Consider the following 144,179-nt stretch of genomic DNA (forward strand, 5'->3'; position numbering starts at 1 on the left):
CACGCACTCAAGCCCTACAGTACAAATATTTCACCCACAGCAGATGGGCTGCCGTCATGACGAATGGATCGAACGACACTGCTCCTATGTCAGTTCACTCAGGCTTGCACAGAACTTGTTTACTCATGCAAAATGAATACCTGCTCAGAAAATAAAGTGAAATACTTGTCCTTACCTGCTGTCGTTAGCGAACCTGGAAAACTTCGCAGAACTGGAATTCCCCATGATAGAACACCACAGAACCACGCAACACATGTGATGCCTGGATTTAGCCATCTTCGTCTAATCCTTGGTTGACCTGGTTTCCTGCGTCTTCCGTTCGTTGCACGCCTGATCAAGCTTCTCTGCCTTATCTTTCCCATCTTCATGCTTGGGACGACAACCGAAGCAGATGACCAAGCGCGATGCAGCTTTTGATATCGCTGAGCGAGTGGCAAGGGCGAACGGAGGTGTGCTCGACGGATGCACGAGGACAACCACTTCCCGCGCTTCGCCCCATTTAAAATTCACAAAGAGATAATTAAAAGAACATTTAGGATGTCCGGCAACCGGTCGGAGCGCGCATGTTCCTTGAAACCGAAACTAGCACTCGCCCTCCGAGGGTTGGCCGAACACGGAGCTAACATTGCTGTAACCGTGCGTAAAACATTTTAGACATTTAAAAAGGACGACGTGTTCGCGATTACGCTCCTTCCGAAAACTTACGCCAACCAGCAAAGTAGAATAGACTTTGTTACTGCTATATTAGCTCTGTGTTCGGTTGTGCCCCGTGCCACCAGGCGACCTACCTATAACGACTCAGTAGGTTTGTGAAAATCGTCAAAATCGTTTCAAGGCCCCTTTAATTAGTTCCGCTAGAAGGGCGAAGCGATAGCAAGCACGCGACGCCTGTGCTGCTGTGCAGCATAAACAGCACCCCGGAGGTTAACAGGGGTCACAGGTTGTACGACGGGGAGTGCGCATGAGGCGAAACTATACGTCGCTTTCGGCGGCGTCCCTCGCGCCCCTCCATTCGCGTGCTCAAAGGTGGGCAGAGCCGCGGCGGCTGCATTTAGATGGCGGCGAAATGCAAAAACTTCCGTGAGCCGTGCACTGTTTGCGCATTAAAGAAGCTCGGGTGGTCAAAATTAATACGGAGTTCCCCCCTCCCCCTATAAGGAGCTTCGCATAATCACATCGTGGTTTTGGCAAGTAAAACCCCAGATTAAATGTTTAATACGAATGACCAGTTCTTGCATGTCGCGTATTGCATATGGAACGTTGACTGTTGCAGACGCCGTACATGTTTTGTGTGAACATCATTTCAGTGATCCGTTGCCGTTCTCGCCTCTGTCACTTATGCGCCAGTCTATAGTCGATTATTCTCCTGGAATGTAAGTGGTACATGCAATGCGCACTACAAGCCTTCCTTTCTCCTGCGTCGCGTGCGCTTCGCTTCAGAAGTACGACAGCCCGGCAAGACAAATACAGATAGAGACAAGGACACCTCAACGCTCGTGGTGTGTTCCTTCGAATCTGTATTCTTCTTGATGAGCTGCCGCACTTCTGAAGTGACGCGACATTAACAAGCCGAACGTCAAGCGCTGTTGCATGCGTTAATAAAAAGCCGTTCCGTTGCACGTTTGTCCAGCGCCGTTTGTGGTTTCCTTGAGTAGTCTCATTGGTGTTTTAAGTTCCAATGTTCGTTCTTTTGTTTTCTTTACAGGCCAATCCGGCACTTTCTGGTCCGAGTCCTGTAAGTGCGAAATCGAAACTTACATTTCTGCCTTTAATAGTAACCGTTCACTGTAATACGTCTTGTATCCGCAACAGAAATGTTGCGCCGAGTATTACACTTAAACTTCGCACGGCAAAGAGGAGCCCTCGTTGAAACCTGCCGATACTTGCATGCAGACGGGCCCGTTTTTATTACGTTTGCTTCAACCGCGTCAGGTTTATATAGGGCTTTCGGTTAAATTTTACTATAGCGGATAAGCACTCCGCTGCATGCAAGAGCAATGACGCAGTGCTAAGGCACAAAATTTATGTTATTTGAATTTGCCTGAGTCAACCAACCACGATCCGTGGGAAGATCAGGTTCATAACTTATTTGCTCTGGGGCCATATTCTGATCGATCACTTTCCTGGACACTTTCATTTCGCACGATATAACTTCTAAACACGCAGACAAGCAGGACTGACGGGCACGCAGTCTGTCAAGTAATTTGAGAACAGTGCAGCGCGAGAAATAAAAGTTAACAGGAAGTGTGTTCTTTTCGACACATTTACGTCCGCGGGCTTAGCCAATCAATGCGTGCTGAAAAGGACATACCCGAACTGTGATAGAAGGAAATGCGGCCCCTGGCTGTTATGTATTGAAAAGAGAACTATACGCCCCGTGTGGACTGCGTAAGGAGATGCAGAGTGATTAGCAAAGCTTATACTTAATGTGCGAGGCACATTATGACCTCATGGATGTCTCATTTGTTCTCGTTGTATACATTCCGAGTGAACGGTAGTCTTCGCTCATTCCGACGTGTCATGAGAAATACACTGATCAACAGTAAGCGAACAGAGGAAGCCTCAGCCTGGAGCCAACGTTGCGACAAGGGTCAGAGTTCCCTGTTACAGTGGGCTCGCGTGTAGCTCCCCCACTGTAAAGTACGAGGAGCCTAAGCAAATGTCAAAGCATAAAGTGAGAGCTATGTAAAGAAAATGGAAATATGGGAAGTACCTGCTAGTTATGATAGTGAGACATCCCAACGCGAAATCTTCAGCAAAACTTGGACTGCCGTATATAGGGAACTGTTTCGCCATATCAGTTCCTTCCGTAAGTCATAATTTGTCCAAGCCGAATAAATAAAATTTTCTACAGATTAATCTCCCTGTCTAAAGAAGCCTATTGCAGTGGCTTTCTGGTTATAAAGGAGAGGGACACGATTTATATCCGTTAATTTTAGCGACCCAACTGTGAGGAACACGCTTCAATTGGAACAGCGCTATGCTTTAGTGCTTCACAGCTCTCGAACGAGATTTCTTCGCCATGGACCCGCCCACCGCGTTATGCATATTTTCGTGGTTATACTTAATGTAATGGTTATCAATACTGTCACGGTGTACTGTAACATACACCGCAGGCGCAAGTGGTGGAGACTCTGCGCAAGTTCCTGATGCTGAACGCCGGGACCATCGTCGTCTGCTGCGCTGGCCATGTGGCGGGCGCCCACTTTCTATCCCGCAATGTGAGTGCGAGACGTTCGTGTTTGCGTTGACCGCACGTCGACATTCGGTGCAATCGCGCTTCATTCCAATTTCGCAGGCGGCGTACGCGCGCCACACTCGCATTTGTAAGGCGTCAAAGAAAGAGTGCGAGAACAAGAAAGTCGCCGCAATAGCGCGCTGATCAAAAACTTCATTCGAAACTCGGTCTCGGCTCCTGTCAGTATACGGTCTCTTGGTGCACGATTCGAACCATTCGGACCCTATGTGGCGCCTCCACTCCGCGTCGTAATTTCTAAACTATGCGACGAGCACCGGCGTGGAGGAACGTCCCTTCTTGGCTTGCAGAAACAATACTCAGTCTCCTACGCTGAGCTGCAACATGCGCTCAGGATTTGAGATGCAAGTGGTTGAAAAAGACATTGACGATTTCGGGGGAAAAAATGTTCGAGTGCACATGAATAATGTAGTAATGAAATCATTATATTATTTTCAGCGTTAGAGAAATAAATGTGTCGAGTTTTTCATAGCTCTGTGGCGTGCGCAAGAATCTTTTTTTTTTAGTTTTTGGTATTTATCTGCAAAAAGCATGAGAGAAGCCACTTTTTCTCACGCCCCTCAAACTTTCATGAAAGTTTACATCTCTACTCGGGATAGGCTTCACTAAAGGAAATAGCCACGTACTTCGCGTACCAGCGTCTGCACATCCACCTATCTATATATATACAGTTTCGGCGACGCTAGCCAGATTACAATATATGCCAACGTGATGGATCATATATATAGACAAGCCGAAATCACCCCGCCGCTTCGTCCATCGCTGTTATTCTCGTCCTGTCGGGGCAAGTACAGTATACAATGCAAAAAAGATTAAAAAAGGAATATTACGATGTTTAAAGGAATTGCTTCGTAATATTAAATTTTCAGAAAAGTGACCTTCCTATATGTCTTTTTAGGTAAACCCGGAATGACCCGAGTATCATGGCATGAAAGCGTTGTTTAATGCACGGTAAACGGAAAGGCATCTCAAAGCCTCGCGCATGATGTAACACTTGACGCCCGTAAGTTTCCCACAATGCCCCGAACTAGCCTTGTGATGCCTCGTGATGAAGTTTTCTGTCGTATTCTGTGATTCTGTGAGTACCTTAAACATTCTCACCATGAACAAGTCCTTTCTTTCAGGAAACCGTGTTCCGGCGTACGTGAGGACGTCAGTTAAAGCCACGCAGTCCTTATCAAAATATCTTTAAACCGCCTCTTTGTAGTCCGCTTTGCCTCCTTATAGACTTTTCCTTCTGGCCACATAAAGTACGGATAATTTGTGTAGGCAATGCTGTGAAAACATGTAAATTTCTAATGTATTACAGTCCATAGGTGTCTGAACGAGATATATGTTGGCGGCCTATTATGAACATTATTGAACAAGAAATGTTATACCGTAAGCACACCGGGGCTTATGGAAAATCTAACTTTTACAAAAAAAATTGTAAACGTTTTTACGATCTGCCAATGAATATTTAAAAAAATACACGTCGGTTGCTCTCTGTGTGGAAGAACGCGATGCCTCTTAAATCTCTATGTTTATAGTTCCGCTGGGCGATTCATTTAGAATTGCTGGACCTTTCGATTTTGTCATGGCGGCGTGATTTCACTGCAGGTTCCTGTGGCGGGAGTTTACAACGCCGACGAGGAATGGTCCGTGCGCGTAAGTTCTAACCGTGGAGCTCAACGTGAGCCGTTTTCGAGCAAACGTCGGCGAATATTCCAATGTTCTGCTCAAATTCACCGACGACAGCCGCCTTCGCCTTTGTCATAAAAAAATAAAAAGTCACAGTTTCGACCGAAAGGCGAGTCATCGATTGCGATAGAAAATTGGTGGACAGCTATATGAAGCATGGATATCTTTATCGGCCGTAGAAACTTGTAAACATAGGCGCACTAACTAAATTAACAAGCGTGGTGTCAGGCGCGCACAGGCGAACATGAACACATCTCACTCGATGACCGCGGAAACTCGCTGTCAAAAGGCTTGAGTGAGAAAAAAGTGTGGCAGCAGCATCAGCGAGCAAATTTACCTTCGTGCTGCGCCTCTGATCAACGCAAACTAAGTCGCGAAAGCACAGCGCACAATGCAGCGCGCGGCGGGCTCTGTCCCCGTCGCAAATGGTTTTCAAGATACAGCGGCCTGGGCGCGCACAGCCTCCAGGGACCCCGGAGAAGAGTGCACTCCCGGAGCCTTGGGCGCGGCGCAAGACGCCGCGCTTCCTCCCCGCTTTTCTCCGTTGCGCACATAAGACTGACCCACCATTGTCGGCTCACCCCCCCCCCCCCCCTCCGTGCGCTTTGACCCGCACATACAGCATGCGGCGAGCGCTGAGGATGTTATCGCCTTTGGACTTCATACGGAACATGACGACCACGACGGGTATGCGCTTTGAGTGTCCATATAATTGATATCGCAATAATATGACAAGAGTATCCAGCAACTGAAAATTTCCGTGGCCCATTACATTTCGCAGAAGAAGTAACAAAATCAAACTTTCACCATGCGACAATTCGTTGCGCCGAAGCAATATCTTCTCTCTCTCTCTCTCTCTCTCTCGTTCGTTCTCTGTGTGTGTGTGTGCGTGTGCGTGTGTGGGGGGGGGGGAGAGGGGGGCATCGAAATGAAGAAAAGCAAGGGAAAGCATGTTGGCCACAATCGAATGCCTACTTGGGGCACCTGATGGATATCGAATGAATATCGAAGAAAACGTGAGACGCTTGGTCCACAGAGAACCATATGCATGCTGCTCGTTATCCTGCACTGGCGAGATAAAAGACTTCCCGTACACGTTGCGCTATCATCGAAATGATGGAGATGCCCTCAAGCGAACGCGTTGCCATCTGTCGAGTCGCCACAGTGGTGGCGGCGAGCGGCCATTGCTTATTTTTGTCGTCTGCTAGCCAGAAAGCCTCCAAACCTCTCTGAGGCCGAAATTCACTGGGCCAGAGAAAAACGAACGCGCACCAAAGTGCGCCGCGTGGTTGTCAGGGCAACACGAGAAAGACGCATGACCTCTGGTTGGCTCTGGCTGCCCGCTGGTAGCGAGAACAAGAAAATTGAAGAGGCTCAATCTGTCCTCGCGAATAAAAGTCAAAGTACAAAAAATAAATAAGAACGCAGTTACCTTTTCTGGGTTTAGCGTCTTGACATGGATGCTTTGGCGCAGGTGAAAAAAAGATGTTATTCTTTTCTGCGACATGTTGGCACAAATGAACCATTACAACGCTTCGTCTCATCGGACATCGCTGCGTGTTTTGACAACTTGTCTGATAGTGTGTTAATATGGCTTGTCTCGTTGTATGGTCCGTTGTACGACTTTAGAAAAGTCAATGCAGCTTTGGCACCAAATGTTTACAAGAACACTAAGCTCACAAAGATCCGGAATTGAAAATGTAACGCACGACTTTGGAAATGTCAATGCACCATTCACATCAGAAGTTTATGTTAGCTTTATACCCACAAAGATTCGGAATTGAAATCCATGAGCTCCGTAGATTCCGCGGCCTCTGCGAGAAGCCACGACGAGCCCGCTCGCCATCAAAGCGCCCTTGAAACTTTGTGCTCGGATGGGGATCTTTGCGCTATGTGACTCCAAGTGCATGGGCGTTTCCACGAAATATAGCCCCAGTTCACAATCTTCACGCCGAAATGTCTTTTCGGGCGGGAAAAATACATTCTAGATAAAATCCAGAGTGATCTCCGGTTTGGTCGGTGGTGCATCACAGCACGAAAGATTTCGGAGGAGGCTGAAGCCCCATAAGCCCCCCCCCCCCCCCCCCCCCAAACCCCTGGCTACACTCCTGGCAGGTGGTGGCGCCAGGTGTGCTGACAGCGTTCTGATCATTATAAGCCGCTATCGCTCTTTAGCGCCTTATCCATCCGCGTCGAACGACGATCAACCATGACCAAAAGTACTGCGGCGGCGGCGGCGGCGGCGGCGGCGTATATGGCGCGACCACGCGGGCCCCGATCTGGAAAGCGAGCTGAGATGGGGACAGCGCGGCGAGTGCTGATAGCTTCGTGTGCGCTGTGTTCTCGCCGCTAAGTTCGCGTTGAAGCGAGAGGCAGCACGAAATTCAATTCGTTCGATGCTTCGGGCCCTATCTTGAAAGCGATCATCTTACGTGAAGGATGGGCTGAAAGCCGGACTGACGGACGTTCTTGCTCGTTGGGTAGGCATTAAAATACCTACGCACTAAAAGAAAAATCACCCTGCCTGCAGCTCCCATAGACACTAGCGCCGCAGTACCCTCCAGTAATAATATATCAAACTATATGTGCTTAAAACTTAAACGTATAAACTACTTCTTCGCCGTGCCATTCGTAGATGTCGCCATACGTGCGAAAAGCTGTCTGGAACCCGGCAAGAAAGCTTAGCTCTAACAGGCGCCAGTGTAGAAGAGATGAATAGCACGCCTGTTTCGCTCTATGCCCGGCGTCTAATGTACCTTCGCTTTTGACAGACCGCAGCTCTTCTTGCCTGACAAGCCTAGGAAGTCGAGACATCGTGAACAGCCGCAGTGCCCCTAGCGCTTGCGAGCCGCCAACGAGTGTCACTTCTATGGGAAGCGTAATATTTTTTTCGCGAATAACTAAATGCACTAACAAATAATAAACAGGAAATATTCAAACGAATTACATCTCAGTACTTGCACAGGGGCACGTGGCGCAAGACCGGTGTTGTATTTTGCGGTCGAAAACATGTTAACCAATTGTGTGTGCGGTTCATAAAATAAAATTCATCAAAAAATCGACCACGTTAGCAATCCAGGGAAAACACGGCAAAGGTGGGTGATGGAAATTCAAGACCATGAGCAAAACGAGAGCAAAGTAAAAGCGAGAGCCAACGTTTCGACAAGTGGACTTGCTTTTTCAAGGCGACATGTGCTTTCCTCGGCACATTATATATAGGTAGCGTTCTTCTAAAGGGAAGAGGGGTTAAGTGGGTGGGCGAGACAACGATCGGAGGGCGTGTTAGTGGCGCGGGCGTAGAATTGAAACGAAAGGCGTGCTATTTAGCGTCGGAGGAGTGTGAGGTAGCGCCGTGTGTCATAAGAATATATATATAAAGTTTCCCAAAGGCGTCACCGAGCATTTCAACCCACCAGGTCATAAATTTGATGAATTTAAACTCTACATCCTAAAGTCAAATTTCAGTTCTGTGCGAGACATAAAATACAGGGAACTATACCTCATTGCAGTCAATAGGCCTAAACGTTTCAAAGGGAGCTTTAGAATGTATGAGCTTTGCTAACTTTCAAGCTATAGGCAACAGCACTTAGTTATTTTTCATTGGGTTGCTTAGTGTCTTGTTTCTCTTTTCTTTCCTCCCTTTCTTTTGTTCTTTTATTCTTACACCAATTCCATTTTATTTATTTATTTTTCTTCGAGCACCATTTCCCACGGCTTTATTTATTCTCTCTTGCAGAGAGACGAGAGTTCAGCGACCTCCAGTGGAGCAGATAATCCCCCTCCCCCTCCCACCGTTGTCCAGGCCCCTTCCATGAAAACAGGAACCTTAACATAAACACGTAAACCTGCTGACACGCGGCGCTCTTCACATTCCTCCACCGACGTTGAATAGCACACCTTTCCTCTCAATATTACACCCTCGCCGCTAAGACACCCTCGGTCGTTGCCTCGATAGCCTCGCCCACCCGACTTACTCCCTCTCCCCTTTGGAACAACCCTACTTATATACACTGTGCCGAAGAAACCATATGTCGGCTTTAAAAAGACAAGTTCACTTGTCGAAACCTTGGCTCCCGCTTTTACCTTGTTGTCGTTTTGCTCATCGACCACATTAGAAGGCATTCTTATGCAAAAATAAGGAAAATAAAAACATTTTGATAAACGATTAGTAAAAAGTCTACCCTGTCAATTAAATACTTTTATTTGTGCCATCAAGCTTACCGACCCAAACGACCGTTCGAAAATTGCCGTTTTCATAACTCAGTCACTAAATATTCCTACAGTGTCATTCAATATCCACTTTCGCTTATATTGCAAGTCGGTGCATAACGCCGTGTGTGTACTTGTGCTGTCTTCTTTTTTTATGTTTGCATCCACAGAATCGAGCATTCCTGCAGCGCGCCATCGGCCACATAGCCCTGGCTATAGTGAAGGTGGGCATTACAAGTTTATCAACAAATGAAATTTAAAGAATAGTTTTATCCGTAACGCGAAGTAGTGACACAATAGCCAAAGAAATATATTTAGACTGTATCGTGCGGTATTTTTTGGGCTGAACATTCGCAGGCGTGAGCGAGAAATCTCCTTTCGAGAAATAAAAGTGTGAGTCGTCTCAAAGGTATACGTGTGGCTATGAGTCGTTTGTGGAAGTTGCAGCTCTAGGTGGTGAAGTGGAACGACTCGGCTTTTCTTCTTCCTCTTACCTATACGTACTTAGCCGCTGGCCTCTATTAAAAGAACCTTTTAGATTCATTCTGCTGCTCGATTAATTCAGCTTTCCTCAGGTTAATGTATGGGGTACCCCAATAAGATGCCCGACGCTATCTTCGAAGAAAACCAGACGTCAGCGCCATCCAGTAAACTTGAGAAGTCGAGCGCCCAATGAAATAGAAGACAAATGTAGACAAAGCAGAAGAGCTCGATCATTATGATCACACCTAGAAAAAGAAAACTTAAACTGAGGACCACCTCCTCAAATGGGAAGGCTAGTGCTAGAGCACGAAGAAGGCGCGAATGCCAGCTCTATTCAGTACACAGATGTTGAGCGGGCGTTAGCCAATCACGGTAGTCCGGTGGCGCCATCGCACTCTCCAGGATTAGTATTCTCTGTTTATGTAGCGTCGGTAGAGCGGCAGAAGGGTACAATCCTGGACTGCCAATCGGATGGTTGTTAGTTCGAATCCGCGCGACTCCATGATAATTTTGCTTTCCTTCTAATTCCCTCACGAAGGATTTTGGATTCCAGCGATAACTCAGGTGGACATCAAAACGACCAGGAGAGTGAGCCCATAACAGCTCGATCTCGCAGTAAATGTGCGCGTGGTGTCACAGTTCTCGCTACTCACTAACGCCATCCTAGGCTCTACAAATTTCACCGTAGCGGGCACAAGACACATGAGGCATACGAAGACTAACGAAAAGAAAACTCCGTGCCCTTCCACTCTGTGAAGAAGGATGAGAAGCGAAGCTGCGCATGTGGGCCCCGTGATGGCGAACTGCACCTCCGCCACGGGTCACCCGGCATTGAACTATCTTCGGTATCGGCCCACGTATGGGGAGTGCTTAACGCCTGCGTCACCTCCGCCGTAACCCGCCGTGGTTGCTCAGTGGCTATGGTGTTGGGCTGCTGAGCACGAGGTCGCGGGATTGAATCCCGGCCACGGCGGCCTCATTTCGATGGGAGCGAAATGCGAGAACACCCGTGTACTTAGATTTAGGTGCACGTTAAAGAACCCCAGGTGGTCGAAATTTCCGGAGTCCTCCACTACGGCGTGCCTCATAATCAGAAAGTGGTTTTGGCACGTAAAACCCCGTCATTAAATTAATTTAATTACCTCCGCTGGGAGTCGGCCCGGCGTACGTCGCACTATCTTCGGGATCGGCCTACGTATGAGGAGTTGTGTGCCTATACACACGGACACGGTTCTGGGTAAACTAGCCCTGAGTAGCTTCGCTGTGATTCGCTGTAAAATTGGTTACGTCTGTGTTTCTTAATTGATTAATTAATGACGACGAGCGCGTTCGCGCGGTAGCGCCGAGGGTCGCCAATGAGCCAGCTGTGGAAGAATACGACGACGCTGGAGCCAGTCCTGATGATGATAGTTTTGTGTTAACAAGCGGACGTACTGGGTGAAGTAGCTCGTAACAGCTTCGCTGTAAAAAATTGAGCCCCTCGGATTCCCTTATTATCCGCACACACTGCATGCATAGCGAGGGTCTCGAATTCGCCAGTATTGATGCCACGAGGTAAGATACGAGTGTTTATTGGACAGCTACCTACGCCTAAGTTCACCTGCTACACGTTGCCCCGAGGTTAAATGCTACGCACCCACCGCCTTGGTTATGAGTGACTCTATACAGATGACGCTCTCGCAAGTGTTATGCTCGGTCCCCAACTGCGGCAAGTCCACTTTCATTTCTATTTACCCTAATTTGTTAGCATAACAATTAACTTTGCTTTCTCTGGTATCATTGTCTGTTACTTCATATGGTTATGACCAAAGAAGCCATCGAGCCTCTCTGACCCTTCTCGCACACTCTAAAGCGGCATTCACGCAGGCGAGTCGCAGAGGTCGCGTGAGAATTTTGCACGGTCGCAAAGCAAAGGCCGCAAATGGTGACTCTGGTCAAAGATCGACCAGTTTCGTGGACCCTCCCACTGACCGCTTCTTCCGCTCCACGACTGGTTTTGCAAAGCTGCTAAACCAATCAAAGTCGCCGAAGAAGGACGTCCCAATGCGCTGGCAATTATTTTACGTGGTGATGGCGGTGCGGGCAAACGTGAACGGCACCGATCGCGAGCCATATCGGTTTGGCGAAGGGCAGGTCGCGCTCACCGGTCGGAACATTGGTCGCCTTAGTAGCCAGATAACTATGATGATGATGATGATGATGATGATGATGATTTATATTGGTATCCCCTTCGAAACGGGGCGGTGACACGTAGTCACCTAGCCTGCTTGAGCTAATCAGGTTTTACTATATCTATTCCAGCCCATCGTTTTGTCCATTTATATTTTATATTATCTCTCTGCACCACAACCTCCCCTTCTCTATATCTATATATCTCCTGTAATTTTTATATTGCACATTTATTCATGTCTGTTACGAAACTAACGACCGCGGCTCTATTTTCTACCTGTATTATTCTTTCTCTTTATTGCATTTACACCAATACTCCAAGTGTTTCTTGCTTATCTTGACCACCGACCACGCAGTTAACGGTTCCATCAGCTTTGAATCTCGGCGCTTGTTTAATGTGGACGCTTACTACGGCCCTTGCTGGGTGAATATACTCGCATTCCAAAAATTGGCTGTGTGGTTTCCGTCGCAGTCGTCGGCGAGGCCTTTGTCAATCGCCGGTGAAAAGCCGCCTCTATATAGTGACGGGTAAAGTACTGGCCACTCCGTGTGTTGCTTCTGGGCATCAGTTCATGCAAGTGTGAATGACAAGTCATGCCAAATGTATTTGAGAACGCCAGGTTTTTCGTGCGAGCCGAAGCCCGCATGTTCCCGAGAGTGCGTATCGCACATAGAACGTGTGCCAACCCAACCTTGATAAACTAACCTATATTACAGGTGGTGCTGGTAAAGCCCGCGATTCCGTGATCCCGCGAGTATGCTCAAGTAGGCTAGGTGACTATTTGTTACCGCCCCGTTTCAAAGGGAATGCCAAGAAATCATTACCACCATTATCGTCATCATCATGAGTGAGTCAATTATTTCGTGAATGTGAGTCAACTCGAGTGAGTATCACAACGAGTGTGTGCGAAAGAACGAGTCAACTGCAGATGAGACTGTTCACGGTCGCTCTCATTGCTTGGGACTTCTGGCAAAACCCCGTTTCTTTTTTTTTCTTCCAGGGAGTCATCTTGTATCAGATATACATATTCTACCAGGACTGTAAGACCAACCCGCCGACGCAGGGAGTTATCTTCGTGTTGAACCCGTTTACAAGGTATCCAGCGGTGGCTGTTCCCGGGATCCCGGCGGCGCCTGCCCAGGTCGAAATGGCGCCTGCCCAGGGCCAAATGGCGCCTGCCCAGGGCCAAATGGCGCCTGCCCAGGGCCAAATGGTGCCTGCCCAGGGCCAAATGGCGCCTGCCCAGGGCCAAATGGCGCCTTCTGCGAGTCGGCCATCGTAGGTTTTATGTATAGTGTCAATGCGCTTACGAATAAAACAAATTTGTGGCTCTCGTATATACACTCTATACAGTATGGTTCAACGAAAGCAATGTATTTGATGCATATAGCGCAGAATAAATTGTGTTTTTGTGCCAGCACATTATTCGTCAAATGTGAAGAAATTTGAACAGGTTTTGGTGACGACGACGTTTGGGCGATCACCATGACAATGTCAATACATTTCCTTTTTGCTAATACTACCAAGACGTGAACGAGCTTGCCGAAACAAACGAAGGAGCCTGATACCCAATTGGTTTCGTACTACTAGAGTTCTTCAGTAGAGCATGCGCAAGACCGTTCCGTACGCCATCTCATATGCGGATGATGTGTGCTCATGCGCAGAACACAATGAAAAACTCTGCGGGTTGCGTATAAGCACTATTTTTTTTTCTTTATCATTGCTGGCTCTGCTTGGTTTGAGTGCCTATGGCACACTTGAGTGCCGACTCCGAACCAGATCAGTCCTCGCCACCCGTTCTTGTAACGGTTGCACAGAACTGGTGCAAAATGGATCATTATCGCCTATTCTTTGTGCTTGAAGTGAGGTCAGTCAGAATAAGTTTTCTGTCACCGCTTTCGACGCGGCTATGCCTATTGGAAGACGCCATCGCTTCTGCGAAAGGGTTGGCCGTGTCACTGCAATTAGACCGTTGATGGAGGACGCTCTGCTGAAGTACTACGCTGGTTGCAAGCGCTTAGCGGAATTGGTGCGGTGAACAGCAATTACTTGCGCATGCATGCTGAAGTCTACTATATGGCACGCTCATGCATATTAAGGTGGACATCAATTTCAACACTTAATGACGCTTTTAAAAACTGCGCACTTTATTGGCTGACGTGCCGCATAGGCGCTTCAAGCGCGGACCGCACTGACAGAGTGGTGACGACTGCTCAGAAGCACGGAGCCAACGTCGTGTGTCCGGATTCGGAAGGGTTCGGCGCCACATAAACTAAGCTCGTGTACCGAACGAGCACTCGCTTAATTATAGCCCAATGAGCCAACTGCGTGCATACCCTATTCGTCACGGACGTAAAGAACACGCCGCTCAACGAGCACAATCATGCATTTGGCGTTGATACTGCTAGAAATATGCCCAGAGCACTGTTCCGGAAATGTCGTGCGCGCATTAGGCACCCATGTGTTTAACAGGAACGCCACAGCACTAAGTTCAGCGGGAAAATCCAGAGCTTCCTAACGTGTCTGCATGATACGACAGTCACCATGAAGAAAATAAGCAAAGAACAGACATCCGGGCATAATGGGGTGCCATGTGACACCCAATCGCAGTATACGAGAATAAATTTGACGTACTATCCAATGTTCCAGATGTGGAGTATAGTATACCAAGAACGTAGAACATTCTGACAGTTGAAAAGTTTATGCACACACTCATGACAAGTTAATTACGACATATAGTTACTATAATATTCTGGGTTAAAGCAAGGTTTCGCGAGCAAATCAGTGTCATAGTAAATCCTTTAGTTCACGCCGTCCAGTGCACTGCAACCAATGCCGGAGCGTGAGCGATCGCAGGGCGCCGGCTACGGTTCGTTACTGCTCGCGCCTGCTATTTTGCCACGCATTCGACGGCGTTTCGGCCGCAGCGGCGACAGACTCCGTTGCATGACCTCCAAAAGGTCCTTGTGCTTCTTCACTTCTTCGGTCGCCTTGATGCCGACGCTGGTCTCTGGCAGCTGAATCACAACCACTAGGTTTGCGAAAGCCGCCATGGCCGCCAGAGCGAAGCACACATCCTCTCTGCCGGCGTACTTTATGGGCATCAGACTGGCTGCTAGAACTGCTCCCACTCGGCCACAGCTGTAAGCGCCGCACACGACGGCGCTACGAAGGGCCGTGGGGAAGAGCTCTATTATGTATAGGTAGTTGGTCGGTATCAAGACGGTGACCAAGGCCCTGGCGACGATTACTAGCACGTAGGACACCTCCACAGGACGGGCGTAGATGGCGATGCCGCAGATGGTAGACAATCCGCCGAGGAGAGCCAGCAACACCGTCAATAGCTTCAGCCTGCCACACGAATTCAAGGCGCAGTACATTGCCAGGTAGCTAGGAGCCAAGAGCAAGACGGACGCTATGTGAGTGGCATTCGTGTCCCCGTGCAGGCGGGTGCTCCTCGTTATGATGAAAAAGGCGAACATGATGGTGAAGTTCGAGAAGAAAACGCTGATCGCCCTCACGCGGATCACGCCGGGCGTGACGATGGCCCAAGGAGTTACACCCCGAGACAGGCTGGCGTCGCTTCTGCTCATATCGTTCTTGATGGCTTTCAGTGCGTTTTCAGCGTTCTCTCGCTGCACGCCGTTGATTCTGGCTGCCTTGAGCATAATGGCCTCGGCCTCCTTTATGTGACCCATGGACATCAGCCATATCGGCGACTCGCAGATGACTAAAGGCGCTGACAGCAGGAGAACCGTTGGTGTCAATGCGATGATCTGCGCGAAGAACCAACCGATGCTGTGGTAAAACAACTTCAGAAGCAGGAAGAAGAGTTCGGCCACAAGGACACCGAGTGAACAGGCGAAGCCGATGTAGTAGGTGCGGAACTCGAGTGGTATGACCTCAAACAGCACGATGAGTGTCAACATCTGGACCGTGCTGGCGCACGCCGAGTTAATGAACCTGGTTGCCAAGTAGATCGCGAACGACTCCGTGAAGCAGCCTGCGATGGTGCTCAAAACAAGTGACAGCACAGCTGTAGTGATGACAGGCTGGCGACCCGACATGTCGGCTACATAGCCGGCCACGGGTATGAAGAGCGCGCCGCTCCTGTACACCACTTCTGCCAAGCTCGACAGCCAGGTCCTGTGGCACACGATGTTCCAGAAGGAGAGCACGGACAGCTCTGTTTCCCCCGCTGCGTACTCCCACGAGTCGCAGCGCTTGACCGTAGTGTCGTTGACGTGGCCCGGGTACACGTAGACTAAGCACTCGCTGTAATGGCCTTCGTCGTCGACAGGAATGGCGGCGTTCTTCCAGAGCGCCGTCGACAAGTTGGCGAAGCGCCTGGACGGTTTGCACCAGTGACCCACCGACGGTGAGATGAATGCGAAGACCTGGTTGTGACATTGCAGCACCACCAGGGCCAAGATGTTGTAGCAGAAGATGCGCCGCTGGAAATTGCCGTGGCCGTACGTAGTCGCACCCTGCTCAATCTGGTCGTTCTCAGCTTCGGCGTTCACAAGGCCTGACGTGGTATTGGTCGTCGGCTGGGTGGCCCCGTACTCTGATCTAGAACGGCGATCCGAGTTCCTCTTAATCATTTTAGGCACCTTAATAGAGCGGTCGGGAACGTTGGTCCATTGACCGTGAGGTGGCCGCGCCATTGCGAGTATGGCTACTGGCCAAACGGCTCGCTAATGCTTAAAATGCTTAATGCTCAGTCCGTGATCACCCGCACGCAGTCCTTCTTCTTCCTCTTCTGCTTCTTTGTAGCAGCAACACAACTAAGCGTTTTGTCTAGGGGTAAAAAAATGTCCGACGATTACGATGCTCCCTAATGCGAAATTTGAGCGCAGCTTGTGACGTGTTTTCATTTCGCGATATATTGAGGCAAAGAATTTGAGAGCGGAACCGCAGCGGCGACTGGCGATGGGTCAGTGTCGTCAGCGCCTTCGCACAGGGAGGGGCAGTATGGGAACGCTGGCATGATGAGCGGTATCGCAGCCAGCTGTGGAGGAAGACGACGGCGAACGCGTGAGCACTGGCACGAGCGCGTTCGCGCGGTTACGCCGAGGGGCACCGACGAGCCAGTTGTGGTAGACGACGACGATGAACGCGCAAGCAATGGCACGCGCATGTTCGGGCGGTTACACCCATGTTTACGCGGACGCTCCACCCAGGAACGAAAGAGCTGAGCACTAAAATGAGACCACTGATGACGATAACGGTGACGGTTCCAAACGTTTCCAAAGGTCGTGCGCGGCTGAACTCCTTAAAGGGGGAGAAGCATAGGTCGACGAACTCACTCAATAGTACACTCACTCAAACCCATACCGATGCGTGAGGCCAGTGTGAGCCTAGATGAGCAAAATTTTACTGAGTCTGAGTTCGAGTGAGTCCAGTTGAGTAGAAATTTCTTGAATCTGAGTCATAAATGAGCACTAAAAAAAAAAAGATAAATTTTGTGAGTGATCGAATCCCTGCATGGTGAGTTCCGTTTAATAAATTCATTTTCCTCTTCCTTCGAATTTCCTGCTGCTGGCTGCTGTCTTGCCCAAAGTTTTTACCGAATGCGTGTGCCATAATGAAAGTAATGTTGCCATCGTCGACGTACCGTTGTCATCTTTGCTGGTTCCTGGCGGCAGTATACGAAAGGATTGGCCGGTATCGGGCGTAGTGCGAACACCGGATTTATAATGTGATTCAAGGCGGCTTTTGCCGAATACTTGGGTCATTCCGAAAGTGATGTCGTCATCACGCCGTCGCAGTGGTAGCATCGTCATCCCTGAAGGCTCCTGGCTGCGCTCTTGGACAATGGGCTGGTAACGGGCAAGTGGAGAGAATCACCTGATATATGGCTCCAACTTCCAATCGAGTCGACTCGTGGCGGCAGTTGATGCGCGTAAGCGCGGATGTGAGCTCCAACACTAACACGCCGTCGTTGTCATGCCGTCACCGCCATTATATCGCCGTCACTCCATCGTCATCAGTCCGTCGTCATGCGTCGTGGTCGTTGCTTCGTCGTCATTTTGTCAGAGTGATTGCCACTGTCGTCACCACATTGTCGTCATGCCTTTGTTGTCGCGCCATCGTCGCCATTCCACCTTCGTCATCCCATTGTCATGATGCTGTAGTCGACACGTAGTCGTCGTCATAGAGCTGTCATTCCAGCATCGTCATACCTTTGACGTCATGCCTTTGTATCATCATCATCATCATCATCATCATCATCATCAGTCTGGCTACGCCCACTGCAGGGCAAAGGCATCTCCCATACTTCTCCAACTACCCCGGTCATGTGCTAATTGTGGCCATGTTGTTCCTGCAAACTTCTTAATCTCATCCGTCCACCTAACTTACTGCCGCCCCCTGCTACGCTTCCCTTCTGTTGGAATCCAGTCCGTAACCCTTAATGACCACCGGTTATCTTCCCTGCTCATTACATGTCCTGCCCATGCCCATTTCTTTTTCTTGATTTCAACTAAGATGTCGTTAACTCGCGTTTGTTCCCTCACCCAATCTGTCCTTTTCTTATCCCTTAACGTTACACCCATCATTCTTCTTTCCATAGCTCGTTGCGTCGTCTTCAGTTTAAGTAGAACCCTTTTCGTAAGCTTCCAGGTTTTTGTCCCGTAGGTGACTACTGGTAAGACACAGCTGTTACCAGTAGTCACCTACAGGACAGAAACCTGGAGGCTTACGAATAGGCGCAAAATTCGTATTCGATACCACTGTAATAATTTTAGCATCGTCATCCTATTCTCATGTCGCCGTCGTCGTCGATGTCGTCACGTTATTTACAAGACCTCATAGTAGGAGACAGTTCCATTTCACAGACTGAGTCCCCTCGCACCACCAAGAGAGTGGCGTCTCTCGGAAGAGTCATGTGACAAGTGGATTCAGTTAACACATTAGAGAGGCATATGTGTTTTGTGCGTATTAAGTCGCACAAATGCTCATCAATAAGAAAAGTCATGTAACTAATTGTGAAAGTTTTAATACGGGAGGATATATTCAAGAAATATTTTCCTGACGAAAGCTCAGTTGAGAAGATATGAGACATAACATACACAGGGTGTTTCGGCTAACCTCAGCCAGAGTTTAAAAAATATGTCGATGTACTCCAAGACGACGCGACCAAATGCATGTTGCTCAATTTTGTATGTAGCGTGTCGCGCTATTTTTGTATTCTACTTAATTCGATAATTAGTCAAGTTTAATGGACCAGCTTCTGAAGCAACGAAGTTAGGCAAAAAATTCCAATTAGAAAGTCGTACAGCGCTTTGTAAAACGTCTGAGTAGAGAGTTTCTAACCTTTTATCTATCAAGTACTAGCGTTTCTCAGCTTACATTGGTTGCCCGAGAAACACAATAGCATACCACGTGACATACTCGCTTGCGCGCCTTGATTGCAGCGCTCCCAAACTGTCCGCGTACAAACGAACATAGCATCTACCAGGGTGCGCTGCCGCTTAAAAGGCGACAGGGCAGTGACGAAGGCGTTGGCTGTGCGATTTACGCCAGCGATGTGCTTCGCTCGAGGCGATTCATGATAGCGATAAGCAGACGCAGCGGCAGCACGATGCTATGTTCGTTTGCATGTGCGGAACGCGTGGGAGCGGTGCAATCACGACGCCAAGCGGGCATGTGACCTGGTGTTCCTCTCTTTTTTTTTTGTATTTCGCGGGCATCCGCAGTAAGCTGAAAAACACCAATACATAGAAGGACAGAAAATGTCTATTCGGACGTTTTGCAAACCGCTCTGCAACTTTCTAATTGAATTTTTTTCCTAGCTTCATTGCTTCAGACGTTGGTTAATTAATATTCGCTAATTATCTAATTAAGCAAAATACAAAGGATAGCGTGGGACACTACATACATAAATGAACAACACGCATTTGGTCGCGTCGTCTTAGAATGCATCGGCATATTTTTAAACTCTGGCTAAAGTTAGCTGAAACACCCCGTATAAAAATTGGCTCGCCATCCCGACCCCGCGAAAGTGGATCGCCAGTGAAGCTGTTAGAAAACGTCTCAAATGCCGTCGATGGGGATATCAAATGTTTTATTGTTCTTCTTAGTCTCAGCACGACACTGCTGTTGAACATTACGATTTTGCACTATTCGACGCTCATCGTACTCACGCTGCCCTTCGGGAGTCTTAAAGGGACACTAAAGGCAAATACTAAACTTTGCAACGCTTGCTTCTTGCCAAGAAAAGACTTAGTTTACGAGAAAATTGCGTCTGAAGGGTCGGAATACCTTTTTCGTAATTCAAATCTCCCGCCACCCTTCCGGGGGTGGAGGGGGGAGTGGTGACGTTGCATACGGCATCACCGCCCTTTGCTACTGTCGGTGATTAAAACGGCGCCCGACAGACGGCCGTATCGAGCCCAGACAGATCAGTGGATTTGCCGCTGCAGCTGCTTTTTGGTCAAGTGCCGTAGACCGTTCGCGCATCCCGCGACATCACATGGAAGTTGAATTCTCTGTTGCAGTGCGGCACTACGCGATAACGAAACTACTGGAACGCGAAAGCGTGGGCGGCGCAGAGTCGAGCGAAAACGAAACCTTAGACCGTCCGCGTCGTTGTCAAGGGTAATGTCAATGAGTTCTTTTTTTCTAAAAATGAAATAGAACTGGACAAGTAGCGTTTTGTTCCGTCTTATATTACAATACAAGCGTGTCTTTTGCAACAACTGCTTGAGTACTAGTGACAAAATTTAGCTGAGGAGTGCTTTCGTCATCGGACAACTACTTGAATGTCCCGCGGGAGTCACTTATCATGTCCTGCATTTACCTCAATTTATCGATCTTTAAGGCTCTGTTCGCGGTACTATTGATGCCTTAGCGATTCTGGAGCACTAATCTATTAACTTAGCTTGACTTAATATTTGCCTTTAGTGTCCCTTTAACTTTGCGTGGTCTACCCATAGCTCTTGAAATGAACTGAATGAGTTGCTAGGCAGGTCTCCCTTTTATATAAGACGTTTGGTGGTGTCACTCACTCATTCGTATGCTGCTGTTGCCCATTTCCCACCGGAGCAGCTTATGCAACCGTAATCTTTACCGGGAAACGCACGCAGGGAGTAGGAACGTGCCTCGCATTATTCACGCGCTCCTTATCATCCGTCATGCTGTTTTTATTACTCATATCATGAGAAGTCAACAAACAAAGACTTCTCATGATATGATTAATAAAAATCGGGCCCCTCGGTTAACCCCCTTTCTTTTCGGTCATACGGTTTTGACGCTTGTTTTGGGCTTTTCTTTGTTGAAATTAATACTGAGCTGCGTTTTTTGTGCCTGATTCCAAAGGAAATTTACACTTTCTTTTTTTTCTTTTTTTCTGCTGACGGATAAAAAGATATGAGCTTTTATCTGTTTTTTTTCCTGGCGGACACGAGAATCCCGACCAACTAAGGCTAACAGCTTCGCTGTAGTCACACAGACAATTTCTGCACACAACCTATCCCTAGTCAAGAAAAACCATTGAGTTCAGTTGGATTTTTTAATTGGACCCAACTGGTTCCAATTGGACACCATCGGAGGCCCAAGTTCCAATGGGCATCACGAGAAGTCCAGTTGGTTCCAGTTGGATATCACTGGAGCTTGGTACGCCAATTGGTCACAAACGGACCCAATAGGAAGTCGATGAGTAATCTCCCGAAACATCAGAATAGTTGATAACAACAATAGAACAATTATAATATTAATTTTAAAGTAAAAGATCTTAGTATTTTGCTTTGATCAATGGTAAGAGGTATTTAGATTTCTGTCAAGTTAAATATTTGTCTTGAAATTTTACCAATTTCTCACGAACCACTGGCACCACTTGGTCAACCAAATTTGTTCACATATATAGCACCTGACATGCATCTCTCATATATAGAAGTGGTGAGTGTTGGGTAATATGTCAATGAAGAGAATTGCCGTAGTGTTTTCATTGTGAGCATGCTTCACGCAAGCAGTTTCAAGTATATCTGTGTGACATCAAGCTTACGTCCATTTTGGCTTTCTTTTTTTCCTTTGGTTTTCATGTTGGTCCCAAGTCTAATTCAGAGACCCATTGTGTTCAAAAAACCAATTGGACCTGTTGGATTCTTCCAATGGGTGTCCCAAAGCACAACTGGAAATATACAATTGGTTCCAATTGGAAATTTCCAACTGGTTTGAGCAATCTTTTTTTACTGGGATGACTACAATTATTAGCACCAGGCAATGTGACTCCCTAACACAGTGGTTTAATTTCTTGCCAAAGCATGCGTTATGCTCTTGCAGTAAAACACGTTGGGGGGCTAGTTGGCGCATAGCTTTCAAAAGATGAAAGCGCCAACAGAGACAGCACATGTAACAAGGAAAAAAGACAGGACAAGGCGTTACTTGCAACTGCGACTTCTACTTGCGACTTCAATGAACAGTTGCAAGTAGCGCATTGTCCTGTCTTTGTTCCTTCTTAGTGTGCTGCCATTGCTGGCGGTTCACCTTTTGAAAGTTATGATTTTAATTTCATTGATTTCCCGGCGGCGGAATAAAGATGTTTTGTATGTGTCTGTTTCTGAATGCGGAAAAGGAAAGGCTCGATGGCTTTCTCTTCACGAGGACATCTAAAAAAGGGAGTGAACCAGAATTTTCGCGTTCCACTCTAAATTGTATAGTCGGCTGTATGGAGTTGAAGTGAGCGAGCAAATTGTCCACCTCGGATGACTTCGCCACGCAAAAACAATCGTCCACGTAGCGCATTTTTGGCTTGGGGGTGGAAGTGCACAGTGCCTGCTTTTCGATGTCCTCCATGGCGAGTGCGGCGATTGTGGCTGAGATTGCGGCACCCAAAGCAGTTTCACCTGTCCTTTTGTAGAACTGGTTGCTGAAAGTAAGTGCTTGAAAGGCAGAATTCCAATAGCCGACAGATGTGATTAATAGAAAGGGGAGTGCGGTATTTCCATGTGGGGTCACGTTTGAAAAAAAATTAAATTATGGTGTTTAACGTGCCAAAACCACTTTTTGATTATGAGGGACGCCGTAGTGGAGGACTCCGGTAATTTCGACCACTTCGGGTGGTCGTTAACGTGCACCTAAATCTAAGTACACGGGTGTTTTCGCATTTCGCCCCCATCGAAATGCGGCCGCCGTGGCCGGGATTCGATCCCGCGACCTCGTGCTCAGCAGCCCAACACCATAGCCACTGAGCAACCACGGCGGGTGGTCACGTTTGAGCACACGACGTGTCACAGAAAGCGTGAGGTGCACTGGCACACAATACATAGAGAACAGCGAAACCACATAAAAGGACACCGTGCAGTCGTTTTCATCAGAACTCCCATTGGACGCCATTTCTACGAAGTACCTCGAGTTGCGATTGTAGGTTTCCGTTTTTTCGGTGAGAGGAGAGAGTACCTTTTGAAAATAGGTTGTCAGGACTCGTAGGGGGGGAACACGTACACTCTACTATGGGCCATAGAGAAATTCCTGTTTTATGAATCTTTGGGAAGCCGTAGCTTTGGGCGGGGTGAGTGAGTAACCACTTTATTAATCGGATAGAACTCGGCGGAGCCGTTTCTGCATATCAAGTTCAAGTAAAGAGTTTTGGATTCTGTATGCTGTTTGAAAATTTCAGAGAGAATTTTGTTCATGTGGGTTTGGGTTTGCGACGTTGGATCTTTCTTGATCTAGGTTTATCCTTATCCGTTAAGACCCTCTGCTTTCTTCGCGTAGTCAGCTCGATCCAAGACGGCAGTGTTGCTGCCTTTCTCCGCTGGGAGTACAACAATGTTTTTGTCTTTGTTCAAGTTTTTTAGAGCCTTCACCTGGTCGTCTGGCAGGCTTTTGTTTTGGCCGGTTGGTATCTTGCACATAATTCCTATTTCGTTTAGTCTTGTCTCTTGACGGATGCCAATTTCCAGATGTTTATACCGTCATTGATTGCTGCGATAATCTTGGAAGAGGCGGAGTGATTGGAACGTCGAATCCATGTCCCTTGGCCAGTACGGACACTTCTGGCGTTGAAAGACGCTGGGATGGTAAGCACGAAAGTGGCTTGGAGAATTTACCGGTGACTTTTGATGCACTGCGAACCAGGCTGCTGAGTTTCTTTTCTTGCCATGCCTTGTGCTTGCTTGCTTCTGTAGAGCTGGCTTTCTTTGCAAAGTCCTCCAATTGGAGGACTTTGCAAATTGAAAGCCGCCGCCTCTATAGAAGCAAGTAAGCAGGATGACATATAATTCCGGGATTACGATGTTCCAGCTAGCTGGCGCCGGGTGAAGAAAAGGTCCAGTTCTTTATTCTTGATCGTCGGATTGCACTCATGTATGTGTGCGTTAAGCAAACGTTGCTCAGTTTTGGAGATGATCTGGATGCCTTCCGATGATAAAACCGGACGTTTCAGACTAAGGCTGTTGGGGATAACACCGTTCTCCTCGCACGTTCAGTTGAACTCCAGGTGGCATTTGAACACAGCTATTACTTCGACGATCCTTGTAAAACCCTCACCTAAACAGAAAACGCAGTGCTGTGGCATAACACTGCGAGCTTCTTTTTGATCACCGGATTAGCCCCGATGGCACTGTCATCTTGGAAAGAGAAAACAACCACCGGCGGCGGCTCCTTTTGGAATCCTGGCACATACAGAAGACGCCGGGAAACATCAATCGTTCGTCAGGAACATTTCCCGCCGTTTAAGCTCAAAGTTCACGAAAAGTGTCTGTGCTCCTGTCAAAGCGCCTGTCCAAGCGCCAAAAAACGCATATAATAGCTACGCATGCTATCTCACCGTCGGGCTCCGAAACATCGGGGTGTTAAAATAAATTTTTATTGCAGTTTTCCTTCCCTTTAATTCAATTCTGGAGTTCAGTGGGCCGTTGTGTAAACTGCAGCGATCGCCAGAATGAATATAAGGAGCCCTCCATGTAACGAGCTATGACACTTCAATTTCCTGGGTAGCGAAACCGAAACTGATTCGTAGAAATTAACTCGTGTAAATTGTTAAGGGAGCCTTGACGTTCATATTATTATTTTTATAAGGGGAAGCGGTCTGGTTAAAAGGCTTGAGTCTCTATCGAATGTTGAAAAAAAAAGACAAGCCACTATCGTGCGCAGTCTACGATATTGTGCTGCAAAGTTCAGCTGTGATGAACATTACCAGGGTCCGTCAATAGTTTACACCGATTTCGCAAACCAACCTAATGCCATAGCTGCTACTGCGCTGCTACTGCGCTATGGTCTAAAGCATAGAGTTTCCTACAAAAAATTTTGTAGAAAACTCTATGGTATGAAGGGCTTTGCAAGCGAGCGGGTCAGAAACATCGATGGGGCTCAATGTGCACTGGCCACACTGGGCAAAGGTCACGTGCTAGTCAAAATTAAAAGATGGCGAGCGCTGGACGAGGAAAGACAGCTGCGAATCCGTTTTTAGATGACGAAATTGAAGATGTGGACGACTTCACTTTCCTCAACAGCGCCCGCAAGAGCAGTTCGCCGTACTCACTTGGCAATGAGCAAAATCTCCGCAATCAGCAATGGGAGCAGCAGCGCGAACAGCTACTGCTCGAACGTCAGCAGCTGGAAGACAGCATCCTGCAAAGTTCTAATTCGGCCGTGCGCGTGCTGTACGACACGGAACAAGTTGGCATAGCCACTGCCGAGGTGAGCGTCCTGTCTCCCTTACCACCCGTTCTGTATGCCCGTAAAACGGTTGCTGCATGTGCCGTTGCATTTTGTTGCATGAGTAGTCAGCTGTTTCGTTCCTGCATGTGTAAACATTGCTTCTTCATCCACACTTGCTGCCAGTTTATTTGTCCGATGCGACGTACACCACGTTATAAATGCGCACAAACAAAATAGCTAATTTACAGACGTTTCATGCTTTCTGATCTCCGTGCACTGCAGTTTTCATACTTCCCAAACGCAGATACGCCTGTGCGTGATGCGAACATCACGCGCGAGCGTTTGATAAGTATTCACGTTTTTAAATCTTTCGATGGTCTGCAGTGCAAATTGGCTCCCAGAAATACACAGAAGAAGAGAATATCTGTTGTTCAAATCCTCGAAAGCTTGCCAGAAGTGCTGTGACACCATCATTTCTTCCAACGGGAACGGCCGCGCTGTCATTCACTAAATCCCAAATCAAACTCATGTTGGCGCATTCGCTTAGTCTTTCAGTGAAACGTCTGAGCTTCACTTATAATTCCTCTTATAAGAAAGCCAGTTACCCAAACTACGCCTCTTAGCGCACAGCGGGATACGAACGCCCTTCAATACTGGTGTCATGTAACACGGCTTGTGTCGCAACGCCCTGTCGCGCACACGGGTGCGATGTGTCTCCTCTAACGGCTTTGTCGCTTTTCCATTTCTGTCTTATTCACCCTTTGACAGGAATTGGCGCACCAAGGTGAACAGCTTAGAAATGTCGACCGTAAACTGGACACCATCAACACGAACCTCAAAGTCAGCCAGAAGCACCTGAATTCCATGAAGGTAAGCAGAACTTGTCACTCGTTACCTATTATCGCGTATTCAATGGCCCCGTGAAGTAAGCCTTGTTAAGACAAATATGTGCTGTTTCTGTGGTTTTATCCCACGAAAACATTGTGGGAATACACGAGGTTGATAATGCGCATGTGATGTTTGAAGGCGGTATCAGCGAAAAAAAGTTTTCTTGCACGGCCGTGCATCACGCAATCGGGACGTTTACTACATTGTTTGTACATACACACGTGTGTTGTACCACGTCATATCAAACTGCATGTTTAAGCTGCAAAATGACAAAAAAATTTTTTTTTTTTTTTTTTGCAGCAGCAATTTTATGCGTAGTAGCAGGCTCTGCATGCAACTGTGCGCTGACTGATAAGAAAGTTTTTCTTCTGTTATAGTGCTGAAAAGAAAATCCTTCTGTGTCAGTATAGCAGGTTTAACGGAGGCCTTTGGTATGGTGAGCGCATTATGACCACGGTAACTGTCATACCAAGGTGTGTTAGTGGCCTCAGTACTTATATTGTAACCTCGACACGGTGCTGCAATACCATGCTACGACACAGTGCTGTGTCGTCGTTTTTACCTTCCTTTTGTCCGTGTCTTGTGTTGCGCTGTTACGAACCTTACAATGAATCCTAACCAACTGGCCCAACTTGCTGTCTTATATTGAAACCTAGTGATTTTATCATCAACCACAGCATGCAAAACTCTTATTATAGTTTGCTGTTCTATCCTGCTATCACCAGGTGGCATTCAAGAGTATTGGCGGCTCAACATGTTTGTGCTCTGCTTTTTTTCTTTTTTTCTCTTTCTTTCAGTTAAGTGTTCCACTGCATTGAAAAAAAGGTCCTGGTCTGTGACCTCAAAGCACTGCATCTCATGGGCCGACTCGTGCACATTTCCATAGTTTATGAGAGCAGGCTACATGCTCTAAGAAAGGAGCGGTGCTCGTCCTTTGTGGTGTACCATTAAGCCTCACGTGAAACTTCCATTCAACCAGCATGTTGAATGGTTGAAATCATGTGGATAGTAATCAGAGGTAGACATTAGAGGAACCTTTCTTATGATTCTCATTTCTGGTTGGCTGACGTGACCCATAGCTTTCTCTGCATCACGCAGAGTTGGTTGGACAGAGAGTACACCTGCAATCGGCAGTGGTGTCTCATGCAGAAGAGAGACAGTTTTGCACCTGTTGCACATTTTGATCTTGTCGCATCAAAGGGTAATTTGTTTTGCATTAGAGAACATTAGGCTTCCTATCGTGGTGGCAGGCTCAGCAGCCACTTATAAAAAAAAAGAAAGAAAGAAAGAATACATTGTGTCAGTACTCCTCTGACCCTTTGCAGTCATGAGCATTTACCCGATTTCGGTCGTTCAGGTCGAAAACCATTTCACACATTTTTGACATGGCGCAGGAAGAGCACTTGTGTGAACATAAACATAGTATGTAGAGATGGGCGAATACCAGATGTTTTAAAATAGGAATCGAATATGAATACTAAGTATTGAATAGTCAAATGCAGACACATGTAGGTATTTGCAGCAGAAATATTTATGTGTGTATATTTAGTTACCACTCCTATACTCACTAGTCCAAGAAAGGCAGCTATCAAGGACACAAAATCAGTTTGAAACATAAGATCACTAATTGTCATCTAAAAGACTGCACGAGTAGCTTCTCAACATCTTTAGAGCTGTTGGGAACCAGGGTTACATTTCCCAATGCTGTCAACCAGTTGTTCGGACTCAGGGTAGCGTATCCCATCGCTGCCACGCAGTTGCTGCGACTCTGTGTCTGAGCAGCCATTACAGTTTCGTGGCTGGTGATGTGCCAGGTGATCAAGAGAGGTCCAGCACGACGTCCAAAAGATGAGAAAAAGGGTTTATTTACAAATTTACAAGATGACAGTTTACGTGTACTAGCGCGAGTTTGAGCACTACTAGTACGAGCATGAGTAGGAGCGCACGTGCGAGTCAAAGCACCCGTACCTTCAGGAGCACTAGTACAAGGCGGAGCACACTCCCACGACACTCCAAGTCCACTTTTTATGCACTTCTTTTTCCCCTTTCTCTCATCGTGGAAATTCACTGTTCTCAACCAACCACAATCGTTGAACCGTTTGCAAAATCCCGCCCATAATGTCGCATCATCCCGCCGGGCCCTACTTCCACATGTTCACCCCCGCATGCGAAGCAATGACGTGGCAAGCTGGGAGCTTGATGTCGAAGTTGTTCCCATGGAAGCCTCAATGTTGGGCCCTTTGATCAATTAGTGGACCATTCCTAACAGTCCATTTTTGGGGGCAAGGATCCGGTAGAAGGGCTATTCCAGGTGGTCATTACTTCCAAGAAGGACGGCAGCTGTGGTGACCTCAACGTGAGCGCCTTTGTTTGCATGTCACCGTCTATGTCAGGTCCAGTCTCGTATAGGCAGGCGCTCGTCTCACCCGTCGGCTTTAGTTATGCTGATTTAGTAGCCAGCTCCCTGGTTATGAGAAAATGACGATACAGTGTGAAGGACCTTTCATAGCTGCACGCTTACTGGTGAAGCATTAATCATCGAGAAGGAATGCTGGGTAAACAATGCTAAATGTCAATCGTAACAGAGCCGGGTTGCAAACAAGCTTTCTAAGAATTAATGGCTGCTGTATGAATGGAGCTTTACAAGAATGCTATATAAGTGGTTGCCAAACAGAGATAAGAACACAAGCACAGTGCCATTGTGTCTTTCTATCTTGTCCCCATCTTTTGCACTGTGCTTGTGTTACAATGAATTACCAACATTACCAAGCCTCTACACTTAATAAATATGCTACATAACTAGACTGCCAGAAACATTAAATGAGACTACAGTCGAACCTCACAGGTTTTCACGTAGGTTTACTATAAACAGAACTTGAATCATTAATTTTGATTGTGCATTCTTTCGTAAACTTCTTTTGTTGTTTCACTTCTGATAATTTGTGGTACTTTATTTAGCTGAAAGAAAACAGTAACAAGTCTTTAACAGTCTGTAATTGAGAAATATTTGGTTAGTTTCAAATATTCAAAAATACCAAATAGTTCCTTTTCGTATATGAATATTTAGTGCATAATATTTGATTTGTATTTTAAACTTTGAATATTTGCCCATCCCTAATTGTAAGTTATACAGCGGAAAATTTTCACTTTAATGGCCCTTGCACAGTGTATTCTCTAACTAGCATCTGTGGTGATCACCACAGAAACCATTTTCTCCAGAGTCCCAAGGAAGTTTGCTGGTCATCTAAAGGTGGAACGTATTCCTCCCGAGCACTGAAATCATCTTTAGATTCACCATACTAAGACAAGTTCTTTCCACGAAATGCACATGGAAAAAAAAAGGCTACGATCTTCTTGAGGATTTGCACCATAAAAAGCATAACCAAATTCCTTTAACTGTGCTGTAATAAAGTGCTGCCCTCGTGTGCAGACACACCAGTGTGCAATTATCAAAAGTTTGAAATGTTTCAGGTAGGTGCCACTACAAACGTAAAGAAAAACCAGTGCACATGCACGTCGGACGCTGCCTGACATCTGATTGGAAGCAGTATATTCACATGTCGGGTGGGGCCCTAAACATGACCACTAATGGTGAACATTTTAAGCAGGAACATAGTGCTACTGCTTTTGCTTATATATTACCATGAAGGGTTGTGTAATGCAGCAATGATTTTGGTGCAGTCCACAGGCTCGTGATATGTAGTTACCGGAGGTGGGATTTCCGCTTACCGTGTAAATTCATATTATGTAGATGAGCATAATAGCTCTGTTGATGTCGTAGCTACACTCCAAACTTTGACCAAGAGAGTGTGCAAGAATTCTTTTTTGTTTTTTGATATATTCACCATGAATAACCTGCTCTCTTAACATAGGAGGTCAAATGTAACAACAGATTCGTCTGCGCCATTTCATGCTGCAGCCATAACTGTACATCCATGCACTTGCTGGTGCATTCCACCTCAGCCTATACAGTGGATTTAGGTCTGTGAAGACAAACATCACTTTCGTAAAGGAACCAACCACCAAAAAATTTTTCATTTTTATTTCTATTTCTGTCACAAGCCACACCTGGACTTGTGACAATTTCAAAAGAAAAAAGTGCAGCCATTACACAAGTCTACACAATATGTCTCACTGTGTCAGTAACATTGTAACGATGACGTCCGAGCATAAAGCTCGGTGTAATAATCGGCATGCCACAAAAGCTTGTGTGTCAGTCAGTATAAGTATTTTTCTCCAGGATACTAGGGTGACATTATTCTCGCCCTTTTATCTTCATGTCACGTGCAGAGCATTTTTGGAAGCATCAAGAGCTACTTTCGCGGCGGCAGCAGCGCTGATGCCTCCAGAAATGTGGGCGCAACTGCTGGATTTGGAATCGATGAAGAAGAAGAAGAGCGCCCTGCAACCGAGCTCGAGAAGACATTGAACAAGGTGAAACAGGACAGCAGCACGTCGAGGCCGTCCACGCATCCAGCTTTTCGGGTTCGAGGCCTGGACACCTCTGGATTCGGGGCTGGCTTTGAGGATGAAAAGGGGGACTTCGCTGTGCGACCCCAGCAGGCACCTTACAAGAGTCGTACAGCTGAAGTTGAGCAAAAGCTGGACTCGAACCTCGGTATGAAGCAAAATTTTCTATGTTGTTGCACGTGTGCAAACCAAGCTATTGCTAGTTTATTCTCTTACCCCAAGAACAGTGGTAGTAAAATTAGGTAGTCGAGAGGAGGGGATATGAGAGCCAAAGATGCTGTCATGATGCACAGTAACTCACTACAATGGCCTGCAGCGCTTAGGTGTCCTATCCGTTGTTGTACATTCATTCCGAAAATGTCAGTCTGATGCCACCATACCAGGAGATGCACTTGGTGAGATAAGATGTGATGCACAGTAGTGAATAGTGAACAAAAAAAATCAAATGAGGTGTGATGCATCACATGGGCAGTACTTATGGCATGAATTGTCAGCCCTGGTTCAGGATTGGAGCCGAGAGAAGTGAAATATTGACTACATATACAGTCAAACCCACTTATAATGTTACCGGTTTTAACAATATATCTATTATAACAATGAGAAGCCGCTGCACAGTCAACTTTGGTGAAATAACCCGCTTACTACAATGCCCCGATGCCGCATTATAACGATGAAGTCTGGCTGCGCGGTCTTCGAGCCAAAAGGTAGTGAGATGCACCTGGATACCTTGCACGTGCACGGGGAGCACCTGGGTACCTTGGAGAAGGATGTCGGCAAGGCTGACGGACATAGGGTTTGCTCGTGCAATGCAGTGCGACGTACGCGGCGAGACGCTTGTGGCGATCTTGCCTCAGCGTTCTTTTTGGATTTCTCAAGCTGACAGGCTGCCGCGGCAACCTCCTCACATATTTTGAAGGGCCCCTTTTTGGCCCAGCAAAGCGCTGCCTCCGCAGTGCTCGCACATCGCTTGCTAACCGTGACCCCTGTTTCCAGTTATAGCAGTTCCATTTAACGCCGACAGCCGTGGCTTGTTACACGTGATCAGAGCGCCCAGGAAGCAGTTAAACGAGTGAGCACAATCAGCAGCCGAATGGAGGAAGGTGGTGGGGAGGGGCACTGCCCCCCCCTCCCCCCCCCCTCCCCCCCCCCGCCATTATAGTTTGCTAAGATCAGCTCTACCATCCCCCTATTTTGATTTTTTCAGGAAACCCGGTTTTAACAATTATCGGTTATAACAATGGAATTATTGTGGCATTTGAATATTGCTATAAGTGGATTTGACTGTATCTCAATAACAGATGTCCTATGATGACCCCCTCCAAGGTATTAAGGGCCTTTAGACCAGTAATAAAAGGGTAATTCATCAATTTTAGTTAATAAGCACTAAGCTTATTTTAATTAAAGGAGTTATGACACGGTCCTCCAACTATTCTCAGTTTATCATTGTAACCAAGAGTAGAGGGGCCAATATGATTCTACACATGAAAGAACTGGGCTCCTGGCACACCTATTAACTCAATCTCAATTTGAAAATTCTTGCGTCCTAGACCCTCTCACCAACAGTGACTGCTACTTTTGCATGCATTGTGTGATATCTCAAACTTTGAGGCCACCGCTGCGTCATCTGCTCCGAAACAGTTCGAAGCTGCATTGGGCATCTTGCTCCATACACTTCGACACCCACCATCGCAGCAAAGGAGTTGCTGTTGATTTGTGCCTATAATTCTTTCACTTGCTCAATGAAAGCAGCACAAACTAGAGAATGCCTGCTCAAGCTACTATCTCAGGCTGACCATCACTGACGCATGGCGACTGTGATGCAATTCTGGCTCGTGATATCGCTTTTGGCACTCGCAGTACACAAAAGCGTGGTCTTTGAGATTGGCCTTCGTTAGTCTGAGGGAGCCGTTGCTGTAGGTGTGATTTCATTCTTAGTGTTGCCTGTCTGTTATAGGGTTCAACTACTATGTATAAAAAATTTTCTACTTCGCCGAATGCACTCAAATTTTGCAAACTTGCTGTGGGATGTGCACACTTTCACATGCAATGCATAATTTAAGAGCAGGGATATTTGGCAAGTTGATTTATGTTCATATTTGTCATAAAGGACAGCACTAATAAAGACGAGGATGAAGTAATCACAGTAGGTTCACGCACAAGTGCTGTCTCTCTACTAGAAGATTATTCTTGAAAAAACATAAACACTGGACATCTTGACATTATATTTATTTTAATAAAGGGAAAATCGGACATCCACCCATTTGTAGCAGTTGCTACAAAGGAAACTTATACGGGTTCCTCGAAAGGAAAGCCTCGCAGTTGAAGAAAAATTCGTCCTGGTCCGGGGCTCCGCGCACTGTCAAGATGTTCAGTGTTCCTATACTTGTATTTCCACAAATAAACTTCTATTAAGAGTCGGCACTCGTGTGTAAACATACCTTGATTTCTTCATCTTTGTCTTTGCCAGCACATTTTTTTTTGTCGGGCATAATTCAAGCTCGAAAATGCAGTTTTGTGGCCCCTTTAACCAGTGTTAAGGTGACTCCCGAGTCTAATGTTTGCTGAGCTGAAGGTACAATCCAAGAAAGCTGAAGGAAATCCTTATAACACTCAAGCCCTATGCCCTTTCTTAATACAGTCTGCACTCGTTACAACGGACCTGCATACAAGTCTTTCGGATATAACGGACCATATTTCAGCCTTAGTTTGTCCTACCTATTTTATTAATGCAACGAAGTTCACTTTTAATGGACCGCTCCACAACGAACTATCGGCTACAGCGAACAAAATTAGTGGCCATTTTTTGAAAATCGGGCGAATAAAGTTGACTTTTGCCGTGTTGACACTGGCTGGCAACTGACTAGCGAGGGCCAGCCGTCGATCGCGGCTCAATATCTTGCAAGCGAGGGAGGGAGGAAAGCTGGGCGGAAGTGCGCCATCTTTCACGCGCGAGGCATGAGGGGTAGGTGAGGGAAAGGGGGGTTCTACTCCAGTGGCTGCTTTAACGGCACCATCGTGCAGGCACCGTATTTTGAAAGCGTTCTGCGATATGGACAAGATGCATGCCCGTGCGGGCGCCATATCTTGAAGGCGATCTGCGATGGGAACAAAGTGCGCCCATTGCCGGCAGCTTCGTGTGTGCTGTGCTTTTGCCGTTTAGTTGAAGCGAGGGAGAGCACGAAGGTCCATTCGCTCGCTGCTGCTGTCGCACTTATCTTGCGTGAATTTGCTATCGCATTGGATGTGTCACCTTTCGGGCTGAACTGCAACTACTTTTTTTTTTTTTTTTACTCTGGACGTTCGTCGCTCACTCATTGTAATAAAGTTGTTAGACATCGCGATGAAAGTTTCAAGCTTCGCAAGTGAGGCCTTTCGGATATTACAGACTTCAGATAAAACGGACGTTTTTTGTCGAATTATCAAGGTCCATTGTAACGAGAGTCGACTGTATATCTGTTATCATAATCAAATTACCTAGTATAGTACATCCAAGCCAGGCAGACATTACAAGGAAGATTGAAACGAAATCATCAGTAGTAGTTAAACAAGGAATGTCGCTTGAAGTCAGCGTTTGATTAGGGTTGTTGTCTTTCGTCTGAGCAATAACTGCTTTCCTTAGCAGCGTTTTTATGTACGCTTAACTCACTCTCCCCCACCCTCATAGGGGAGGAGGATGAGAATAGGAAGGAGCGTGGTGTTGCTGTAGCTAACATTTAAAAGAAAGAAAGAAGATAAAAAAAAAAAAAGCAGTAATAAGACAGATCGGAAATGACAAGGGGAGGGACAAAAATAAGTTTAGAGTTATGATAGAAAGTTTCTCTCAGAACTTCAAATGTCCTTTTGTCCTTCCCCCTGCCATTTCAGATATGTTTCTATCCCCCTCCCCCTTTTCTTTATGATGCTGCTTGCACCACACCACTCCGAATTATTCTTTTTCCTCTATGATGGTGAGGCAGGAGGATTTACGCGTATACTATAAGTACGCTGCTAAGGAAAGCAGCTTCTGTCCTGAAGAAGATTAGTCCCCTTGTCGAAGCATTGGCTTGAAGTGACATTCCTTGTTCAACTGCTGCTTATCCTACGTAGTACATGGTAATTTTAGATGAGCACACCTTTCAAGACGCACGCTGTGCCAGTATCAAGGAGGTGTAGCATCTTCCAAAAGAACTTCTTCTTGGGCATGTTGGTGTTTCTCTGTTCTTTTTACTTTTCCCTTGCTTCATGCTCCATACTTTGCATCAAGAACAGCATGCACATTAAGTCTGGCATCTGTTTCTAGCTGTTCTTCACATGTGAAATATCTACAGCGAGCTCTGAGCAGGTGGCTAAATGTGTTCATCTGCAGGTGAAATTGCATTTTTCAGATGAGTTCTCCATGAAGTTCTGTACACTCTGGACTGGACTATTTCAGCTCAGTATTGCACCAGGGTGCCCTTACGACCAATGTAATTTGCTGAAGTTAACAACATATTCTCCAAAACATAAATCATAATGTCATTTGAGATTTACTAGTTATTTTATAATATGGCTTATTACTGAAGGCTGCGATATCGGTGAACACTAGTAGATTACTAACAGTTTACGATACATGACTGCAAAAATCCCTCCAGTTCAAGCGATCACCAGCAATGCCCACCTGTCTGGGACATTTGTTGCAAATTGAAAACCCTCTGCCCGTACATTTCCGAGGGCGATGGAGCATGGATATTGTATGCAAGGGAACACGCAGATCGAACTATATCGCAGCCTTACAGAAATGCCAGTTCTGGTGTCTTGCTCGGAAAATCATGCTCATTTTGCTCGTATGCACTGAAAGGTTAAAGAAGGCTAGCAAAAAGAGCAGTCATGTCTTCAGGACGATGAAAGTAGCTGCTAAAAATGTGTGCCCTTGTTTTCAGAGGAACTGGGCAGCGGTTTGGGAAGACTGAAGTTTCTGGCGCAAGGCCTTGGCAAGGAGCTTGACGACCAGAACGAGTTGCTTGATAACCTGACAGAGAAGACGGATCTGGCCGAAGGAACCGTTGTGCACCAGAACAGTCAGATAAGGCGAATCCTCAAGAAGTGAACGGAACCACCACAGCAAACGGTAGCCAAGTCTGTCCGTGACAAGGTTGACACACTGGTGTGAAAGGCTTACAAGAACAGTGTGGAAGAAACGTCACAAGATTGTGTTACACCGATGGAGTTTGTGGAGCTTAGAAGTGAATACTCTAGGAAACTATGTTCAGTTGTTCCAGAATTTTGTATTTAATCGCCACTTTGGTGCGAAACACGGGACTTGAATTAAAACAGTTCACAGTCAAACATTACTGCAACACTGTAAATATTGCAATAGAAGTTTGTCTCCAAGTGGTCAAGGCTGCATTGGCTGAAGTATGCAAAATTTTGAGAATGTCTCAGTGCAAGGCAGAAGTGTTAGCACTTGCATTATTTTATGTCATCTAAATGCTACAATCAGTGTTAAAAAAGGTGTAACATTTTGTTGTTGAACATGAAATTATTTTAAAGTAACTCTTGGTTAGCGTTATTCTCTTGTTAGCATTTGGAGAATGTGATAGCATAATTGTCTTAGATGACATTATTTAACTAGACCAATTACTGGTTCTAAGAGCACTGGGAAACTTTGTTTTAGGATGGGGTCTCTGCTGCATAGGAAGCTACTTGGTGTACTAGCACTGTAGGTGGCAGCACTCCTTGATTTCTTGGTACTCTTGGTGGCACCAGCTGAGACAAATTACTAATAAAATCTTGTTGTTGTGGTGATATTTGGTTGTGCTCTTACAAAGAGAGCACAACTGTCTAGTCAGAGAGCCATTGGCAATGGCAGCTGAGCTGGAATTTATTAGTGCAGTTCACACGAACATCAAGCACTTCGCTTTGTACACAGGCTTAAACATTTCTTTCTTTGGAAGTTTCTGGAGCCATGATCGTCAAGTGTCTTTGATGGCGTCTTCTGTACAATGGCGTAGAAGGAAGAAAAAAAAATGGTTTAAGTCAGGGTGGTAAATACCTTATTGAATGTTTTATAAGGATGGTGGGCAAAGGAGACAAATCAGAGGCCAGCGAAGAACAGAGGTTGCTTGTAAGTTGTTGGCAACTACTACATAGCAAAACTAAATCTGTAAGCAGGAAAGCCCATCTTCAATGTTTCCATGTGTTTCAAGCACGAGGCAGTCTGCCACAGATGGTATTTGTCGATCTGAGTGATATTATTAGAAGTGGTGTCTGTAATAGACTATGCTTCTTTCTGTTATTTCTGATGGTGGAGTGTCTTATCTGTGCTCTGTACGCTTAGAGATGACCATAGTTGGTCCGATCTATGCATGCACATAAAAAGGCTTTGTTTGTATCCCCGTTTGCAGTGCTGCAGAATTTGCAGTCTCAATAAATCGGTGTTATAAGAATGACACCTGTACTCTGTACAGTCCACTGTGTAGCTGTTCATCACATTTGAATTTGGAACTGTGGTGTGAGCTTTCTGTTTTCAGTGATTTGTTCAAGTTTAATATTTAGGAAGCTTGTTCTTCAGAAATTACTGCAAGAAAGATGTGATGTGGTTTTATATATGTAGGTTATATGCACACACCCATACATGTTTTGCTTGCAGGACATACAACGAGCATATCATTGCTGCATGAAAAACTGTTTAAATACAATGTTTATGTACTTTCCATTCAATACAGCAGAGGTGCATGTCATGCAGAACCTTTCATTTACCCTACATTCCACTATCAGTGCATTGTTCTTATGCAATAAAATGCTGGTCGCCTATTCTGTATATTCCATTTTGAAACAAAATTTTTCTCTTGGTGGAAGCAACTTGAACAGCATTTTTTTTGCCAACCTCACTGGAGTTTGGTATGGTTGGCTCGCTGGGTTCCTCAGCAGATAGGTTCAGTGAGGGCTTTAATACGTGCTATTGCTCAATAAAAAAAAAAAAAAATTGCATGCCCCCCAAAGTGGAACCAATCTCCAGTGCAGCAGCCGAATGCTCTGCATGTTAGGCCACAGGGTTGCCTGTTGAAGGGTTGCCTGTTCGAAGTGCTGCAAAGGCCTACTCCTTACCATATTGTGTGCCCATGCAGATGGTTCTGCACAGGCACACATCTACAGCGGCTCGCACATTATGCTGTGCGTAAATGTATGTTCAGCTCTTGGCTATCATTGCATTTTGCATCGAAAGTTCACATTAAAATCGTACGATTTTTGTATTTTTTGTCACCAAAATTCATCCTTGCATTACATCCATGCACACACGGTGCACTTGTCTCTTTTAAGTGCATGGCTAAGGCACATACATCTGTTATCCTGGTCATTTATCATTCAAAGGGGCCGTGAAACTATTTTTTAACTAATCACAGAATGACATCACTATTAAATTGCTTCGCCTACAATTCTTCTGCCACAAACATTTTCCCCATTCAAGTACAACTGAAGTTAGATGTAATTATAAGACCAATATGGGAAGTCTTCTTTCATTTCCACCAGTGCACTGGAAGCCACACAGGGGAGACAGCAAGAGGGCACAAAAGATCAATGTGCCGCTTGCCTCACCCAAATGTATCTACAATATTTCCTTTATCTCGGAGGCCAAACGCAGCAGAAGCAGGAATGCACAAATGTCGTATGTAACGCAAAGATGAACTGGTTCTATAGCGCAGCTTTTAAGTGGCCGGTCTTGCGTTGAGCGTCGGCGGGCCTCGTCGGTGTAACCGAGTGAACGCGGAGCACAGCGGGGAATGAAAGAAGGCAATAGTAAGGAGGAGGAGGCTACAGTGATAGCCTGTGGCTGAAAGCGAAGGAGGACTGTACGGCAAAAGGGTAAAGAGAAAAGCAGAAGACTGAGATAGCAAATAGAGTGCGAGGAGGAAAGTAGAAAAAGCCACCTTGAAGCACCACTAGATGACCTTCAGGTCCGTGCATTCGCAGCACCAGCTGTCCAGGGCAAAGAAGAACCAGAAAGCTCGCCTTCAGGCACAGCGGTTCCCAGTAAAGATTACAGTTGAACAAGCTGCAGTTGCCAGAAAACAGCAACTCTGTGGCCGGCCTATATACAGTGCCGCACGTCGTGGCTCTGCCATTCGGTGCGGTAATTGGTGCTGCGCCTCAATATATCGCGAAATGAAACGCATATAGAGCTGCACTCAAGTTTCGCATTGGGGCATTGTCGACGAACTTTTTCCGTTGCTTTCAGATCGCACATATATATTGTTCATTTATTTAACTCAAATGAGCAATGATAGTATCAAAAGTCGGCCATTAGCTGTTGTGGGCCCAGCTGCTTCGATGACTCTGCATGACGACATTGTGGAAGCGAGATCAAGAGATTTTTCAATGCTTTTAACATGAGATTGTAAATTCCTGGCAGCATGCAGTACAATATTACTTAGCACAAATGTTCACAGGCGCCTCATTAACACATTGGCAACGTTTTCTTGCCACATTGAAAAAGTGTTTCGTGTCCCTTTAACTCCTTAATTGCCGATGATGAGATGAGCATCACAATTAGCATCCTCTGGTTCTGATGACGAGTTAAATCGTTGTGAATTTTTGGAAATTTGTGCAATAAATTGCCAAAAGATTTGCAAAAATTTTTTGAATAAAAATAGCACAAAATATGCAGGTCTTGAAAAAATTCTGCACTTCTAATAATTTTTTTCTGAATTTACTGACAGTTAAGGGGTTAGAATGTAGTTTCAAGCTTCTATTCAAAAACAGACGAATGCACAACAATGTTTATCTTCAGAAACAATCTCACAAAAAAATTCATTATGATGCTCTCTAATGCGAAAGTTAAGCACAGATCTATATGTTTTGTTATTGTGATATATTGGCTGACGTGGACAATGTCTCTCCTGTGGCATGTTACAAACGGAGTGCCAGCCAAAGGAGTGCAAACGGAACGTCAGCCACGCCCGGTGGCTGACGATTCAGCGTGGCCAACCGCAGGAGGCAAAAGTGAATGCATGTTTCAAACAACGATCTCTGATCGAACCCCTGAAGATCGAGAGAGGCAGCACATGGGTGATGCGCGAGCGTGGTTCACAGCAGCCACCGCAGACAGACCTCCCAAATTATGCGCACTATTCTGGTGCCACCTCATGGCGATCGTCGTCACACACTTTTCTCATGCTTTCACCATATCCTTCTCCTTGGCTTTCCACCTCATGGTTCCGCTGCATCTTCCTCCTCAGCTTTCCTCCTCGCATCTTTCATTCCCCACTACACTGAGCGTTCGCCCTTTCATCCTTCCTCATGTTCGATCCCTCGGTTACGCCGACGCTCACCGCAGGAATTGCCACCTACGAGTTGCACTTAAAACTTATCCATCAGTGCTGTTCTTGTTTGCTGTGAAAGGTCAAGTCACTAAAGTTTGTCACAATTGCTCTAATCCCAGTCACTAGATCTGGCATGAATGTCCCTCAATTTGTTTGATGGTTCCAGAATTATTGCCAGTCTGTTGTACAAGTGAACTATTAAAGAGAGTCAGACACCAGAGTGTAATTCAAGGTTTATTCATTAAATAAGTGCCCATCAGACGGTGTGTGACAAAAATAGTCTGACACAAGCACACAAGGAGGACAACCTGAGATCCCACAAAACGGGAGGGAAGTGGTGGGGTTGGGCCACTGGCATATCTCTAATATGCAAAGTACAAGTGGGGCATCGCAAAAGTGACTGATCACTATTGTATATCACACGTCACTCAAGTAAGCTACTGTACACATTCCCATGACAAAACACTTTTAAGCGCTCAAAAACTGCACCGCAACATATGGGATGCAGGTCAGTTGCAAGAGTGGCATACAGCTAGGCCTGAAAATTTTTATGCACGTAGACAAATGAACAAAAAGCAACACAAAGTCATTGCTAACGGTGTCTTATTTTCTATCAATCCAAATGTAACCTGACCAGTAAAGTACGTTTGTTCACAAAGAAGAAGTGCTGCCGTATAAACAATGCTCATCTTTTTCAAGCTGAAACGTGCGACCTGGACAACTCGGGTAAGAGAAACATTGTTAGTGCAATAACTGGAGTCAAAACTGGAAAAGATCTAAAAACCCAACTTAAGCAGAAGGCTACTTCTCAAAGTGCAATCAATCATTTGCAGGATTTGCATTTCACATTGCAGGCGATGGGCATAGCATTGTCGCAACAAATGAAATATATCGAGCTTCTTCACACACAATACAACACGACACTGGTCAGCAATGTTTTCTCGCAACGCTTGTCCCAGTGTTTACAAAAAGAAACTTCTGGTGCTTCACTGTGACCTACCAAAGATAAAACAGGTTGAAGTAATTTTTCAACTACAAGAATTACAAATTCGGCTAACCATTACTGAAAAAAGAATACTAACTGAATGCCATGGCCTACGTTTATACTATCATCATCATCAGGCATAAGGAATTGGAGCAATGATCTGGTAACACAAAACCTACTGCTAAATCCCAAAACCTGCCTGCTTTTAGTAGGACAAGATTTCGAGCTGACAATGAAGGCTTCCAGAGCTCCACAGGTCTGGCAGAGTTGGGCCCATTCCAAATATGTAAACATATTAGAGGCCATGGTGGAATCGACAATACGTATCAATCAAAAAACAAGTTTCTCTTCATCTATGTTTCAGCGTCCATTTCTTGAATCACTTCTACAAAGATCACCAAGTGGTCGGTGGCACCAACCTCACTTTCCCATCTTTCATTTTAGAGTAGATGACACACTTTACACACAGAAACACACTGCAGTACAGATTATAATACAGGCAGCATCTATCACACAAAAGTGATTGTGCACACACACAGAAAACCTGTTCGTACACACATTCCTGAAAGAAACAAACCCTCGCCAACTGTTTTCCGCAAATGCACAGAGGAGGTGCGCTGAACATGCTAATCTCAACCTACTGACATGCATGGAATGAAAACTGCATATGTGGTACGTTGAACATAGTATGTGTCCTTGCTTAAACACTGACCATCTATGGACTGAGTTGTAAGTACAGTGTGCCAGAAAGAAGAAAGAAAAAACAAAGTATGACCCACAAGATATTATACACTCCTGCAGGTGTTGCTACACTAGCAATGCTCCAGGATTACACTGCCACGTGCAAGTACCTCAAGGCGGCATGCTGTGAAAAACTGCATAAAAGTGCAATGCACACATTACGGCTAATAAGCTATGAAGGACTATTTAGTTGCATGGCACACCTTGTACTGTTGCCTTGGCATGCCTGCCCGCACACGAAAGCTAAGTAGAGAGATATGTGCAGGAGCTTCCCAGGGGCTCTTCTTTCCAGCCTAATGCTGCTGCCGTGTTGTAAAAATATGTAGGCACGGCCTTTCTTTACTTTTTATAATGGTTTAAGACTATCAGTAAGGCTCCAATTGCAGCTAGGGCTAGTGTTGTACAGACACTGCGCTATAGTAGACATGGAGAGCAGTCCACCTTCTGACTTGTCCAAGGAGGCAACTCTTGTAAATTCTACTGAGCAATAGACAGGACTGTGCTCTTGTCGTCTCTTACATGATATGGTCATCGCTCCAAAACTAGGAAATCGCAGAAGCTCCATCACCGGTGTGACTAATCTTACAGGCATGCATAGGTTGGAGCACTGCTTGTATACTCGTATACTTTGTACTGGGCCTATGCAGTATCACTAGCCTCATCTACTTACGAAATCTCAAATAGCGTAGTACATCTGGGAACAGAGCAAAGAAAAGAAAGGCGCTGAAGTGAAAGCAGCAGTTTCTTGGAAATGCGTCTTTGCAGGACTGGACTTGTGCTGCAAACCTGCCTGGATACATGAGCACTAAAAATGATGCTAAAATTAATGGTCATCGATCTAGATGCCTTGTCACTTAGTGAGTGGCAAGGCTGATCGCTCTGACATGCAGAAACATGTGTCAAACTCATCAACGCAGGGCGCCACATTCCTGCTTCCTAAACATTTCGTTGAAGCTTCCATTTCTCAAATCTGTCCATAAGTGCACAAGTGCGCATTCCCGAGTAGCACAGGCATGCATTAAGCCAATGTGGGGTCAGCCAGGTTCAACAGGAGCAGGGTAAGCCTGCATCTAGTTGCTGCCACAGAAATTTGGCAACAACGTGTCTTTTGCTTGCTGCGTAGATTTTCCTTCTTTCTGTGAAGGGTATGGTCGTTCCACTTCATTTCGCTTTGTTTCCTTTTCTCACGAAAGAATGACCGCATATCTGGTGTGTGCTAATCCCTCAAAGTCCAAGCATCCCGCAGGGATGCTTGGAAGAAAAACTTTAAGCTTATAACTGGAAAGTTATTGAATTCATGTAAACATAAATAAGCCACCAGTGTTCACAACTGAATCTAGGAGCCACTCTTTCATCATGAAGCAATAGAGCAATACATGAAATGATCTCTGTGAGATGAGACTCAGCAATGATAAATCCTGCATGACACAAGTGATAAGATGTTTTGGATGTGAACAAAAGCCACTCAAGCATAACATACATGCAGGAAAAAGAAAATACAGGAAACTGTTCCTTCAGTCTTGGATAAAACAGTTGCAGTCCCTGGCAATATTATGAGTAGTTATAATTTTCTGGATATGTTACAATGCCTTAGACGGCCACCAAAAAAAGATATTTCATGCATAAGTAATCAGGATGCAATCACTCTTGGATATGATGCTTTTTTCTTTCTTGAAACTAAGTATATTGCCTTGAAATAACGCGATAAAATGGACATAAGTACCAGAACGTTAACAAAGGTACTTTACATGCCATGCTCAAACGAGTAACACTGCAATCACAAGCACAAATGCATCGAAATTGGCAGTCTACACGAACAACACAATCATACTGGGATATGCATGAATATGCATGTTGGTAGAAATGAATTTTCTTAAATTAACGTGCTAGAGAAGGAAAGAAAGCTTCAACAAAAGCTCTGTAGTAGATGACCTTCAAAGAAAACAACCCAGGAAATATGTGAAGGATAAACAGGAGAGAAATATTTTCAGTCTTCCTTGATTGAAAACACGAAACAGACACAAGAAAATAAAAGAAATCTCCCCTAGAGATTCTTGAGTACAGCTTGTTCTTGACCAATCACGACAAGTCTACTTGGGAGGGGGTGTGATTCTACATAAATTGAAAACTTACGACCAGTGGGAGAACGATTATATAAGCACATATTTTCAACACTCTTTACTTTTTCTCAACATCTGCCACAGGAAAAAAAGAAAAGGCACTGTGAGAGAGTAGCACACTGATTATGCTGCGATTTCTCTGCATACTGTCAGCAGCTAGGGCAAATTTTCAGAGACAGCACTTATAGTCATAGGCTATGCATGCTTCACGATATGCTGAGAGCAGCTGTAGCACTCTCAACCACTGATGATAAGGAGATGGGTAAGTTGTGGAGTTTTCATAGGTTTCTATAGGTAGCTTCAGAAACAGCGCACCCAAACTTGCTCTATATCACTGATCCTGCATTAAAAAAACAACAAAGCATTCAAGCAGAGTTCAGGTTCACCACATGTGTAGTAATGGTGACAAGATTCCTCGAGCACACTAGGCCCATCTGCCTACCCACTGTTCCTAAAACTCTAATGTGACTGCAGTGAAATTTGTTTTCAAGAAATTATGTTCTAGGCAAGAAAAACGAAAATGAGCAAAAGGCTTGAAATCCATGACAGGGCAAGTCGCATGGAACATCCACGAGGCTGATGCAGCTTCAGCAATGCTATATAGACGCAAAACTGCACACAAGCATGAAGTATGCCCTAAAAAACACTACTTATAAAGATTTAGAGTACTATGCACTAGAGCTTGAGCAACAAGTTTTCTGTTCTATATTTTGTAAAAAAAAAGGGGGTGGGGTGGGGGGGAGTACTGACATCAAAATTTAGGCTTTTCCCCTTTGTGCTAAAGGAACGATAAAAATATTTCTGGGAGTTACAAAGCTTGCTGTGAAGCTCCCAAGCACAGTGAATATATTTGATTACCAAGTTTTCTTTTGTTCTTTTACTTCTTCCAAATGCCAGATGCTCAATGTGAATCAGAGAGTTCTTGACAGTATGTACGTGGAAGTGGCCACAGCTGTGGCATTGACTGCATGGCCTTAAAAAGGACTTAAGAGGCAAATGGTAACTCATGCTAAAGTGATTAATACACCAGGATGGTCAGAGTGCCAACTTTACTAAGAACAGGGCTTCTTAAGTGAAGAGTGCCAGGCCAGATTGGTAATACCATCTGAAATGCAAAATTGGCTCTCCGTGATGCTTTTTGTCCTGTTTATAGCAACTTCTAAATGGTATTCGACCACAGATAACTATAAAAAAAGGAGACACCTAACTCACGTTTAAACTTAAACTGAAAGTCCAGCTGGGCTAATTCAATTGGGTTTTCCTACAAAAGAGCCCCAAGACAAGAACCCAGCTCTTCGTATTGCACAGTCTGGGCTAATTGGTAACGTGCGGCACCGTTTTAGTTTTGCCGTCAAACTCAAAGCAGGTGTTAGTCAGTGTCACTTAGTAAGATCTCCGGCAAGTGAATTAGGTGTTATTTTCTCAAGCAATCTGCTGTCTCAAAGAGATAGGTCTTCAATCCCAACTTTCTCAATGAGCAAAGTCATCTCCTAGTGCAGAACAAAGGCAGGGACATTTACAGGGATATGTTCTGTCAATTTAGCATGACTTAAAATTTGCCTCCAGGGTACTATTACCGTAACTCAGACATTTCATTTACAACCTTCACTTAACACAAAAAAGAAGAAAAAAAATTAAAATGACAGCTTTGTGTATCCCACGGCACGCACCCTTTCTTCAGGGCCCGCATACATTGCAGCATCTGCACACTTGAGAATGTCTCCGCAACCATTTTAAAGTCATGTAAGCTGCGAATACTAATAAGTTCAACAGCATGAGAAACTGAAACTGCACCAAAAACAAACGCAATGGTTAAATTAAACATGGCGCATTTATCTAGTCCAATGTCTGCTACAATTGTAATCGGTGCTTACAAATGATGGGTCAAATTATAATTAAAAGGCAGATGTCTGTACTCTCGAAGAAAGAAAAAAAACATTTTTAAGTGTGTACACACACAGCAAGAGCTGCAGCGGCTGGCCTACCTGAGATTACAGTTCACATATCGCATATACGTAGCAATATACAAAGAGAAGACACTATGAAATAAATGCCAAGGTAGCACAATAAGAGAGAAGCTCTGCACCTACGGCTAAATTGCTTACTACTATGCACGCATTAGCGAAGTTAATTGAGGAGCAAAACAACGCCTATGGTAAACACACACATGTCATGGAAGACTTGTTGGGCATGAATAACGATGACTAGACCAATACACAGCTTTTTCTTTTTTGCCTTAGAAGACTGATAAAAAATGCAATGTAGTATAAAAAGACATGACACTCTCGTTTGCTTAGACATTCATAGCTGCCTGCTTTCGCCGTCCTTGGCACAATACCACAAGAAACATTCCCTCCAGTAGTACACACAATCTCTCTACATCAATCTCTAGCCTTTACACAATCTCTAGCCTTTAAAATGACAGCAGGCTTTTACTAAACTCTATGCAAATGTAAAGCCAAAAAGTTCAACTAAGAAGCTATTTGCCTGGCGAAGAGCCTGTACTGTTCTAATGTTCTGTATAAGGAGTCATTTTCTCAGTCATCTGGCTCCAGAGACATTGCTGTCTGCATTTGCAGGTCAGGCAGCAGAAGCACCCACACTTTATGTTGTGTGCAGTAGTAATTATGAGTGGTCAGGCGTGTGTAATGCCAAACGAACTTGCACAGCTGTTTACCTGCTCACAGTTCTGCTACATCACGTTGTATTAAGCAATACATTCGCAAAGGTTTTACAACAGCCTAAGATGGTGGTTCCTTAAAGGGGTCCTGAACCACTTTTTATCGAAGTGGAGAAAGGCATATGGAGTGAAAATAGGTTATTTCAGAAATACTTTGCTGCAAAAAACTACTTCAGTGTGCTCAGCAGAAGTGGAGTTATTGGCAATCAAGCACGGCCTCCGCTGACCTCCTGTTCCTTCTTCAACGTCGTATACTGCAAAGGCTATGGCGGAGCGGGGTGTGCCCACAACGCTCCACCTTCTAAATGTCACTGTGGCGTGTAGTTCAAATTTTATTTTGGAGGTTAACGTAGATGCCACGACTTCCCGATCTTGGTGCCTATGACGCACCAACCGTAAGCCAAACACGGTTGTCCTCAGCGAATCACAGTGCACTTAGCCAGTGGACTTGTGGTGGCACCCCGCGGCGGCCGCAGTATCTATGCTGCCTAGCCGACCATAGCTACCAATAGTAGACGCGTATGGGAATCCGTTTTATTATGAAATATAGCATCCAGAAAAGAGTGAAGAGCAGGCTTTTGTTTGAAAAGAGAGAGTTTCAGAGAAAGGTGACTTTGCGCTCCACTTGCAAGCTCCACACATCGCGTCTGACAGCAAAACTTGGCCGAGATGTTCACAGCAGCGTATGCTACCCGCTGACTAGGTTATTTCACCAAGCCCGAGGGGTGGTTCAGGGGCCCTTTAAAGCTGCAGTAGAAACTGTTTATATCTAGTAGAGAAAAGCATCGTGCCAAGAGTACTTAAGAAGCTTGACTTCAGGCTCAGCCTCCCAGCAATATAAACAAGGTAAATGTAGGAGCGCACTCATTATAAAGCAGCTGATGAAGCAGCTGTGGTGAAAATGATCCAAATTACAGAAACTGCAGAGACTAATTTTGACAAGGGCCTCAGAGCTTTTCGATAGGGAGTGATGAACATAGCAATATAATACTTCAATATTTTATAAGAGGATTTACGGCTGTACAGCTGCATAAAAGATGATAAATTTTTGAATTTGGCAACCTACTAAAAAATTCAGAAAGGAAGAAAATGATACAGTGCCTGGCTTGGCTGACTGAGTGAAGTCATTGGCTCAGTAAGCAGGACAATTGAAGAACTTATCTAGGCAATGTTAATGTTACAAACGAACATAAAGTGTAATTAGACTTTTGTCCACTCCACTTCAAATGCACTCTCATATCTAGTTTAGAAAACCTGGTGTCTTTTCTCAGCAAGGGAAGATGGAGCTGTAACAGCCTGCATGACTAACTCCTGGAATATCACAATTTCTATATATTTTGATGGCAGACTTGTGAGTGCAAAGCAAAGTTTTGCTTTTATGGTCACTAGAATGTGATGCTTCCTCTCAAATGCTGAAAACACCAACAAAAGTGATTTGGAGTGGGTTGCCTAAGAATGACATGTTTTCTGCATTTCCCACTTATATCAGAAAAAAAAAAGAATAAAAAAATAAAGAAAGAAAGAGAGAAAGAAAAGATGCTTTGGGACTGAAAATGGTCTCTTAAGTCAAAATGAAAACCATAAAAAGCAGCAGTCCACTACTCATCGCCATATTTAATGTGCAGGCAGTCAAAACATCGATCTACCACAAGAAACTGCGATAAGCATCTAAAACAGGCCACTAAGGCAACCACAATATTAGTGCACTCCTATGCAGACAGCTGCTAACATTTCAGCAAAATTTAAAAAGAGGAAGAAAATCATCACACTGGCGGAATATTTATCTCAAAAGTGCACCATACTAGCATGCATGTAGTTGACCTTGCTGCTCCTCCTCAAACATGCAATGTAAGGCTGGCAAATTATATCGACAGCTGGCTGAGTGACTCATTACATATCCATGCTCAACTTGCAATACCTAGTGTACTTAACAAGTTATAGCTGGCTGATGTCCAGCGAGCTCAACATGCTGAGCATGCCCTGTTACTTTTGCATGCACAACTGCCTGGAGATACAGTGCCTTTGTTAGTAAACCACCTCCCATCATCACAGGATAATGGGGGTAGTTAGGATTTACATTCACTGCCTTCAACACAGATTCAATTTATGCTCCGCAGTGTCACTGACCTGAAAGTTAAAACAACTCCTGAATGCGAAATGTGCAACTTTGATTTGCTGTTTTAGATGTGTGCCCTTAAATCAATGTAACCAATGAACCAATCAACTACCTGTTAACAGGCGGTAATTAATTGAGGAACTACTAAATGCTTAGCCCGAAGTACGAGCTCATTAAATGACAAGCCAGCTTCGTTATGACCACCCCTGAATTATCCGTGACAACTCGCCACGAATTCTATAGAACAAATGAAAGAGTGCATCCAAGTGACAACCAAAGACTGTACGGCAGAATGAACATGATTAGTTAATTATCATGAGCAATTAATGCATTCTGTGCACAGGGATGGTATTCTGTAAGAGTCCACCTAGTGGACATGTTTATTTCATCTGCTGCTGAAGTGCTGAGTGGCTGTGGCACCTGGTTGCTGCGGACGCGCAGCCCAGCCCAGCCAATCAGAACTTCAACAGCAGACAAAATGGACATGTCCATTAGGTGGACTCCTACAGAATACTTCCCCTGGTCACTATCAATGAGCGATGGGCAAAACACATTTCAATGTGAAGCAAATGCAATGATGGCTCCAACAAGCATTACAAGAAAATTGGCAATAGACTGACCTTGCCACACTCTGGTTCAAGTTCACCTGCCTTGTCAAGTGCTGGGTTGTCAGTTGGTCCTCATTACTCTCCAGCTGTACTCAGGCCCAGAGAGACCCTTCAGCTGAATGCCAAGGCTATCAATGCTGGTGTTATTGCCCACAGTGTTATGTGGGGGAGAGCATAATATTGCGGGGGCAGACACAGGCAGAATGCTTCTTCTAATTTCTTTGTAACGGATGAAAGTGATAGCCATAGTTTGACAGACTGAAGGCTTGCCAAAACATTTGTCAAGCAACAGACGCAAGGGCATCTCCTCAACCTAAACCACTATGTACAACTTTCTCTTCTCCTCCCAGGATTTCTATCTTTTATCTGATAGCCCTCCATTGCAGGGAACAAAGAAGCTGGTACATAGTAAATAGTAAACAAAGCTAGAGGCTTCCAATTACACCACTAGCTGCCGTGCAGTTCACCAAGGACTGCGACCACCAGTACCTTAAAATGGCAGTGGCAGCGGCGAGCGGCGTTGCGGCAGAAACTCCCTACAAGATCGGTCTATTAGAGATAAGCAAAACATTCACACATTTATGTACCCATTCCTTATTGCAAGCAATGAGCAGATCTGAACTTTCACACACATGACAATGACAGACAATGAATTCGGTCACTTCAGACCGGCTACTATTTACACAATACAATGAAGTCAGATCTTTCTCTTTCTCTCGTTACGTCCGAAATTGTACGCCCACTCAAGTGGCAACATTGTTCTAACTAAAATTAACACACAGAGTGCACTGCCTCTCACCAAGTCACGTGAACTTCTCTACTGTAATCGTGACCCAAGTCTCTGGCACTGAACCTTTCACAGCTCTGCAGAGAAAGTGCTACCGCAGAACAGGGTCACTAAACAAAAAAAAATTTGTGCATCATGTACGTTCCCTTGTGCACCCAACTGGAGCACCACCAGAGAGCCACAGTCACAGGAAACCACTTGTTTTTGGAGCTCTCGAAATGCTGCCCGAGGCTATGCAGTTTTAACTGCATCTGTGCACATTAGTCACGTCGGCACGACACAAGCTACCTCAGGTGCGCAAAATGACCCCCAGCTATTTACAAAAGACAATGGGATGCTGCCAGTTCTTGCGCAACACGAGGGCCCTCAAGGGCGACGACGCCGAAGGAGGCAGTGAACACACAAAGTCCACTGGCAACAGGTTTGTCACTACTACAAAACTATCGGAACACGAAGGTGATAATTTACAGCTGCAATTTAAAACGTACCGCTTCGAAAAAAGGAAAAAAAAAACGAATGTGTGCACTCAAAAGTCCACAGTGCAGGCAGTGGGTCTGCTGTCAGGTGCTCTTGTTGATACGCCACTTGTGATTTCGCTGATGCTTTCCAACGTACACAACAATAGACGACCATCATCTGGGAAGGAGAGAAAGAAACAAAGGATAAAGAGGGCATCTTATGTTGACTAAAAAAAAAGAAGGAGGAAGAACTGATAGAACATTTTCCTTTTCAACTCAACCCGCCGTGGTTGCTTAGTGGCTATGGCATCGGGCTGCTAAGTGTGAGGTTGTGGGATCAGATCCCGACCACCGCGGCCGCGCTTCGATGGGGGCAAAATGCGAAAACACCCTGTACTTAGATTTAGATGCACGTTAAAGAACCCCAGGTGGCCCAAATTTCCAGAGTCCTCCACTACGGCGCGCCTCATAATCAGATTGTGGTTTTGGCACGTAAAACCCCATAATTATATTTTTCGACTCGGTGTGCTTAAGATAACAATGCCAAATTAAGCGTGCATACATCTGCCTTCTAAAGTAATGCACTGTTGTAAGACGGCCATTATCTCTGAACAAAATGAAGAAAAAAGAATGACAAATGAAATTTTTACTTCTCTCCTGTTTAAGCCAGTGTACTAGTATACACTATACAACCAACAACAGTATTCGCAAAAAAAAAAAAAGGTTACAAATATAGCAATGAGCAGTGCCTTGTACGACACATTTAGAATAGTAGTGTAAAAACATTAAGGCATGATTCTGCTTTTCCTTTTTCAATGCACTGTTTGGCCACCTGCACACTGTACTGGAATTAAGAGCACTGGGTGCTCTTAATCCTCCTGCAGTCATCTATGCATTATCAGTGGAAGGAGCGGAGTGCGGACAAACACATGGCTCGCAGGCCTGCAAAAACTGGCTCTCCAGCCTGCACCATTACACCCTGACAACAGAGGCAGCCGAACGGAGATATGGCCAGAAGTTGACAGCACAGTGGCAGTTGCCACTCCTGGACACACGGAGCCTTTGTATGGTCATTCATTCCAATTATTCTGCAGTTGTACTGTCCTCCTCGTGGCCATTACTGCACCTTGATGCCAAATTTTGAGGCCATCAACTGCAGAAGCATCAATGCGGACTTTACAAAAGCTTTCCGTCTGTGCTCAACGATGGGGGAAAAGACCAGGGTGACGATATGAATTTGGGTCAAAGAAGAAAAAGCAGGCAACTCTCTAAAAACAAGATGAAATAGCCAGAAACCGAAGCATAATTTCACTTAGAGGAAGGCACTTAAATGTGCAACTCGTTGGAACATACACATTTGAGAAGATGGCTTAAAACAAGAAAAACCTTTTTTTTTTAAAAGCAATTGATATCACTGATTGCAATGCTATGCTGCGCTAAGATATGATGACAGTTTCACAAGTTGTGTATTAGAAGAGGTAAGCAAATACCGAATATCAAATTTCATATGGTATATCAGAAAATTTAACATAAGCTTTTATTCTTCCACTTTTTATTAAAGTGGAGAAAGGCCTTTGAAGTGAAAATAGGTTATTTCAGAAATACTTTGCCGCAAAAAGTACTTCAATGCGTTCAGCAGAGGCGGAGTTATTGGCAATCAAACATGGCCTGTGCTGTACTCCCGTTCCTTCTTCAATGCTTTGCACTGTGAAGGCTATGGCCCAATGGGGTGTGCCCATAACGCTCCGCTCCGCCCGCTAAGTGTCACAGTGCCACGCAGTTCAAATTTCATTTTTCATAATAACGAAGGCGGCACAACTTCCACCTTTGGTGGCTACGATGCGCTAAACATAAGCCAAATGTGGTTGTCCCAAGTAAGCCGCAGTGCGTTTAGCCAGTGAACTCGTGGTGGCACCCTGCGGCGGCCGCGGTTTATCTACACCACGTAACCAATAGCAGCTCTACGTCAGGTATCAGCCAATAGCAGCCGTCTAAGGGAATGACACGATAAAGTGTCCGATGACAAAATAAAGCGTCCAGAAGAGAGCGAGGACAGGGCCTTCGGTTGAAAAGAGAGAGTTTCAGAGAAAGGTGACTTCGCGATTTTCTTGCGAGCTCCACGCACCGTGTACGACAGCAAAACTTGGCTGAGATGTTCACAGCAGCGTATGCTACCCGCAGACTATGTTATTTCACCAAGCCTGAGGGGTGGTTCAGAGCCCCTTTAACAGGGATCTTACTAGCTATCAGTAATGTAGGTGCCTATGAATCGAGATGTATAATATGCTGTACTCTTATTAAAGGGAACACAAAATTTGTATGCCAGCACTGATAACTCAATTCGTATACAAAGGTCTGGAAAATATTTTTTATCTATAGAATGTTTGTCAAATAGTACTAAGTGCTTTCTTCCCTCTGAAGCTGAAGAAATAAAGAAGTTGTCCTAAATACCAAGGGTGTTTTCAATTCAATAGTGAGCCCTACCGTGCCCTTTAAGGCTCAATGACCTAAATATACGGTGCCACAAACAAGTCCAAAAATGGTCGATGCTGTATATTCACGGTGCCGTCTATGCGTTTAAAAAGCGCGCCAATTTCCTAACTTTTTCTTTTGTGTTATGTGCTGCCACTATGTGGGAATACAGGTAATTTTTTTCGCACGCCTCCCTCTCTCGGTTTTCGTTGCATGGTTTGTTTTAGAGCTAGCTTGCTCCTGCGCGTCTATATACTACCGCTCGCGCATTGGCATGCACGCGGGCGGGCAGCGGTTTGGGTTTTGTTCCGCAGGCCGTTTCGGCTTGTTGCGCTTGCAAAACTGATGGCTATCTTGTTACTAATCGCTCAAAGGGTGTCTCTCGCCTGTCTCTCGCTCGTTTAGTGCTCACAGGGGTGCGCATCGGAAGAATGCCGCCGTGCATGGATTTCCATTGCCTTTTTTTTTTTTGGCACTCGGGAAAACTAATTGCCTCTGGTTGGCAACAAGATGAAGATTAACGGAAGTTTGTCACACGTTTTGCTTTTTTGACGGGCACACAACCACACAGTTTTCTTGAGTGCACGCACATACGCAGTTCTATTACGCTATGGATGCACATATTAGTGCAAGAGCAGGAACATTTGAGTCTTGCGAAATATTCTCGTATGCACATTTTCAAAGCCTTGAACTATGTGTATAAGAATGCATAAAATTTTTAATTCTTATAAGTTTATTTCCTTTCTTATTGTCGTTATTCATGTATAAAGAGTACATATATACCAACTCAAAGTATTTTTCTCACTTTACGGTCATCCGAGAAACAATACGGTAAATTTTTTTCGAGAGAAGTCCCGAAGAAGAATTGGAATCTGCAATAAAAAAATTCAACCCTGGGCGGTTGCATATGGCAAGAAAACATTGACCCTCAAAGGGTTATTGACAATCTCCTATTGCTTAGAAAGTACTGCTTTCCAGTTTTCTTCCAAGAAACAAGAGGCTTTTTCCATCTTTATGACAGGTGGTTTCTGTGGGTCATTGTCAGCTCGTTAAGGTGAATCTGCACGACTGCAAAAGGACAGAATGCCGCATCACACCACTCACTATCGCTCTGTGTGATCATCAGTGCTGCACGCGTTGCCGTAAAGAGTTCTCAAATCGGGAGGTCCAAGGAAAGATTGCGCGGTGAACACTGAACTCTGGTGTTCGATGTGATCAGCGTGACTTCTGGTGGCTAATCGGCCCGATCATCACACATGCTTCCATGCTTTGCACAAGCGCTGTTTTTGTTGTTCTTTCTGTTTGCATGGTAGTAATTGTTTTTATCACTCTGGTCGACCTGGCTGAGCCTTGTACAGATAAAGATTGGGCGGCGTGAGAATGCTGTGCGCGTCAAATCAAGTATTTGAGAAACCGAATATTAGATATTTGATTTACAAATCGAATTATTCAAAGATTCACTATTCGATTCGAAATTGAACATTCATTTATTCAATGCCTCTAGTTACTAATCCTCATTTTTAATATTTATGGTGTGCTCCAACCCAGGCCACCGAAAACATGCTCATGCAGACACACTCATGACTGCGACTATAAAATGTCAAATGCAGTACTATTTCTCCGATAATCTACTATGATTGCCAACTCAAATTCGCTTGTAATGGAAACTGGTCCCTTGAAATACAGACCTTCTTGATCTAGTGCGCATCCTTTAGGGCATAAGAACCAATCAATCGAATCAATGTCCCTTTTAATGCAGCTAAGTAAGCTAGTTGGTGAATACTTTGGAGCAAACTGCGAAAATAAAGGAAATGACAAAGATAGAAGGCACCGGGTAAGGTGCTGGCTTTTAAAAACAATATACCAATTTAGAGCACAAAAATAAAAAAAGTTCCATACTTGAAAAACGGGGAACACGACCATCCTGCACTTTCTGCTTTCTCTTTAGTTTCCCTTCTTTTTTTTTTTTTCCGACCCTTCCCTCCCGAAGTTGCTTTCTAAGCGACAACGCCACACTAACCTACCTTGGAACCACCACAGTGCGACGTGCAAGTGTTGCGTCGAGGTGCACGTGCGGTGATAGAAGAAAATAGAAGCCTCATTGCTGATGCCTGACGTAGAAGAGACTAGTAGAGAAAGATCTTGCGGGTGATAGCCCTACGACACATGTGACACATGCGAAGAGTCTGGGCACAGACGCTGCACGCTCCGTGTCCACACAGAAAGGCCACGTTGCGCCGCCGCTCCAGGCAGATGCTACAGCCCTGCCACTCTTCCATCTCCTGCAGTCGTAACTCCAGCTGCCGCAGGCGCTCCAGGCTCACGGGCCCGCCAGCGCCCCCTTGGCGGCCACTGCCTGAAGGCGCCACCGTCCGACCAGCTGGGGTACAGAGGCGAAACCCATTTATAACAAAGTACTATGCAACATGAAAATACCTTTCTTATATATTATCTGACATTCTTCATAAGCATACCATAAAAACCCGCATATAATACAAGGTGTTTTTTCCCTATTACCGTATTTACTTGCATAATGATAGCACTTTTTTTGTCAAAAGAATTGACGCAAATTCAGGGGTATGATCATTTCCCACGAAAAGAAACATTTTTTTTTTTCATCCCGCATTTGCTGCGGGATGACAAGCAGGCGGCTGCCGCTGTCAGTGCGGGACACCAAAACAAAAATGACGGCCGATGGAGCAAGCCGAAAGCGCTGAAAGCGATTATTTTTCTTCTCGTGAGTAGTACATTACGTGCACTGAAACAGTTTCTTCCGTATCAGTAATGAATAATATTGTTCATATCGGCAAGTTTGGGACAATAACATAGCCATGACGACTCTGAGGGGACAGAAACAGAGATGGGCACGCTTAGCTGCCAGTGACATAGAAACACATGGCGGGCATGCTGCGCAAACTGCGGCATTTGTCTTCACTGCTATTCCAATATGGCACGTTTCCGATAAGGGTGGGCAAATATATTAGCTGCGTTACAAGTGTCGGTGTATGAATAGGGTACACTTCTAACGTATCAGTGTAAACGTGGCCACTATCGTTGCTGCTCGCGATTTGTTGCGTGCCCACGATTGCAGACGAGAAGAATCGAAAGCCGCCCTTATGTTGTTGTTGTTGACCAAAGCCATTATGTAGCCTACAAATAATAAAGCCGAGGCAAGCTTGGTTGTAGCTTTTTTTTTTTTTTTCATGGAAGTGCGGAAAGTGATGAAAGGAATGAAATGGGGCATTTCCTCAAGAATGTTGGGTGCGTGCAGACCGCTTGGTCTGTCTTCAAGAGTCGTTCGTGTAGCATTCGACAGATGGTAAGCACGATACTCATTAGCTAGACTTGGCACTCAACATATCGCTGCGACAAGTTCAGGGTGCAATCATTGCGTGAGTGTGATCATTATGCGAGTAAATACGATATTAGTGTCACAAATTTTCGTTTCCTACTATACATGGATCCAAACAAAAATTTCAGTCAGAAATTTGGGCTAGAAGGTTTGGTTTCGTTATTGCTGCGTGGCTGTGGATGACTTCGTTATTGCTGTGTGGCTATGGCTTGGCTTCCTTTTTTGCTGCGTGGCTACGGCTTAGTTTTGTTATTGCTGCGTGACTACAGCATCGTTTCTTTATTGTTCAGTGTGCACCTTGGCAGCACACGTGCAAACCACGCTTCGCGAAGTGCATCTTTCTTGTTTTGCATTGAAGGACCAAGATGTCCAGACCACGAAAACTACTCTGCTGCTTTCAAGAGAAAGGCTATTTTAGCCGCACGGGACATCGGCAACAGTGCGGCCGGGAGGCAGTTTGGCGTCAACGAGGCAAGCATTTGCGGATGACGTCGACAGAAGGAAGCCTGTTTCACGTGCAGCGGAACACGAAGAAGCTTTCGTGGCCCGAAGAGTGGGACATTCCCTGAAATCGAACTCGCCCGGATGGAGTTCGTACGCCAACAGCGAGTCGCACATGAACGTGGAGCTTATGCAGGCAAAAGCTAAGAATCTTGCAAGAGAAAAAGGATTACCGAGCTCCGCCTTCAAAGCGAGCAAGCAGTGGATTTATCACTACATGTGCCGTGCTGGATTTTCCTTACTCCGTCGAACTTCGATTTCGCAAAAGCTGCCCGAATCTTTCGAAGAGCTGCTTGTAGCTTTCCAGCGTCACATTATTTCGCTGCCCAAGTCCAAGAACTTCTAGCTAGGGCAAATCGGCAATGCTGACAAAACGCCGGTTTATCTGGACATGCCAACGCCCCTCAATGTGCACGAAGGGCTCTAAACAAATTTATGTCCGGTCCACTGGCAACGAGAAAACGCGAGTTACTGTCATGTTGTCGCGCACGGCAGACGAACACAAGCGCCCGCCCTATGTCATCTTTAAGCGCAAGAGAGTGCCTAAAGGTGAAGAGCTGCCAAAAAATGTGGTCGTGAGATGCCATGAGAGACTGGATGAATGAGAATATTGTGCTCGACTGGATAAAGTTCGTCTGGTGTAGGCGGCCCGGCGCACTGTGGTCATTCCTGTCCATCCTCGTGCTGGACGCATTTCGGTGCCATTTGGCCGACTCAGTGAAGAGGCTGTTTAGCGATTGAAGTACGGAGTGCTATTTAAATAAATGTTTTCCTCGAGTTTTCCTGGCTCGTATTATACGACGATAAAATTTTTTTTTTCCATTTTGTGCCCCAAAATTTCACCTCGTACTATACGCGGGTTCGTATTATACATGGGTTTTTATGGTACTTTCATTACACACTGATGTCAGCGAGAAACGTTTCAGATCTACTTCATTACATCCAATATTTCGCTATGTCCAGGTTCGTTAGACATACACTGTAAACTAAGTACAGTGATCAAAACAAAAGCTTATTGTGTGCCTGTCGAGAACTGACAGCAACGAAACAGCTGACCGAGCACTGACTTTTTCACAGCTGCAGTAGCCCAATGGCTCTGGCATTGCGCCGCTGAGCTCAAGGTTGCAGGTTCGATTTCCACTGCATTTTGAAGGGAGTCAAATCCAGAAACGCTTGTGTGTTTACAATGGATGCACATTAGAGAATACCAGATAGTCAAAATTAATCCAGAGTCCCCCACTTCTGCATGCCTCATAACAGGATGGTGGTTTTGGCACGTAAAACCCCAGAATTTAGTTTCTAATTAGGCAAAATGGTTGGCTACATGTCCAGATTCTGCGTTCTGGCATATACCATATCTTTGTGCGTATAACCCACAGTAAAATTTTGATACATTTAACAGTAAAGTGGGGGTGCAGATTACCATATTTATTTGAATCTAAGCAGATAGTGTGTTTCAAATAATCATATGCCAAGCTCTAGGGTCGGCTTAGATTCAAGGACCTTAAAAAAATATGCAGGTTGCAATTTAAAATGATAAATACGGTGCATAGCTAGCGTCATCTAGAAAAGTCAGTATCGCAACAGCTATTAGTCACACCAGTAGCCAAATGAAGCACATGAGCGATGCTGCTGTTTTGACCTGGGTCGTATCGGCATGCGGTGTGGCATTATCGTAATGACACCAAACAGGCGATGTCACTATGGTGCTGGTTTCAAACGAAAAGTTGTGCTAGCCACAGAGGCATCGTCAAACGTTCAAGCTGGGCGGGACTTCGGCATCGATGAGAAAAACGTCCGTCGTTGGAGGGGGGCAACAGGACACAGTTTTTGCGTGTGCCGCAACGAGGAGATGACAGTGATGAGGAATATAAGCGCGCAATAACAGACTCTTTGGGGTGTATATTTGCCACACAACAATAATCGTCATCTGTCTTGCTTGCGTTTCCTTCCTTGAAAACGCTGCGCTCGCTACTTTCCTGTCGAGAATGCTCTGTAATGGTGATAACGGGCATGCCGTTCGTGACTTGGAAGTACCGGGCTCACTGCGTTAAAGAAAGGAAATGCGGACAAGACAGATGAGGATTATCGTTGTGTGGCAAAAAGGTGTAATTTTGCTTAAGAGAGCGTGCATGTGGTCTGGGCTATAGCGACAAGGCAGGCGGCGATGGTAACGTAGAGTGAGCTCAGCATGTTCATATTAAATAAATGCTGCTTTCATTTTGTGAACGCTGTCCTCACTTTTTTGTTCGGCCTACATTAGAGGTAAGCTTTTTTATTTTTCTGGCTTTGGACATTCGGGAGTTGGCTTAGAATCGGGGCCGGCCTAGATTCAAGTAAACACGGTATATGCGAATTTTGCCATGAAGTGTGGTTTTAAGGCAGCACGGAGTGCGCTGCCATGAAGCAACACCTCAAGGCAAGGTTCTCTGCCATTCAAAGTTTCGTTATCTCCTACAGAACCCCACCTCCTCCCCATCCCTGCATGTTGAAGTGCCCTCCTCCCCTCTTCATGGTCGCCCATTCTCCTCCGCATTACGGGTTGCCATATTGTGTTTAGTAGTTAGCGAGTAGCGCACATGGTGTTGGCTAACTCATACATTCATATGTCGCCCGTTCCTGTGGTGCTTCCTCTGTTTGTGCAAAGGGTTTTCTGATACAGCAGTGAGCCAAATCACCATCGGGATTTTCGGCTCAGTCGCGTTTGCTCCATCATCGTTGCTGATGCGAGGGCTTCTCCGTCCGTGCTGTCCATACGCTGTCGTGTGAGTGCTAGCAGCGAAGTGATTCAATTCACGTCAAATATCATGTGATTGGTTTATCCGCGATAAGGTCCAGCATGTGTATCCAGCCTTGTCAGCATCGCTGAAGCATGGGGGAACAGAGCTGCTGACCGAAGATACATGTAGACAAGTGCATCAGTAAATGGAGACTGTCTTTGCAAAGATTTGAGCAGTGTTGCATGCAGTTACTTCTGCAGATTATACGTGGGCATATCTTTTTTTACTTTCCGGGCTGTTGTAATTGGGAGTGTGGATTATATGTGGTGGTGGGCTACACATGCACAAATACGGTACTCACAGGCATCAAGCTTGCGAGTGATGACTTCGTGGCAGGTGAGGCACTTCTTCATGCGCACGCTGCAGTCTTCACAGGCCATACGGTGGCCACACGGCTCGAAAGTCACCGAGGCTGGTGACTCTAGGCATATCTGGCATTCAGCGACATGAGGCAGCTCATCAGCTGAGGAAACGGTCACTGCTGTTCCGGTGGATGGTTCCAGAAGGGGTGCCACTGTCAGCGCAGATGCACTTCTGCACACAGGAAAGAAAGAAAACGAAACTCATGTTGGGTGCCTTGGTGCATACTTAAATGCTACCTGCAATGAAATTCTTCACTGCTAAACAGCGTAGTTTCAGATAATATAGACATAGTCATCAACCTATTTCTTATACACCGACAGGGCCATAAAAATGTCAAAATAATGAAGAGTTTTAGTAAAGTGCAAGCTAGCGTTTAGTGCGCAAAATTCATTGCGTGCACACTAGTGCACATGTGCAGTATGCGAGAGGAGAGTTTGCATTTTGCAGCCGCATGCAATTTCGGTTGTCTGCAAGAGACAGTAACACTCACAAAGCACGGATGCTAAGAAATAGTGTTGTCAAACAAGACAACACCCATGGCTCCCTCTTCACTGTGAATTCTCATGATGGCTACGCACTCACTCTCGTTGATCGCCAATGACTATCGAAATGAGCTGTCACTTCCTCTAAACTCACCTGAACACTAGTTATGAGTGCACAGTGCATCCAATTTCTGAGATCGTTCAGCGATTCTGGTGTCCATAGGCCTGACAAGACGCGTCTGCATAGCAACAACAGAGTGGTTGCTAACGGATTGTCTTGGCTTGGATATGTTTGTCACGAGGCACCAGACGGCACCCTGTCTTTTAACCTAACATCCTACGAAGGTGCTTGCATTTAATCTACATAAGGTGACAAATGCTATTCTAAAATGGTCTACTAACGAAAAATGCTGCTTTGACTACTCTTAACTAGATGGCAAACCAATCAGCTTAAGAGCTTTTGCTACTCGCACCTAGATGGCACAGTTAAGTGTTGCACTTTGCGGCGCTTCCTTGTTTTACGCTATAGCAAAGCTCTATCGAAGCGTACTGCAAAGGTTTAGCATGTGGAACACGCTAATGCTAATGCAAGCATTTCACGCTATACTAAAGCTCTCTAATCAGTCAGTCCAGTCTATGCGTGTGATTTTGAGTGCAATCATTGATGCAGTCTATGCATACTAACATATCAAGGGTGAGCCTCCAGTGATCAGAGAACACTTTGCTGCGACGACTTGACGCTCACCACACACACCAGCTAGGCCTAACCAGCATCAATTAGTTGGGAGTCTGCGACTTGCACTTTTGTGTTGAGTCATGAAACAGTTTGCAGCAGCTGCATGGCACTTGGAAACCCAAGAAATTGCCTTGATTTTGAAAGTGACAGAACAGGTGGCAACTTTGTATGTGAACTGCAATGTTTTTTTGGCATGAAACATGAAAATCAGCCTGAGAAATCGGTCAACACACCTTGCAGTGTCCAAAATTTTGGTCGCCGTTACATACTGGTTCTACGGAGCAGGTGGTAGTGCTGCAGGGAAGTACTAATAATCAAGTAGGTCGGAATAAACAGGCGTTTGAGAAATTAGTTGGTGAATTACCTGACCACGCAAAATCCAAGTTTTGTGTTGTGGCTTGTGCACGCAAGGGGTGACAAACTCTGAAGTGCATTTTATATTTGAGATTGTACCCTACCTTAATGGTGCCAATTTAAACACCCTGCAACTCCACGCACTCCTTCGATTTTATGCAACACAGTGATACCTCGTTACAACAAACACTACATTAACAAACTGTTCAGATTAACGAACTTTTCAAAAATCCCCTGCTAACTTCTCATGGTTTCCATGCAAAATATTTCAGTGCTGTGAACTTCAGAATACTGAACTTTCCAGAATAACGATCGCTGTTCAGTTTCCGTGTCATATTAACAACGCCTCAGTACTACAAACTAATAATCCGAAATCTGGGAATTGTAAGATTTCCATGTATCCTTCATGGCAGCCGAAACAGTAGGCTAGCAGACGACAAGGCACATAAAGCAGACGCCATGGCGCATGGGTATGGAAAACCTGAGACAGCGCTCAATAAAATAATGCAGGAGAATTTTTTCTAATCTGTTGCAGAGGCAACGTCAAATCGGGTTTTGTGAGCGCATGCTCCACCCAGGCAAGTGTCACCAAGCAACGAAGGCGCTTCTCTTCTTTCTTTTGCCCTTCTTTCTGTGCACGCCTCTTTCTTTCACGCTTCTTTGTGAGGCCGTACTAGCTACACGCGCGGAGAAATATAACAACCGTACTCGGGGGGATGCCACACGGTCGCACTTCGCACTTTCCGGATGGTGTCATTTACACACACTTGCGCTTTGGAATAGTTCAGTTGTCACCTCGAGTGAGACAGTTGCAGTGTCCATGGCAAGGAATGTGAAAAACAAATTAAATAAGAAACATTGCACTTTGAAGGTGACATGTAGCTTCATTTTTGTCAGTAGTTTTCTCAGCGTCAGCGTCTGCTTTGCGCATATCACCCTTATCATACAGTGCTTTGGTGGTGCTTGGCGGCAGAATAGCAAGAGGGAAGGCCAAGACCCAACAAACAGCTATGTTTTCATAAATAGCTCAAACGGTGACAACTTATGAACTGATAGGTTGGTGGGTGGAATGGTCAATTTTGGGGCATTCGCTATAACAACCTTTCAGAATAATGAATGATTTTCGGTGGTCCCACATGATTCGTTATATTGAGATTTGACTGTAATACTTAAGAAAGAAAAGTCACTGCTTTTACGGAAACTTCAGTTGGTAGCAACAAGGGTCTGTTGTTTGGAGAGGAAAAAAGATCGACAAATTTGTGCCGTAGATCACAATGCCAGGAAATTCAGTTCACTTGTCATTACCACAGAATCTAAAGAATACTGACTGCAGCTGCACTAATGTAGACAACAGTTAGCAGAACACAGCATCTGGGACTTCCGTAGCTTTGGCATGCAGCATCGTATTCAGATACATAAACTGTACTAGTACATGCAAACAGTACAGTGTCGTACTGGCTGCGAGCGTAATCTGTCTATAAATACAGCTTTTCTGTGGAAATCTGTATTGTGGAAAGTTTGGCGCTATCTGTACATGAATTGTTCTTTTTCGCTCCCATCTCGTGCACCGCTTACACGAGCTGTATTCTTTAAATAAAGCAACACCATATGCAGAAAAGACAAGTACAGAATGAAGCACGCACAGTTGGCAAGCAACAGAAGAGCAGCCCACTGAGAAGGACGCTTACTCCCTGAGTGTACTCCAGTGCTGTAGCAACTCCTGGATGGCTGGGCTGCCGGCAAGGTCAAGTGGTGTCCGCCCCACCAAGTTTTGCCGGTGCAGGTCGGCACCCTCCTTGACGAGGAGGCAGGCAAGGGCCAGGCTGCTGCCGTCCACTTCCGAAGGACATGAAGCAGCCAGCTGGCTCGCGATCTGGTTGGGCATCACAGCGGGGCAGTAGTACTACTGATTATGAACTGAGAAATGCAGTTTAGTTTAAACTGTTTCTAATTGCTATCAGCATGTAATGCATATGTGATTATAACTAGTACTGAATATAACGAAGGTATCTTCGTATCCAATGCAACTTTTTATAACAAGGTTCAACTGTAGTCAAACAGCTGTCATGGACCCCTAGTTCTTCTCCTATGTTAACTAGGGCTTCCTCTGGGCAGAGTTGCCTACTTTACGAAGGTACTCATTTTTTGTACTAAAAACAAGTTTTCAAGTGCAGCAGTTCTTTAGTCAATTCTGTTTTCTCCCCTTTGTGTTTTGTTCTGTGCAATGCATCCCCCCCCCCCTTTTCTTGTTTCTCAAGATGGCCATTATACACAGCTCAATATTACGAAACTTACAATGCAGAATAGATCACAGAAATGGTCAGCTAAGCAACTTAACTTGAAGCGCCATCTTGCAAACTGAGGCTGCATTGGAGCATGCCATTCCAGTTTCGCGAGGACTAAAGTTACACACTACATAAGAAGCTGGTGACTTGCCGTTTACTTTCTTTTTGGAAGATGCTTCCGCAAGAAAACCAGATGCCATGGTGAAGCAGTAGCGACTAGAATGCCACACCATATCTCTAAATCTCAAGTTTGAGAACTGGGAATACAATGGATATCTCAGCCTGGACAAGACTTCAAGACTCCATCTCCCTGTGTATCCTTTGAAAATTATGGGGTTTTACAGGCCAAACGCACTTTATGATTATGAGACACGCCATAGTTGGGGACTCTAGAAATTTGGACCACCTGAGGTTCTTTAACGTGCACCTAGATCTAAGCACCTGGGTGTTTTCGCATTTCACCCCCATCGAAATGCGGCCACCATGGCTGGGATTCGATCCCGCGACATGCTTTTTGGTACTGCGAGCGCTGATACACATCAAGGCTACCATGTTTAGACATTACTTGTGCTGCTTCTCAGAACACCTTGTAGAGAAAGAGCATAGCCTCCAAAATGTAACATGGAAAAAGGAAGAAAAAAAAAAAAAAGAAATGCGCAGCTTCGCATCTGCGTTTTTATGTTGAAGGTCTTGAGGGAGGGAGAGAACCAACCTGCAACAGAGGCATTGGCCATGCCTGGCCAGGCGCGAACGCGTTTGTCTCCAGTCAGGTTTCAGATGGAAAGAACAACCCTGCATGACCCATGCGGCGACACCAGTGTCACCAATGTGCTCCTGTGCGCTAGCATTCTCCCCATCCACATGGTGCGAAGTTCGAATTATCAGTGGCGGTGCGGATTTCAGTGTGAATTAGCGGGATGCGTTACATATTGCTTTCGATATATTGTTAGACTGACCGCGACGGCTATTTCGAATTATCCAAACTTTCGAATTAAAGAGTTGTGAATTAACATGCTTTTGCTGTATATTGCATCTTGCACCTTTCATAACTGAAATATTTTGTGATTGCATGTTGACATAAATAGTGCTTGCGTGCTGGCCCTAGGGGTATGACGTATGCTTGTAGTACTTGCTTTCCGAGCCCCGGATGTCCTCAGGCTACTCCATTAACTACCTGACCGGGGCAAATAAAGCACTAATTTGAAGACGTCGCTCAGGAATTCTACGGTATGATCTTTTCTTTAGCTGCACCTCCTCTTCAAAACAATGAGACAACGCAAGCAGAACCGGAAAATTGGGCAAGAGTAGACGCACCATGGCTGTGGCTGGTGCCTCGCCATTTTCGGGGATCTGCAGGACCTGGCGCTTGAGCAGGGCCAGGTGCAAGGCTGTGTCCCCGTCCTCGTCCTGCGCATCCAGCTGGGCTCCCATGCCCAGCAGCAGCTCCACGATGCCACACTGGCCCTGGCTGACTGCGAGCAGCAACGGCGTCTGCTTGCGGTTGTTGCGCACGTCCACATCGCATTGGCCCTGACCCAGGTGGAGAGAAAGCAGAAGTCCGACATTACCACTACACTTTTACCCAATTACGCTGTCAAACACCAGCATTAAACTTTTATCGGCAGAGGGCTGGTCTGGCGCCCTCCCCTCTGTGCCCAACCTGTGGAGAAGATGAGACAATAAATCTTTTTTTTTTTTTTTTTCTGCTGCTGTTTTTATTCTTTAAGGAAAAACATTTTAGAATCGACGCTCAGACAACATAGTTTAAGCTTTTTCATTCCGAATGTTTTTTTCTACAGGAGCCTCCTCTCTTGGAAACAGCCATGGAGAAATTCACAGTTGTTTCGGGGCAATTCTCTTAAATTCTTCATACAATTACTTTTATTAATCTCCTTCTGACAATCTTACCAATTTTAGCATCTTCCTAGTACCATCCAAATCTTCACCAATACCCTGCAGTGGGCATGTGCCATGGCAGAAGGATATCCAAATCCAAATCCACTAAACTGACAAGCTGGCAGATTCTTGCAACTACATGTACACCAGGTGGCCCACAGCTCTGAGGAGCATACCAGTGGGTTCTTCAAGCTCTGCACAGCATTAAAGGGACAACTAAAGGGAAACACAACATCTATTTACACTAACATGGCCCCTTAACTACAGGCAGCAGGGAAACCAGTGCAAACATAGCAGACAGGAACGACAAAATTTTCTAGACTACTTGACAACAAATCATGTACCTATGTAGCTCCTATCCTCAAACGTGAAGCATACGTGCAGCACAGAAATGTAATAACAAGTGAAGGCTCACGAGCCTATTTTTATGTTCACTGCAAGATAAAGGTATCTCCCAGCGATCTCCATTTACCCCTGTCTTTCCCTAGCTGATTCCAACTTGTGCCTGCAGATTTCCTAATTTCATTACCTCACCTGATTTTCTGCTGCCCTCAACTGCGCTTCCCTTCCCTTGACACCCATTCTGTAGCTCTAAAGGTCCACTGGTTATCTACCCTATGCACTGAAATTGAATATAATTAATTGAATTCTAGGGTCTTACTTGCCAAAACCACGATTTGATTATGAGGCACACTGTAGCGGGGGACTCCGGATTAATTTTGACCATCAGGGGATCCTTTGCATGCCCCCAACGCACAGGACACAGGCATTTTTGTATTTTGCCCTTATCGAAATGTGGCTGCCACAGCCAAGATTTGATCCTGCGACCTCATGCTTAACAGCACAACACCGCAGCCGCTAAGCCACCACGGCGGGATACCCTACGCATTACATGGCGTGCCCAGCTAACAGAAACACTGAACCATTACGTGCCCTGCACTTTACGCAGTCCAGTGAAAGGGGCCCTCACCAGGTCTGGCCATTTTGAGCTGACAAGCGCAAAGCATACAATGCACACTAACAATCGTGTTTGCAAAGAATTACATCGCTACGCGCCGCAGAAAGATCTGAAATTTCAATCCGAACACCATTTTCCCTTTCTCTCGTGGCGACCGCACTCCAAGCCGGATGGTCATGTAGTCGTGTCCCGGCACCTACGTGGTCGTGTCCACAGTGTGACGTCGCTTGTGGTGACGCGTGACTTTGAGAATTATTCAAGGCAACAGTTGCTATTTGTGTGATCTGTTGCTTGAATTGACGAATTGAAGTTTGGAGAAATAACAAAACACACAAATGGAATGTCTGCGCATTTTTTGTTTTACTTCGCACTGATGCAAGAAAGATGTACTTCCGCTTCGTCTGCTTGTTCCCACGGTCGTGCAGTCATGTGTGCAGGTACCGAAACTATGCCATTTTCTACCGTGTTCAAGCAACGTGATCATGCTCTGCGATCCGCTTGTTCTGCCTCAGTAATCATGTGGCACTGAATTATACCGCTAGTCATGTGTCCTTGTGCACAGCGCACAAAATCATGTGTAGCGCAAAACTAGACAGTCACAACAGCTTGTGCGCAGCGCCGCAAAATTAAACAAAAAAAAAAAAGCGAGGAGAAAAAATTGAAGGCAGGGCCCGTGACGTATGCGTCACGCGATCCTCGAGGTTGGGTATGGGAGGACATAGGGAAGAAATTTCGCTTATGGAGGCTAGACGGGGCGAGCGGAGAGAGTGCCTCACTATGCACTGGAGCTCGCCTTCTGAAATCATTGGTTCGCGGCACTGAAATATTTCTATCTCGGCTATTATTGAGCCAATTTGAAAAATTTTTTTGCAGAACGCTCCATTTCGGCAGAACGTTCCATAACAACTTCCAATGTATAACCAAAATTTGCTATGGGGCCTGGTGAGGCGCCCTTTAAGAACTGCGCAAAGAGCGATAGAACGAAAAATGTTAAGCGTAACATTAAGGAGACAGGAAAAGAGCAGTGTGGATCAGAGAGTGAACAGGGATAGCCACTACTTTAGTTGATGGGATGTAACTTCCAAAAGTAACATGGGGCCACAGGAGATGCCATAGTGAAGGGGCTCATAAATTTGACCACCTGGGGTTCTTTAACGTGCACCAACGACTTCATATGTAAGCATTTCTGCATTCTGTCCCCATAAAAATGCGGCTGCCAGAAAGATAACATGGCATAACACGAAAAAAATCAATTACAGACGGCTCCTCAATGAAAAGTGTCAAACGCCCTGCGCACCCCTCCCTCCCGAAGAAAGCAATAACATAAAAATGATACAAAATGACTGTCATTTGACAAACATGACTTTTAACAATGTCAGTCCAATGAGACAACAATGCAAATGACGACACAAGAACCACGACGGTGAATATGAGACACCAGGATGACCATGACAGCACTTTTATGACACCATCAACACTGATTGCATGACAATATGACTGCTCCCATGTTGCATAGCTGGGATCAAGTCCTGGATGGGGACAAAAAGTAATTTACTTTTCTTAGAATTTGTTCTTCCAAGGAAACACTATGACAAAACATGGCAATGCTTGCGAAAAATGGCACAAATACTAGAAAAAGCACCTTACACAACTACCACTGTAAAAGCTTGTGATGTAAGTACTTTGAGAAATCAGTTCCAGAACTTTGCATGGGAAGACAGATCACGCCAGTAGCATGTGGCAAGTACAGAGCGTAAAATAATAAGCAAGCATCAGAGAGAACCTGTTCTACCAAAGACCAGAATGGACCTTGAGAAAATTATTAAATTTTAACATGGCACTGTGTATGTACCTGTGTCAGCAAGGTCTCCACAACAGAGTAATGGCCGTTCAGAGCCGCAAGGTGCAGTGCTGCAAAGCCATCATCCTTCTTGATGTCGACAATCTGCCTTGTCCGTGACAGCAGCTTTTCTGTCGCACTAGGAATAGAAGGGCATGACGTTGACACCCCAAGCAAGGTGATGAAAGCATATGTGAGACAGATTTCATATCGTTATTGATTTGATATTTGAAAGTGCAGCTTCTTAGCATAGTTTGTCACCTTAACAGGGCAGTAAAATATAATCTGTACTCTGTAATTACGTAGGGGAATGCTAATGAAAAGCACTGAACCAATATATACTGGTAAAGTTGAAGAAAAGGTTAATGGATCAAGACACAGGTGAGTCATTGGCAGACATGGGCAACCTCAGAGGGCAAGTCTTCCCGAATGCATCCTCACCCTCATCTGCCCTCACATAGTGAGGTGAGGGTGAGGGAGGGAAGATGTTATGAGTTTAGGGCAAGGGAAGGTGACAGACACAATGTGGGACTAAATGAGGAAGACACAATTCATACAGCTGAAGAGCAGAGAAGTCACCTAAAGACTATGCATGATGGGTTTGAGGTGTGAAGTTTTTGAAGCGCACTGGCAGGAAGCCTCTTGAGTTCAGATGTACGTAGGGAACTGTTTCAATGCGCACTCGGCGCATTCGACTTGCTCCGTCGGCTGCCATTTTCGTTTTGGTGTCCTGTATGGTTACAGTGCGGGAAATTCAACCCGCGTAATGATCGCACCCCTGAATGTGCGTCAATTTTTTTTACAAAGAAGCGTGATCATTATGCAAGTAAATACAGTAATACACAATGAATCACAAGCCTAATGATTGGCTGTTGCGAATCCTGTGAATGTGGTTTTGGTTTTGTGTCAAATTGTTTGTAGATGGAAAAAAGGTGCACATTAGAAACGACGAGACAGACAGACACACACGCACGCACGCGCACACACACACACACACACACACACACACACACACACACACACACACAGACAGACAGACAGATAGGAAAGGCAGGGAATCGACTAAATATGGTAATCACTCACTGTAAGCGTATGTTTTTGCCTCAAAACCTGCCAAGGCAAGGCAAGAATCTGCATATTTTCTTAAAAGATAAGTGTGTCCTCGACATGTTCACAGGGGAATACGACATTTCGGGCTTTTGATATTAAGGTCTGTGGGGCAATGTCTGCAGGGTCCGAATAGTACCGTATTTACGCGCGTATAACCCGCCCCTGCGTATAACCCGCACCCCTAACTTTGAACTCGGCGGAAAAAAAAAAAAAAAACTCGCGTATAACCCGCACGTTTACCTGAAAAAAAAAAAATGAGCGCTAGAAAGATGCAACTCACACTCAGTGATCATTTCGTTTTCAGAACATTTATTCAAACGACCGCCACCACGTCACTGGTTATCAGATTCTTAATCGTCGCCGCTCTCACTACTGCCATCCGAGGCTTCATCGCCACTCTCAAAGACGTAGTCGTCCTCGGAACCATCCAAACTATTACTGATCGCACATTTTTTAAAGCTTTTCCGCACCAAATCGGCCGGTATCGCTTTCCACGCATCCACGATCCACTGGCACAGCAATGGAATATCAGGCCTTCGCACGCGTCCCGTCGGTGTGAGGGCGTAAATGCCGTCGGCCATCCACTGGGCATACAGCCGCTTCACGTGTGCCTTGAACGGCTTGTTCAGGCACACGTCGAGTGGCTGTAGCATGGACGTCATGCCGCCAGGTATTATGACGAGGTCGGTGCTGGTCTCGGCAAGGCGAGCCTTCACCGCATCAGTGCAGTGGCCTCTGAAGGAATCTAGTACGAGCATCGACCGGCGTGCCAGCAAGGCACCTGGTCTTCGCTCCCAGATTACTCGAAGCCAGTCACCGACTAGGCCACTGTTCATCCACGAATTTTCTTCCGCACGCACAACGATTCCTGGGGGCAGTGGAATGCTAGGTAGCGTCTTGCGTTTGAAAATGACATACGGGCGCAGTTTCGTGCCGTCAGCCAAAGCGCATAGCATGACTGTGCAGCGCAGCTTGGCATTTCCGCCGGTCAGCACGCTGACTGATTTGGAGCCCTTTTTTTCCATGGTCGTGTCCATCGGCATCTCAAAGTACACAGGTGTTTGATCAGCATTTCCCACCTGAGACAGCAAATAGCTGTGCTCCTTCCGAAGTGCGATCACATATCGTTGAAAGTTCAACAACTTTTCCTCGTAGGCTTCAGGAAGCCGCTGGCACATGGTTGTTCGCCGCCGCATAGAAAATCCATGTCTTCGCATGAAGCGCTGAAGCCATCCACGGCTTGCACGAAACTCACGTGGAATGTTCAATTCCCGGGCCAACTTCAGGGCTTCCATTTGCGCCATCTCAGTCGAAACAGCGTGGCCACGACTTCTCTGCTCCTCAATGAACTTCGCAAGCTGCGTCTCGAGGTGGGGGTACGCGCCAGTCTTCGGACCCCGAAACGCTCGCCTGTCCCGGTTCGTTGCTTCGAGACTCTCTTTTTTCTTCCTCCAGTCGCGAATGCACCACTCGTCGACGTCATGCTGTCTTGCAGCAGCTCTGTTGCCGATTTCTTCGGCAGCGGCTATAATCTTTAGCTTCTCTTTCGCTGTGAAACACTGCCGTCGAGTCGCACTCATGATGCCAAAACAAAGCAGGCAAACAGTGCAAACTGGGGTAAGTACACTAAACAGCGCCTAACGCGAGGCTCAACAATGCTGGCCTTTCGTTGGCCCTTCATCGGCTTGACAAGCGTCGATGACGATGGGGATGGCGGACTACACGGGGAGGCCGCCGCACATTGCGGTGAAGCCGACCCCCCCCCCCCCCTCCCAAGGAAAAAATTCGCAGATAACCCGCACCCCCACTTTTTAAACGCGTTTTTTCACATTTTGGTGCGGGTTATACGCGAATAAATACGGTAAGTATGCTACAGGGGCATGTTCTTTTTTCTTTTCTTTTTTCTTTTTCTTGGGCCCTAGAACTGCACCATTGCCTTATAATGATGACAGAAAAATCGTGACCAAATTATAAACAAATAAACGCGGTGATTATCTATCTCACACAAGAGATGAAAACAAACATTTTCTTTTGGAACAACGATGCACAACTTCCACAAGCAATCATCCCCAAATGGCTGCAAACATGCACTGCCTTCAATAAGCAAGACAAACACTTTCACTATAGAATGGTGTCCTCTATGGAGCAAATAAAAGCACCTAGGCAACACTGAAATCGCATCAGTTTCTGAGGAGGTCAGAGGCAAACTCACAAGTTGTTGCCCTTAAGAGCCGCATGATGAAGTACGTTGAAACCCCGCTTATTCTTGAGCGAAAAATCGACTTCGGGCACGCTGATAAGCAGGTCTATGATGTCAACGCTGTCCTTCCCAATGGCGTCGTGAAGGGCAGTATCCCCGTATGTGTCCTGCATTCAAAGATGAAGTGTTTAACACAATGAAGGATACGACACCAGCTGCAACATAAAAATTCGGCAGAGACACTTAAGACTGCTTACGTGAGGGAACGCGAAAGCATCGTAGTCAGTTTGGTGAAATGTTTTCGTTTAGGTGACGACACACGGGTAAATATCCATGTGTTCCTTCAATGCCATTTCGCATTGAAGGATCGTAAGCGTGTGATAGAAGACGATGACCGATGGTGACCCACACAACATCAAAAGTGTTCAGCGGGCTTTTGCATATAGGGAAGACGCGGTGCCAGGTTGTGCAAGACACTGAGAAATTTGACGTAAATTTGAGCATTTCTCGATGTGTGTTTACTCTTTGTGCCGTCGGCCATTTTTGATACCATCTTGTGGTCACGCCGCCATCGAATTTTCACGAAATAGGACATATAATGCTTTTGCATTAATACAACTGTGTGAGAAAACTGGGCTGGTCGGTGATCAGAACCCTGCATCATGATTGGCCAGCAGTCAAAAAACAGACTGGCTGGTGATCAGAACTGCGAATCGTGGCATTCAAGAAACAGGCAGGACATAGGAAAAAGTGAGCACAGGTCAAATGCAAGACCGTAAGTGAACTTTACTGCAGAACAGTCCTGGGAAATAAAAACAGAGATGTTCAATTAATAAAATTTGCTAATCGAATTGAATATGAACACACCATTGAGAAACACTGACTTCCAAATACTGAGTTTAATACCAAAGTTTTCTGCTTCTGAAAGTTTAAATCGAAAATGCACCATGGAGAGGAAAGGCAATACACGTACACACGCCCACATACACGAGAAAACACAGAAAAGTCTCATTAGATGCATGCAATGCTATTTGGGAGTCCATTTGACAAGGCTGCTTTCAAATGAGCAAGAAAGTGGCCCTCCACCATAGTCTGTGATTGGCCTATAACAGATACACAACACATTTGATGGCCTATCGAGGCTGTGCCTACCACAGATTTTGATGGCGCGCTGGCGGCTTATCGTGCCGATACATGGCATTTGCTGCCAGAATAGTACATATTGAGCTGTCCAGTGAACAAATATGCCCTTTGCTATAACCAATGTTCTCTCAGACCTTGCATTTCTGGTGTCATTATAGGAGTAGAAAGCTCACTGAAATATAACAACCCCAATCGAATCTTATGTTTGCTTCATTATATACACATCCATTAGAGTAAGGTTTAATTTTATTATAGTAAGTTATTTAGGGTACCGATTCTCACCAGAATTTTGTCTAAAGCTTAGAGGGTTTGGACCTTTCTTTAACATAAAATACAGTTAAACCTCGATATACCGAAGTCGGTAAAATCGGCAATTTGCTTTGTTATATCGAAATTTCGTTGTATATAAGTTCAACCTTGTATGCAAGTAAGTACAGTCACCGATCGATTTTTCTTACAGAGGAAGAGGCCGCAGAACTTTCTGAATTATTGGGCAATTGAAAAAAGTAAATTTGAATGAGAAAACAATTCATTTTGATAAATTTGGGAGCTGGCAATGAATGATACGGTTTCATGCCAAGTATGTCGACAATATCGTCACATCGGCGGTATAGATTAAGCAATGCAGACCACGCTTTCGTGTGCACTCTGTCCCCATGACTGATAGCGTCGCCCGCACTGGGATGACGCTATCAGGAAAAGTGCCCACAGTGGGGAGCGAATGTTTCGTCTGCCTTGCGCTCCAATGGGTCAACGAAACTAGAGATTATGCAACCTGCAATACTAAACGTGCGAGAAGACAGCCTACATGATGCCACGCCGTCTTGGCACACCACTCTTTGCACTCGCGGCAGATTACCTCCAAAGCAGGGTGCGTGGCTGCGTATGCACTCAACCACGATTACAGACAAGTGCAGTCACGGCTGAGATACGCACCTACTTACTCCCCGATTCCCACCTCCTTCCCCTCACACGTGCTTGATCGCATTACCATGAGCTCGCTCCCCTCCCCCTTTTTCCGTTTGCTTGCACAGGCAGGCAGCACTCGTAAAGCCACCATCTTTCTTGTCTCACCTTCGCACACTTTCACTTGCACTAAAGCACACAGTGCGCGAGACACGATAGGATCTCATCGCACTTGGACTTTATACAAAACATGATGCAGCTCTGCTTCGGCCGTCGCACGCAGCGTACGATTTCAGAAGTCTGTTTGCAAGCAGCCGCTTGTTATTCAATCATTTGACCATTTACGTCGGTGGAAGTTTCCATTTATTGTTTCGGCATTCCTTTGTGGCAGCAGTGAAATTTTTGGGTATTGAAATCGCATACAAACACACTTCGTTATATTGAGGTTCTAAATACATGGTGTTCTGTGGGCAAGAGGTTATGAAAAGCTAAATGCTTTGTTATATAGAGGTTTAACTGTAATTACAATTGAAAAATGCCAAGTCATTACGTTTTAAAGAGAGTGTCTTATTTGTGTAATATCGCTTACTGCATGCAACAGCAAGAGGTGTTGGGGGGAACAGGTAAACCCACCTGGATGTTGATGTTGAGAATAGTTCGAAACTTGAGCAGGACCCGAATGCAGTTTGTGTGCTGCTTGTTGACTGCCACATGCAGGGCTGTGCACTTGGCTCTGTTGATGGCGTTGATGTTGGCGCCAGCCTTCAACAGTATTTCCATGATCACAGGCTGGTTGCTGCAATGCAGAAACGTAGAGAAGCAGACAATCATGGAGCGCACAGGACATCTCGAGATTTTCTGCAATCCCAGCGATGGCTCCCAAAAAATACTGAACTCCACTATAATACATTCCTCACTTGCATTCTCCCATTGTCCCATTTATGTAGCACTGAACTAAAACCAATACAGACTATTGTGTATAATGTTCCCACTTGATGCGGCGCTGTTTTGTCATGTTCCCCCCCCATCATGTATGCTTCCAGTCCCTTCTTACATAGTAGCGTGCTTGGTAAAGCAAAATGCGCTTTTATTTAAAAAGTTGATGTACTCCGTGCATTCGACATCCAGCCAATGCAAAAGTAAGACTTCAGTGCAAAGAAGCTAAATCTATCACCTTCAGCACTGAACAGCAATGTTGTGAAGCAGGCAGACATGGCAAAGCCAAGGCAAAACTCCTCAGGAAAAAAGCTAATTATAGGCTTGCGGTGCAAAATATTCTGCAAAATTATGTCGCACTGACTATGACACGGCCAGTAATATGACTCTCCAAGCAATTGAGAAAGATGTGGCCCTGATAAACAGAAAGAAAGACTGGCAGAGCAAGCTTGACAAACACATTCAAGTTAAGATTACACTAATTTATTTAGTTTCTTTCCTGATTGTTATTTTTCCGGCTTTTAACTTCCTTTTTTCTTTTTCCTTCCCACGGTACCGTATTTACTCGCATAATGATCGAACTCGCGTAATGATCGCACCCCTAAATTTTGTCGTCAAAATTCGATCTTTTTTATTGCCCGTGTAATGAATGCACCCCGAACTTGCCGCAGCGATATGTCATGTGCCAAGTCCAGCTAATAATGATCGCACTTACTATCTGTCGACTGCTATGCGAACGACTCTTCAAGACAAACCAAGCGGTCTGCACGCACCAAACATTCTTAAGCAGATGCCCCATTTCATTCCTTTCATCACTTTCCGCACTTCTATGACAAAAAAAAGGTACAACCAAACTTGCCTTTATTATGTGTAGGCTTTATATTGGTTGTGGTCAACAAAAACAACAAAAAAGGCGTCTTTCGATTCTTCTCATCTGCACTCGTGGGCACGTAACAAATCGCGAGTGGCAATGATAGCAGCCACGTTTACACTGACACGTAAGAAGTGTACCCTATTCATTCCCCGACGTTTGTAACGCAGTTTATTCACCCACCCTTAGCGGAAACGTGCCATATTAGGATAGTGGTGAAGACAAATGCCACAGTTTCCGCAGCATGCCCGCCATGTGTTCCGATGTCACTGGCAGCTAAGCGTGCCCATCTGTTTCTGTCCCCTCACAATGGCTATGTCCCCTCACATGGCTATGTTATTGCCGCAAACTTGCCGATATTATTCATTACTGATACGGAAGAAACTGTTTGAATGCACGTAATGTACTCGCGAGAAGAAAAAAAATCGCATTCGGCGCGTTCGGCTTGCTCTGCCGGTCACCATTTTCTTTTTCTGTCCCGCACTACATACAGCGGCAGCCGTCTATTTGTTGACCTGTTGTCAGTCCGTAGCAAATGCCAGATGAAATTTTTTTTCTTTTTGCGGGAAATTTAACCCGCGTAATGATCGCACCCCTGAATTTGAGTCAATTTTTTTACAAAAAAGTGCGATCATTATGTGAGTAAATAGGGTAATTGGGGAACTTGGCGACGGGGTAGCCTGCAGATTATTTTTGCATGTACACATGCCTAATAATGGTGTCACACAAACACTTTTGATCACGATCAAACTTGATCCGGATCAAAATTTTCAACTGCGATTGGTTCCTTTGCACAGCTTGCGCGAAGGAGCCAATCACGACCGAGAAATTCGATCCGGATCGGGCTTGATCCCGATCAAAAGTGCACCATGTGACACCTATATAGGCGTATCAGTCACAATTTCCTGACAAAACGAAATGCTGAAGTCGCAATGCCTTGATTACTAGTTAGTGTTCCCTTTAAATGTGGACCATACCACGCACTGCGAACTGTCAGTAAATGCTTGCAGTGCCTGAAGCAAGCAACGTAGCTAGTTCCAGATTTGTTGATGCTTGTTTACAGGAACCTCTATCATGAACGATTGCAGCAATTCTTAAAGGCACTTGGAAAGCTCAAGCAACCTTTTCAAGCAAACCCGTAGCTTTCTTGCAGGCTTAATTATAGTGCATAAAGCTTGTTGCACGGCGCCTCTGATAGAACACTTTGCTATAAGATAGCCTACTTGACCTGTTTCGTGTTCTGAATGAGTATGCTCATGCTTTATGATGACAAGGCTTGCTTTTGAATGTTGTCAATCAGTCAAGTTCAGCAAATCAGTGTTGCGAATTTAGTGTTTTCTCCCGTTTCTTTTTTCTTCTTTTTTTCTGTTGCGCTGCTTATCGGGAAAATTTGCTCAATTGCGGGCGGCCAGTGTTTTAGCAGTTTTCCTTAATCTTAGTTTCCTTTCATTGCAGTACAAAAACTTTACTTCTTTTTTACAATAATTCATTCTTCACATGTCGCGAACATGCAGCTTACCCATGCAACTTTGTAAGTAAGAGCGAATCATGATAATCATTTCACAAACAGTGCGTTTCGCATTTCTTCCTCCATGTCTCTATGACTCCTCTGAACCATAGTCCTAGCAGCTTCAGCAGTTCATTCATAACAGTTTCACTCTTCTCAATTTTTGCAGGTGTGCATTAGGGATCTTTCCGTCGTCAAATGGCTCCGGTGAAATACATCAAAAAAATTAAGTTGGTTAATTTCACTTTATCAATACTGGTGCTGCCATGGTCCAACACGTATGTTGAGCATATTTTCAGCCAGCTGAATGTGACTGATGCTCAGATGACAAATGCCACTTCAGTTATACGAGCTTTCTGAGTACATTGTTCACAAGATCGGCACGATTGAGGTCTACGCGGTCAGCGATGGCACAGATCCTAGACCCAGTCACGCCACCGAACAAATAGACACAGAGGACATGTGACCATACCAAGATAAAGCAAAGAATGTTTTTCAATAATATAATCACTACCCGGTAGTTCAACCTGACTTCTGGCGAGTAACTGTAGCTCACAGAAGCACCTTTTTTTTTAGTTTTGTTTCACAGTATGTTTCCAAACTTCACAGTCGCACAAAAATGTGCTTATTAATATTGATAATTTATATTTTTATCCCGTTACGGTTGAGAAATAAATAAATGAACTGTACTGCTTTGCGTAACTTTTTTCAACTCTGTTTCATGTAAAAACAATAAAACATGTTTTGAAAGTGATTCTGATTGTTGTCTGCATTTAGAAGGTTTTCAGTGGATTTTAGGTGCTCGTATTGCGGGTATTAAATTTTTTTCCAGGGTCTAGACAACCAGGTTGTTTTATTTGTAGTCGGCAACACTAGGGCCAAAAAAGGCTCTTGGATTTCGATCTTCTTTGGATTCATTGGTTGTTGAATTTAGCGTGTGATAGGGACACTAGAAGAGAGGTTAAGACCTTACCCAAATGCAGCGTAATGCAGTGCGGTGTCTCCATCGTCGTCCTGGGCGTCCACTGAGGCGCCGCACTGTAGCAATAGCTCAACAATCTCTCGATGGCCTTGATGGCTCGACACTTGCAAGGCTGTCTTGCCCGAACTCTTCTGGTTCACCTGTGGGGCGAGGCACGCAGCACGGCGGTTTAGAAAGACGGAGAGAGGAAGAGCTCGTGCTTTTAGCAGTTTATTTTCATTGTGTTTTGAGCAGCAGACGTAAGACATTTTAGCCCCTATGTGCTACTCAATTACTTTTTGTGACCTTGAAGCCTTGTATACAACTGGGTGTCTTACCTCTGTGTTATTGAATGTTCCTCCAACACACGGTGCTTCTCCTCAAATTCAGAATGTGAAGGACAGTGCTGCCCATTGACCGACATGGTCACTGGATTTTGATAAAACCCTTGCGCAATTTTGGAGCCAGAACTTAGTAACCAGACTGCCTTGGGCACCTAAATTCCAATGCACTGGAGAGGGAGGCGTGTAGCGTTTACTTAGTGACTCCTTGTCATAGGAACTGCCAAGAAACTGCTGTTGAAGAGTGATACCTTGTTCAGTAAAGGAACTGATTCTTGTCAAAACTTTGTCTAAGCTTTAGAGGGCTTAGACCTCTGTTTAACAAAAAATAATGCGAGGTAAAAAAATGATGCTTCGAGTCAAGCCCGGTTTGTGAACACAGGCATTAATGTCTTCACAGAACTGTCACAGCTCAAGCAAACTTTAACACATAACAATCTCTCAACCTTCAAAAACTGCACGCAAGCATGCAGTATCAGTAAACATGGTTTTAAGGAGCGCTAACTTCACGAAAAACAAGAACGAAGAAGAGAGACACGCACCAAGCGCTACAGAAGCACCTGTTTGTCTCCTTTCTTCGTTTTTGTGTTTTGTGACGTTAGCGCTACTTAAGACCATGCTTAGTGTAAACCAACTAGCCAATTTTCCTCTCCATTAAGTTATGCACTATAAAGGGTACAAAATGTAACAGAGAAAGCAATACAGTGGGAGCTCAATTTACATGAACAAACAGTGAATTCAGGAGACCTTCCATGATCTGTTACAAGTGTGAACACCAGTTGATGTTGCACAACCAAATGCTCTTTGCCATAGGTTGTTTCAACACATGGCTGGGCAAAGCAGTAGTTTAGGGTACAGCAGTGGTGTTAACAGGTGAACTGCAGATCTCACTGCATTCTTAAATTGCAGGGCCTAACATCCTAACTGCAAAGTGGGTTATGAGGGATGCTGTAGTTAAGGGCTGTGGGTTAATTTTGGCCACCTGGGGTTTTCTTAACGTGCACCTATACATATCCAAGCATACGAGCATTGTTGCATTTCACTTCCTTTGAAATCCAGCTGCCGCAGCCACGAATTCAATTTGCGACCTCGTGCTCGATAGCAGAGTGCCAAAGCCACCGAGTCACCGCGGCAGGTAGATCTAAATTCATAGAACCAACTAACACACAGACAACAAATTAGAGGGCACAGCTGTTGGTGCAGAAAGTACTAAAAAATGTTAAAAGTGATGTCATGCTAGAAACGTGTCTCCGGGAGGCCAAAATCTAAATGTGTGCACAGCGCAAAAGGCGAGGACCGAAGGAAGGACACAACACAGGCGCTGTGTTGCGCCCTTTCTTCCGTCCTCGTCTTTTACACTGTGTAGACATGTTGATATTCAATCCATAACTCACCCAAGCTTCTACTTAACCAAAATCAAAACCATTCTGGGAAAAGAACAGTCAAATCCCAAAAATAATCATGGTAATAACAAAATTGAAGCATCTTCAAATCTTGCCACCACAGAGTGCCCATGTATCTTCTACCAAAATTTAGCCAATTTGGAAGGAACGCAATTCAGCTTTTAAAAAAACTGATACACTGTGCACATGTGCTGAAACCTGAAGTAATAAGAAATCAAAAGGAAGGAATCTGGGCCATACCAGGGGGGTTCCGGATGGCCAAACATTTAATATGCAGCACCCCACTAAAAAGATCCTCACGTAACACCTGTCTTCATTTTGTGTGGTAAAGTGCACGAATCAACAAATTAATCACTTTATAAATAAATGAATAAATAGATCCCTTTGTTGTATAAAAGGCTAACAGTTCAAGGAAGCCAAAGCATGTTAAAAAGTATGACATTGCGCTCCATCGTCAGCAGCAACGCCTCTACCACCACAAATATAGCCACATTGCCTAAAATCAAGGACATCTTTTGTGTTTACCACTGCTTTGATTTTGCTCAACTTTTGCAGTAAGATGACACTTTATGATCTTCACTGCTCAATGGTGCAACATTTCGCACTGCAATTTGCCAGGTTGCCAGGAAAGAAACTGCAAGTTTGTCTTCTTCTGCACCTTAGCACCACTAGTGAGTTATGTATACGGATCTCAGGGGTCATGCCTTCTCATACCGCAGGTACCACAGGTGTCCAGGTAACATCATAGCTGCCATCTTTTGGACACCACTTACGACGAAGGGCTTAAATGAAGGCAATTTCATGTTTCTTTCTTTTTAAATGCAAAGCATTTCTAGGCAAACATTTGCCACTTTGACAGTATCGATCTATTTATCTAGCCGCCTACATCTTGGTGCTCTCCTGGTCGTTTCGTTGACTTGGTATGTACCAAAATTGGCATGGTATGACAAGAGTGCATGACGAGCATAAATGATAGGTCATGACATGAATGTCATGACATGCGTGTCATACAGGTCATGAAACAGCTGCCTATGCCTTGGTGCTCTCATGGTCGTTTCGTTAATTTGGCAAGCTCCCCGCACACTGCTTCCTATAACACTGATTCCCACAGGCTGTGGAATCTGCCAGCTTTCTTTCTTGACAAATAAAAAGAAACCTTCACTTCAAAATGCAGGTCGTCAATCACTGAAAGAGACTGAAGCTGACAAAGCACATACCTTGTCTGGGTGTTTCGCAAGGCTATCGCGCACCACCTCCAGGTGACCCTGTGCCGCATCCCGCACCAGACGGTCCATGCTGCCTGCGTCACTCTGCTGCTCGGCCAGCAAGTGACTGAGCAGCGGGTCTGCAGAAAAGAACCAATGCATTCACTTCTTAAGCGTGCTTCAAACTGACAGACAATGAAGCCAGAGAAGGCGTAGGGAAAGTTAACTGGTATGTTTCATTGAAATGTAGAAATACGGTGAAATTTCGTTGATACAATCTTCACGGGAACTGGAAAATAAAATGCACCATCCGAAAATCTTATCTAACGCTAGTTCCAAGAAGCATGAAAATAGGCATGCTCGCATAACACGTTATGCAGAGCAGCATCCCTCGGCACCACACGAACTGCAGACAACGCACTTTTATTCATCAACATTGGAATAGCTCGTCAGTTAGCACTGAACATTTTTCTTTTAAATGTCACTACAAAAATTATTCAGGAAGTTAAAAAAGAAGAAGAAGAAGAAGAAGAAGCCACAGTTTCCTCACACTGAATTGATCAGCGGCACATCGCCAGCCGGTACGCCTACACTGCTGCAACACCGCTTTACCGCTGGTGACGTGTAGCATTATTGGAATATTATTTAGCTAGTATACTGGAATGTGAAGTTATGAGCTTTAGAAATACCAGTAAAAGCCCACTACTGCTGTTGTATTATCCGATCTCGGGGGGGAATATGCGATTGCAAAATACAATGCTCCTATGGGATATTGCCGGGGAAAATAAAAATAATATAAAGTGTATTATACAGAAAAACATATTATGCAGAATCGTACCAATGAGATTCTACTGTAATAAGACGCCATGAGAAAGTATACGAGCGTTTATTGGCCAGCTGCCTGCTCCTATGCACACATACTATGTGATGCCTGTTGTTAAGCACATGCCACCTTGGCCGGGAGCCGTACTGGCTCACGCTGCCAGGGCTATTCTTGTAAACAGACAAACAAAAGAAAGTGGCCAGAGAGATGCTGTCACAGTGGCTTAACAGGCAGAGCACCACAAGCGTAATGTAGAGATGCGAGTTCGGCCCCAGCTTCGGCAAGTTATCTTTTCGTCCACTTTTATTTTCCTTTACATTAATACTTCCACATTTCAACTAAATATAACGATTTAACTTTCCCCATGCTTTCTCTGGCTTAATTAACTGTCACTTCATATGATTGTGGATGGCAAACATCAATCCCCGTCGTTAACCCCATTTCCTTGCACTCCATTGTTTGCATTTCATTACAGCCTGGTATAAAAGCTCTCACAAAGGTACAGCTTGTAGTGTTCACAGAGCACAGGAGTCGGCAATGTTGGTGAGGCGGCAGCGGTAGAACGTGAGCAGAGACAGTGAATTTGGCAGTGAAGTTGGTTTGGAACAATGCCAGGTAGCCGGCAGGAGTGTTGAACTGCCGCACCAGACGAGTTACTAGCAATGTTGCATGCCACCAGATTTTGGCCTGATATGCACAACTTGATTGGTATAGCGCGATTATTAACTAAAAAAAAAAAAACTAATTCACTTTTTTTTACTATTAAAAATAAATATTTCGTTATTAAAAGAAATAGTTTGTTACATCCCTTTAAAACAAATTTTGCCTCATTAAAATGAGATATTAAGCTTGTTTGTTACTTCAACATTGTCCAATGTGCAATTAGCCCTGTATACTTTTATGAATGTCTGCTATTCATGTTGTGCCTTTTCAGTCAGTACATTCTCAATATTTCAACTGAATAATTAAGCTGAACTACTACAATCACTTCGTTACTTACACTATTATAATTTATTTCGTTATAACAAGGTATGACTGTATTAAGTGACAAAAGAGTCACCATAGAGTACGGTAAAAGTTGCACAAAAACATTATTTTACATTACTTTAAACCTGCAACAAAGTTTTAAGTTGTAAGCGCTACTCCTTTTAGGTTACACAAGTTCTTGTACAAATACTTGAAAATGAACAAATGACATACTTGCATGCTCTTCTCGTGTGTTGGCCGTCATCGTGTTGCTGATCTCAGTGGCCGAACCGGGCACTGGGACTACACACAGCGGGTTGAACGTCCACGTCTGGCCGTCCACGCTCACTCGTAGGTCACCGTCGGAGTACAGCTTGACCACCTTGCCAAGTTTGCCAAGGCACTGCATTGACGGCCAAAATATGGTTGGACATGGTTCGCCGCTAACTGGAGCAGGGGTTCTCAAACTAGGCTCCAGAGAACCTAAACAGAACACAAACGGTTCCATCAATCAAATTTTTTTAATGTTACACCAACGAGCCGAATTGGTGCAGGCATATTTTGGACAATCTCTAGGCATTACAGCAATCTCACTTGTGATGCCAGTGTCGGGGATCAGCACGAAGCACAATTTGTAAAGCCTAGCTTCACTAGTTTGCCTTGCACTGCGAGTGCCGGCTTGTACGCATAATATGTGAACTCATTGCAATGTGCCAGATGAGCAGAGAAAAATAAAGCAAGGGAAAACAGTGGAGACACTGACAAATCCTTTCTTCAGTGCTATCCAGGGCTAGAGGGACTGCTGTGAACCAGCTCATGAAATCCATATAGTACATAGTACAAAGCTGCACTTCTCTTCCAATGTATCATTTCATTCATATCACATTGTGAGCGTAGCTGCTTCACTAAAGTTCACTACTGTAATCCTCACAAACTGCGTAGCCATGTGCCACATTAAAGGATTGCCTCATGTCTGAACTGAAACACAAGCTGTCCAAAACACGTGTCTCACAGGAACCACGAATACTTCAGCACTACTTACCGCTTTCATGGCGTCAATGTACTCGCCGTGGCCCACTTGCCACTCCTTGAGCTTGTGCAGGTCGTCGCATATTTTCACCATGTCCCCCACAGAAAACATCACGACCTAGGCAACAAAACGGATGCACACTCACTGAGAACACGCCTAAGCACCAAATGCTTGAAGCTCAAACAAAGTTGTGTACATTTTATTTGAAAGTACAGTTAGCCCCCAGGGAATAAAGAATAATGTTGAGCAAAGGAAATCACAAAGACAGCAACAGTGGCCCACGGCGACCAATGAACCAACTTAGCCCAAGAACAGGCACTGTCAAAAGTGCTGGAACATAGTATTTTTGAAGTTGTAGGAACTCTACCATACTTTTCTTGCACGTAAGAAGATTGCACTTAGAAAGTTTTGAGGTTGGGAAACACCTAATGGCGCTGTAATTTAAAGGGAGACCAAAGAAAAGATTATGTGAGCTGTGTTAGTAAATTACCATTCTACAATACCAAAAAAAGCCATTCTTATCCCCCAAAATGTGCTTGGTACACAAGAAAAGAAGCAATAACAAAAGATGGGCGGTGGGGCCGCCTTGAAATTCCCGTAAAAGCTCCCTATGACGTCGTGGATTTTGACACTTTCTTAATTTTATATTGGTAACACTGGACTATATGGCACTCTAAAAGAGCCAAAGACTGAACTCGGAAAGTTTCAAGAACTTTTACTGAGCCACAATGGCCAAACTGTGAAGAAATGCTTTGAATTCCATGAAGTCACATTCACATACTGGCCCTGGGGTTCTGGTGCAAAATTCAAAAATGAAACAGTGACAGTCAGTTTCTCTGCCAACGATCAACCTATTGCCAGGAAATCAATCAATGAAAGCGGAGTTCTTAAAGGACTTTTTTATCTATCAAAATTGATTCAGTGTTTCCCATTAGTGTCCCTTTAATACTAGAGTTGGTCTCGAAATGCAAAGCCTGGTGTCACCAACGTTACTGCGACATCGTGACACGTGACAAAATTGCCAAAATTCACCGACATTGCATAGCCATAAGGCTAGATATGACCATGCTGGCCATAAAAAGAGCGATACGTGCTTTTTATATCTAAATTTTTTTTTGGCTGTGCTCACACGTGGCAGCTGTAGTGATCGCAGGAACTGAGCTTGCTAGTGCATCCTAACATCATGATATATGCACCTCCTGGGTACCTAAGCAATCTGGTTTGTAAAAACAGTAAATTACAAATAGGTAATTATTTATGGCTCTCCGACTTTTGCCGGTGTCTTTCTAGGGCTTAGAGCATTCTGACCTTCATTCAATGCAAAATCACAGGCCAAAAATGTTGTCTCAGTATTCCTTCAAGCTTATGTTGTGCTTGTTGTGCCGCATGGAGTGCTTGTCCTGCACACGACGGTCTCATACCATTAGTTTTCTTGCACTCAGTTTTTTCTTTGTTCACAAAGTCTTGAACAAATGTAGCTTCAGCCTTGCCTATCTGTGCCCATGAGCCTTCCATAAACCCAGTAAGGAAGAAATTTCAGATGCAACTCTGAACATTTACAAAAAGAAAACAAAAATGAATGCTTCGAATTAAGCAATCAATACAATCTGTTCTCAGTCTTATCTCTTTTTTTTGTTCCTGAGGTTGACGGTGGGCAGGAAGTGACTGCCTATGCATTTACCACTGCTAGAAGTACACTGGGACACTGGCACAGAAAGATAAGAAAGGTCCGATTTTACATTAGCATATGAATTGGCATTTTGCTTTTAAGAAATGTTAGCATCTCACTTCATAACTTAGTGACTATTACACTACGAGCCTGCTGCCACTTAGATAGTAGCTTGATCATGAAGCACTGCGATGTCGATGAGCTAACGCAGCGTGGCACAATGCAGAGAAATGTCAGCAAAATGTTTGATGAGCCACCTTGAAGTTTTGCCAACTTGAAGCATTTCAAACTTAAAGGTATACTTGCCTTTGTAAGGGCGTCCGGATGAAATGTCCAGCGGTTGTTAGAACCCTCATACTGGACCCTGATGTCCCCTCGATCTGTCACACGATGCACTGTGCCAATTTTTCCTATGACCTACAAGCCAAATGAGAGTTTATTTGTTATGAAAGGGGGAAACTGGCATCCGCCTGCGAGTAGCAGAAAGGTACAAAGCGAACCCAATCGGGTTCCTCAGAAAGAAAGCTTTGCACTTGAATAAAAAGAGTCACCCTAGTTTAAAGATCGAACCTGGGACTAACACTTTTCGGGGTAGTCTCTTTAGCGCACTGAGTTATCTGGGAGGCAGCAGATTGAAGGGCAAGGTCAAATTTATTGACAACATGAAGCTTACAAACAATTTTTTTTTTCAATGGTACTATTCCCAAAGACATTTATTAAAAGAGAATTCGAAAAAAGAAAAGATATCTAAACAAGAATTTCGTAGAAAAAAAAAAAACTGACATACAAACATCATTTCTGCTTCGCACAGAAAAACCTCTGAAAAATTTCAGAGTATACATTCGCAACGCGAAGAAGCAGTGAAGTATCCCAGTAAACGTCATTTTTCTATGTAAAATATTCCTTGAGATATAAAAGAAAATGTCGACCCTAGGGACTAGCTCTAGGGCACTGCGGTTCGGCGAAGAAAACGAAACTCCATTTATAAATCTGACAAACCGAAGTGATCTTCCACGTCAGCGTTGCTTCCAAAGTCCAAACGCTCACGCACAGACGCATTAGAACCGGTGTAAATGCGACGTTTCAATGCAAGCGCCATGCGCACAGTACCTGCGCGCCTTGCCAATGCCATCTTGCAAACTAGAAATGCTGATTGGGCTGACCACAGCCTTTCTACAGAGGCACTTAAAGATCCGTGCACAGTGGAAAAAGAAAATGAAAACTGAAACTGCCTAAATAGTTGCTGAATAACACAACAACTGGCGCTAGCTGTTCGAGAGCACTTGGAAAGTGGCAAAATATGACTTTAAACGAGAAGAAAGGGGGTTAACCAAGGAGCCCGATTTTTATTAGTCATATCATGAGAAGCCAACAAACACTGACACCAAGGACAACATAGGGAAAATTACTTGTGCTTACTTGTGCCCGCCTGCGGCAAGTTGTCTTTTCATCCACTTTAATTTCCATTAATTTATCGTTTCTTTATTTTAATTTATTAAGTACAGTTACAAGTAATTTCCCCTATGTTGTCCTTGCTGTCAGTGTTTGTTGGCTTCTCATGATATGACTAATAAAGATATGACCTTGCAACTATTGATCGCGGGCTATAGATGGGAATAGGTGCGGACGAAGTATTAGGGGACAGCGAATGTGTTTAACGCGCATCTCAAAACACACATCAAAAACGCCTATTTTCAGCCTGCCCTAGGAAGATTTTCAAGCGAGAACCCTAGCTCACAATGTCTGATTACAGCATTTAACCGAATCTAATGTGTGCATTTTCTTTTACAAAAAAAATTGGGCCAAAATTTGGCTGCACCATGCCGATCGGACATGATGCATGACGATGATGATGATGACAAAATGTATTAAGGGATGGCTCGAAGGCCTATAATGGGGAAGAGGAAGGGGGAAGCGTATTCAGAGCCGTCCTAGAAGCTGCGCATCCTTGGCGAAAGCCAAAAGCGAGTCCAGAATGACCCTGTCGGAATCCGTCGAGCCAGTCGCCGATACATAAAACCACCTGGACAGCGTTTGAGTGCTTTACCGCATACGACCGATGTATTACGGCAAAGCTGACCTTGGGGAGCTGGCCAATGCTGTGCGACATATAGTAGACCCATGCCACTGGTGGATCCAGAGGGGAGGCCATGGAGGCCCATTAGTAAGCTTACAACAAGCCCCCCCCTGTATGCATTGATAAGCCCTTTCTGCGTGCACTGATGAGGGCCCTATGTTAGAGGCTATCCTGGATACACCTCTGACCCTTGCCCATTTTTCTTGCTAAAAAATCAGCTACACATTCGACTTCTTTGTTTAGGAGCTTCTTTTTTATGCAATTTACCCTTAAAGGCCCTCACAGCTGAGGGTATTACATGGGGGTGGGGGGGTACAGGCAACTGATAAAAAATAGAATACACCACAAATTCTGCACACCACCATGTGACATTACAATATAAGTACCAAATACTGTTAATTCCGACAAGCACAAAGAAAAGCAAAAGAAGCAATAACATGAACAGGGCAGTAGTAAAAAATTATACCAACTATACATCTTCTAAACAACAGCACAAAATGAAATGAAACAACAAGACCTACATTATTAGAAATACAAATGGTTTTAATGCCATTTCTATGTTAGTTTTCTGCTTTTAACACATAGAAAGTGGGCGTGTGTTTGATTTGGGGGCCTGTTAGAATTGGGAAAATACTGCCAAATGAGTCAGGCAGTGTGTATTGATGTTTTTTCTGCATCTTGAACAGCTGGATAAGTCTATCAGTTCTGTCGGTCCTGTCAGGGTTAAATTAACGGAAGTCGACTGTATACTTATGCTAAGTGAGGGCATGTCGCAAGCTCTTAGGGGCTTTAGTTACACAACCTGCCCCACTGCTCACAGAAAGAGGAGTACTGCAGAAACCGTAACTATGAAGTGGATGAATGGCTAGAAAAAGAGCGAAGCGGAAACACCAAAACAAATGACCAGATAAGACATTCCTGCTTTACAAATGCTTGTACGTACATGCCTGCAGCAACCGTGTGCAGCATTATGTCATGTCACATAGACAAAGCAGTGCATACTTTTTCAGAGTTGCATAACGGGGTGTTTCAAAGTTGGATGAAGCATGATCAGACTACGCACACAGTGAATAGCTTCATTTGGACTGTATGTTCGATGAATAAAGTGGGAAGGGTTGCCTATCAATTAGAACCAGTTCTTCCAAAACATCGAACCCTGCCCACTTCCCAATGAAAGTTGCAAATAGGTTTGAGAAGCCTAACAAAGTGGTTAGCGCATGAATTCGATGCCATAAGGGTACAAGCCACAGTTCGATATACTTCACATTATTATTACTATTTTTATAGCATGGAACTTACAGTTTTTACTTCTCAGTACACTTTTAAAACAAGCTCACTCGCATCAACAAAAGCAACTGCCAGCAGTTACTACTGGCACAAGGTCTCTTTTTTCCATTTCTGCATTGTTTCCTAGCCCACATGCTTCAATCTCATGGTAACTTGGAATGAAGCTTTAGTAAGAACATTCTGTATTAACAGATTGTATTAAAAAATTTTACTTGCTCGTGGGGTTGAGAAGACTTGAGATGGTAAAATTGGTTACGAGGGTGGGTGGGGGAGAGTGTCACATGACACTCCATATATTTCTCGCAAGTTGCAGGGTATCAAAGTTCAGAGATCGTGGACATAGCTAAGGAAGTCAGCTTAGGTGCTCCAAGGAACTGTGCAAGGCTGCATACAATATTTCCGCAGGCTTTTGCCTCTAGACTTCTAAACGTGGCTGCACAGAACTTTACATACGGAATATCGCACGTTGAAAGGACACAAGCGCACCTACCTCAGACATCTTGGGATTCCATCCACCATGCCCATCCTGCATGATCTTTAGGGACTCGATGTCAAGCAACACTTCCACCCGGTCTCCCACGCTGAACGGAGAGCGCTGCGACTGCGCTGACGCACCTCTCAGGGTGACAACCGCCCGGTCTGACGCAGAGCCCATGCCTGCGCGGCCAACGCATGTTACAATCACGCTGACTCCCTTCTGGTGCAATACGCCAACTGCCCACCGTGTTTTCAAAGGAGCAGACAGTTACAGCATGCCTGAGCTTCCATGCGTACTCAAAGATAACGGTGCGTTATCACCACACAGAATCACGCTTCCTTCTTCGGTACTCTGTTTTACTAAGCCATTCAAGAGGTGGAAAGCGTGCTGCTGATAACACCAAAGGCAAGTATCGCTTGCACTGTGTTAGTACAATGCACTGTTTGCTTTCGATTTACACTACTACACTGAACGGCTTTACGTGTGCCTGTGTTATCACCCACAGTGAGATACAGATAACAGTGCACGTGTGCGACCAATCTAGGCTCTTCTACAAACCTGTTCCTTATTACAAGTGATTATGGTCCAATGAATATGCTGCTGATAAGACGAATGCCACACGCAACTTCTACTAGGCTGACAAGAGAGTGCACCATCCCCACTTCACTTTACTCCGTGGGAAATCTTAAAGTTTTTGTACCAGACACATTGCAGTTGTTACAGTTGCTGGAGTTCGAGGAGTTTCTAAAGCTGGGCAATATTTAAAAGCGAATTCGTAAGCCCTATTCTTCAGTTGGTGCAGCTGCATGCTAGTGACGTCAAAATGCGTGACTGTATGTTTGCTGATAAGAGTCCTGCGCACATTGAAGAGTCAGAGTTGTGGCTAAGATTTTACTCAAGTTTGAGTGCTCGGAGCACAGGCATTTCTTAGGTAAATATATTTGAGCACACAAAGGTGACTTCAAAAAGCATCAGAAGTATTGTGAAACCTTGTTTATAATGAAATGGCTTGTAACAAATGAATGGATCTAACAAAATCATATTAATTCCCTTGAAATTCCTACATCAACCCAAACATATAAAAAAAAACTGTTTTAACAAATCAAGAATTTCCTATACAATCCCTAACTGATAATTTGACCTCAGAGGAGACACATGATGTAATGATTCCTGTCACAAGATATCTCAAATGGAACATTTTAGCATACCGTGATACACTACTGGGTTATTCTACACAAAACGACCCAGATTCCAAAAGTCCCCATCGTTGATTCTCATGGAAAAATGTGGGCTTGTTGGTGATCGTGTGAATGAGGTTTCACCAAAGTATTTTTCTCATAAAAAATTGCTCCACGATGTATGCATTCTTTGAAGTTTCCGTAAAGAAGCAAAAGTTGGTTGGAGTTGAATATATTTTAATTTAGTGTGAAACAAGGTAGAATGACAAGTACTAGTTTAGAATATTCTACTGGCATGGTTCCTTCATGTGACAATATAAGTTAACACATTTATTCATTTCCCATGTTTGTGCATATTCAGAGATTTCTTCCATAAACATCGTTAAGGTTTCAGCCACAACCCTCTTCTACTGTTTTTTCCCACTGCTATAGCTTCTGCTAAAAATAATTATTCGACTACGACATTAAGTACTTTTCTAAAGAATTGCTTTCAAATTTGGGATAAAGTCACTTTTGAATGGTGCTCAGGCCCCCCCCCCCAGATAAAAATATGCGAAACAGCTCATTGTACTAACCAACCTTTCATTTTATGATCTAGAAATTCTAGTTTGAGTAAATTTTGTTTGGGGGCCGAAAAAATTTTTAAAGTCCACAACCAATTTCACCGGCAGGCACTCCCAAACTGTATCTTCACTGCAGAACACATATGTGGTGCCAGCTATTTTTCTGGCATGCATTACACTGTGGCTATTTGCCAAGCGAACTGGTGTATACTGGTGTCCCTTGACACCAGTATAAGTACATCGTTAATGGCGTATGTTTGTCAGTTTGCCACTTCTAATTTGGAGGGGGGTACAGGGCATTCAGGTAGGCGAACAAGGCATAGATGTGAGCTTTTTGCAGTGACAGATAGTGGCTAACTTGGACTCATGCTGTCCTATGCAGAGGCAGAATAATCACACGTTCGTTTCTCCTCTGCTTGTCCGCACCAGAACGAAAATGACACTTGACACTCAAAGCAAACTTTGGCCTGCAAAGTGGAAATTTTTTGACAATTGTCCCTTATGCCACGATTGGTGCGGAGTGCCGGTGATTCAGGTTCTTGCATAACTCGCAATTTGCTGGTCTGTAGTACTTACAAAACAATGAATCAGTGCCATGCACAATATCTCGTGTCGGATAACTATCCAATCGTGACAATGACGTCGAAGCAGTCGTGGTTTAGTTTGAACACACAAATCTATTATCGTAAAACTTAGGTATGGGGGGCATCAACATTCAAACAGTGTAAACGGATACTTTTCTGCCATAAACTGCGCATAAACAAGCATGTGCCCATATTTTATGCATAAACAGTTCATAAGCCCGGCAAAAGTTCAGTTGTCACCTGTGAGGGCACAGTTCAGGAGTGCCTACTGGTGATAGCTTTTTGATTTCAAAAATACTTTTCCTGCCTCAAACAAAATTTACTCTAATTAAAATTTCTAGATGACAAGATATAAGGGTGAAACGTTTAACAAGCTTTTTTGCATATATTTATCTAGAGGGCCTTATTGCTTAATTTAGGTCTGAACATCATCAAACAATCACCTTGCCAAATTCAGAAGTAAGCTTCTAGAAAAGTACTTTACTTCACAGTCTAACATTATTTTTAACATAAATTACAGCAACAGGGAAAGATAGTAAAAACATATTGTGGCTGAAACGTTAATTGTTATGCAAAAATTTCTGGAAATGCACGATTCTTTGCTTATTTTTACTGAGTTAATTAAAGATGCAAAACTCACAAATATGTTCACCTGTGACGTCGCATAAAAGGACCTCACCTGTAGAATGTAGCGTCCCTAACTAGAACTGCAGTAGAAAAGACATAATCTCAGTGAGACGGGTGCCGTCCGCCATCTTATATTAACTTCTTTGTCCTCACTTCTCCCCTAGCCCACTTCGTCTTCTTTCATGCATCCAACGCAGACCGCTTCACTCTTCTGAACTTGTTTTGATTACACCTCCTGGGTGTAATAGTGAACAGTATCAATAGTGAACAGTATTTGATAGCATGACAAGGTAGAACGCTACAGAAAAGCACATATAATACTTTTCGAATACCTCAGATGCACATTAACGCTTACGCATATTCCTTCTTCCCAAGAACCATTAAAGAATGGAATTACCGGTGTTAATGCAAGAAAGCATCAGTGCAGAACAATTTAAGAAAAAGTTAAAGCCATACTGAAAGATGCACACACGTATACGTGCTCACTGCTCTTTTCTTTTGTTTTGGCGGGGGGGGGGGGGGGGATGGTGTGTGTATGAGCTCGTTTGTTAACACTGCATTTATAGTCTTGCATTATTGATCGGAGTATGTGCAGAATATTTCGCTTATATACCTTTTCAGTTTGCCTATGTTCCCCTATTCATGTACTGTACTAATTGCCGACATACTGCAATCGACTAGTTTTTCTTAGTGCTATATATATTATTGGAATATTCATGTATTGTACTCATGGTTGCAGTGCTGCTTATGACCCACCCTTTAACAGCCGACAGGCCAACAGTATGAGTAAATAAAAATACTTTAATATGTTTCCAATAGAGGCGCACTCCGTTTGACCTGAGACACCGGTGTACCAGATGTCCTTCAACATTCCATGCTGGGATGCAGTTTTAATCACTTGAAATGGTCTGTAAAATTTAGAATATGAAAGTACAGCTCATTTCCTTACAAGGACATAGTCTCCAGGTTGTATGTCCGGTATCTCGCTACTGTGCATTTTATCAAAGTTTCTCTTCATGTGGTGCTTGTAGACCTGTTCTTTGACAGCTTTTTTTTACTTCAGCGAGTTCGAGGTTCTTTAGGAGGCCTAGCTCATGATCTGCAGGAAGTATGGCCCCTGTACCCGAAGTGGCAAAATGAGGACTGCAGCCTAAACCAGTGGTGTACGATCTGTTGTGATGTTTCACAGCGGCCTCGAGACAGCACTTCCAGCCATGGTGAAAGTCTGTATACATCTTCAGCTAATGTTTGATGTTTCATATGGCACGTTCCACTAGATCGTTTGCTGCTGGGTGGTATGGAGAAAAATACTTTATCATTATCCTGTACTCCTGTGCCATCTTTGATAACCTGGCACTCCGGAAAGCCGGTCCGTTGTCGCAGACTACCCTCTTTACGTGTTCAAAACATTCAGCCTTGAGGAGATCTATTACACTGTTTGCGTCTTCTTTGCCAGCTTTAGCCGCAATCATCATCTGCACTCATCTATGGAAAGCAAGGGAGCTTGCGTTCGCTTGAGTCCTTCCCCCTTCTTTTTGAGCTCCGCGAAGTTTAAATGAATTACTTCGAACGGGACGCTTGAAAATTCAAGGTTTGTCATAACGTCTGTCGTTTGCTTGAATTTAACTTTGTTTACCTGGCAGAGGTGGCACGTGCGGATGTAATGGCTGATGTCGTTTTTCATGCCTGGCCATGTGAATCTCATCAGCAATTTCTTATAAATGCGCCAGAAGGCATCATGTCCGCCCGATCTAGGAATGTCATGGTATAAATGAAGAATCTTTGGAAACCGTAGTTGGTGGTACGTAATACTTTCCATTGATAAACTGGAGCTCTTCTGTACCTTCCTACAGCTTAATATGATTGATTGCCTCTGGATTCTTGCTTGATTCGTGTACAAGTAATCTTGACAGTACATCAGCATCAGTGAAGAGCAAGCCAGGACAGAGCAAAATTATGAAATCAAATTGTTGCAGATAGTTCACCCATCTAGCAATGCGGCCTCTTGGCTGGGCCATGCTCAGAAGTGGAGTCAGTGCTTCGTGGTCAGTGAAAAGTATGAATTTGGCACCTTCTAGGTAAGTACAAAAGTATTGCAGAGCTTTTAAGATGGCCAGAGATTCCTTTTCCATGGTAGAGCAATTGATTTCAACGGGTTTCAGGGTATAGCTATAATACTCTACAACTTGGTGTTTGGTTTGATCGGCTTGTTTTGAGGGTTTCTGGCATAGAACTGCACCGGTAGCATAGTGTGATGCATCAGTGTTCAGCACGAAAGGCAGAGAAAAATCCGGTATTTGCAAGATGGGGTCCGACAATATTAGCTTTACAAGCTCACAATAGACAGCTTTGCACTCCTCATGCCATTGAAAAGGCATGTCTTTCTTAGTTAAACGTGTGGGGCACCTTGTCCTCAGTGCATAGTACTTGATAAATGCCCTAAAGTGTCCTGCTAGGCCAAAGAAAACGTGCAGGGAGTGCACATCATAAGGCTTTACCAGCATGAAGATTCTCTCTACCGATTTTTGCTTAGTGCTTTTAGTGTGTCCATCAAACACCCTGCCAAGAAATACTACTGTATCTTGAAAGATACAGTAGTATTACAGATACAGTAAGCACAAGAGCTCTGGACCATGGTGCACAAAGGCCCCCGCATAGCATGGCCATGGTTGGCATGACACCCAAATGCTGCCCTCTCCTGTCATTTTACCCAACTTCTCACACATGCTGCCCAAGAAATTACGCTGTGCTCATAATTTTAGAGGTCACACCTGCAGCTGTTAGTGCTACTGCACTGCAGGTGCCATGCTATTAAAAGAAGTTTTCAACATTATTCATTGTCACCGCAGTGTTTCATGAAGCTGTTTACAAACTGACAGAAACTTAAAAAAAAAGAATAGATAAAAGACTGAAAATTATATGCCTGCCAATACGTTCATCTTGCCACACCTGGTCTTGCAGGTTTAGTCAACTGGCACGCACCCCCAAAGCAGTTGAGTGATAAGGCTACCAACCAGGCCTTCCATTCAATTGTGTCTCACTAGCAGCACCAGGAGGCCACTTCGATGCTTCAAACTGTGTACCAGTGTAGGGCAGGGAGAATGAGAGAACTATGCCTGCAGCCTCTGTCACGCACCCAGTACAGGAAGGTGGTCTCGGTAATAAGTAGGTCCCGGCACGTCCTGGATGCACCTCAAGTCCACTTTGCCCAGGTGTCCTAGCCGGTAGACGTTCGTCGAACCCGAGGACCAGCGCACGCTCGCCACACTGCGTCCAGACTCGGTCTCCCAGCCGCGCACGTCTGTCACTGTGCCCGCCTTGCCCTCACCTCCTGCACCGTGCAACCACCCTAACGCTCGGAACAAAGGCAGATCACTTCCCCTGCAAACGGCTGTATGGTGATCAACACCCCTTGCCACATGGGTAAGCTGACAGGTTAGGTAAGTTAACCAAAGTTTCGTTCAATTTCAGGTTCTTCTGCTTGTCATCACAAAACAAAGTTGGCAGCTATTGTTTACATTCAAAGTAGTAACAACAGCTCAGGGTGAGTGCTGTATGGAGTAGTTTTTTTCAAATGTGTATGACTTGACCTGACATGGTAGCACACGTATCAACATATAAGCACCTATGAAGGCAATTTGCCAAAGCTGCAGATGAATATATGCAATTAGTGTAAGCATGCTACGGTGGCAGCAAAACTATACGCTAGATTGCCTGCTGCCTGCCTTAACTAAGCTTTCATAACAGAAGCAAACAAACCTGTGGCAAGAGCTGTTGGCCTAACCCTCAGTTTAATAACCTTAGCTTAACCTCAGGATAAGCTAAAGCTATTACAAGGAGCACTCACTGCTTCTTTCTGGCTAAAGTAAAAACCACAATGTTCCATCTAGCTAAAGCAGGTATGAAAACCGGACAGCCTGGCTTTTCAAAAATGTTTACCATGCAATGTCAGCATGGTTAAAGTTCAGTGCAAGAACACATCCCATGTAGCATTAACAATATTTTCTGTAGCCTCAGCACATACTTGCAAAAAATATGAAGTGCAACTCGGCAGACACTGTTTTATTTTTCCTGCAACCCTCTGGACAATTTCAGCTTGCCCATCACTCTATGCTTCTTGTAAACAACACTTAGATGGCAAAAGGAACTTGTTGAAGAGTTAAGTTATGAACAACGGTGTATTGGTTTGTTGTTGTGTTGCCAGCCATCTATTTCAAAATGGCATCCTCCGTGTGATGGGTGAAAGCTTCAAATGACATTAAAAAAAAAGAGAAAGCATGATGATTCGGAGAGTTAAGCTTCAAGTGAGAACAACTTTGCGATACAGCGCATTGTACTTAAATGCATAGATAAGAAAGGTTAAAATGTGTAGTGAAACCATTTGTGTGCCGTGAAGCACACCTCTGTTAGTGTAAAAAAACTTTCTTTTTCTTTTGATAAATTTTGCCTTTCTGACAAACTTCCTGCTTTGTCTTGCTTTACATGATCAACAGAATCGTTCACACCCAAAAAAATTCCTTCTTTCTTTCGGTAGCTTTCCTGCCTTTTTCACTGACCTTAAAGGATTTAAGTTAATTGAACAGTCAATTGGTAGGTTAACTGGATACTTGTGGATTTGGCTGTCATCATCAGAGCTTACTAGCCCATGGCTATTTCTACTTATTTATCTTCATATCCCCATCAGCACAAACAGGGTGTGTCCTATCCATGCTGCCAAATGGCACAGCAAACCATTTATAAGCTCATCCCTCATGTAGACCCTCCTCAAACAGGTACCAAAGTGTGCAATTAATGTGTAAACATTTAATTAATAAGACCTGCCACAGGAAATTACTTCACTAAATCGAGAACACAATGCACCATTTTCCATAAAAGCATTCTAGGGTAATGGGAAAGTTGCATCATAAAGAAAATTTAACTAAATCGAAGCTGCAAAAGTTGTACCGAAGTTCCTACTTTCTTACATAGCAGCATAATGCCACCACTTTTGCATGAGACACTTTTATAATCTGCACCGACAATACATTAGTCAACTATGTGGGAAAACCAGTGGCAAAGCCAAAATTGCAAATTCAGTGGTTTAGCAGCACTCACCGTCTTGATTGCCCCAGTCCCAGTCAGGGCCCCGAACAACCTTGGCACCAGTGAATATTCCACGTGCTTGAATCTTGACAGCACCTTGCCTCCTGGGCATCTCTACCCTGCAAAAAGAGGCAGGACCAGAAGATTTAACACATGATCTCGCACAGCCAGGAAAAAGCTTCTTCCGCTGCAGTCCAAGCCCAACTGCTGCAAGGGCAATGCAAATAATGAGACACACAAGCAAAGGTAAATTTCAGAGGTCATAGTGCAGCAGAGATGGTCATATGTTTCTTGCTTCCTGGTTGCAGTTAACAGACAACCAACCAACAAACAAAAGTGCACTAACCACTAAAAATAGGCAAAAAGCGGCATTTACAAAGGAAAAAAGAAAGAACTATAATATACAAGACTAAAAAGGTAGCTGCGAGATATACAACAAAAATTTAAATATGTAGATATAGGCAGAGGAGATTGGCAGCCTCAAACACTGTTGGCCATTTTCTTGCCCCTCCAATATGTTTTGCCATTCAAGCAAGGAAAATTTCTGCATTATCATATCATGTGAAGTACGGATTGGCTTTTCAAATGGTCTGTTAGTTTTATATAAGCAAACAACTCATTCAGCCTGAACAGAAGCACCAATAAGTTAACTAACAATTTACACAAGTTCTCTAAACTGAATATAAAAACGTGGCTTGCATTTTAAGCACAGGCACCATGCTAGGACTGAGTACTTTTGCTTGTGTCACCATGAGTTAGTAAAAACCTATACACTGGGTCAAGCACTGAACACAAACACTTCTCATTTTTTTTGCCTAAGCTTGAAAGAAATTAAAAATAGATTTCAATTGACAAATAAAATAAAGCACAACTGAACTGACAAGCTATACACAATAAAGTGTCACTAATAGCAACGATTTTCATTACTAGCCACAATATAATATACAAAGCACTGACATTACTAACCTTAATCAGTCTGCATTACTGTAGAAGCAAATCCAACAGCTTGTTAAACTAGGGAATAAATGCAAAACTAGTAACTTCAGAACACCTTACTGCACAATATTTTACTGCCGTTATCAGCCTACTTTAAGTCCACTGGGAGACAAACGCCTCTCACAGATATCTCCAATTGCCCTTGTCATCAGCCTCCAAACTGGACCCACATTATGCCTGCAAATCTGCTGATCACTCGTCGCTCCAATGCCCTCGATTATGCTTCCACTTAAAATTAAACACCGACTTTAACTCCACAAATATAGCAAGCAATGAAAAAATAAATAAATAAAGACCCAACTGTCGTTTACCTAGCTTTAGGAAACCAGCAAAGGCCGTGTACTTCATTCAAGTTACTCAAGCTCGTACACAGTTCTCTCCTGGAGGGGACAACCAGCAACGATAGCAAGTGACGGAACGCAGTGTGTGAAGTATGCAAAGAACAGGCACTGATAGCTGGATCAGGAACCTGCGCGTGAGTGGTGGAACGAGGAGATGCCTGAGAGGGGGGTGCTTCCCTTCCTCTTTACTCCCACCGGTATGGGTTGCAAGTAGTTGTGCAATAAACCAAGTGCCCTCTCGCCTTTCATTCCTACAGCAACCAAAACAAACGAACTTCCTCGTCCCTCGTTGTCAGTGCACTGATCTGCAGCATGTGCTGACACAGCAGCTGTGCAGGAAAATGTGAAATTTTATAAAGCGAAGTGACGACTCCACAATAAAAAGACACCAACTCCCGCAAAGAAAAAAAAACTGAAAGAAAGAAAAAAAGAAGCCTTCTTTCATGGGCACTTTATTTAATTTTGCACTTGTGCCACTCTTTAATACTTTGCCAAGGATCCACTACATACATTATTCATTTTCAAGAGGAAATAAAGAAAGTAATGGCAGCATGCTTGCTGATGCAATAGATGCTTATGGTGCGAAAGGTTAGAAAAAAAAAGAAGAAGAGAAAAACAAGACCCCACATCTGGTGCTCCTTCTGCCTGACTGGCACTCTTTCTGTCCATTTCAGCCACAAGCATTGTGCCACAAACATTGACAGCTATGTGTCGACTAGTCCAACATCATACTTTGCTGGTGCAACCTTTGAACTAAATCATTTGCAGATTTTCAAGGGACCGACTACCAAAAGCATATTAAGATAATAATGAATCAATCATTGGAAGTACTGTATTATACTCACTGCTTTGATGAGCTATCGGTGTGAAGCTTATCAATGTGATTCTTTCAATATTCTCAAAATAAGAGTTACATTGTTTATGTTAAACAGATATTTTGTGACTTTGCAATACCCTGAAGTATTGCTAAGTGAGCGATACAGAGCCTCCAAGGGGTAAGAAAATGTCAAAATAAAACTAATTAGATCTTTGAACCATGGTCATTAATCACAGCTGACCACCAGTTCTCTTTTTTTTTTTTATTATATTTTTTTTTTTTTTACTAGCCTAAGAGTCACGGGGGTTCTCGGGCACCTAAATGTCAAAGTGCTTATGGAAGACGCTGAAATTTAAGAGCCTTTATCATGAGCAATATGAGCGAGCGAGCACATAGGAAAAGCCTTGATCTCTGTTTGGGGGAACATAAGAATTCCTTCCCAGTGCTCCATATGCGCTTCAGGAAACCATTCCAATGGGTCAATTACATGTGTAGTGTTAACCCCCTCTCATGTCCTTGATTCCTATAAAGAAAAATCTTCCTTAAGACTTGATTTCTAATTGCATTGTTTTCTCAGCAAGACAAACTTCTCTGCAGAAAAAGAGTTTTCCTGAGGATTACAAAATCTTTGCGAGCTATATTTACAACAGAATATGCTTGGTGCTGCTACAGTTAATTATCCTTATGCCTCCAAGTCCACAAATAATTTTTTTTTCTTTCAGATACCTCTACGTTTCCCAAAGAGAAGTTTAAAAATTAGCAGGAGTCATGTTATCCATTGAAAGTGATGTCACAGTGGCACGCAATGTAATCTCCATCTTTCCAAATTGTCGCTGCAATGTCTGACAAAGCTGCATAGACCAGAAGCTAACTACAGTTATAAATTTCTAGTGTCAAGTATGGAGACATGAGGGGACAGTTCGTACTGTCACACCTGACCCAAGGAAAAGTTAGCTACATTAATTTCCTGGCCATGAAAGTAATTAATATGATTCCACTGCAGCAAGATATGTTTCATGGGCAACTTCATTGATCATACAAGATTATTAATATGCGTCATATCTGTCATATGAGGCTTTTTGCCAGGAGTAGAATGTTTATACTATGATTATATATTCAGGTTATTCACTCTAAGACTTGTGGCAGAATGTCGTGTGGGTAACTGAAAGCATTCACACTGAACTTAATACCAAGCTACCTTGATGCTCCACAAGAAAAGTAGAAAGATACCTATAAAGAAAGGAGTCAGGCAAGGAGACACAATCTCTCCAATGCTATTCACTGCATGCTTGGAAGAAGTATTCAAGCTATTAAACTGGGAAGGCTTAGGAGTGAGGATCTACGGCAAATATCTCAGCAACCTTTGGTATGCAGATGACATTGTCCTGTTCAGCAACACTAGGGACAAGTTACAACAAATAATTGAGGACTTTAACAGAGAGAGTGTAAGAGTGGGGTTGAAGATGAATATGCAGAGGACAAAGATAATGATCAATAGCCCAGGAAGGGAACAAGAGTTCAGGATTGCCAGTCAGCCTCTGGAGTCTGAAGGAGTACATTTACCTAGGTCAATTACTCTCAGGGGCCCCTGATTATGAGAAGGAAATTTACAGAAGAATAAAAATGGGTTGGAGTGCTTACGGTAGACGTTGTCAGATCCTGACTGGAAGCTTACCACTATCATTGAAAAGAAAGGTGTACAATCAATGCATTCTACTGGTGATAACATATGGGGCAGAAGCTTAGAGACTGACAAAGAAGCTTGAGAACAAGTTAAGGACCGTGGAAAGAGCGATGGAACGAAGAATGATAGGCATAGCAATAAGAGAAAGGAAGAGAGCGGTATGGATCAGAGAGAAAATGGGGATAGCCAATATTTTAATTGACATTAAGAGAAAAAAATGGAGCTGGGCAGGCCATGTAATGCGTAGGTTAGATAACCGGTGGACCATTAGGGTTACAGGAAGGGTGCCAAGTAAAGGAAAGTGCAGCAGAGGACAAGAGAACACTGGGTGGGGTGATGAAATTAGGAAATTTGCAGGTGCAAGTTCGAATTGGTTTGCGCAGGACAGAGGTAACTGGAGATCGCAGGGAGCGGCCTCCGCCCTGCAGTGGACATAAAATAGGCTGATGATGATGAATACCTCAACTCATTCTTAAAAGCAATTTAGGTTAACTATCTTCTAAACTGTCATCTTATTTGTACCTTGCACTGGCAAACACTCACTAGACCTTGCTTTGCCTAAATCCCGCAATGTCAACAGGCTACCAAAATGGGGTGCTCCCGTCTGTGAATATGGCTGCTGTACCTTGGCTTCAGGCATGCAAGTTCTCAAGTACACTTTCGCCTTTGGGAAAGACAGTTATTCTTTACAAGCCTTCAACATGACCTTTCTGTAAAGCTTTACCCATTCCCTACAAAGCCACCTAATAGTGCTGTGTATGCTGTCCTCTCCTCATCCGCATGACCTCAGTCAAAGGGCTGTGTGGGCTTATCAACTGAGGGAACAATGACAAGACCTTTTGCCAAAATAAATCAATCATATTTATTTCCATTGAAAAGGAGGAGTACGGGACTGAATGCTAGAACAGCTTGACGAGGTCCCGACCCCTTACAAGTTAGCAGAGCAGCAAGATGATGGCAAGTCATCTGTTCACACAAGCCTGAGGTTCCTCCCACTGTGAAATTCATACCAGTCTGCATCCTTTGGCCTACCACAATGAGACCACCTGCACATCTGGAAGCAAGGTTGTTGCCAGTGCATGCAGAGGTATTTGTGGCTTGAGACGACAGGCACAGAAAATGCGGACGCGGACACAAGAAGAGCAAGAACAGAACCATAGCATAGGAACTTGTTCAGCTTTCTGTAGTTGTCAAATACATGGGACTCGGACTCACCCCGCGGAGCCAGCAGTGTCGTAGCGAACAAACGTGTGGGTGAGGTCATGCTTGTCCGCCATGTAGCACTGGTTGCACAAGTCGAAATCATAGCAACGTGTGCATTTCCACCGGGTCCCACTGATGCCCCGCTTGACACAAGCGTCACATATGATGTTTGGGTGTTTCACACCTGCACAGAGAGGCAGTAGAGAATTGGAGCCGAGGTTTGAATGAATAAAGGTGTATCCCACCTATCCCTGAGGCAATGCCTGTACAATAATGTGTTGCAGATAAAAACTGCACTAGGATAGAAAAAGGAAAATGTAGCAACGTCACACCCATGCTCTGCACAGAGAAAGCATCTGGCCCTTTCGTGCTGGGAGTTAAAGAAACTATGCCCGTTCCCAACAATTCCCAAATTTGTGCATTACTGCGATGTCCATAAGTGCTAATCTTAATAATCAGATTTGTCGTGGTAGAACAGCACTCGACAAACACCACTCGTCCACCATACTTCACATGTAGCATGTTACATACATAAACAAGAAAACACATACGACATCTCACACCCCCTTAGTGCAGGAGCCAAAGCTTAACGTTGTGCACACTTTTGGAGTTGCTTGATTGAGAAATTGCGACACAACGTGCATTCAGGAAGAATGTCCCAAGAAGTACCAGAAATGTGCAGCACTTTCCCAAATTCCAGTTATGTGTAAACAATTTGCAAAGGACATAAAATTAAGCCATTCACAGCACAAGCTGCTGAGACTAAGAAAAATATATCCAGAGTGCTTTTTGTTCCGCACTATAGGTCATTGAGGGATAAGTGAAACCACACTTCCAAGTGACAGCACTTGTCCCACACCCATTCATAAAAGAAAAGGAAGTTATAAAAATAATTTAGAAAGGCTACAAGTTTAGCAATGAAAGGATAGAAAAAAAGAATTTCCATATCTACCACGATTGGCTGTGGCAAGCACTGGCTAACACTCCAAGAGACATATATGCAAACACCTAGAGAGCGTGTGGGAGGATGGCCATGATGGCAGCTCGATGATAGAGCACTGCGTGTGTAATGCGAATGAAGTGGATTCAGAAGTGGGCTTACTTTAATTTCCCTTAGCAATACTTTGACATTTCAATAAAAAAGGAATGTTAATTTCCTCTATGCTTTCCCTGGCTTCGTTATACCTAACCTAACCTAACCTAACCTAAATCAGCAGAATGCACCTACGTTTGTCTCCAAGGCTTTACAGGCAAGAACACTGTGGCGTGCAAGTGAAGGGAACACGATCAAGTGCATAGCGCGAGATGAGGAAGTGTTTGCCAAGCCGAACTGCGGGGGCGGGAGAGGGAGGCGGGGTGAGGCATCGCATATCGTAGCGGCACTTCCTATCTGGGCGTTCCCTGCTACGATAAGTGTGTTTGGGGAAAGCCCACAGCAGACACGATGGCGTTTCCTCTGGTCTACGTCAAACAACGTAGCACTGTGCAAACAATGTGCATGGGCGTCGCACCTACAAGCCGACTCATTAACTCATGGAGTCTCCATTCCTTTTGAATGGGGCAAAGTTTATGAATAGTAGCTACTGTTGCTCATCACATTAAATAAAGCAGAAATTCAGTATAAATACCCAGCATTTCTAGCAAATAATGTAAATGTTAGCAGATTCTTTGGGCAAGGTTAAAAAGCAGAGTCTGCACCATTTACAATATAGCATAGTCCTATGAAAAGGAGCCACATCAAAGGGCTATGTGAAGCATTTGGTAGAGCTTCTGGAACACTCTACTTCATTTAATAATATCAGTGCCTTTCTTTTAAAAAGTTAAAGCATGCACTCAAGGCATTTTATTGATGTGACCTTCCATTCTTTTCATGTCTCCTTATTATTATCTCCATACATGTCTTAATGCTTATAGAATGCTCTGCTGTTGAAAGCTTATAACAGATATTTTCACTATGCTATCTTACATGCTTATTAAACATGATATTGTTAAATACAGAAAGTAATAAACAAATTTACGCCAGAAGAAATGATGGCGTAAAGAAAAGGAAGAAGAGGGATCAAGCGCAAATTGCCTAGAAATAGTCGCAACCGAAAACTCCCCTTCAACTACGTATTTTACAGATAAATTTGTCATCTTAAACGCCCCAGCCTCTTCTGGCCATCAATAAAGCTTTCTCGCAAGTTAAACAGAAACTGCAAGTATAGCTAGAGTATTGGTAAATCCCATTCAGGAACTACCACAAGGTAACACGGGCGTGGCTTTGCAGAGGCAAAGCAGGAGCACGTGTGCAAGCAACAAGATAATGGTTGTTTACAAGTGATGATAACACCCAAAATGCTTTCCCAGCTTTATCAGCCTCTGTTTGGATAAATACTGTCTGGAAGCACCATGTTAGAAAGGCCTTGGCCTATCTCCATATCTGCAGATGTTGCAACAACTCAAGGCTGACTCACAGGTTTTGTTTGATAGTGTTGACGTAAATCTGGAAAAAAAGATTTCGTCAACATTTGTTGTCGACTCTCAAAATTTATCACTAATTAGGCACACACATTTTTGGTTACCATAATCGATGTTTGAAACTGCAGTACCCAGCAGCGAACAATTTTATCACGCCCTATTTCCATTGCTGCAGTGCTCCAACTCACTAAACTAGATGTTCAGATTAAGTAAGCAGGCTCAGCATCAGATTTTCAGTTATAAGTGATGGGTAAAAAAGCTAGCCTCAGCATCAAATATTCAGTCATGGGACGTAAGCAGCCTTCATCTTGTCTTCAGCTTGTGTTTGTTTATGGCTACAGTGGTGCAGAAAACACTGACAAGCTCAATAATACTACCAGTGGGCAACAATATATATCAGGAAAGAACAACCTGAGATAGTTCATTTAGTGCTAACACGATTATTATGAAAGTGGTCGGGTACTTGTTAAAAATCAACACCATAGTCCAGATCTCTCAATATCTGTAGTCAATAGCAGAAACAGTTTATTGAGCATTCAATTCCTTGCTAACTCACACTGGGAGTTCGAAACTCACCCAACTATCTCATTTAAAAGTTAAGCCAAGCATTAGGTGGCAAGTCAAAACTGGATTCTACTATCAGTAACATATACATAGTGGCTAGGACAAATTGTTCACATCTTTTATTTTCATTCTCTCACTTGGGGGGCTATCAACAGGTTTTTCCCTCTCAGTGCTCTTGTACCATCCATCCACTCAGTCTACACTTGTACTGCTTCTCTCATGCCCTCATCAGCAAAACTTAATTACCTGAGCTGCACAGTTTTGAAGCCCTACGTCACACCACAATTCTGCACTCAAACCCACAGGCAATAATTAACTAGTCATTGACTGAAGGTTTGATCCAAAGAAGGCTACTGCTAGCTTTGCAGGCATATGCACTTAAAATTCTAGTAAAAAATTACAGGTGAACGGCGCAAAAATCTCACAATATCCGATTTATGTGCTGTTCGCCTGTAGTGATCAACAACTTTTTTAAAAAGCTAATTCAGAAAGCTATAGTATCTTGGAGTGAAACCTTTTTGAAGTTGCAATCTGTGGAAATGAGTACAGAAGTGATAGAAGGCATCCAGATTGTCATCTACAGTAATAAAATTATATATACTACTATTCGCCAATGCTTGTACAAATCGACATCTCCAAGAACTTCCCCTCTTCCTTGGCTATCCCCAAGGTGTCGAGTAAAATTGAAGACATCTTGGACAAGGTTACTAAAACATTTCGCTGTCACTAAAAGTTGAAGCACACTTTCTGATGCACTGCCAATATATGCAAGATGCCCCCTCAGGTACTTTATAGATTTACACAAAAGCATGCTCTAAACAGCCACCAAGCTAAGGCTCTAACTAAACTAAAGACATTCATAGCAACCACCAGGTTTACATAATCGGCGCTTCACACATTACGCAGTCTGTAACCTATAAAAAGATGATGTTGCACACTGGTAATGACCGTGGTCGCATTTGAATCAAGTGAAGACAACCAAAATTTTGACGCCCGACTCAATATGATGTTCACTTAATGTTTTCTATTTAAAGTGATCGAATGTGAAAGTTCGGCTGCACAAAGATTGGTCACCGAAAATTCTCCTCTAAATGCCTTCCATTGCTTTTTCTATACAGTTTCTATTGCTGGCAAATCTTGCAGCACTCCCAATGACAGCCGCTCACCTTGATATTCCTTCATGACTATTGGCTTGGTCTACAGCGGAGTTTCCTACAAAAATCACCTGAGAGAACTCTGGCATTGTGGTCGTTCCGCGACCATAAGAATAATGGGTAGTACTTGGATTTGCCTAACCTTCATGCCTGTTGCTTCAGACATTCTTGCGACATTATCTATTGCAATATGCTTGCTTTTGTATTACCAAAAATCAACATTTCCTAAGTGCACAAAAGCAATAAGTTCCTGCACACATGCATAATAAGTGCAAATTGTTGCTTTCATAATGCAGTATCTTGTTCCAAATGATTAATTTGCAATGCCGCAAAGCCATAAGAAGCATGAACCACGAAATTTAGGCAAATCTGTCATTCTCAAGATGGCTGAACCACCCTACTTGCAGCGTACTAGCGCCCCAGCTCGCTCTAGTAATTTTTTCTAGGAAACTATGATCCACAGACCACAGGTTGCGAAACACTGGTCTGGAGTACGGCAATTTTAAAAATGCATTAAAACTTCTTTCCTTATAAAAAGAACCACTTTCAGAAATTTTGCCGGCTGATATGGTGGTTGAAACAGCCGCATAAATATAACTGATAAGTTGAGAAGTGCCCAACCTGAAGACTATGAACGATGGCTCATGGACAATGCATTCTATAACTCACTCTTGCAATATCTGCTTGAAACAGACCTCCATGTTTATAATTTCATCCCAAAATCGTGCCACATAGCAACCCAGGAGAATAAAATATATATATACATAGAACTGATATCGCAAATCTCACCCTGTCGACACATGCGGATAATTACCAATGAGAACAGCTGCGTGATATGACAGATCTCACTCCCTACGTCAGGAAACAGCTGCAGACTTCCACAACTTAATGTGATACTACAGCTGACAGCATGAATTCCTCTTGGTTTCTAGCGGATGTGCTGCCAAGAGGAAATGCAATGTCAAGAAGAGCTGTGCAATAATATATCGCCCACAGAAAGACAGCTTCAGAAGTCATCAGGTTTTGCTAATAACAGTGCTTAGAGCAGACAGGTGAGTTTGATGCATGATATGGTACAGAAAAGTGTCATGCCCACTGGTTCAAGACCACGAAAGGAGGTACTGTATGATGTTTTTCAGATATCCCTGTGACGAAGAGAGATCGAATGTCATCTCTATAAAATGTCATTTTCACCCAGTTCCCTTAATGGTCCACTTGGTAAGCAGCGGACATTCTCCATAAAAGCGCAGCAGTGAAGCATTTCACACGCCAACAAGTAATTTGTATTTATTTATTTTTGCCTTAGCACTTGCTCAACAATTTTTCTTTTAAATTAAGATTTCTCTATATTGCAAAAGTGTCACTCATATTTCCAGCTAGATATATCACTATTTGTTGACAGCATTGTCAGATACAGAACTTGAAAAATACAGGAATGAAAATACAAAATTCCAGAAATTGAACAAAATAAAAAGGGGGCAGAAAATACCAAATGAGGACCATGACTTTCTTTTTCAGGTTTCAGACTATTATCCCTCCTAACCCAACAGTGCAATCTTTTTTTCTGCACCGTCTAGTACAGCATACTACACTGACACAGGTTGTAGTGAACATAATTAGCTACAAATGACATTTCCTCTTGCAGCACAAGCTTTAGAAGTACTTACCTGCATTATTCACAAATGTATACCAGCTAAATTGTGACATCCAGTGAAGATGACCTGGCTTGGCGATTCGACGACCAAACGTGGTGCGAAATAATCTTGGCACTCGCAGTCACATATGTAATTTTAGGCTGTACATGTGAAAGCTTTATCATGATGGCTACGCAACTCACCGGCTGGGGCATTGTCGAAGACGCGTAGGTCGTATGCGCCCTGGTAGCCGACGCGGTAGTTGGTACGGGAGCCCGAGTCCCACTGCACCACCACAGTGCGATCTGGTGAAGACGTACTCCCAGGTTCGCCAATCTCCACGAGGGTGCCCACATGTCCCTCGCCACCATCCTGGTTCGCCCACTTCCAGTCGGGCCCACGAACCACCCGCAGGCCCAGTTCCACAGCCATTGGCACACGACCACTCGCGCACCACACACACACGCGCACCCACTGTCACTACTACCTTTGACGGACTGGACGGTCGGCACTTGTTGCCATCCTGGAAATTGAGCAAAAAGAGACAGCGACAGTCAATGAAAAGCGCCAATAATGTAATGGTGCATAGTAACCTGATGACCACACTTGGACCGACATAATCAAAGAACTACTTTCACTTCATTCCATTTCATTGGGTAGTTTCAGAAATAACGCACTCAAGCATCTTTGCCTATACAACACCGCATGCTCTGCTTGCATTCTTTTCTATACATTTTTGCATTACTTTGTACACCTGGCAGTTTACGTCTCCTAACTGTGGGTGTGCAATGCCTAAAGGCCCCTATTTTTATCTACTCTACCATATATCCAACACAGTATGCAATAACGGTCACGTGGACACACATGCACACCAGCCCATAATTACAGATGGAAAACCTGCAGTGGATTGCAGCTGGTGTAATATTTATACAAATCTCAATTAGGTTGTTTTATGAAGGCAATGCTCCATCATGATTCACAAGAAAACAGTGCAGGAAGTGAACAGCGGTCAGTTGTCTGCTGTGACGCTGAATTCTAGTCATCACAGCCTCCCCATTAATTTAGTGAAGGCACTGGTACGATAAATTCAATGACTGATGTGGCTTAACAGCACAGGCATTGGCTTTCGCAACAAGAAGTCTGCTCAATGATGTTGCCTGATGGCACAAGGAAAGTCTTGTGGCCGTACAGTGAAATGATAATTTCAAGTTTAGAACAGGGCAACATTCAGCAGCAGTCATAACAATGTACCAGCCCTGGAAAACTGCCCATCTTCAAAAAAGAGCATCACAGTCAGTCTACGACAATGATCCTACTTTGAAAATGATGACTTGGGATCACTGTCAGTCTACAATTCATTGTCTGCTACTAACAGATGCCTCATGACACACAAGACAAAGAGGTGCTGCAATACGAAAACACAGCTTCTCCCAGATGACAGGTAGCTTTTCACATGTGGCTGTCACATTGTAGCTGCACACACCAACATTTAACAGCAGATTTGCTCTTGCCATTGATATCGCTGCATTGCACTTATTGCAAAGCTAGCACAACTTTGTCCTGACACAAAAGACCCTTATGTGCAGTACATATATAGTCAGGTATTTAATATTGCAAGTCCACAATTGAAAGCGACCTAAAAGGGGAAAAGATCGTAAAAATACTCGGATGTCCTTACAACAGCTGCAAGAGCCCGTTACGGTGTCCCAGAAACCTCAGCAACTTCAAAACATGAAAGCTTTAACTCCACACGGAGAACGCTGCCCATACTCGTTTATGCGTGGGATTTCGACTGCAGCCACGGGTCAGCGGAAAGCACCCGTCTACGACAATACAGAAGCTCTCAAACCCTCTCGTACACTAAGCAGTGACATTTAGATATTTGTTTTGTGCGCATTCGCAACCATTAAACGCTCCCCTTAGGACTACAGTTGAAGCGTCGATCTAGTCGGTCATGGGAGTGACCAATCGTTGGTCACCCTATCAACAAAAGCACTTAACTTCACAAAAAATTTCGGGAAATCTCAACACGGTCCCGTGCATGGACTTCGGACAGCCATGCACAAGAGTATTGCTGCTTTTTTTCGCAGTACAAGCAGACGCTCTAAAAATGACCCAATCGTCGATTTTTGGGCAAGAACCACTGACCGCGAGCAATCGAACCATGACGCGACCGTGCCTGTGCACCGCAACGACGCATACCCCGAATACGACCTACAAGTCAACTGAACGGTACTCTGTTCTTTCCTCACACGTTTGAATGCGTCACGACGAGCTGGGATTTGAAAGCCGACGCTCGATACGTCAACGCTAGCGTAAATGACGAAAATGTAAACATGTTGCACTGGAAAGTACGCGGCAGTGGTCGCAGGTAGCGCGTCCACCGATCGTTTCGCTGCACCAGCCGTCGGCGCACTATATCTCTGCAAAGAGCTCGTGAAATGGAAAAGGACTCACCCACCTTCTCACTGCAGCAGTGAACGCCGACACTGCGGGCATGCGATCCCGCAACAGCCGCTGCTAACTGGGAAAACGAACCCCTAGCCGCAGCGTTCTAGCCGCCTACCACAACAGGAAGCCATGTTGTTTGGAACACCGCATTACAATAGAGCACGCTCAACCAACCACCGCGAGCTTCCGTTCACGCAGTGAGGCTGGGACACAATAGAAAGAGAAGCCTTTGCTTGCAGGCGCTTCCGCCGAAATGTCTGTCTGCTGGCGTAAATGAGTGCCGCGATGAATGGAAATGAAAACTGCGGCCCTCGGATGATGCCTTTGAGCCGGAAAATCGAGGAAAAGCGGCCGGCCGACGAAAGGAAAAAACTGCTTACTCTGTTGCAACCATGTCGGGGAAGTACACGATGCTAACGATGCGCCGTTGGTGGTTTCGGTTCAGGTTTCGGCGTCTCGGCTTGCGCGCAGCGATACCGTGCTCGGCGTCGTCTTGCTCTTCGCGAGGTCCTAGCCGTCTGAGCGCATGGGGCGCGTGTGCGAGGACCTTGTTCGTGTGCGCTTCGCACACACACATTGTGGGTTTGGTTTGGTTTGGTGCCTGCGGATATGGCTCAACCCACTACGGGGGATCGGTCATGAATCGGGCGGCAGTAGGTAAAAAAGGGAATACTTAAATAGGATATTGTAATTTAAGAATGATATTGTCGGGAACAGAGTGGTTGCAGCGGAGCACCAGAACGAGAGGACCAGCGTCGCAGGCTCTTAGAACGGACTAGCGCGTGCCATGCTTGCGCCGCGAGCACGCACCTCCCAACTTTATTTTCGTTATGTTTTGCAGCGCCGACCTTTAGCGTCCGCCCGTATAAAATATTAAATGATAACTAATGGTTAATATCACTATTCAGGCTATATTATTTTATTATTCGAAGTTAATATTTTTGTGTTCATACTGAGGAAAGTAAAACGGTAAAATTAATATGGCAGTCTCCTTGTTTCACTTGCAAAATTAAATATTGCACCATATACGTTCTTGTTGCTGTGTCCTAGTGCCGATGCCCCAAGAGACAGTATCATAGAAAGCATGATGGCCAATCCAAAATGGCGAAGTGTACCTTCCAGAAATCGTTGCCTGTGCTCGTAGAGCCTACGAAACTCTATGAAAAAATGTTCCATAGTTTCAGGTTCGTTGCAATAAAAACATTGAGGGGAAAGTGCCAAACTATACCTGTGGGAATAAAAATTAAGCACTGGTATTTGACAACGCATTCTCGTGAAAGAAACTTCAAATTTTCTTGTTTAACACCAGCTGCTCTGCCAAGGGAATCTAACGTGCTGAAAATCGGTGTTATTTAATACACATAATTTAGCATGCTCTGAATACGAGATTTTTAAATCTTGCAGCTGGGATGGTATGCCGAAGGCTTTATAATCCTCAGTACCGGGCCTTTAAGAGACGCCACCTCTAGTGCATCTGCTGCCTCGTTTAAAGTGAGTCCCATGTGTCCTGTCCTGGTAACCATATCAAACGGATGAGGCGTAAATGTTGGGGGATAGGTAAATAAAATTATCGGAGAATGGTAGATGAAGTTGGCACTGATAGAGCAGAACAAACACATGAGGAGTCGGTTATGGTTACGACTGAATAAATAGATAAGAGAAGTTTTCGTAGAGCTAGAATGATAGCTAGTAACTTAGCCTGAAATACTGGTGTAAAGTCGCGCTGTCGAAAAGAGTAAGACCAATTTAATGATGCCGAAAAAAAGCCCACTCCTGCCTTCTCTTGACTTACAGAAGCATATGTGGCTATTACTGCATTTATACGGAGGTTCTCAAGGTGGTCATCTAACAAACCTTTAGGTATCTAACAGGCAGCAGCTTATCGTTATTAGAAAATATATTTTCGAATTAAATGCTTACTGTCGCAGTAGGTAAACTTGGAAATACTACGTCGCGGATTGACACTTGTGATGGTTATAATAGCTTCTACAGGAAAATTACCTGGGGACTTCTGGGTTGTTTAAGCTATAGTTCGGACAAGTAGAAAAAGTGCCGGAAGAACTAGAAATTAACTGAAGCATAACTGCGAGTCGGCCTAGTTGGAACAGATTCATCTTAAAACTTTTTGTGCGCAAACAAACAGGGACGAAGAATAGAGGCAACACAAGGATGAGCGCTTTCTAACAAATGGTTTTATTTTTGGTTTTAGACATTTCAAAGAATGTCTAAAGGTGGCTTGTTCGTCTGCTTCCGGTGGTCTTTTTAACGTGAAGGCTTTTCGGGACTGGTGCAGACAGGCGAATATTGTGACTGAGGCTATATGGAACGATGTTCGTCGAAAATTGCCGAAGAAGAAGAAAAGGGAAGTGCCAGAGGGACGCCTTCTATTACTAGGGGGTGCAACGGTGGAAGAACGGCATCAACAGGTTCTCAAGTTGGGGCCAAAGTTCTGCGTGGAACCAAGGATCGACATCGTCGACAGGTTAGCACTTACAAGGGACATTGCCAGGAGTGTACCAGAGAAAGAAAAAGAACGATGTGTGGTGGAATGTGTGGACGTGGTGGCCAAAGCTTCGGTAAGCGACAGATCCAGACCCAATGTTGATAGGACTGCTAAGTATTTGGTTGAGAATAATCTGCGTGTTGTTCAAGCAGACAAGGAAGGCTTTCTGGTTGTTGTACCAAATGATTGTTACTTAGAAAAGGCTTTCCTAGCGGTGAACAAGTGCTTTAAGAAATGTGATGTGAATGTAGAAAACGTAAAAAAGAAAGCGGTGGAGCTATTGAAAAAATGTGACCAAGATAAGCTTGCGTCACGTGTAAAGAACTCAAAAGGAATGAAATTGGAGATATTTTTTACGGCAAAAACCCACAAGCAAGAAATTCCGTTTAGGCCAATTGTGTCCGAGCGAGGTTGTTGGCAGGTTCTGGTCGCGGAGTTCCTGCAAAAAATGTTGAATTCCCTAGAAGTACAGGATCCGTACTTATTGAAAAACTCTGAAGGCCTTGTGAATTGTCTGGCATCAGATAGTACAAGCTGCAGCTGTGGATTCAGCATAGATGTTCAAGATCTTTACTATTCCTTACCGCATGGGCCCCTAATGTGCAGTGTTAAAGATTGCATAACAAATGAGAATGACGAGGTGTCATTCCGCAATACGTGCGGCATGGCCATTGAATTCTTTCTTGAACTTCTGCATATTTATTTAGCGAATACACATGTAGGATTCTGTGGTGAAACGTATATACAGGCAAGGGGTGTGTGCATCGGGTCAAAGGTAGCTCCCATCCTAAGTAGCATTTTTTTGGGGAGCATAGACAGAGAGTTGGCCAAAGATTTAGAAGGTGTAGTAAGTAAGGTATACAGATATGTCGATGACTACTTGATTTTAAGGTGTCATGTAGACAAGGGTGCTTTCAGGAATAGGGTTGTAGAAGCCTTCAATTCTCTGGGCAAGGACTTAACATTTTCTTCGGAAGTACCGGTAGATAATAAGCTACAGTTTCTTGATGTCAACTTAAAATTCCTACCGGAACATGTGTGTTGGTCATTCTCACCCCGAGCTGGAAAACTGCTAATGAACTATGCCTCAAACCATTCTAGGCTTGTGAAGAATGGGATAGTCATTTCCTGTTTCCGGTCAGCATTGTCGAAGTCATGTCACCACACTGTAAAGATTGCATTTTTTGAGCAAGTTGATAGGTTGAGAAAGGCTGGGTACCCGCTCGCTGTGATGCTGGCGTCGTCCGCTAGACTAATGAAAGAACTTAAGAAGGATAAAGAACAATGCACAAAGAATCAAAGGCAGAAGGATGCAGCTTCCAAGGTTTCAGTGATTCCGTATGTGCACGGCCTTTCACACAGACTTAAAAAGGTGGCTGGTAGTTATGCAGTAAAAGTGGTATTTTCGGCAAAGAACAGAATAGGTAGCGTGTGTTCTAAGTTAAAAGAAGTTCGAAAGTAAGGATGATGTAAAGAAAGAATGTAGTGTTAAACATCCGCGCAAGAACCAATTTGTTGATTGCGCCAAGAACGTTGTTTACCAGATTCCTATGACGTGTGGTCATGTGTACGTAGGGCAGACTGCGAGATGCATTAACACGAGGTTAAGGGAGCACTTGTCTAGTCTGAAAGGTCGCCCTAGTACGCATTTGGCAATGCATTGCCAAGAACATGATTGCTCACCTTGTCTTAGTAGCACATACATTTTGTATAGGCATAGGAATCAAACCGCTAGGGAAATTGTGGAAGCACACTAGATTAAAAAACAAAAAGAAAAATGCATCAGCCATCCTTCTGTTTCATTGTTGGATAAAGAAAATTCGCTTCTAGCATCACATCTTTAACGCATTTTATTGTAAGTGGTTGTTTTATGCACCTTGCTGTTTTTATGTTGACCGGGTGGCTTTTGTCCACGTCTTTTTATCACAAGTGTTATATGTACTATTGACGTGCTCTCTTGACTTGATCGCGCAGACCTGCGGGTATCATATGCGCTATAGGCGTGCTCTGTTGACTAGATCGCGCAGGTCTGTGGGTATTTAAGGAGGTGGTTCTTCAAAAATAAAACCAGTTGTTAGAAAGCGCTCGTCCTTGCGTTGCCCCTATTCTTCGTCTCTGTTTGTTTGCGCACAAAAAGTTTTTAGCAACATTTGTGTTCCTTTAAACCACATTTCAATCTGATTTGCAATGATGTATAAAGGCTATGTATATGATTTGACAAAGAAAATTGCGATCTCATCAGCGTATACGTATAGCTGCAGATCATGTGTGTCGGATTATGAATTAGAAATATGTTAACTATAACGGGGGAAGCACTGCGCCTTGAGGAACACCTCTTGTCTGTTTGTAACATTGAGAAGAAACACCGTTTTGATAGCAATAAAACGTACGTCCGCTTAGGAAGTTATGAATCCATGCAGTTGTATACTGTGGGAGATTTGCACTTTCAAGTCTGTTGATCAAGATGGTGTGCTGGCCACTGTCATACGCCTTTGCAATATCTAATGTCACTAATGCCGCGTACTGGTTGTTGCGGCGAGCGAGCTGAATTCGACTCCAAGTCACCATGATTACATCAAGTTGAGCACCCAGGGCTGAATCCTGTTTGAGAGTCACTTAATATTTGGTTGTCGCCTATCCACTTTTCGATGTGACCATACAACACTCTCTCGATTAGCTTTACAAGATATGAAGTCAGATAAATAGGTGTAAGCTTATCCATTGTATATCCATCGCCCTGCTTTTTTAAGTAGCGGAATTGCTCTGGCAACTTTCTAATCTGGATGAAACCATGCATTATTGGACAAAAATATAAATTTAAGCAAATCCTGGGGAGAGAATTTGAATATTATTTTTATAATTGCTGTAGCTATGCCATCAGGACCTGCAGATGAAGCTGGCAGTGACTTTACCACTTTCACTGATTGTTCTAATGTGTCTGCTGTGAATTCCTCAGCTTTTTCAGGTGCCGGCATATGATAGTGTAGAAGTCCCGTAAATCGACTGTTTAAGTTTTTGCATCTCCTTCAGTGACTGTACCGATTCTGTGGAAGTTAAACTAACAAATTCTACATTTGTTGATGCTGAAATAACCTTTTTAGGCTGTAGAAACCTAAATAGGGCGTATTTATTACTAGACTGATAGATAATGATAATGATAGATAAGTACTGTCTGGCGTTATAATTTTTTTTTCAATTTGTGAACTGTTTGCCTGAATGTAGCTGTGACCAATCTATAATCATTCCAATTACGTGGACATTGGTTATACGGCAACTTTCTCCACACTGCTTTGCTTCTTCTATATTCGCGTTCACAGTCAGGATTCCACCAGGGGGAATAAGTACCGCCTTTAGTTGACTGCATACTGAATCGGGATTTGTCACGATTGTGACTTATCACGTGACCCAAATTAAGTGCCTTTACTTCGTCACTTAGTGCTACCTGCTTATTGAAAATTGACCGCAACGAATCTTGAAATTTGCTATAATTAACATAGGTGCGGAAATGCTTATTGACCAATTTAAGTTGCAACACGAATTCAAAAATTCTTGGAAGATGGCTGCTGTTTGTGGCCGAGGTGATAGCAGACCAGGGCAAAATGACACAACCCGAACTGGAAAAAGTTAGGTCTAGCACCGAACGCGCTTTTTCTGATGCATAAGTTGAGGTTCTTGAATTTACACAGTTAAGGTCATTTGACGAAGCCCAATCTAACAATCGTTCGCCACAATAATCGGAGTGATAGCTCCATGATAGGTGGTGAGAACTGAAATCACTAGCTATGATTATATCCTTTCCGCATGCTGCAACCGCGGCATCAAGAGAACATGTATTCATAGCTCCTGTAGGAAAAGAAACATTGACAGTCGAAACTGGGGCACATCCAGGTAGCATCACGTCCAATGCTAGACTCTCACTTTCAGTAGAGAACGACTGGTGACTAATTTTAGCTCTATGACAAATTTTCGATGAGATTAAATGTGCTAAACCCCCTCTACAAGAAAGGCGGTCCAGACTACTAAAACTACGATAATACTTTAAATGAAAACTCTTTTCTGTAGATAACCACGTTTCTCGCAAAATAATCAAACCGGGAGAAAGTCCTTTACAAAGATATAACAAATCAGGGGCTGCAAAAAAAAAAAATTGGAAGGACGGTTCCACTGCAGCACTTTAAGGTTCCTATGTTGATGATACTTCGGCAGTATTAAGGGCCGTATGTAGAATGCTATCTCTTAGGAAAAAATCCGTTGATCGGTTGTCGTTTTGACTCTTTTAGCCTTTTAGCTCTTTTAGTTTATGAAAGATAGTAGTTATCTGGAAGCACGGAAAGGCACGACGTTTGCACGTCCAGGCATCCCAATCCGTGTTCTCTATGGTTTATGAACTGGACTCGCAATTGTTATCACCCTCGCGGTCGGCTTGAGATGCGAAAGGTTCAGTGTCGTCAGGACTGCGGGATGAGGACTGCAGGGACTGCAAAAGTCGTGACATCTGAGCAGGGGAAAACTGGCCCAGTGGTATCTGAAATGTTCGGGGAACGGCGAAGAATCGGTGAATCGGTTTTGTTTGGTGCCTACGGATATGGCTGAGCCCACTACTGGGGATCGGCCATAAATTGGGCTGCAGTACAGGTAAAAAGGGAAGAATACTTAAATAGAATTTCGTAATTTAAAAATTATGTTAGATAAGTACTAATCGTTAATATTAATTTTCAGGCTGTATTATTTTAATATTTCAAGCTAACGTATTTGCGTTCATATTGAGGAAAGTAAAGCGACACAGTTTGCAAAAAATTCTTCTTCTTTCTCCAAAATTATCGCACGTATCCACGAGGGAGGGGCGCTGACCATGATTGTCAATGGAGACATAATATTGTCACGCGTCTTCAAAGAGGACTGACGACGCTTAATGAGTACAGCTGGCTCCTGAAGAACATGGCGGTGGGACGTGGCTATCGAGTGGGTGGGATAGCGCACGCACCTCTTCCCTGTTGTCCTTGCCTCGTCTCTTACACTGCGCCCACCAGAATGCAGGTGGCAATACAAATTTCTTGCTTCCTGCTAACTTGATGATCTGTAGTACCTACATTTATTTAATAGCGATTATAAATTATTTTTCCGTTGTTTTCTTTTCTTGAATAGTGGTGATGCAAATTTTCACGAAGATATGCTATATTACGGAAATAACGCAATCCAGAGTTAATAATGAGGAAAAAGTGTTCAACACAAGAGTCTCCCAGTAGCAATGACGTACTGATGCACATTCGAACACACGTTCTTTCGGTGCCCACCAAGGGGGTACTTGCTCCAAAAGCGAGAGGAAGACCCATACGCAATGCGGGCTGCTCTAAGTAGGTCTTTCTTTCGGAATCATATTTTCGGCAAAAGAGGAGAAAATAGTCCGGCGATTCTTTTTTTTTTTTTTTTTGCATCCGGCAGTGATATTCGCTCCCTATATTATCGACTACAGAACTACCTCTGCATCATAGAAACCTGGATAAACAACATTCGCCTTTCGCTTAATCTTAGAAAGTGCTCGACATTGGTTTTTCCTCTTAATAATCTCGTGAACATATCGCTATCCTACCGTCTCAAGACTATGCCTCAAATGGAGTCGGTGAAGTACTTAGGTGTAGTCTATGATGGGTCCCTCAGTTGGCTTGGCCATAATGACCATTTAGTTAAGAAAGGAGTGAGAGCAGTTGGCAAGCTACATAAGCTATGCAGAGATGCGGAGAGACCCACAACTAATTATATATGAAATGTATGTGCGACCCATTTTAGAATTTGGATGTGTACTATATTCTGTTGCGCCAGCTTATAAATTACGCCCCCTTGTTATTCTTGAGCGGGAGACGCTGCGATTGTGCTACGAGTTACCAAAATTTCTTTCTAATAACGTATTACATCAAGAAGTCAGGTTGCCCTCGATATTGTGCAGATTTCTTTTGCTGACTGTGCAAACATTCTTAAATATGTACGAAACCCGTATTAGAAGATTGCAAAACATATTCATTTCCCAGCCTGCATTATTCTTTGGAGTACACTGGCCCCGGTTTTATACACCACAGGTGGTCTTTGTACAAACATTGATTATAATCCCATAAATGTACGTATCTGGGAGATGCCACCTGTTTGTGATGTGCGATAGTCTACAAATCATCTATGATGACATCTACCCAAGCAATGCAAACCTTCTGTCTCATAATATATAATATAGACTGCTACAAGACTATTTGTTGAGTTTAGCTATAGATACGGTCATTGCAACAGACGCCTCACAGTGTGGAGAAAAATCTGGAATTGGCATTTTCGTTCCTGCTCTAGACTGGTCATGCTCAATCAGGATTCCGGACTACTTATCCGTATTTCTGTCAAAATTTCTAGCTGTAGTGTAAGCTTTACGCGAACTAAGTTCATCAGTATCGACGGTAGTCATAATAACGGATTCTTGGTCTTTATGCAGATCACTCCCAACAAATAGTGGTGCTAACCTTTTACGGACGCTTCATTTTCTAGTGCCTTCTCACATGAATTTAATTAGATAGCTTTGGGTGCCTGGGCATAAGGGATTATTCATGAACGAAATGGCTGAAAGATCGGGAGAACGGCCCTCAATGTCCCTGTACTACCGTTACTTCCTACATTATACTGCCTAACTACTGCTAGATTCAGGAGATATGCAATTGCTCAAGTCTTTTTGAACCCAGCGATAGCAATTTTTTTAGAATATCGACACCTCATATTCCCTTGGCACAAAAATTCCTTTCGCACAATAAAAACTAAAGTAATTTTTACCCGATCACGCTGTCGAGCACCAGTATTAGACTTTTATCGTCACAGGGCTGGTCTGGCGCCCTCCCCTCTGTGTCCAATCTGCGCTGAAGATGAGACCATAGATCACTTTTTTTTTTTATTCTGCCACCGTTTTTTTTCTTTAGGAAAAAAAAACATTTTAGAATCAACGTTTAGGCAACTTGGTTTAAATATTTCAATTCTAAATATTCTTTCTCTATAGGAGCCTCTACCACATGGGTGTTTGCTTAGCCGTGGAGGAATTCATAGTTGTGTCAAGGCGATTCTCTTGAATTCTTCAATGTCCAGATATCCACGAAAATCGAATTTCTTAAACATGATGTGGAATAAAAGAGTGTAGCCATCGGTGCAATAGTGAATTATTTGGGCTTTCTAGCGGCATGAGAACCGAGAGGCAATCTGCAGGCGATATAATGTGGGACACATTTTTCGGAATTTCTATACGGCCAACCATATAGCCATAAATTCGGCCACATAAATCAGTATGTAACCGGAAAGACCGACAGCAAAGCTCCATGACAGTGCTTCAGAGCAAAGGCCTATCGCTGATTTCTCATGTTTTTGTGAGGTGTCTGTCGACGCTCATTGTATGAGGGAAAATCTTCAAGATACCCATTCAATAGTCCGACTAGTGTCTGTTTGGCTATGAATTTAGCCGGTCCTCGGTAAGATGCAATTAAACATGGTTATTACATGTATTACATGTACTACATGTTTCTATTGAAGTGACACATTCAACTGATCGTAGGTTGACGTTTATTTTTGGAAAAGGACTCTGCGTAAACATGACCTGAGGGAGCTTGTATTTTGGCCACATAGCATAAAAATATAGTGCCGGTTCTGCGACAAATACCGGGAAACTTGCCCTGGGAACATGTTCGTATGCTCTAAGAGAAGTTTTTTTTTTGCTGTTAGCAGCTGAAATCTCGACGCTTAATCTGGTGTGTTTGCTTCTAGATACAGCATAGAGTTCGCAACATACTCAGGGACGCCAAGACACTGAGGTAGGGCCCGTCTCTCTATCATAAACAAAGATTACAACTTATAATTTGGAGAGCCAGATATCAGCACACAACCAAATTCAAGAACGGGTCTTACATAAGCGCGATAAATGTAAAGTAGTGTATCCCTACGCATACCAAACTTCCTGATGCATTTTCTCATCAACCGTGCAAAAGCGATTTCACCTTTTCTAACAACGTTTTTTTTTATATGAGGACGCCAATCTAGGCCAGGATCGTAAATGACTCCCAAGAACCTTATAGTGTCTACCTGCGCTATCAGTTGATTCTGATACACAAGGGATAGGGATACTGGCTGATGCGATGGGAATACAAGAAGGGCGCAAAATGCGTCAAAGAAGTTTAGAAGATGTGGAATCTTGGAGTTGGTGGCACCTATCCACTGTGGGCGATTAGCCAAGAACAGGTAGTTCAAAATAAAATAAAGAAAAAAACGTAAAAAAATTTTTAAAAAATTTTGTAAAATGTAGATTATTAGAATCAAGAGAGATAAACCGAGTTAGCGAGTTTATTAAAATTAATAATTAGGTGAAAACATAAGAATGAAACAAATCGAACTTGGGGCAAAAAAAAAGAGGAATTTTTAAGGTTTGAATTAAAACTATGGATCGCAATGACGTACGCTACAAGAAAATCCTGCATGGCAGCGCAAACCTTCCCGTCGGAGCTGCCCAATAATCGATGCACCCAAGGATAGAAATTTGGAACAGTTCAATCTAGTCCAAGAAGGTGGAGTGGTGTTCCTAATGTTATTTTTTCGCAAATTAGAAAATCGTTCATAGCAATGAAAAAAAAAAATATTCTACTGTAATAAATACCCCTCCCCTCCCACACACACACAAAATAAATAAATAAATAAATAAATAAATAAATAAATAAATAAATAAATAAAGAACGAAAGAGCGAAAGAAAGAAAGAAAGAAACCAATTCGGTGAGGGTGCCAGCTATGTATAAGTAAAATATATCAAAGGTATTCGACAACGTAGTCTACTGATCACGGCATCAAGCACCTGAGTTTGACAGCCCTCATTGTTTCAGGAATGTATTCAGTGCTCATAATCTGGAGAGTTTGTCAGATGGGGGCACAAAATACATGCAGTATCATTTGTCTCCGAAATGTAACCGCTGTGTTGAGAACTGGGGGTAGGTATGATTAGCAGGTACTAACCGGACCAGCCTGCTTCGCTAAATTGCCGTGCGACTGCCCGCTTGAGGCCCTTTGCGTATTAGCGTGCCTCTTTCACACTCCGAAAAATATTTTTATGTAGCACTTACTGAGCAACAGAAACCTGTATCGGGAGTTTTTTAAGTTGCTCTACTGTTATATTTGAGCAGTTGATGAATTAATTACGACTAATTATGTAATTAGACGGAATGCAAAAAATAATCTGCGTGATCTCCAAGCCATGGCAAACAACATTACGTTGGTTCTGTCCAGCCACGTGGCAGCTGCATATTTTTAAATCTTGGTGCTCGATAGTTGGCAAACCCTGCATAAAGATCCCTTCGTTTGCGGGTAAAATCCGATAATTACCAATTTTCGCCCCATAGCAATAATCTTATCATACTCGATAGAACGCAATTCCTCCATGAAGTTTCGCACTTTCGTAATATGTAATAATAATTGCATGTGTCAGAAAATTAATGAACGCCGCCCACCTTTTGTGCGCATGTGGTAAAGATATGATGGTAATATTCCTCGTACATAAATATATATGCGTCCTTTTCGCTAAACCATCAGAAACGAAAACCGGCATATATAACAGACAGGGTGTCGCAGCTAACTTTAGCCAAAGCTTAAAAATGTGCGAATGCCACGTAGCTGGACAGAACGAAGGTAATGTTGTTTGCCGTCGCTTTGGGATACTCAAATTATCTTTCTTTTCATTCCGAAAAATTAGATAATTAGTCCGAATTAATTAATCAGATTCTCAAATATTATGATTAGATGAAAAGTGTCAATGAGAAAATTGTACACCGACATGAGAAGCTCCCGATACAGCTTTCTGTTGCTCGATACGTGCTACATAAAAGTGTTTTTCCGAGCGTGAAAGAAGCTCGAGATTACTCGCGAGATTCCCGCGCGACTGGCCGCTCGAGGCACTCCGAGTGTATTCGCGGGCTTCTTTCCAACGGCGCACACACTATAAAACATAGTCAGCCAGATGGCTGTGACGGGAGGTGTAAAATGACGCCGTGGCGTCGGTGAAGCGTGCTCGCCTTGCCCACCGGACGCCCTGGTTCGATTCCCGACCAATATGTACGAAATTTTCCTTTCAGAGCCATTAATTTACTTTGCTTACAGGAACCTCCTTATGGAACTTGATGTCAATCCGAGCACTTGTGACGTGTTTTTTTTTTTTTTTTACTTTTTGCGCATTAATATCGAAAGCTTAAGGCAATTTGCTTCGTTTCGAACGCACTCAGTGACCCGGAACCAGACATGTTTATAGTCTTAGAGGGGTTTCCTCCTATTGCGCTCAGCACACGAAACCGCGCGTTCGCGTGGCCTCAGTGCGGCGGCCCCATTTGCGCACGCTCCGCAGTTTGCATGTTGTGCCGACAACGCAGAAGCTCGTTAGAAGCACTTGCGTTAGACGCACATACGTTTCCGTTATGGATCCGACGCTGAACAGAAGGCAGGCAAAGCTCACGTCATCTGTTCCTGACCGTGCCAGAACGTGCCATTTATGGAGGGAGGTGCATGGATCTGACGGCTGTTTCTTCCTTCTTTCTATCGTTCTTGTTGTAGGGAGGGAAAAAAAAGAACACGCGAAGGTATATAAGTACTTTGTTGAGTATGGAGCTGCTACAGTCGGAAGGAGCTGTAAAAATTAAGCGCTGACCGATATGCAAGGACGAGTAAAAGAGACAGGGAGAGAGAATTAAGTTGTTTATAACGAGACCGCGACTTCGCGTGCGCGGGATGGGAGGAGGTATGCATAAAGGTACTTGGGGCAGAGCTCCAAGGTGCGAGATTTAACTCCCTTCTGTCTTTTCATTTTTGGACGAACAAAACCTTCGTGTTTTGTCCATTCTCGTGGCTGGTGCTTCTTTCTGCCCATTCATACCACTTCCTGTCCGTCACGCTCTTATACGGGGTATTTCTTTCTTTTTTTTATTGACTGTGGCAGATGGCACTATTCTAATCCTCGAAGCTGAATCACTTGATGAGGCGGACATTACTTGCATGATAAACTAAAATACGCAGTCGACTAATTAACGAAAATTTTACTAATTGAGTGTATAACTAAATACTTTGTGCCACATATTGCGAATTGCAAATTGTAGCAGGAGAGTTCAGAAGACACATTTGGAGGGAAACCATAAAGATGACACCAGTCCCGAGATGGTCATTGTCAAACTGAACGACGAAATACAGTGGAGTTCCGGTAACTTTCCTGCTTCAATGCACGAAACGGGATTTTGTTGAAAGAATAAGTGAAACAGCGCACTTTTACCGCAAGTTTGACGTTGCACATATTGAAACCTGTGCTATTCTCAGAATTCCTTCCATGTCCATGTGCCTCGCAAACTCATCGGCTACAGTTCGTCAATTGCATTATGTGCGGCAATAAATAATTAGTAAACAAAATTAGTGAAATTTCGTTAATTAGCTGATTGCGCATTTTGATTTCTCGTGAAAGTAACATCCGCATTTTCGAGTAATCAATTTTATGGATTAGTATCGTGCTACCTGCCATAGGCGTTTTTTTTTTAATTCTGCATAGGCTAAAAAAACAGCATACAAGGTGCCTGGCGGTCGGGGTCTGATTAGCGGAGCAAGTGCTGCAACGCGTGTTGGCAGGGATGGCAATGCATACGTTGGCAAGGGCGAGAGGCTACCTCACTATTGCGCCACAACATGAAAGAGAGAAACTCTGCAAGGTTTCCAAACTGGATCAATGTATGTTCCAAGACGTCAAATGAGCTCAACACACATGTCATGTAACTGCAGGGCTGCTGTATGTCTATTGTACGTATATTTATACACCGTTTCTCGATGTAACTTAGCAATAATTATCCAATCACTGCGCCTTCAGGCAAACAGACCGGCCGCGGGGTCTAAAGCGGTTAGGGGGTTTTGCCGCTGAACACGAGACCAAGGGTTCTATTCCCGATCGTGGCGGTCGCGTTTCGATGGGGGCGGAATGCGAAATCGCACGCACACATGGACACGATATTCAAGCGACAAGCGACGCGACTGGCAGACCCCGTCGCGCTGTCGCGTCCCGGCTTAGAGCAACCACATGGACGTAACATCGCGAAGAAGAAGCAGGGCGTGTATGTGGTTGCGCCTATAAATTCGGGTGCGCAAGAAGCTCAGGAGTTTGAAATTAATCCGGAGAACCCCGTATTGTGAGCACGCGCCCACGTTAAAACCCAGCATTTATTATGATTTTTATTTCAGTGCGGAGTAGCAGGCCAGACACGCGCTCCTCCGGCCTACACCTCTCCGCTTTTCGTAAGCGAACATTCTCTCTCCCCCCTCTCTCGCTTTTAATTCAGTAAAACGAAACTGCAAGGTACACCTCGCCATGACTAAACGCGCTGCTAGAGTTAAGGAACGAGAAGAAACGCAGACAAGATCAAGCGCGAACTCACAACTAGTTTATTTTCCGCGTCGTCATTCGTCTTATGTACACACATCTAAACTCGTCGTGAGTTCTCGCTTCACCTTGCCTGTGTTTCTTCTAGCTCCTAACCAGTCTTTCGTCTTACCTCAAGTACGCGTTCAGCCATCCTGTCACGCAAACAAACCTCCGTAACAGACTTACTAACTTGCAAGGAGCACTACTGTTGCACGTGTTTGTGCATTTGCCGTGACCACGATCTTTCTTTCTTTCTTTCTTTCTTTCTTTCTTTCTTTCTTTCTTTCTTTCTTTCTTTCTTTCTTTCTTTCTTTCTAATATAACGACGTGGTACCCCAACCATTTGACGCTCGTGTGCTGAGTCATCTCGACGTTTGCATGTTTACCTTTTTTTTTTTTCGAATTTCACTCACGAATTAGTGGTTGTAGAAGCGAAACTTCATTTTGGTTGGTTAACTTTTGGTTGGAGACTGGCCGTACCTAGAGACCATGGCTGTCAGTCTTGACATTTAAAGCGAAGCTTTGTTTGCCTAACTGAGGCTTTGTGTACGTAGACGTGTGTAAATAACGTTTCTCACCGAATAGGCAATTATGGTTGCAATTACGTGCCATCGTCTCACTTTCGACTCTTGTCGACGCCACGAACACATGAACGCCAATGAGATCTGCTTAAGACAATTTCTTAGGAGTCTTAGGAGAGAAATAGAGAAACTGGGCGTGAGAGCCACGTAGGTTAACCGGAAGAGATTCCGGTTTGCTACCTTGCACTGGGGGGAACGGTTATGGGAAAGGTAAGACGGAAATTATAGCGGACAGATAATGCAAAGACATGAAAGAAAATAAAAAAAATTCTTAAAGCTCACTGAGATGCTACATACCCTGTGGCCTGAAGAATCCCATTTAACCATCTAGCGCGATGGCTTTCCCATTTCCCCCCATATATGCCTCCAGCTTTAATTAGCATTAGGCTGCGTTCCATTTAACCGGTAGCCCGCCATGGCTTCACCAAATTAAGAATTAAAAGTTTGAGTTCATGACCTCAGCTTAGAAGGAACATTCGTGTTTAATCTCACTTAAGACCGAAAGATTGATTCGTCTGGCAGTCCATAGAACTTTCAACACTCTGCGCCAGCAACAGAGCTAGAAAGAATCAAGTTTCTTTCATAACATTACCGCATAGTTTACGACTCACACACATACATAATTACAGGAAAGATTAGAGCATTAACTAGCTGTACTTGAGTTTTTAGGCCAGCAACAACTTATACAGCCGTCAACTGGGGCGTAGCAAAGAGAGGGGGCACAGCGGACACGTGCCCCACGCCCCCGAAAAAGAAAGAAAAAAGAGAAAGAAAAAAAAAACTGGCTACGACACTGGCTCTGAAAGTCCACCGACAAACAGTGCCAGTGAGCGCGCCCGTGTCTTGCGCAATCAAACAATAAATCATGGCATGAAACGCTATAATGTCGGTTCACATATAAGTCTCTAAAGCCCATAGACATCATGGTGGCATTACGAATGAAATAAACGGCTTCTTTCATTTTGTTTTCAGGCTAGCCAGTTCTCAGTCAACCGGGTATGTATCATCGGATAACCTAAGCTAGACTAACCTAAAAACACACTTTTGACACCTTTTTTTTTTCGCCAGCAAACAGACCCACACACACACGTCACGTGTGTGGCTTCCCACACTTCCCATACACTTTTTTTCCACTTCGGTATTCCGAATGCTAACACATTAAAAAAAATTTAAAAGAGAGATGGTAAACTATAACTTTGAAGAAAATGCGCCCATGCCGACAACTTCAAGAAACGGTCTAAGCGATCAAAAAGTAGAATTAAAATAATTTATGTACCTACGTGCCTTTACGTCAGGCGACCAAGCGCAAGGTGATATCCTTGAGGAATGTCTGCAAAACGTGCGGCGAACATAAACAAAGATGGGGAAAATGCTGCTCTCCGCGCACTAACAATAAAGACGCGTTATGTCCATGGACAGTTCATCGCCGCCGCCGCTGAACATGTGGAGACCGACATTGCTGCGGGATAAATTTTAGAGAATAAATCTTCCTCTATAATATGCCTCAACTGCACTTGAACTGCGAAGGACTGTGTTGCACCTTAGCAGGTAATCGAAAGCCGTCATCTGTATTTTTCTCGGTTGCATGCAGGCTCGTCAGATCTCGCCTTCTGGCGGTACAGATATCAACAATGGCGAAATAAGTTATATCCGCCTGGAATGTGTTGCGACGTATACGTGACTGACTCTGACGGCATTATCAGAGACTGACGTAGCTGGCCAACGATTTCCGTCAGCGTTATTCATAGCGCTTTCTTTCTTTCTTTCTTTCTTTCTTTCTTTCTTTCTTTCTTTCTTTCTTTCTTTTCTCTTTCTTTCTTTCTTTCTTTCTTTCTTCTTTCTCTCTTTCTTTCTTTTTCTTTCTGTTTTTATTTTTCTCTTTTTCTTTCTTTCTTTCTTTTCTTTTCTTTCTTTCTTTCTTTCTTTCTTTCTTTCTTTCTTTCTTTCTTTCTTATAGGTAGCACATGGATTTGACTGATCTTGTAGCTGATAGCTTCAGATGTTCTTGGGGTATTGTTTATTATGCTTTAGCTGCCTTCATTGTCCTATATTTCAAAGCAATCTTTTCTAAATGCAGAAGACTTTGCCAACACGCACGATCGCTACCAATTGCAACGGTTCGGCCTGTCGAGGTGATTTCGCGCCGGCTTGCCCGCGCGAAATTCGTTTCGTTTAATTCCACTTCGTCCTCAACTGTAAATGTAACATCAGGTGTTCCACAAGGCTCTGTTCTGGGACCTTGTTATTTTTGATATTTAAAAAATGACCTTCCCAACAATATTAAGTCAAAAGTTCGTCTTTATGCCGACGACTGCGCCCTATACTAGGTAATTTCTTCTCCTAGTGATCACGCCTTACTTCAAGATTCCTTCAACAAATTTTACACCTGGTGTACGGACTGGCAGATGCGCATCAACTTTCAAAAACTCCTAGTAGTGTCATTTACAAACAGCCATTTTCCTTCACAGCATGTGTACGCTTTCAATAACACAATAGTTCCCCGGGCACAGGCGTACAAATACCTTGGAGTTATCTTCACGCACAACATGCAGTGGTCCCAGCATATTGATCACATTACATCTGTAGCACTAAGAAAATTAGGTTACTTGAGACGAACGTTATCTAAATCGCCAACACACATTAAATTACTAATGTATAAAACACTCATTCGTCCTGTATTAGAGTATTATTATACTATCGCCAGAGTCCTCTCTGGTAATTATTGTATAAAACTCTATATAACTCTATTGTATAAATCTCGGAAAAGATACTTTGAAATTGTATCATGATGCGGTACTGGGGCATTAATCCTTTAGATACAAAATACTAGCGGATTAATTGTATCCGATACGACAGTCGCCATCTGTATTTTACGATACTCCGGCATTTGTCCGTCCAGTGACACGGTACCTTATCCTTCTCATGTGAATTTTATTTCACGCCCTAGCGTAGTTTTCATGCTACCAAATTTAAAAACTAAATCATCATGTGGTCCTGATCAATAACGTGTTTCCTAACGTGTTCTACCCTAACGTGTTTCTGAAGCAATATGCTGTCTCCCATTGCTTTCTTGTTTCTTGTTTTTATTTATCGTATTTCACTACTTCATGGAAAACGACTGGAAGACAGCCACAGTTGTGCCTGTACACAAGAATGGTAATCGGGCCCTATTACAATATTACCGTCCTATATCGCCTACATAATCGTGCTGTAAGATAACCGTACTTATTGTTGCCAATCAGATAAGTGACTTTTTGGAAGACCACTCAGTCCACCCTAAATACTAACACGGGTTTAAAGAAAGGTTACTCAACAATTACACAATTAGGTACTGGGAAAACAAGGGAATGCGGGAGATGGAAATTCAAGACGATGAGCAAAACGAGAACAATGTGAAAGCAGGAGCCAACGTTTCGACAAGTGGACTTGAAGAAGACAAGTCCACTTGTCGAAACGCTGGCTCCTCCTTTCACCTTGTTCTCGTTTTGCTCATCATCCACAATTAGTTACTGTAATACATTCACTCGCCTCAAGCCTTGATAAGAACGGTCAGATTGACGCAATATTTCTAGACTTCAGCAAAGTTTTTGATAGAGTTCCACATGTCAAACTAACATAATAAAACTCAGACACATTGAACTTCAGGAAATTTGACCATACGGATAACGAACTATTTAACAAATTGCTACCACCTTGTAGCAGTTAATGAGCGCCACTCGGGCAGTGTTCCGGTCGGCTCCGGGGTCACTCAAGGGAATGTTAAAGCGAAAGCTTTACTAACCCGTCGAGCCGAGTTTCGCCGTCGCCAGCAATTTGACCTTCATTTGACTGTAGCTGCGCTGTAGCCTTGGCAACGCGCCGCGCCGAGCTCCGCCGATGCCGCGGGCGTGGCGCATGCGCTTTCCGCAGCTGGGTCGCCGCCTGACCACGTGACTCGCCGCACGCCTGGCTAAGAGCTAGGAGCCAGGAGGAGCGCCGCGCTCGCCTAGTCAATGCGAGCTTGGCCATGAACGAAGCGAGGCCGGGCCGTCTTCTCTGACCGTTGCGTGGGAGCGGGAAGCTTTGAGCCGTCGTCGCCAAGCGGCGTCTGACCACACCGCGGACATCACCCGCCGAGCTGCTTTACTGGAGAGGGTCCGGAATGCAACAGGCGTCGCACCGTCGAGATCAATGTAGCGACCGCGTTCGCGTCCTGTCCGTTTGTGCTTCGACGCTGCGCATGCTTGCGGTGTCTCTTTGCATGTCTAGCACTTGTGCTTTCTCTGTGGCGCAACAGGCGTCGCGCAGTCGAACGATGCGTGTATACCCAAGCCTAATCACAGTCATGTCTACCCACCGACCTAGGCACAGCCATCATACCTGGCTTAACGATGATTATACACCGAAGTATAATAATTACAGCTAAATCAAAGGTTAACCAAGCGAAACCAAGAGTTAACCAGGCTAAACCAAGCTTTCACTTTGCATATCGAGGGTTAGCTTAGCTAAGCCGGGGCCAATTTTTAATGTATATTAACGATATAATTACTGTAATCGATCCTGACGTGCAAGTCAGGTTGTTTGCAGATGATTGCGTGCTTTTCCAAGAAACCACTTCAACTAACGATCAGAACCATCTTATCCGAAATTGCCGCGCTACTGGCCGCTCGAGGCACTTTGCCTGCATTCGTGGGCTTCTTTCACTCTCGGAAAAACGTTTTTATATAGCACGTATTGAGCAACAGAAAGCTGTATCAGGAGTCTTTCATGTCGCTCGACAATTTTCTCATTTACACTTTTCACCTAATCATAATATTTGAGAAGTTGATTAATTAATTCAGATCATTTATTTAACTAGGCGGAATGAGAAAAATAATCTGAGTATTTCCAAGCGACGGCAAACAACCTATTACCTTGGTTTTGTCCAGCGACGTCGCATTCGCATATATTTAAACTCTGACTAAAGTTAGCTGGTTCACCGTGTATACCGTTTTATCGGCTATATAGGAGGAACGTAGCCTCGAACCAGCGTGTCACGCCGCTTCTTCTCGCGCTGGTAGGTGCGAATTGTCAGCTGCAGCTTGAAACTGTAACGGTGTGATTGCGAACTATAGCGCGATTCTAACGTGTTCCCTCTGTGATTGCTGCGATGTCAGATGGCTCAAGGTCGCCGGGCTACCACTGTGCCGTGCGCGGCGGCCAAAGATAACTTTCGAAGCGAAGGTGAAGTGCCTCTTCAGCCGCGGCGACTCCGTGGACTCTGTCGCTGCGGTTGCAAACAAGCGTTGGCTTTTGGATTGCCAGCATAAACAAGAAGGACTTGACGCCGTCAGCTTCGGCGCGTGTATGTTCAGATATGGTGATAATGATGAAAATATATTTATTATTACAAAGGAGGATCGCGGTTGGTGCCCCTAGAAGACTTGTTTGAGTCGGTACCTATGATCAAGCTGGGATATGAACGGAAGGTGCGCATTCGAGTCGGTCATCGAGAGCGAATGGACAAAGTCAACTATATTTCTTCATGCATTCACATTAGAGTTATTCTGTTCAAATGCGTTCTGAGATTATCGTGCTTGGCAATCGACGTTCTAGCGGAAGTTGACCGGGGACGTATAATTGAAACAGTAAGTCCCGATGAAGAAAATGAAGCTGCATCATTTTTCGTTCTGCTACCAAAGCTACGCCTACTGTGTATACCGGGCTTCCCTAAAGCTCACACTGGCTCTTCCGTGCTACCGAATCTCGCCGGCAGGCTGTCCGGCCGGCGCCGCGCATCGCGAGCTCTATTACTTCAGAAAACAAACTTGCTCTTGCAGAAAGCAGCTGTTCATTTTTTTTTTCAGCTGTCTTGAGTCGGTGAGGTGCCCTTGCACAGGCACCACTCGAGACCTAAAAAGTGCGCATATTCTCTCAGCGCGTCGCATGCATTTTGTTGATCGTGGCATATTCGCTGCCATTGTCAGCAGGTCGTTTTATCGAATACTACATGTTAACGGCCCTTCCGATCGAGTTATTTTACAGTTATTTATTTTTTAGAGCTATGCCCGGGTGCCAGGAAAACCGCGCTTAGAAAATCGTACCGGAGCACGAAAGCTAGCAAAACGGCTTTCCTCGAAGGTTCGTTAGTTACCTGGATTGGCACTTACGCCAGTGCGGCACACCACGTGGCAGACGGAGGCACCTCTGAGACAATCTGCAACTTGACTGTGCGATCCAGCTGGTGGAGACGGCAGTTTGAGGAAATCCGGGTGTTCCACGAAGTTTCAGCCTTGTTTTAAGCAAGTAAACCAAGACCCACCCTCGCAGCGTCTGTTCTTGATAAGGGTGTAGGAACTGTCAGAGTTTCGTTATGGGTTGAATGGGTGACCTCATCAGCAAGGTCATTTCCGACGACGCCCGCAGTGCCCTGCAAGCCATTGGAAGATGATGTCATGCCAATTTATGAGGGGTTGATGAAGAACCTTTCTGGCTTCAAACAACAGCTCTTCGTGGGTCTTGCGTCGTAAGACTGACTACACACTCTGAACGGCTACTTCGGAGTCGCAAAAAAGGACCCACTTTCCAGGTTTTGTTTGCGCGATGTAATTAACAGCGGCACGTAGGGATGCAAGTTCTGTTGCCGTAAAGGACGTTATGCGGGACACCTCGAACTTAATTGTGACTTGTAAGGCCGGGATGATAACAGCGCTGGTGGAGCTGGTGGCTGAGACCGATCCATCAGTGTAAATGTGCGTTCTTTGTTCATAAGCCTCGTTCAGTAATGACAGTGTCAACCGAAGAAAAGCCACTGCCACTCCCTAGATGAGCGAAAACCAACTGACTTCATCAGTATGGATTTTCGGAAAGCATTCGACAAAGTCTCGCACCGAAAGTTACTTTTCAAACTTAGTAGATTAGGACTAGATGATGAAGTCTTTCAGTGAATAGAAGCTTATTTTGTTATGCGTCAGCGAACAGTACGTATAGATAACCACGCGTCAAGTCCGCTGCAGGCGTTCTCATGTGTACCGCAAGTATCCGAAATGCAACAATTACTGTTTCCTATATAGACTAAAAAGATTTCCTCATTTGTTGTTCCACCTATAATGATAAAGCTTTCTGCTGATGATTGTTCAATATATTCGCCAGTAACATGTACAGAAGATGAAATTAAGCTAAATTAGTGCCTTCAAGTGGTCGATGCATGGATGGGACATGGAAATTAGCTACAATCAAACGGCATGTCTGCATATCACCCGAAAAAAAGATATACAAGCTTCCATTCACATATAACATTAAGAGAAATGCTCTAATTAATGCACGCCTGCAAGTTCAAATATTTAGAAATCAGCATTAGGGATACACTACAATGGAATTCACATGTTGAAACGATTTGTTCGAAAGCCAGCCAAAGGTTGTTCTTTTCGAGAAAAAAAACGCACAGCGGTGTACTTAGGGCGTTAAGCTGATCTCATGTAAAACATCTGTCCCTCCTATTCTGGAATATGCTTGCGTGGTGTGAAGCCCGTAGCGCAAAGTTCTGAGAGCTAAACAGAAAAAATACAGAGGCTGATCTACCGCGTATACGCGGTAGATCAGCCACTGTACAAAAATGAGTAAGGAAACCAATCAGTATACTGTTTGGTTTCCTTATTCATTTTTGTTCCTGACGCAACAGAAATGTGGAATGCACAACCCAACCCTGTTGTTGATAACAATAGCATCCACGAATTTGAACGTGCATTAATGTGCATCTTATTATTATGAAGTCTAGGGTTTGACGAAAACTCGTCTGGCGAGGAAAGAACATGGCTGAATAAAGGTACACTCGCCAACTGATTCAGCCATCTTATTATTATGTAACTTTATGTGTTTCAGCACCAAAGTGTTTATTGAGATGGCGTATGATCGCCTAGGATTGTAACCCTCCCTGCAATGACCCCAGATAGGGGCTGACAGCACAAATAAAATAAGTAAAAATAAAAGGACAATAAAAAATTTCCAAAACGGCCTATCTTATTGCCTGTTGTTCAAAAGCCAAGTCTGCCATTTTCCGTTTGTGTTATGTTCTTGTGCGGGTTCTTCAGTGCAATTTATTTTTGTTAAATAGCCTGTGTGAAAAAAAGTAAGCATAAAAACGGTAGGCGATCCTAATCTTTGACTTAGGTGCCTCTTAGTGGCACTCGCACCTCGGCGTTGATGTTCTTTAGGTTATGCGAGCGAACGTCGTTCCCTTGGCACGATATGTGGGCGAAGAGCGAGGGAGGGCGAGGAGGAAGCGCAGCGCGCCCCACCTGGCGGGGCGTAGCCCCCTAGCGAGCGGCAGACGAAGCGCACCTTAGCACACTCTCCGGTGATGACGTCAGAGCATGTAACGAACGCGCGTGCGCAGCTGTTGCGAGCAAGCGAGCGAGCAGGAGAGCGCCGGGAGAAAAGCGTGAGAGGAGCAAGTGACGTCACAAGCGCTCTGCTAAGCAGATGTTCAGTCTATGGCAGATAACTGTTGTCCATTAATTAGCCTGTTAAATATCATGCCGCCATATTGTGTATGACGTATTTAGTGACGTCATAACTTCCGCTTTCTGCTTCCGGGTTTCCAGGAATTTCGCCAAAGTCGTGCTCACGGGACGCGTCTCCAAAGTCTACGATTCTGTGCTTGGGTGTGCGGTAATCAGTGATTTCTAATTAATTATAATTATTCCGGACGCTTCAGTAACTCAACTTGTAACTAAACTTATGCTCTGATATCATATTTATTAGGAAACCCACGAATTTTGTACTGTACCACTTTTAAAGATTTTGTTCTCTTTTATTTTGAATTTCTTCCCCGGTCGTCTCAGAATGTGAACAACAGTGTCACACAATGCTCGTGCCACTGAAAAATATGAAAGCACAGAAACTGTTGCTTATGTCTTAGTTAGTTGGCTTGCTTAGTTGTACTTAAAAAAAAATTCATGCTCAAAACAAAAACGTGCGCAAAAAAAAGAAAATAAGCTCGGTTCCAATGTGTGAAGGGTTTTTGCTATGCAACATCAAAAATAAAAAGATAGCCGGGACCTCCCCCTGCCCCCCCCCCCCCCTTTTCGTTGCATGTTAAATGAGACGTCTTCACTTGTTTATATTTCGCATCTCGCCTGTAAAATGGCTCAGTCTCCGCACGACATAAAAACCACATTTAATACATCGAGAAAAATCGGCTTGAGTTCTTTTCATTTGAATATTAGACGAGCTTTCTATTCTTCTAAATGAATTTGTTTTTGAGTTCGATAATCTTGACAGAAACGTGGTATTCATCGGATACAGAGATTTACAGGCGTGATGGATATAATAGTTTCTTCCTAAACAGACCTAATAAACAAGGTGGTGGGGTTGGAATCCTCATCAAAAATAATCTAGAATGTGAAATAATTTCTAAACTGTCTCTGTTGACTGAAGATTTTGAATGCCTATGCTTGAAATCGAGAAAATACATCTACTGCGTGATCTACCGACCGCCAAACGGTCAATTCAATAAATTCATTTCCCACATTGAATTGCTATTCAACTACGTGAATGTAAATAATTTGGAATTATTACTTGCGGGTGATTTCAACATTGATGTGCTAAAATCTTGCCCTGCGCAGGAGACCTTTCTTTTGACAGTAGAAGCAAATGGTCATGTTATCCCTACTAAAACTGCAACACGCGTTACAATGTACACAGAGACTTTGATAGACCTTTTTATCAACAACATTGATGTAAAAAATGCAATATCAGGATTTGTTTGTAATGACATAAGCGACCACTTTCCGTTATACCTTTTTGTTGAATGTTAAGATAAAAGAACGCACGCGCAAACTTCTATGACAGTAACTATCCAGAACATCACCCCTGTAACTTTGGAATCTTTCTACTCGAGTCTTGTGAATGAAAACTGGGATGGTGTATTCCTTTGTGAGACTGCAGATGAGGCGTATGAAACATTCACATCCATTTTTAAGCGAATTTACTGTGAACAATTTAAAGAAATTATTTTAAAGCCACATCATAACAACCAAAAGCCCTGGATCAGCCGTGAGTGTTTAAGACGAATAAAAAAGAAGGCTAGATTATATAAACAGTTTTTCAAAACGAGGTCACTTTTAGATTTGAAAATATTTAAGCAATATAGAAATAAGCTGAATTCCTTCCTGAGAAATGAAAAGCCGCGCTTCCTGCAGCATCAGTTCCAAAAGGAATCCTGTAAGGATAGTACAGACGTATGGAAAAAACTAAACAAGTTGCTAAACAGAACCCCATCGTCGCCAGTTATCAAAGACCTCGTTTTTCAGGGCCGCCGCATACATGGCACAGAACTTGGCGAAGAATTTAACACATAGTTTAAAGATGTTGTCAGCAGTTCTCAAAACCCTCAATCTCTGAGCAGCACAATTCCTAGGAATAACCGCAGCATTTATTTTGATCCGACAGATGAACGCGAGGTATGTAATATCTTCAACTCGTTGAAAAATAGCAAATCACGCGATATTGATGACATACAAATTATGCCAGTTAAATATCTGCTGAATGTTATTGCCCCCCTACTGACTTATATATATAATCTGGCGTTATCGACAGGTTGCTTTCCCAAATTAATGCAAATCTCCAGAGTAATTGTACTTTTCAAGAGTGGCGATAAAAACGATATGTCCAGCTATCGACCGATTTCTATTCTGCCAATTTTTCTAAGGGCCTAGAAAGAGTAATTCATAAAAGACTCATGAACTTCTGCAATAAGCTTAACCTCATTAATCCGTCACAACATGGTTTCCGCCCAAACAGGTCCACTGAAACAGCCTTACTAATGCAAAAAGAGATAATCCTCGAGGCACTTAAAAACAGGGAGGTGTGCATAGGTGTTTTTGTGGATTTCTCGAAGGCTTTTGATCGCCTAAACCATCTAATATTACTCAATAAGCTAGAAAAATATGGAATCCGTGGCACTGCAGCTTGTCTACTAAAGTCCTACCTACAGCATCGATATCAATGTGTAACTATAGATCAGCATGTGTCAACCCTTCAACCTATAACCACTGGAGTTCCACAAGGAAGTATTTTAGGACCGCTACTGTTTATTGTATACATAAACGACATAACAGATATCAGCGACCTTCCAAAATATCTTCTGTATGCAGACGATAGGAGTCTCTTGTTTAGGGGCAATAACATTCCATTGCTCATTTCAAACATAAACAGTCTACTAGAAAAGTTGAAATCATGGAGCGCAGCAAATTCCTTGATAATGAATAGTAAGAAAACAAAAGTGGTACTTTTTCATTACCGGCAGAGCATCGTTGCATCAGACCTTAGGCTAAAAATAGACAACTCTATTATAGAGGCGGCAGACAGTAAAAACACTAGGAATTTTCTTTAACAAGAACATGAGCTGGGACCCTCACATTAGCTCCACTTTAACCAATTTATCAAAGTGCGTCGGAATGCTCGTGAAATTTCGCTCCTATCTACCTGTATCGATTAAATTAATAATTTACAACACATTATTCCCGTCATATGTTAACTACTGTTTCCTTGTCTAGGGTACTACTACTCAAACTAACCTGCACAAGATACACATGCTGCAAAAGAAAGCAGTAAGTTACATAGCAAACGTTGACTACCTCGCACACACCGAAGAATTGTTTAAGCTATTCAAAATCATACCCGTTCATAAGCTGTACGAATGTTTCTTAGCCGTAAGATATAAAAAAATCAATTTTTCACAATGACAACTTCTTGATAGCATTGTCATCCCTCGAATCAAACTCAACGCCATACTCGTTTCGAAAACACGAACGTTAAACCATTCCCTTTTGCCGTACAGAACATGGTCGACAGATGATGCGTCATGCAGTTCCAAGGTTACTAAATAAATTCATTTTTGAACGTTTTTCTCTTGAAACATCTAGTACACAAACTCTAAGAAATCATTTTTTGTAAGCCGCTGTATTCCCTTTTCGTCAAAGTGTGATACGAATGACATTTGCATCTCTGTTAATACCTATGCACTGTGTATTAATGATCATGTGCCAAGAGTTTATATCGATTGTTCTGAATTTCTTGTATTATATTCTGTTATGTAGTGTGTGTGGATTTTGTACTTTTTTTTAAACTTTTGACCTTGCTGTACGCCATGTAGGGGGGCTCGGGCTCCCTCAAGCGAAAATCGTTCGCTTTTTTGCCTGAGCCTACCCACATCATAATGATGTAAACAAAACTGACTTGACTTGACTTGACTGTCCTTGTCTGAACGCACCCAATAGCCTATAGCATATCGAACTCTCCAGATGGCACCAGCTTTGCTGCATAGTTAGTGTTCGAAAAATGAATTTTCTGCAAAGTAAAACAAGACAGCTGTATAAATTAGCTTGACGCATGGGGCGCGTTCCTTATCAGTAAACACTTCAAGAAAATGTACAGGGGTGGTCAAAAGTTTCCAGGCCACAGCTTGGCATATAAGAGCCCCAAGGTTTTTGTGAAGACGGTAAGGGACACTGTTTCTCACCACCCACAGATACCGAGTGCCAAAATTACTGCAGGAGCTCCGCAACTTGCTTGATAGTGAACGTTGTCGAACACGCTGTGGCCTGGGAACTTTTAACCATACCTGTACCTATAGTAAACTACCAGACCAGATAGTTCATTTTTCTTCTACAACTTGATTGTCAAAAATGCACGACTGAAAGTTTCCTGGATGAGAATCATCCAGGCGTTAGTCATAAGTCTGATCACGTATGTGGCGGCATACCACAGATGGGGGGCCGCAGAAAAGAATATGCTAGACGGCCTGATTAAGGAGATATATAAACAAGCGATTCGACTCATGCTAAGCACGAGCACGGCGAAACTCCTAGAGCGGGGACTGCACAACACGCTAGAGGAGCTAATAGAAGCGCAACGTATAGCGCAATACGAACGCATCTCCAAGACGACGACGGGCAGACCCATCCTAGATAAATTAGGGATTCGCTACCACACACAACACGGAGACAAACGGGACATACCCAAGGAAATAAGGGCCAAACTCACGGTACTCCCCTTACCCAAGAATGTGCATCCTGTACACCACGAGGGCAGGAGTAAAAGCAGGACAAAGAATATGGCGAAGAACTACGGAAGGAACAAGGACGCGGTCTTTGTAGACGCTGCACGTTACAAACACAAACGCAGCTTTGTCGCAGCAGTACTTAACCACAACAGACAATGCTGCACAAGCTTGACTATAGACACGACACGCATCGAAACGGTGGAGGAAGCGGCTATAGCGTAAGTCATAGCACAAACCAATGCATAATATATAATCAGCTATTCTCAGACGGCAGTACGCAACTTCGCGAACGGCTGGATCTCAGCTGAGGCACTAAACATACTCAGAAAAAGCAAACCAACAAGGGAAGACAGATGCATCCAAATCCTATGGATACCAGCCCACACCACCGACTCAGCGGGAGAGGACAACCCTAACGCGGCGGCACACAACGTAGCTCGAGGACTGACTTTCCGAGCTGCGAAGAACGTAGACCCTCGACAGGGCCCTCCGACGTATGGGAATGGGAAGACAGAATGACCGGGTTCAATGACATCACCAACCATTACAAGATGCAAAGATGCACTTATCCATACCACCATCCACAGCTCACTAGGTCACAAGATGTCCAGTGGCGACGACTACAAACCAAATCATACAAGAGCCCGATACTAATGCACGCTATTTATCCAGACATATACACAACAGATATATGCAATGTGTGTGGCACCAGAGCCACGCTAGAACACATGCTATGGAAATGCCAGGAACTAATACAGGACAATGCGAGCGAAGCCTCCATCGACAGCCTCCGCGCGCGATGGCAAGCCGCGCTGCTCAGCTCGAACCTGGAAGACCAACTCTGGGCACTCCAGCGGGACAAGGAAGCCGCCGGGAGGCAAGAACTCTTGGCCGTAACCTGGGCGGGTGCCCCAGCCCACTAACTCGCCGGAAGCGAATCCTTTTGATTCGAAATAAAGTTTTCTCACTCACTCACATGAACACAGTGCTGCCACAGCGCAACTAAAAGGATCAAAAACTACGAACCTTACCTCGTGCAGTTGTCTATCGCAATCAATTCTTATCCTTTAGTACAAAACTACGAGTTTTTTTTTCAATGTAGCTATAAACATTAGTTTAAAAGGCATATTCCCTAAAACAATATCTTTAATTAGACTACCCTTATCGCATCGAAAACTTTGTGTGTTAATAAAATATTTAGTCTGAAACCACAGATATTGCCAGCGTGACATTGAAGACTGTTTATTTTAGGGTGCACGAAGCGATGCTTTTTTTCTTTGGCTCTATGTTTTACAGCTAAGGTTGTTGACTGCTCTTTCGTCGAGATTTTGACTCAGTGTTCGCATCGTCTCTTGTTGAAATAAACTTTTTCTATACACGGGAAGGGGTACGATATCTATACGCACGTGCCCCATATTAATACTAACCTGGCTGGCTAACGCATTTTTTCTTTCTCTATGGTTTACGCAAGGTCCTTGCGGACGCTGCTGAGCGCTCCGTACGTATAGCGTACGCTGTAAAATGAAAGAGCGAGCGCATATAAGGACAAAACGAGAGAGTCATAATATAGATTACTGGGCTAAAAGGCACCAGGAAAACTCAGTGCCCCTCCACTCTGTGAAGATGGATGACCAGCGAAGCTGTGTATGTGGACCCCGTAATGGCGAACTGCACCTCCGTCGCAGGTCGGCGCGATATTGCGCTGTCTTCGGAATCAGCCCAGGCATGGGGAGTGCTTAACGCCTGCTTCACATCCGCCGCGGGTCGGCCGGGTATTGCACAATCTTCGGGATCGGTCCACGTATGGGGAGTGCCCAAAGCGACACTAAAGAGAAAAATGATTTCTTCTGCCATCAGTAAATTACCTTTTTACGACACTAAAGACACCACTCTTACCACAATAAGACCCTTGGTAAGCCAGAAAAAGCGCAAGAACGAAAGACGGGTGGCGACTCCTTCTCGAAGTTCCAACACCTACCTGGTCGCTGTGACGTCATGGATTTTGGTGGCATCTTCAAGGGCCTACTTATTTGTATACAGATACAGATTGACTACACTGTGTTCTAAAGGAAACAAATATTAACCATAGCAAGTTTCGCCAACCTTTACTCAGTAAAGGCGGCGCAAATGGGAAAAGATACTTTGGAATCCCTGACGTCACAATGACGTACCGGCGTCAAGGTTTCGGCGCGAAATTCGAATACTGATGCTTCCATCTTCATTTTATCATCTAATAATCAAATTAATATCTTGAAATCACTGCCTGCAGGGTTCTCAAATAATGCTTTATTATTCAGAACTAATTTATTGTTTTCCTGTAGTGGTCCCTTTAACGCCTGCTTCACTTCCACCGCGGGTCGCGCCGGTATTGCACTATCCTCAGGATCGGCCTACGTATGGTGAGTGCACAACGCCTCCTTCACCTCCGCCGCGGATCGGCCCGGCATTGCATTATCTCTGGGATCGGCCCACGTATGGGGAGTTTTTTTGCTTACCACGCCGACAGCGACACGAAAATATCCTTGGACAGAAGAGGTGTACAGCTTCGCTGTAAAATGCCATTGTGAAGTTTTACGTGCCAGAACCACGATATGGTTAAGAGGCATGTTGTAGTGGGGGACTCCGGATTAATTTGACCAACTGGGATTCTTTACCGCGCTTCCAATGCACTGTTCACGGGTGTTCTTTGAAATGAGGCCGCCGAGGCCAAAGAGGTAATGCTTTTTTTTTCTCCCGACACCTGATTAATGCCGCAGTCAGGATTTGATCCCCTGCCGTCGGACTTAGCAGCGCAGCGCGAAAGCAACTACGCCTCCAGGGCGGGTTCTTTGCACTTCCACAGGGAAGAAAAATAGGAATGAAAAAAAAAACGCAAAGCCTAAACAGATGCTAAGTTCATTAAATGAAGACAAAAAAGAAATCCTAACTCCCTTTTGATTGATGAAGTATCTTTTATGAAGGATCCTTTCTCATAATTTTCTTTTTGTAAAGAGTTGATTCCAAGAGAAAACGAATGTTCGGTTCTTACTGTGACCGCAATCGCACGGAAGCTCGAGGCGCATTTTGGCCGTCGGAGACGCTGCCGTGCGCTTGGATGCAAGAACGACGAAGCGAAGTTTACGCACCGTCAACAATACGAAAACAGTCGTCGGACTAGGGTTTGTTCTAAATAAGGTTGTTCTCTCTCTCTCTCTCTCTCTCTCGCACGCGCGCGCGTCTTTGTGACGGAGCAAGAGCATAGCGTTGTGCTTTCCTCTGCTGGCATAGGAGTTGTATGGACGCAGACTAAAAGTACCCCAAGGTCCCTGCTGTTACCTATTCCTGTTCTTTTACTCTCTCTCTTTCTCTTTGCCCTCTTGCCAACCTTTATACCCCTCCCCCAGTGCAGGGTAGCACACCGGAAACTCGCCTCTGGTTAATCTCTCTGAATTTCCTCTTTCTCTCTCTCTCTCTCTGCTGAGCTGCTGTGTGTACGCCCTCGTGCGAGCAGCAAATATCAAGTTATAACTTATCTAATATTGCTGAGACAGCAATTGAGCGAACATCCGAGGAACCGTTCGCGCCATCGACGCCGCCGTCGCCGCCGTCGCCATCGTGCTCTCACGGTGTGTGTGTGTGTGTGTGTGTGTGTGTGTGTGTGTGTGTGTGTGGAAAAGTGAAGAAATAAGTGCAGCGCCGTAACGGATTCTCGGGCGAGGTCGCCTCAACAGCACTGCATGAGAAAGGGAAGTAAGGAGTAAGACGAGTGGGAGAGAGAGAAAGGCGAGCGGGGTGGAAGGAAGAAGGTGAGAGTAAAAAAAAACATATGTAGATGATGCAGGCGCGGTGCGAGAGCGTGGAGTGTTAGGAGGTCTTCGGAAACGCGAGAGGACACGCAGTACGTTTCGTTGCAAGAAAACAAGGCCAGCGTCCTGCGTTCGGCTGTTGGCACGAATTTTGTGCGCACAAACACTACAGTCGGTGACAACCGAGGAATAACCAGTTCGGTGACAATTTAGCGGTGAATGCGAGAGAAGTGCGTTAGCATTACGTCGCACCTCTTTGAGGTCCCGGATACGTGATTTAGATGGGTTCACTCGACGCACATTGTGCCTCCTCGAGGAGCGAAGTGCAACTGTTGGCGGCGGTCCGGCGCAGATAACTGTCAGTTGCACTGTACATACATACATACATACATACATACATACATACATACATACATACATACATACATACATACATGCATACATACATACATACATACATACATACATACATACGAGCACAAACTTTTCTTAGCTCTCCCATCACCTCTCTACGTCTACCACGTGACCACCTTATCAAACTTGACACACATTCACTTTTTTTCACTTTGACGTTGTTAATGGTAACGCATTAAAAGGCTATATGTACGCGATCTAACTGAAACACACTTTGCACATATGCCCCAGCCAATTATAGACCATTTTATCTGCTCGGAGCTCGATGCACCTCAACAGCAGCAACAATCGCCATCGCGGGAGACCATATCATCCAGACACATGTAGCTGTCGACTCTCTCACAGCGCACCTTCGCCATCTGTCAAGGATCCCCGACCATCATTTGGCCTCCCTACCAGCCGAGAGACCTCAAACGACCTTTTAACGAGTGATTAGCGCTCACCATGAGTGCATAGTGCATACCGGCATCTTTTACACCGGCGGCGAAGCCTTCCTCTGCCCTGTGGTGCCTGCGACAGCCTCAAGTGAATTTTACTATTCCTGGAATTACAAGAAAGTCCAATCATCCAGCGCCGGCTCTGAAGCAACTTACGCTCCTATTACTGCACCAGAGGTATCATGACCACATTCATG

General features: G+C 44.2%; 4 protein-coding genes across 6 annotated transcripts in view; 2 read left to right on the plus strand and 2 right to left on the minus strand.

Annotated features, from left to right (window-relative positions):
• Nucleotides 1-13,218, plus strand: part of LOC126545258 (uncharacterized) — a 36,739-nt gene extending 23,521 nt beyond the window's left edge. For 2 of the 3 annotated variants that reach the window (XM_055061960.2, XM_055061954.2), the window contains exons 4-8: nucleotides 1,706-1,735; nucleotides 3,117-3,221; nucleotides 4,856-4,903; nucleotides 9,316-9,369; nucleotides 12,799-13,218. In XM_055061960.2, coding sequence (XP_054917935.2) covers nucleotides 1,706-1,735; nucleotides 3,117-3,221; nucleotides 4,856-4,903; nucleotides 9,316-9,369; nucleotides 12,799-13,080 — 519 coding nt within the window. In that variant the 3' untranslated portion in view covers nucleotides 13,081-13,218. The remainder of the gene's footprint in view (nucleotides 1-1,705; nucleotides 1,736-3,116; nucleotides 3,222-4,855; nucleotides 4,904-9,315; nucleotides 9,370-12,798) is intronic. The other variant, XM_055061959.2, reaches the window with a different exon arrangement.
• Nucleotides 13,219-13,921: 703 nt separating this feature from the next.
• On the minus strand, nucleotides 13,922-16,643 carry LOC126545235 (solute carrier family 22 member 6-like). Its single transcript, XM_050193002.3, has one exon. The coding sequence runs from the start codon at nucleotides 16,463-16,465 to the stop codon at nucleotides 14,663-14,665; it is 1,803 nt and encodes a 600-aa protein (XP_050048959.2). The 5' UTR covers nucleotides 16,466-16,643; the 3' UTR covers nucleotides 13,922-14,662.
• Nucleotides 16,644-25,142: 8,499 nt separating this feature from the next.
• On the plus strand, nucleotides 25,143-37,539 carry Snap29 (Synaptosomal-associated protein 29kDa). The gene is made up of 4 exons (XM_050193023.3): nucleotides 25,143-25,442; nucleotides 26,172-26,273; nucleotides 30,582-30,909; nucleotides 35,660-37,539. Exons 1-4 carry the CDS (start codon nucleotides 25,167-25,169, stop codon nucleotides 35,824-35,826), a joined length of 873 nt encoding a protein of 290 aa, XP_050048980.1. The 5' UTR covers nucleotides 25,143-25,166; the 3' UTR covers nucleotides 35,827-37,539.
• Nucleotides 37,540-40,260: 2,721 nt separating this feature from the next.
• On the minus strand, nucleotides 40,261-111,060 carry mib2 (E3 ubiquitin-protein ligase mind bomb 2). Its single transcript, XM_055061938.2, has 19 exons — nucleotides 110,815-111,060; nucleotides 108,557-108,876; nucleotides 102,554-102,725; nucleotides 97,513-97,619; nucleotides 95,555-95,749; nucleotides 89,479-89,645; nucleotides 85,931-86,041; nucleotides 83,968-84,072; nucleotides 83,160-83,328; nucleotides 81,149-81,276; nucleotides 78,200-78,348; nucleotides 74,546-74,708; nucleotides 71,876-72,030; nucleotides 68,566-68,692; nucleotides 65,174-65,389; nucleotides 63,263-63,447; nucleotides 59,941-60,173; nucleotides 55,031-55,386; nucleotides 40,261-50,712 (listed from the first exon to the last, which is right to left on the minus strand). The coding sequence occupies exons 2-18, from the start codon at nucleotides 108,783-108,785 to the stop codon at nucleotides 55,133-55,135; spliced, it is 2,865 nt and encodes a 954-aa protein (XP_054917913.1). The 5' UTR covers nucleotides 108,786-108,876; nucleotides 110,815-111,060; the 3' UTR covers nucleotides 40,261-50,712; nucleotides 55,031-55,132.
• Nucleotides 111,061-144,179: the final 33,119 nt, after the last annotated feature.

The sequence above is a fragment of the Dermacentor andersoni genome, chromosome 3, assembly GCF_023375885.2.
Source record: "Dermacentor andersoni chromosome 3, qqDerAnde1_hic_scaffold, whole genome shotgun sequence".
Lineage (NCBI taxonomy): Eukaryota > Metazoa > Arthropoda > Arachnida > Ixodida > Ixodidae > Dermacentor > Dermacentor andersoni.

What these genes read in the sequence shown, in the direction of transcription:
- LOC126545235 (XM_050193002.3), bottom strand. Translation starts at nt 16,465, where the DNA reads ATGGCGCGGCCACCTCACGGTCAATGGACCAACGTTCCCGACCGCTCT.
- Snap29 (XM_050193023.3), top strand. Translation starts at nt 25,167, where the DNA reads ATGGCGAGCGCTGGACGAGGAAAGACAGCTGCGAATCCGTTTTTAGAT. An exon ending in TTGGCATAGCCACTGCCGAG is followed by an intron (nt 25,443 to 26,171) that starts GTGAGCGTCCTG and finishes ACCCTTTGACAG; the next exon opens with GAATTGGCGCACCAAGGTGA. An exon ending in AGCACCTGAATTCCATGAAG is followed by an intron (nt 26,274 to 30,581) that starts GTAAGCAGAACT and finishes TGTCACGTGCAG; the next exon opens with AGCATTTTTGGAAGCATCAA.
- mib2 (XM_055061938.2), bottom strand. Translation starts at nt 108,785, where the DNA reads ATGGCTGTGGAACTGGGCCTGCGGGTGGTTCGTGGGCCCGACTGGAAG. An exon ending in GGAATCCCAAGATGTCTGAG is followed by an intron (nt 86,042 to 89,478) that starts GTAGGTGCGCTT and finishes TTTGGCTTGTAG; the next exon opens with GTCATAGGAAAAATTGGCAC. An exon ending in CACTCGCAAGCTTGATGCCT is followed by an intron (nt 55,387 to 59,940) that starts GTGAGTACCGTA and finishes TCTGTACCCCAG; the next exon opens with CTGGTCGGACGGTGGCGCCT.